General features: G+C 42.2%; 2 protein-coding genes, 6 long non-coding RNA genes and 1 other non-coding gene across 14 annotated transcripts; 4 read left to right on the top strand and 5 right to left on the bottom strand.

Annotated features, from left to right (window-relative positions):
• Nucleotides 1-4704: 4704 nt before the first annotated feature.
• On the bottom strand, nt 4705-9807 carry LOC144293084 (uncharacterized). The gene is made up of 3 exons (XR_013360589.1): nt 8411-9807; nt 7514-7695; nt 4705-6543 (listed from the first exon to the last, which is right to left on the bottom strand). It is a non-coding gene; the product is annotated as an uncharacterized LOC144293084 (long non-coding RNA).
• Nucleotides 9808-9942: 135 nt separating this feature from the next.
• On the top strand, nt 9943-11658 carry LOC144293078 (uncharacterized). The gene is made up of 2 exons (XR_013360581.1): nt 9943-11011; nt 11424-11658. It is a non-coding gene; the product is annotated as an uncharacterized LOC144293078 (long non-coding RNA).
• Nucleotides 11659-19389: 7731 nt separating this feature from the next.
• Nucleotides 19390-25452, top strand: LOC144293090 (uncharacterized). The gene is made up of 2 exons (XR_013360599.1): nt 19390-19650; nt 19861-25452. It is a non-coding gene; the product is annotated as an uncharacterized LOC144293090 (long non-coding RNA).
• Nucleotides 25453-32359: 6907 nt separating this feature from the next.
• On the bottom strand, nt 32360-38932 carry LOC144293200 (uncharacterized). 3 transcript variants are annotated; one of them, XR_013360626.1, is made up of 6 exons: nt 38881-38932; nt 35530-35810; nt 35257-35322; nt 34555-34660; nt 34311-34449; nt 32360-33519 (listed from the first exon to the last, which is right to left on the bottom strand). It is a non-coding gene; the product is annotated as an uncharacterized LOC144293200 (long non-coding RNA). The 3 variants fall into 3 exon arrangements; XR_013360624.1 differs by having other exon boundaries at nt 34555-34680; XR_013360635.1 differs by lacking the exon at nt 34555-34660.
• On the top strand, nt 37331-46281 carry GLRX (glutaredoxin). 2 transcript variants are annotated; one of them, XM_077864287.1, is made up of 3 exons: nt 37331-37809; nt 43349-43468; nt 45061-46281. In XM_077864287.1, exons 1-2 carry the CDS (start codon nt 37603-37605, stop codon nt 43460-43462), a joined length of 321 nt encoding a protein of 106 aa, XP_077720413.1. In that variant the 5' UTR covers nt 37331-37602; the 3' UTR covers nt 43463-43468; nt 45061-46281. The 2 variants fall into 2 exon arrangements, with proteins under 2 accessions (XP_077720413.1, XP_077720409.1); XM_077864283.1 differs by having other exon boundaries at nt 37339-37809; nt 45056-46281.
• On the bottom strand, nt 41751-61985 carry LOC144293223 (uncharacterized). Its single transcript, XR_013360643.1, has 4 exons — nt 61456-61985; nt 42894-42997; nt 42321-42470; nt 41751-42221 (listed from the first exon to the last, which is right to left on the bottom strand). It is a non-coding gene; the product is annotated as an uncharacterized LOC144293223 (long non-coding RNA).
• On the top strand, nt 56353-98210 carry LOC144293230 (uncharacterized). Of its 2 annotated transcripts, XR_013360645.1 has the most exons (4): nt 56353-56458; nt 59472-59645; nt 76946-77008; nt 97891-98210. It is a non-coding gene; the product is annotated as an uncharacterized LOC144293230 (long non-coding RNA). The 2 variants fall into 2 exon arrangements; XR_013360644.1 differs by lacking the exon at nt 76946-77008.
• Nucleotides 63915-118445, bottom strand: RHOBTB3 (Rho related BTB domain containing 3). Of its 2 annotated transcripts, XM_077864242.1 has the most exons (12): nt 118287-118443; nt 117640-117865; nt 112642-112828; nt 102884-103038; nt 99251-99362; nt 96282-96647; nt 88116-88228; nt 84782-84902; nt 79983-80156; nt 77500-77666; nt 72237-72333; nt 63915-66842 (listed from the first exon to the last, which is right to left on the bottom strand). In XM_077864242.1, coding segments are annotated over exons 1-12 (1836 nt in total). In that variant the 5' UTR covers nt 118289-118443; the 3' UTR covers nt 63915-66726. The 2 variants fall into 2 exon arrangements, with proteins under 2 accessions (XP_077720368.1, XP_077720375.1); XM_077864249.1 differs by lacking the exon at nt 72237-72333 and having other exon boundaries at nt 118287-118445.
• Nucleotides 75805-75957, bottom strand: LOC144303834 (small nucleolar RNA SNORA62/SNORA6 family). Its single transcript, XR_013370814.1, has one exon. It is a non-coding gene; the product is annotated as a small nucleolar RNA SNORA62/SNORA6 family (small nucleolar RNA).
• Nucleotides 118446-144179: the final 25734 nt, after the last annotated feature.

Below are 144179 nucleotides of genomic sequence, written 5' to 3' on the forward strand. Positions count from 1 at the left end.
TTCTTTTAGCCACCCCCTCCATAAAAACAAATGATTCTCCCAAACCAAGCAATGGTCTTTTAGTAAGTACACATGCTGGGGTGGGACTATATATGTGCTCACTGTGAAACCGGTAAAAATACCTGCTCGGCCCATACTCTGTGGCTGCCCAGGCCTGGGGGCTGGAGTTCTAGGAGAATGCCCAACCCAGGCTCATGTGGATGCCTGAGCTGACATTTCTTGCCTCTTCCAGTTCCCACTTTCAGGTCGTATCTTATGATGGGCCTTCTCTCCCCTTTGTCTGGCTGTTAGCCCACCCTTGTGTTAACCTCCTCGGCTTTCCTATGGGGCTTGGAAACCCTCAAATAAAGTCAAGATGGCACCTGGGTGGCTCAGTGGTTGAGCATCTACCTTGAGCTCAGGGTGTAATCCCGGGGTCCTGGGACGGAGTCCCCACAGGGAGCCTGCTTCTCCCTCTGCCTGTGTCTCTGCCTCTCTGTCTCTCATGAATAAATAAAATATTAAAAATAAATAAATAAAAATAAAGTCAAGATGAACCGAAGAGTTTATTTTGTCAAGTACTCTAAAATCTTGGCTCCCTATTGTAGGACTCTCTGGTCACTGTAGCAAAAGCATAAAACAAGTATATGTTGTCTCTACTTCCCAGATGAATTTAGCCTTCATTTCTCACCATTAAATAGAAATATGCCATCTGGGAATGAGCTGGGGAAGTTGGGTTTTATAAGTAGATACACCAAGAAGATGTAAGTCATGCTGTTCGTAGTATCCATGGCTGTCCTTTGAACCAACAGCAAAGAAGCCACTCTGGCAGGGGTGCCTATCCTGGGGCACACAAACCCCCAAGCAGCCCTTGGATAAATTTTAGGGGTCTATAAATTAGGATGGGAAAAAAAAATACCTATTTTCACTAACCTATAACTGAAATTTAGCTTTCTTTTAATTATGAAGGTAGGCAACAAACCACAATAGTTCCCAATGACTTTGTCACCATTAGTTCTACGAGCACCTTGAAATATCATTAACATTCATCCCTGCTTTAAAGGTGCAACGCTTACTGAACCCACCAGATCTTATTTAATGTATTAATAAGGAAGCACCTATATTACTATATCACACATTTAATTTTTTTAAATATTTTCTTTATTTATTTATGAGAGACAGAGAGAGAGAGAGAGAGAGAAAGGCAGAGACACAAGCAGAGGGAGAAGCAGGGAGCCCTATGTGGGCTTGATCCTGGGTCTCCAGGATCACGACCTGAGCCAAAGGCAGAAGCTCAACCACTGAGCCACCCAGGCGCCCTATATCTTTTTTTTTTTTTTTTAAATATTCTTCAAGGGCAGCCCAGGTGGCTCAGCGGTTTAGCGCCGCCTTCAGCCCAGGGCATGATCCTAGAGACCAAGGATCAAGTCCCACGTCAAGTTCCCTGCATGGAGCCTGCTTCTCCCCCGGCCTGTGTCTCTGTCTCTCTCTCTGTCGCTCATGAATGAATAAATAAGTATTTTTAAAAATATATTCTTCAATATAATTGGTTTCCTTAGCATTCTATGTATTTTGCTTCAGACTTTCAAGAACGCCACTCTAAGAAGTGTCCACAGGCTCCACCAGACTTCCAAACAGAGCCATGGCTCAAAACCAAAGACTGAGACTCCCGCACTAGGGTTTCACAGAGAACTTGAGTTGCTGGTTTATAAATACATCATCCCAATAGGAATATGGCAAATGATAATGACTAATGCTTAAGAAATCTGATTTAGGCATGGGCTTCTAATAAGTGTTCAACCCTCCTGGGTCAAGAAACTTCAATGAAAGGGTGGAGAGAGAGAGAACCTGCTGTCAGCAAGCTTTCAGAACTGCAACGTAAGCCATTGCATAACCATAGGCTGGATTCGCTGGTTGGTCTCCTTTATTCAGCTTGCTGAGATTATGATATTCTTGTCTTCAAGAATGATTATAGGTTACGAGGCCTACAGGTTCAAAACTGCCCTCTGCGGCTATTTGTAAATTCCTCCAACTCTTCATTTATTGCCTATTGAGTTCCCTGGTTCTTTGCCCTAGAAGTTCTAGCTTATTCCTTTGACTCAGGGTTTCAATTAGAACTTTACAACAAAAGATGGTTCTTTGTCTTCAAGAGAAGCTGACTCCACAGTGTCAGGTCCTACTGGACTTGAGATGACTCTTCCCTTAATTTCAGTTGATTCATATGCTCAGTGGCTGACTCAGAGGCATGGCTCAATAATGATGACATCATTTTAAACTTATAAAATTTGAAGGCAACCAGGGACAGAAATAGAAGGGAAAACATGTAGAATGGAATGATAGGAATAAAAGGAAAACTGTATAACAAATGAATGACTGCCAGTGGCCCTCTGTCTTGGGATAAAATAGTAACTTTACTAATAATAGCACATAATTTACATGTGAGTAGGGTTTATATAGTCATTATTCCATTTCAATGTCCTTAACAACTCAGCCAACAGTTACAAAAGCTGTAACTCAGAGAACAAGGACCAGCCATGGGCCCCAGCTTAGAAAGTGGGGCATGAGCCAGGGCAGGGCACTAGGCTTTCTTCTCTTGAGGTCTGAGCTTCATACAACACAAAATCTGAAAAGCCCAGAGCCCTTGAGGGTCCTGCTTGAGAAAAACTAATCAAAACACACAAGAACTATGTACTGACTGAAAAAGAGACTAGAAGCAAAACAGTAAACATCAGCACTCCCTGTTCCTCACTGTTTGTTTCTAACACTCACCAAAGATAGAAAAGGCCAGAGAAGAATTGTTGGCCATTTTAAGTGAAAGAAAAGATAATACATAGAGAAGATAGGATTTAGCAAAGTAGAAGTCAAAAGCCATTGAGCATCTACTTTAAGTTGTATTTCCATTTTTAACAAGTTTCTTGCTTATCTTTTCAAAGGTTGGGTTTTTGTTCCCATATATGGAAATATTATACACGTATACTCTATTACCCACAAGGCAACAGGACCTATGATACAAATAATGATGTTTTAAATGTTTTTTAAATCCATTTCCTATATAGTTCTCTGAATAATATCCAATGAAGATTATGTTGGCTTTATTCAAAAATAAGTAAATAACTACATCTCTTGGTTATTTTGTTTCTTATGATCTCTCATCCAACTACAGGGAAACCTTGGTGCTCATAAAAAGGGAAAAAAACAAACGACAAAAAGGGCGACGGAGGGCCCCGTTGGTCTCTAAGCATTGTGCGTGTGAGCAGTTGCCACACAGGTTTCCAGATCCTGATTTGAATCTCAGGGGCCAGAGCTGTGCGTGTTCCACAAAAGGCCCTTTGAAACTGTTCCCTTCCTGGTCTGACAAAGCCCTGGATGGCTGACCTTTGAGGGACACACACGTTGGTTTGGGTTGGCCTCTGATCTCCGTGAAGGACTATGAGCCATGCTCATCTGTCTGGGAGCTGCTGCCTACTTCCTCCATTATATTTAGCTCTTCGGTTATTTTCCTAATGAGCTGTCTGTTTGCCTCCAGCCTTCCAGCCAGAAAATGAATGTGTGCAAATTATAAACTAAGTACCCAGTGCTTGAGACCTACGAAGAGCTGTTCTACACATTCTGAAATCCACCCACTCGAGAGTTCTTGCTGGGGCTGTGTCTTTATTCTGTTTGCCCCGTTGGCTGGGCAGGAGCACGACCCTCTGGCTTAGAGCCCTACGTTCTCTCAAATGACCACCTCCATAGCTGCCCTTCCCCACAACGGCCCCGCCTTGCTGTCTGCTAAGGTAGCCAAGGGGCAGATCAAGCACGAGCTTACTGTGGTGGCGATTCAAAGAGAAAGGAAAAATTAAACATATTTTAACAAACCAGGTAATGACCATGGGAGGATTTTTCATGACGATGATGTGATTTTGACTAGTCTATTTTGAATTGTGTCTGGTGGGGTGGGAGGAGAATGAATCTCACTATTTTTTATTTGTGGGAACTCTAACCATTTGCCTCTACTTCTAGCATCCCACAGACTGGGTTTTGCCCTGCTCCACTCCTCAGTGAATCTCCCACCCAGAGTTGATGTGACTCAGAGAATTCGATCCTGCTGGAAATGTGGGACTAGGTGAGCCTCAAGCTGCCTTAACGTGAACTTTTCAGCTCCTCTCGCTTTAACCTTGCACAGCCCAAATAATTGGAAACTGTAGAAACTCACTACTTTCCATCTTTAAAGCCAAGTGACATTTTTTTGGGTGGTAGTTTGGAATTTTTATTTTCATGGAGTTTCACGGAGTTTATTTTCATGGAGTTGCTGAACACCAAAATATATACATGGTTATGTCTTCACCCATAGAATATTGCACGACCCACACCTCTCATGTCTTATAAAAGACTTACATGCATATTTTAATTAGGTCCCATTATATAAAATGGACATTGATATTTTTAATTTTAAGAACTAGGAGGTGCTGTGTAACCAAGCTCTCTCTCTAAATCATAAGAAGCAGTTTGCACATCATGGTGGATAAACTCTTTATCAGTATGTCCATGAGAATCAACACAGATGGGCACATGGCTGCTGAGCAGAAGTGGCTTTCAGCTCAAGGTGACACCAAAAGGTTGATTTAGAGACCTAGAGAAGATTTGGAGTTGATTTAGCAACTGTTAGATACTGCCAAGTACTGAGTGCTTGATTTTAAAAAAACTTTATTAAATATATATATTTATATATATATATTTGCACAAAAAATAAAGCACATGGAGAGTGTACATCTTTTAGAGGACTTACATTAGCACTTCTTAGGGGAAAACAAAACAAAACGTTACACAGAGCATTTGAGATACAGTGTAGTTTTTTTAGGACTTTATATATAGCTTTTAGAAATAGTTTTGGAAGTAATAAGATTACAGACCAAAAATTTAATGACTTGATCTGCAGTGACAATTTTAAAATTCCATTTTCAGGGTTCAACCAACCAATACACCCCCTCTCCTCACCTAGACCTGTTTTTCCCCCGGTAACTTTGTGCTGGGCAGGAATGGAGGGACAGAAGTTGCAGGGTCTGCTTGACATTATGTGCCTACTTCTTTTCTAGCCCTGACAGGAAGAAATCTTGGGGCTTGGGATTTTATAAACATGAGTTTCTTACTCAATGCTCTAGGGAAGGTAAATTCCAAGCCCTGGCAGAGGGGAATACGCCTCCCAATTTCCGAAATTGGACAGTCAGGCCTAGTTTGAACCATGGGCTCCAGCTGCACCAGAGTAAGCCTGGGTGGCCACACTGTGGCCACATCAAAGCAAAACACACATGCAATTTGGGGACATTTGCCCTGCAAGGTTTGATGGGAATGCGAGTGGGAGGAGAGGCAGTGACAGACAGTCCGTACCTCTTAATTCTGGGTGCCCCATCACCCTGGGACCCCCAGGATGAACTGCTTCCCTCTGTGGTCTGGGACTCACTTGTCGAGACAAGAAGCTTGTTCAGCCTCACCCATGAATGAAGAGCAGATGGAGAAGTAAGCCTCACTGACCACTGCTCCCCAGAGTCATTCCTCTCCCACACCCCTCATGGAAAGCTCTCTACTGGGGGAAAAAAAAAAATCAATCTTCTGGCCTTTAAATCTGCCTTCTGTCCAAGTCAGAGGTTGCCAAGCACAAAGCACTATGGGGGCTCCTATCGCAAAGCTAACAGGGCCCGAGCCACCGGAAGGAGAGGGCTGCTCTTTAAAAGCTTTTAAATGCTGTTATATTTTTACAACCACTTACTGAAGAGGTGAATTATTTTCTACTCCTCCTTCCCCAGAAGCACAACCATTAAGGTTACCTGGAAACCTGTCCAGGAAGCATGTGGCAAATAGCAACCAAGCAACAGAAACATCCGGATCTGTCCTCTAAAAGGAGATGGTATCAACAAGGTCATATTTGGGTAGAGGTGTACTAGGAAAGTTTATGGGTTTGCATGTCCTGGCTATTTGGGGGGGCTGTTTACACATGCGATTGGAAAGGGAGTTTGTCCTTAGCTTAGCTAGGTGGGAGCTTGGTTGGTCAAAGTTGGAAAAGAGATTTGAGATTGGATGCTCCCCATACTAAAGACCACCCCATGGAAGAAAGAAGCACAAAGAGAACAAAGAGGCATTGGAAGGCACTGCCTCTGATCTAGAACTTCCAGTCTATTAGAGATGTGATGTACACAGAGAATGACCCGAGGGCAAATTTTTTTTTTAAGATTTTATTTATTTATTAGAGAGAGAGAGAGCACAAGCAGGAAGACTGGCAGGCAGAGAAAGAGGGAGAAGCAGACTCCCCTCGGAGCAGGGAGCCCCATGTGGGACTTGATCCCAGGACCCCAAGATCATGACCTGAGCCAAAGGCACACATTTAACTTACAGAGCCACCCAGGCACCCTTCAAGAACAATTTTTAAGTTTCAGAAGCACGATGACATACCATAAAACGACATCTCCTAGGGAGACAAGACTTCATTCCTAAAGTGATTTCCAATAAGGTCTTGAGAGAACAGCAAAGAAGATGGGAGAAAAGATAGGGTGGGGGCAGCTGACAAGGTATGTTCTCCAAACTTGGGCTCTGAAGACACGAAACAAAATAATGAGAAGAGGGTTGGACAAGAAATTTACAGTGTTGTTTATTTTGATGTTTTAAGTTTCATGACTTTATGGGCAAGAAGGGGAAATGACTCCTCTGTCTCTTCATGACCTTAGCTAGTGGAAAAAAGCCTTCACATTGTGAAAGCTGGGTTTTGTTTTGTTTTGTTTTTTACTGTTTTTGCTTTTTTTTTCTTTTTTTCTCTCTCTCTTTTTTTCTATTTCTAAAGAGCTTATTCCTAATGTGTATTTCATTTCCAACCAACACCCTCTCTATGTCAGATGAGGTGATAAAATTTATAATTATAGAGAAGCAAAGCTGTGACTCAGCTCTTTCACCACGCAGCCTTGCCCACAGACGCGGGGCTTTGGGAACTCCAGCTGGCCTGAAAGCAGCAGCAAGGAGAGGGGACGGTGGAAAAAATGCAGTATGAATACTTGCTGTACCCATTCCCTCTTGCTTTACCCCAGAATATATCCTTCTTCTGCTTCAGCATTAAGAAAGCTAATTAACAAAACTTGTCATTCTGAAAGCTAAGCTATCTGCAAAACCCTGTTTTCTGAAAAACCAGATTTTTTCCCCAAATAATTGTCCCAATGAGGCAAGCTATGGGACAATTCCTGGGCTTTCCACACTGAGTAGCCATCAGTTTTATCAGGGGCATCTGGGAATCTGCGTGAGTCAGTAAAACATGGCCATGGATACTTGAGCAACCATGGAGAATGAGACACTAAAAATACAGACAGGAAATCTCCGCCACACAAACAATTCCCAGGAAGGGAAAGGGGGCGAGTGATAAAAGCCTGGCTCACATGCCACACACCTCTCAAATTACATAAAACCAGTTCTGTCAACCTGAGAATGCCAAACAATATTCCAGCCAGCCTCTTGGCCAGCGTGTTTCACAAATGTTGGACCCATCAGATACTAGCACTCAGAGAAGAACACTCACCTGAGCACTGGGGGACGTGGCCAGGGTCTTGGCCCTCTTGACTTGTAGGAGACGCCTCACCTCAGCCCTTCCGAAAATGGAATGAGGCACATATCAGGCCTGCACCTGGTCTTCCCCACTCACCTCACAAAGGGCATGAGGTGTTTAAAGGCATGAGCTGCCAGCTGGAATCTTCAGTACACCTGTGATATATACCATGGTCTTAAAAAAAATTCACATAAGCCCTCTACAAGTCCTAGCTTCACATTCTCCAAAATGATGTGAATTCACCCTATTTATTCTACAAAGGCCACGTAGTAAAAACGCCACACCAACGCATGGTTCTTTGTGTGAATACCTGTTATTTTCTGGCCTTGTTCTTATCTACTGCCCTGATAAATCAGGATCAATCCTCATCTCTTAGCAAAGTTCCCATTTGCATTTGTTACCTCTCCCACATAACACACACACAAAAACTTCACAAACTTATAAAGAATCCGAATTCTTTCATTTTCAACTCCAAAACATGTCTCTGAGTGAGCAAGAACAGGATAGAATTTACATCACAAGCTAAGAATTACTCACGACACTGCATATATCCACGAGAATATACTACACATACAAGCATCATTCTTCGTGTGTGCCCTAAGGGGTGGGAATGGGGGTGAGTTTATTTGAAATAAGCTAAATAAACTCTGCTGGACTTGGTTTTCAAAGTGTTTATGCTTTTGTTTGCTGACTCACCTGAAACCTCCATGTCCTTGTGCCTGAGAAGTGCTCAGTGCTTATACTCACACCCTTCCTGTGGACCCCCACCCAAGTCCACTAAAGCCAAAGTCCATGGGACAGAACCCCTCCCCCCCCTCCCATGAGCCCTGGAAGGAAAAGGGCAATCTAGAGAAACCACAGATTCCCTACCTTCTCCAGGCTCCAAAGATCATTTTCCTCAGCAAAAACATACAGGAACCAAAAATAAAAAACCAGAAGCAATACATAACTACAAACACAAAAACTTTAATGAGACATAGAGACTTCTGTAGGAGAAGCCTTAGGGGAAAGATTGAGATTCGTGATTTCACAGGGTGTAAAAGGGGATCGGACACCTATAGGAAAAATCCTGGAGAAACAACTAGACAAGGCCAGGAATGAGGATGTGGGGAACTTCTCCCAAATCTATTTCCCTCTGAATGTGGGAGAAGAGTCAGAGGAACACGCTGGCGAGAGGCAGGTAAGAGAACCCCCTTTGTATGGCTACCCCAGTACTTCAAGGCCAGGCCAGCTGCTGCTCCCCGCCGGGCTCTTGCAGGTGAAAGCCTTTCCCGTTCCCCCCTCCTGGCAAGTTACCAAGTTCTCTCTTCAGGTGCTTCTCCTGATGTGAGCCCAGGGCATCATTCACACTCCCTGTTCACTTAACTCAAACCCTTCTCAGACCTTCCAGATCTGTTCTCTCTCCAATTCGAACCCCATCTTGTGTCTCTTCCCCCCATACCAAAATTCTGCCATAATCCTTAGAACAGGGCAGCCTGGGTGGCTCAGCAGTTGGGCGCCTGCCTTTGGCCCAGGGCATGATCCTGGAGTCCCAGGATCGAGTCCCACGTCAGGCTCCCTGCATGGAGCCTGCTTCTCCCTCTGCCTGTGTCTCAGCCATTCTCTCTCTGTGTGTCTCTCATGAATAAATAAATAAAATCTTAAAAAAAAAAATCCTTAGAACAGGTCAACTCCAGTCATCTCCATTTTTTTCTAGGTGCTGGAGGGGGTGGACAACAACTCTGGGCAGGTCCCCTCAGTACACCCCCTCCTCACTGCATTTCTTGCTCCCCCTCAGACCAAGTCACCGCTGCAAGAACAACCCCCTCCTGGGCTTCCCTCCAGGATAACATTTTACAAGTTTCCCTTGAATTTCTAAAGGGCGCGCTCTGGGACGCATAAATAATATACCAGGCAAACCTACTTTCGGAGCTTAGGGCGACGACGACAACAACAACAACAACAACATCTCAGAATACAAATCTGTCACGAGTGGGTTTATAAAGATAAAAGTGCTCCTGAGATAGTGCAGTCTCTTGTGCGAGCACAAATAGAGCTGGTGCCCCGGGGTCAAGCGCGGGCCCAAAGCGCGGGCCGCCGTGGACACAAAGAGCGTCTGAGGCGTCGCAGCGACCCCTGGGGCCCGGAGACGGGCCCGACCCGGCGGTGAGGCGGCCGGAGGACGCTTCGCTCGGCCCTGGGCGCCCCGCGGGCCTCGAGCCTCTGACCGAGGCCCCAGGGCCGCCGCCTCCCGGGAGCCTGGGCCGCGCGGTGCGCAGCGCCCCCTGCCGGGCGCCCCCTCACGCAGCGCGGGCCCGCGGCGGCGGCAGGAGCAGCAACGCCCGGTGGGTGGCCCCCGCCCTCGAGGGCACTCGCGACCCCCTCTTCCCTGCAGAGCGCGCGGTGTCCAGGTATACGGGGGGCGCCGGGGGTCAGGGGGGCGCCCAGGGGGGCCTCTTAAAGGGAGGAGGGTGTCACGGTCGCCCCCGCCCGTGCCGGCTGCGCAGCGAGTTCCCAGCTGACAGACCCGCCGCGAACGCGCCCGTTTAACCTCCTGCCCCGTGCACGTCGCTGGAGGTCGCGGCCCGGCTCCCCCGAGGAATCGCTCAGAACCTGCCCACGTCGCGGGAGGACAGCAAACGAAGGCGTTTTCCCCGCTTTTGAAAGACTTCGCCCCCACGGAAGCAAAGCCTCGCCGTCCGTCCGTGGGCGGCGGGGTGGAGGCCGCGACCCGGGGCCGAGAAATCCAAGAAACGGGAACTCCCACCTCGGAAAACTCCGGCGGACCTGGAACCTGGCGCGTGGGCCCCCGTCGCCTGCTCCTTGGCTCTTCGGAGCCAGGCGCGCGCGTGGCACAATTATGAGGTGACTTTCCCTCCCTCGGAGGTCCGCGACCTGAAGCCGTGGGCACTTGTGGCGGCAGGAGGCCTGCAAGACCTGAGCAGAGGCGCTCCCGGGGAAGGCTGCCCCCTCGCCGTGTGCAAGCGATTGCGGACAGCCCTGGGGATCCAGTGACCCACAGACCGAGCCTCCGGAACTTTCCAGGCGGCCGCAGAATCCAGGCAGCAGCGTGGTGAGGCCCTACTATGCCGGGCGGCAGGCTCAGTGCCTCTTCTTTCCTCATCTGGTGCCCACTAGGGCCCTAGAAGAGCCGGCACTCTGCTTAGCCCTGCTTTACACAAGTGGAAACTGAGGCCCAGAGAGTTTAAGCGGCCTGAGGTATGAGGACAGGACCCAAACCCAAGTCTCTGTGGCCCAGAGAGGGCGCTCCTGATGCGCGCTGCTTCCCAGCTGGTAGCTACGCCTTGCTAGGCCGTGAACTATAGTATATTTTACTTGTTATTTCAAGGCCGAAATGACTCATCAGCCACATGACTACACCACCCATTTTCACTGACCCCTCGAGTATGAAAGCAGGGCTTGAAGAGCTTTCGTTCACTTTGTTTGGAGCCAGGATGACAGACCAAGAGTGGTTGGAACACACAGTGCTAGGTCAGAGGTCAGGGGACAGACCTGGGCTCCCGGGGCAAAAACAAACAAGGCTCTGGGTGCCATGGTGGGGGGCGGGGGGCACAGGCTGGGGGTTGCGCACGTGCCTTGGACCAGATATGAAAGGTGGCTTGCCCCATCCTGGGCAGCTGGGGCGGGTGAGGGAAACGCCGTCCTGGATCCAGCTTCCAGTTTGCCACATACCAGCTGTGAGCCTGTGGCACAGCCGTGAAGGGCAGCCTGTGGCAGCACCGTCTCTTGAGAACTTCAGATCCGGCCAGAGCTTCTCACTGTGAAGTGGCGATAATGACATCCACGCGAAATTTTTGTCAGGAAACGTGACTCAGGGTGGGAGAAAGTGCTGTTATTCTCCAGGGTCCTTTTTCCTTTTTTTTTTTTTTTTTTTTTTTTTTAGGTTTTATTTATTTATTCATGAGAGACACAGAGAGGCAGAGACATGGCAGAAGGAGAAGCAGGCTCCATGCAGAGAGCCCGACACGGGACTCGATCCCAGGACCCCAGGATCACGACCTGAACCGAAGGCAGATGCTCAATCACGGAGCCACCCAGGCGCCGCAGGACTCCAGGGTTCTGCAGATATAGCTGGAGGGTTATCAATTTCACATTAAAAACAAAAACAAACAAATGTATTAATTTTGGCATGCACTTTTATGAGAAATAGTAAACAGATATTATCTGTGGAGTCTCTCGCCCTCTGATAAAAACTTTTGGACAGTTACAAAGTTTGAGGTTTCTGAGAGGCAGCGTGACCTGCCCAGTACCCAGAGTGACATGTTGACCAAAGCCATCCCACACAGCCCAAGTTCACTTCTACCAACAGCAGCGCTACTGTCCCTATTGGGCCAACCAGCCCTGAGAGCAAAGAGCAAGTAGTGCCAGGTTTACATATAGAGGCTGCGAGGAGCGCAGGAGGGAGGAAGGCGAGAGAGGAGTGAATCCTGGAGCCCAGGCCTCCTTTTTTTTTTTTTTTTTAAAGATTTTATTTATTCATGAGAGACATAGAGGCAGAGACACAGGCAGAGGGAGAAGCAGGCTCCATGCAGGGAGCAGCCCGACGTGGGACTCGATCCTGGGTCTCCAGGATCAGGCCCTGGGCTGAAGGCGGCGATAAACCGCTGAGCCACCCGGGCTGCCCGAGCCCAGGCCTCCTGTGAAAGCAGGGCGCCAAGGGCCCTCCAGCATCTTTCTTCCTGGCCTCCTGAGAAGGCCCATCCTCCTCCCGCGGCGAAGGGCAGAAGGACACTGGCACTCTGGGTGGCACAGGCCTCAAGCCTTCAGACAAAGGCCTTCTGTCTAGGAGGTGCTGGGAGACGCCACACAACACATTTCTTTCTAAATTGATTGTTTTTCCTAAAAGCTATCTAAGTCCTGGAAAGCCATTTCCATGAGCTGATTTTAAAATACCTTATTATGATATGTGAAAAACAGTCAACAGCCTGGGTGTCTAGCATTAGGGGAATGGCCAAGGACAGGCTGGGGTATTCCGTGACGTCCATGGGAGTTCATGAACACACAGAGAAGTGCCCTAAGGTAAAGGAAGGCTTGGGTGGGGCTCTAACAGAAAAGCAGAGAAAGAAGCTGCAGGCAGAAGTGTCTTCTGGTGGCATCTGATCAGAGATGAGCCTAAGGGTGTGATGCAGTAGTGACGGATACGTGGTCTTTTGCATTTGTCAAAACCCACGGAACTGTATAACACGACGATAAACCTTAATATAAAAAAGGGATTTCAGCTAATAATAGTGTTTAGGGGCACCTGGGTGGCTCAGCCGGTTAAGCAGCTGCCTTCGGCTCAGGTCATGATCTCAGGGTCCTGGGATCGAGCCCCAACATCGGGCTCCCTGCTCAGCAGGGAGTCTGCTTCTCCTTCTCCCCCTTTCCCTGCTCATGCTCTCTCTCGCTCACTCTCTCAGAAAAATAAATAAAATCTTTTTTTTAAAGAGCATTTAAATATTGGCTCATCACTTATAACAGCTGTGCCACCTAAGGCAGGATATTAATAACAGGGCAAGGTGTGTGCAGGGGAGGAGTTTATATGGGAAGTATTTGTAATATCTGTCCAATTTTTCTGTGAACCTAAAACGGTTCTAAAGAATGAAGTCTTTTACTGTGGTTAACAAACTAAAAATAAATGAATGAAAAACCAGAAGGAAATAATCAAAATGCTAACAGTACTGGTTTTTGGATGATGAGATTATGACTAATTTCTTTTTTTGTTTTTACTCTTCAAATTTTCTACATTCTCGTTTTGTCTGTTTTTCCTTATGCATCACTTTGCCAACCAGGTAAAACAAATGTACAGTTTTAAAATCTTGCCTGGGGGGCAGCCTGGGTGGCTCAGCGGTTTAGCGCCGCCTTTGGCCCAGGGCGTGATCCTGGAGTCCTGGGATCGAGTCCCACGTCGGGCTCCCTGCATGGATCCTGCTTCTCCCTCTGCCTGAGTCTCTGCGCCCACCCCCACCCCCCTGTCTCTCATGAATCAATAAATAAAATCTTTTTAAAAAAAAATCCAGCTACCCTACTGGAGAGTCCATGTGGGAATCACATGGAGAGGGAGATGAGCCCAAATGAGCCCAGCCTTCCAGCCACCCCTGCCAAAGAAGCAGACAAATACATGGAGCCATACTGAACTATCCAGGTCAGATCAGCCACCATCTGGATGTCCTGAAGGAAGGACCTCAGTTGACTCCACATAGAGAATCACTCAGCTAAGCCCTGCCTAAATTCCCAACTCAAAAATCGTGAAATACGATAAAATGGCTGATTCAGTCACTAAGCTTTGGGGTAGTTCATTATGAAATAATAGATCACTAGAACAGCTCTTAATAAATGTTTGTTGCACTACAAAAGAAATAAATGTTTGTTGCTGGATGGATGGATGGATGGATGGATGGATGGATGGACAGATGGATGAAGGACTGTTGTATTTCCTAGAGAAATGATGCCCAGAGAGCTAAAGAAAGTTGTCAAAGCTACCACGGTGCATGTTTGTCATTCACCCTCCTCCTCCAGGATCTGAACCTCCTCCTTCTTTTGGAGAATCCCCTCCCATCTGAATGTGGCTGGAATACAAGAGTCTACGTCGGAAGTAGGTTACTTCATTTGTTAACTACATCCAGGACTGCTGTGAGAAGTCTGCTGTCATCTGACTCTTGCTCCTTTAAAAGATGGTTTCTTTCTCTCTAGCAGCTTTTAGACTTTGCTATATGAAACTTAAATGCTCTAAAATTTGTCTAGGTATGGGTTTTTCTGTGTCTCTCTGTGTGGTACACCACAAATCTAGTCAATCTGAGAACTTTTGAAGTTCTTTAATTCTGGGAAATGTACCTCCATCATTTCCCCAAACATTTCCTGTATTTGGTTTTTAGTTTTCTCTTTCTCTGGGACTTCTGTGATCTGGATGTTAGCATCTCTACTTCTTTCCTCTTTATATCTTAATTTTCTTTTTATATTATTGTCTCTTTCTCCTTTCTTGTTCCCTTCTGGGAAAGTTCCCTTAACCTTATCTAGTTCATCCTTCAACCATATTTATCCTACTAATTATCTTATATATTGTGTTCTTTATTTCAACTATTGTATTTTAATACTTACTAGTTCCACTTAATTCTTCCTATGATCTCCTATGCTAGTTTCAAGTTACTAATATAGGGGCGCCTGGATGGCTCACTGGTTGAGCAGTCTGCCTTGGGCTCAGGTCATGATCCCGGAGTCCTGGGATCAAGTCCCACATTGGGCTCCCCACTGGGAGCCTGCTTCTCCCTCCGCTTATGTCTCTGCCTTTCTCTGTCTCTCAGGAATAAATAAATAAAGTCTAAAAAAAAATCACTTATATATTCTCATTTTCTTTAGGATATTTATCTCAAGCTCATTTTATACCCTCATTCTGTTCATTCTAATATTTTTGCTTGCACAGTACGTATTCTCCAATTTAGGGTACTTTCTGTCCTTTGAGCCTGTACTGAAAGGGGGAATCAGCTCCTCTCTGATACTGCACATTAGAAAAAGAGTTTAAGGAAAGGGAGGTGATGCACCCAAGCACTAGAATCATTGCTCCTATTCTCATTTGCAACACCTTTATCAAGAAGCACTATGGAGGCAGGTAGTTTGTTCATAATTTTTAAAATCTATGTTTCTTTCTTGCTTTTGTAGTTTTTTCAGTATTGATCTGGGGACAGGAGCTGCAGCCATGTCAGTTGGGCAATTGTCAGGAAGTACAGATTCCAAATAAATAATTAATTTCAACTAAAAGGACAAAGAGAAAAAGAGGAACTCACATGTGAAGCAAAATTGGTTCCCAGCTTGTGGAGGGCCTGGATTGTTGGCTTTGAGTGTCCCTCCTATCGTCTTTGCCATATAGTCACCCAGTGGTCCTATAGCTGACCTGCAGAAGCAGGTAAGCTGGCCACAAAGCAGTGGCATCTAGGGTCTTGGCCTCAGGCGATCCTGTCACATTTGTGTTTGAAGTTCCTGCAGCACTCAGAGGTGGATTCAAAATTGCCTAAGACCTATCTTCTTTGGTTATTTCAAACATGTACCAAAATGGCCAGAGCAAGTAGGAAGAGAAGGTGGACTGTCAGCTTCAGATTGGACTTCACCAAGGAAACCCCAGATTGGCTGCTGCCACTGTAGCGGTGATGGGCCAGGTGGACAGGGACAGGACACAGAGTTTCCGGTTACACAGAACAGCAGGTCTCAGAAACAATAGGGCCTTGTTCTGTACCACTTACTGAGAAGTGTCCTCGATGTCTCTTTGCTCTGAGAAAGTCATTTCCTTGGTAACAAAGGCATGTCCTTGTGTGCTGTGCTGGGAGTCTACAGCAAAAGGCCAAGGCCATGGCGTGTATGCGCATTGCACTGAGCTCTTGAAACAGTTTTTTTTGCAGATGCTTATATATCAATAAACTACCTTTTAACCCTGTTTCCTTAAAGAGCTCAGAGTTATAATTTTCTCTAACTCATAGTCCATAAGTTAGAAAGAATCAGAGTGACAAATCTTTTGAATGTCAGCATCTGAGCCTAACTAACACCTGAATGTTTCAGCTTCATCCCCACTGGTCAGACTCAAAATCTTACTAGCCATTCCTCTCAATGCCATTGAAGATTCCTGTTCCTGATCCTGAATTCCACATCATACTTACAATTTTTTTTTTATAAGAGAGAGAGAGAGAGCACACGAGATTGCATGCATGCATGTGCGGGATAGGAGGAGTAGGGGAGCAAGCGGCAGGGGACAAGGAGAGAAAGAATCTTAAGCAGGCTCCACACCCAGCATGGAGCCCAACGCAGAGGTGTGTCCCAAGACCTAGAGATCATGACCTGAGCCAAAATCAAGAGTTGTATGCTTAACGTATCCTAAGCCACACAGGCACCTCATACTTACAAATTTGAAATTTGAGTTAGAAGCATTCTGTCATCTAAAGTCTATGCATTATTATTCATGTACACTCTTACAGAGATATAATTAAGATATCTCAGTGATATGTTGTTATACACAAGACACCAGTTGAGTGAATAAGATATAATATTTGTCACATAGCAGCACTTTACATACACTAATTTATTTGTGCCTATCAACAGACCATCAAAGGTAAGGGGCAACTGGCTGGCTCAGTGAGCATGTGACTCTTTTTTTTCTTTTTAAGATTTATTTTTTAATTTAATTTTTTTAAAAAGATTTTATTTATTTTTTATGAGAGACACAGAGAGAGGCAGAGACATAGGCAGAGGGAGAGGCAGGCTTCATGCAGGGAGCCCGATGTAGGACTGACTCCCAGGACCCTGGGAATCACACCCTGAGCCAAAGGCAGACACTCAACCACTGAGCCACCCAGGCATCCCAAGATTTATTTATTTGAAAGAGAAATAGCATGCCCACACACATGAGCAGACAGAGGCAGAGGGAGAGGAAGAGAGTCTCAAGTAGACTCCCCACTAAGTGTGGAGCCTAATGCAGGGCTTGATCCCACAATCCTTAAGGTGAAACAAGAGTCAGAAACTCAACCAACTCAGCCACCCAAGTACCTTGAGCATGTGACGTGTCATCTAGAGGTTGTAAATTAAAGCCCCAAGTTGGATGTAGAGATTAGAGATTACTTAAAAATAAAATCTTTTAAAAATGTTTTTACAAAGAAGACCATCAAAGGTAATAAATAAGTGGAGAAGAGATGGAGAGATGGATGGACGAATGGATGAGTAGATAAAAATAAAAGTTAAGTCTATTGATTTGCCAGACAAAGGAACACAGTCTAGTGAAAAAAATTCACTAAGTAAGAGTTCACTGATAGGAAAAAGAGTATTTAAAGTCCTGGGGTAGGGAGCTGTTCATGTGGTTCTTGCTAAATAAGGACTGAAATCTAATACCCTGGAGAGGACATAAGGAGTCCACGGGGTTTAAACCCCACAATTGGCTAAAACAAACCTTACTGCTCATTATTTAGGAAAGGCTTCCGTTAGGAGCACTAAGAAGAATCTAGGGTTTCAGGGTCAATACAAGGTCACGGTGCTTTATCAGCTCCAGCTGGCCTCTGGTGACAAAGACATCGTCATTGTGATCCCTTCTGGGCAAGCACTGCTATAAGCAGAAAATTTCCCTTTACATTCGTCACCACAGCCTTTAATAGAGTGCAGGTATTCTTAACCCCACTTTACAGAGCAGTAGATGAAGACACAGGAAATGTTAAGTAATCTGCCCAAGGTCAAGATAGAATTTGAACCTGAGCAGGGGAGTTCAGAGCCCACCCTTGAACCTGATCAGGGGAGTTCAAAGCCTACCCTCGTAACCCTTCAACTGCTGAGCACAGGTCTAAAATCAATATCGATATATGTTGCTTATTTAAAATAATTCAAGCTATTTAAATTATATTTATCAAACTTATTTCCCCATTTCTCCTAAATTAAGTGGACAAATAGTCAAAGAGTACCACAATTAGTACTACAACTACACACTAGGTTTAACTTGAGATCTGCCTTTAACCTTGGCAAACTGCTTTGTACATGTTGAATATTTTATGAAGAAAAGATGCAAAAGTGAAGCATCTCTTGGAGTTAGGGAAAAGCTACATTGTTTTTTCTCATTTGGGGAGATTGATTTAATTTTGAGAAATGGGCAATCTCTGATAAATCTGACAACTGAGAAAGTGGGCTAAGCGGCCTAGTGGAGTTTTTTAACTCCAAAGGAGTATCACCCAAAATAATGTAATGTGACTTTCACCTCACCAGTGAAAACTGATAAAAAGGCAATTCCAAAAGAGAAGTTCCCAAATTTTAAAGATCAGTGATATGGCATTGGAATACATGAACTACCTCCCAAGATGATTATTTTAACAATAATTATTAGGTGTACATATGTCAGTGTGTTTATTGCAAAACTCTGTATGATACAGCATAAGTGATACCTCATATGTACCCCAAATTTAAACATACAGACAACTGCATGGCTTCCCTTCTTGTCAATCCTATGGGTTACAAACCCAAATATAGAGTGTAGAGTAAGATTTCATTAGGAGAAAGAGTTCTGGGGCCAAGAAAACCATAAGTACAGGACTATGGCATCTTTGAGGCTTTTTACAACACAAAGATTCTCAAATTCAGTATTTCAAAAGAGCTTCTGACAGCTTGAATTATTTTTCAGCAATGAATTCATGCTGAATCAGCTATATTCTTTCTCTAAATTTCTCTTGTAAGTGATGATAATCATTTATAGGCTGGTATTAAGAATCTTGTCACTGAGAACTCTTTCCTTACACTCATTAGCACTGAGCTCCAGGCAACTGAATTAATTAGCTTGGAAAGTACCTTGGACTCCCACTTCACCAGGATGCAAATAACCAGAGAGCTCAGAAAACCAGATTTATTTTCTGCACACTGCTTTTCTAGAAGGAAGTGAAAAATGACAATATTATGACTATTGCTAATACTGTTACTACTAATAATCATAATAATAGCTACTATAATTGATAAATACTACTAAAGACTTCACATTTAGTTTTCTTCTTTATTTGGATTTGTAACGTGTTACTTGCCAGAATGTACAGGGTATAGAAGAAAACACAGCATCAACAAATTAAATGTGTGTGTGTGTGTGTGTGTGTGTGTGTGTGTGTGTGTTTTCTTTCGATTCCTTTCCCCAGTCCCTTGGTCTCTCTCCCCAGAGACCACCACAATGATTAGTCCAGGATAACAAAACAAGTATGTATTGCTATCCCGTCAATCATATATATACATATATATGCATTAAAATATGTATAGTATACATGTATGTGTATATGTATTTCCATACACGAATATTTTTCCTGTGTTTCCCATGTGAAATATAGTATTCCAGTGATGTCTTCTTTCTTTTAATATCTCTTAGTCAGTTCTTTTATTTTTTTTTTCCTGGTAAGATTTATTTATTTATTTATTTATTCATTTATTTACTTATTTTTAAAGATTTTATTTATTCATGAAAGACAGAGAGAGAGAGAGAGAGAGAGGCAGAGACATAGGCAGAGGGAGAAGCAGACTCCGTTCAAGAAGCCCAACACAGGACTCGATCCCCAGTCTCCAGGATCACGCCCTGGACGGAAGGCAGGGGCCAAACCACTGAACCACCCAGGGATCCCCTATTTATTTATTTTAAAACTGTTCTTTTTTTTAAATTTTTTTTTTATTTATTTATGATAGTCACACACAGAGAGAGAGAGAGAGGCAGAGACACAGGCAGAGGGAGAAGCAGGCTCCATGCCAGGAGCCTGACGTGGGATTCGATCCCGGGTCTCCAGGATCACGCCCTGGGCCAAAGGCAGGCGCCAAACCGCTGCGCCACCCAGGGATCCCCTATTTATTTTAGAGAGAGAGCGAGAGCGAGCAAGCATGTGAGCAGGGGCAGGGAAGGGGCAGAAGGAGAGAGGATCTAAGTAGACTCCTCAATGAACACATAGCCTGACGTAGGGCTTGATCCCAAGACCCATGAGATCAGGACCTGAGCTGAAACCAAGCCAGTTCTTTATGTCAGCCTCTTTCTTTTAATGGTTGCATGGTATATTATTTCTGGGTGTATACGTTTTTAGAAAATAGAAACTTAGATGTGATAAAAGGTTTTTTATAGATTTTTTCCAATCTGTTACATTTATAGCACTCTATCATAATAACTAGTGTGCTTTATGATGACACTCATCCGTGTTGGAATCATTAAGAAAAAAACTAAAATTATGTTTATGTTGGTATAGTCTAGTATGTTTATTGTAATTTTGCTTAAAATCATATTCCCCGTAGTATTCAAAGATCTGAATACTATTCAGCCTACTATCCAACTATCCACCCGTTGGAAAGAGCTCTGCTAGTCCTTCAGCACACACACTCTTCCTCACTCCCCACTAGATGGTGCTCACACACTAATGTCTCTACCTCAGCCTCTACCCTTTCACTCTACACACTGTCCTAGGTTAGGCCGGATGCTGGACAAGGCCAGACTTGAATGAAATTGCACCATGTGAAGTATGTTTCTAAGCCCAGTAAAATGTCCCTAGATCCACAGAGTAAGGACGAGAGAGGTAAGGCGCTCCAGTCAGAAAAGCAGAAGTCTACTCACAGTGGTGAGGAAATGACTAAGGCGGGTGGGGTACAAGTGACTGGCCTGGTGTTTTCCTCCTGGTGATGCTTCCAGTAGTAGCCTAATCTCCCACTCCGGGGACTGGCCCTGTGATGCTGAAAGGCCAGTACCCAGCTCACAGAGACATCCTCCACGACCTTCCTACTACCTCAGCCTGGCCAGCACGTGCACTGGGGAAAGAGGGTCTGGGCAAAGGACCAGTGTGGGGGCCTCCTGCCTGCTGGCCCTGCTTCCCCCTGGTATGTGCCCTGGGGTAGCAGCTCGGCTTCTGCTAGTACAGGCAACTTGCCACAAAGGGCAAAACTCCAGACTTCCCCAGGCTATGAACAAAGCTCCTCTCCCCATTTCCTGGAGTTCTTTCCACTCCATTCAGTTTCTGAAGTAACTTTTGAGCCACTTCCCAAAAGAAACACAAGATATACCGGCTTCACAAAGAGACAAATCCCCATCTCTAGGTCAGTTTATAAACATGGGCCAGCGTGCGTGTGGCGTGCTCCCAAATGCTACAGTACCCACAGAAAGTGTGCCATCGTAGCGCCAAACTGTCGTGGTGCTTCGAATGACCAAAGTGTCATGTCTAGAGCTGAAAAGACCTTGGCAAACATCTGGGGGCCCCAGAGGGCATTCCAAAAGTCCCTAGAGCCCTAGGCCTTCAAGAAGTTACATCAGGGGAATCCCTGGGTGGCTCAGTGGCTTAGTGCCTGCCTTTGGCCCAGAGCATGATCCTGGAGTCCCAGGATCAAGTCCCATGTCGGGCTTCTGTGTGGAGCCTGCTTCTCCCTCTGCCTGTGTCTCTGCCTCTGTGTGTGTGTGTATGTGTGTGTGTCTCATGAATAAATAAATAAAATCTTAAAAAAAAAAAAAAGTTACATCAGGATCCCCCTGTGAGGCTGAGCTCTGCACAAGCTATGTTTGAACCAAAAACCCTTCCAGTTGTTTCTGTTATTTTTCAGCTGGAACACCACTGGTCTAATCCAAACTGTTCGCTTTACAAATGAGAACCCTGAAGCCGTCTGGGGACTTTCCCTAAGACACACACAGTGGAGACCAGTTTGAATATGATAAAGAAGGAAGAACAAGCAACGAGAAAGAACCACATTTCAACTGGCCAGTGGATTAGAAAAGAATATTTGTCAAGCCAGGGGAACCTAACAGCAGTGTTATATTTGCTTCTCAGGTTCAATTAAGAGATACACTTCCTCTTACCGGAGACACAGATGTGGAGCAAGACATATTTCATACTTACTAAACCCCAAGCCCACACCCACTGAAAAGTAACAGAATACTCATATCATTGCCCAGATGCATTTTTTTTTTCTTTTCCATCTCCTCGCTCACTCTCTCAAAGCCATTTCCTACTCTTTGTCAAAACAGAGTCAAGAAAGAGGCAACACTCCCTCCTGCGAGCCTGATCCAAGTCTGATCAAGGCCTGGATCCAGACTTGGCAGTGGAAACACTGGTAGATGTTGGCCAAAAAAAAATCCTCTCTCTTTGTCAACTTTTTTTTTTCTCTTTCTCACCAGCTTCTGTTTCCCCTTATTCTACAAATGTGAAATCCATTTCGGACTAGCCTCAGGAACTTGAGTCAAGAGGGGAGTTGGGAAAACCAAAGCAAGCATGAAAGATCAAGTCTTAAAAGTGGTGGGAAATTATCCAGGTCACAAGGAAGAGGACCCTATTGCTTTCCTACTGCCCTGGTGAAGAGGAAACAAGAGGTGCCCTCTCACTTCCCTGCTGTATTCAGGTGAAGGAAGCCCATCTCAAACCAAGTTAAGCAAAAAAGGGCACCGATTAACCCAGGCAATGGAAAGGTCCAGAGGCGGATCATGCTTAACCAGAGGCAGGGGTTCAAGTAACAACAACACCAACAACAACACCAATAAACAGGTATCTATTTCTCCCTCCTTTGTGTGCACTTTATTCTTGCCACCACCTCATCCTCACTTGGACTTTCCGAAAGGGAAGGCCACATGTCAACAGTTGCGGCCATACAAATGTAAAGCCTCTCAGGAAGAGAACACCCGTGTCCTACTGGCTCCCAGTACAGAGAATTGCACCTCCCTGGCTTGGATGGTATCGTGCACCTGTCTTTGAACACACTGGTTTGGTTCCAATGGGCCAGCCTGGGTCACACGCCCACCCCTGGCATTGGGATTTGAGAACTAACCAGAGGTCACATCCTACAGGAACGGAGTTGGAAAGGACAGAAGCCAAAGGGCCAAGGGTCACTCTCCTAAAGGGAAAGACAGGTTCTGGTGCTGGAAGAAGAGACATGGGGCAGCCAAAAACCCTACCCACGCCCAGGGCTGCTGCTGTCAGTGCTGACAGATCTGCGCCCCCGGGACCTCTGGCAGTCTGGGGGTCAGGCTGACAGCAGGAGCTGTCAGGTGAGCTCCCAGGCCACTCAATTATGTGCTCGGCAAACAAATGTTCGTTTGCAGTAAGTTCTGAACTCGGACTGAGCTCACGCAGGGAGTGCTAATTGGGTAAAGTGGCTTCCAGGAGCCCCTGTGTCAGGAAGTGCCGCAGGCTGACCAAGGCCCCAGGGGCTGTATTTTGAGCCTTGGCTGATTATCAGCTATTTTTTCTTCCTTCCTGCAGACCCTGGGTCACCAGCTGCTTTGTTTTTCTGTCTACTTTGTTTCCTGGAGTTTTTCTTCTCCTCCTAAGTTTGAGGAGGCCTAGAACATCCCTTCCAGCTACTGTTGATACTCTTGAAAACTTGGAACAAAAAAAAATTTTTTTAAGAGTTTTTTAAATTTATTTCAGAGACAGAGAGAGCATGAGTGGAGCAGGAAGAGAGGCAGAGGGAGAGGGAGAAGACTCCCCACTTCCCTACTGAGCAAGGAGCCCGATGCGGGGCTTGATCCCAGGACCCCAGGATCATGACCCGAGCTGAAGGCAGATGCCCAACTGACTGAGCCACCCAGGTGCCCCCAAATTTTCTCCTTCATTAGAGACATACTGAGGACTGGGGATATTCCAAAGACTCAGAAGTCTCCCAGTTTTCTTATGTTCACTATTCCTGATCATCAACCTTTTCAGGTTCCTAACCTTAAGGAGTTCCTGAACCTTCATGACTTCTGTGTCTCCTCTTACATGCACGAAGTGGAACCCCCAGAATCTCTCTCCCGCCCCCACATATGAGCGCTCCTTCATCATGTCATGTAATCCTCCTCTCCTCTGAGGGAGGTTCCCATCTTATGCAATCTAATATCATCCATCAAAGAGGACACCGGGGGCTGGAGAGATGAAGTCGCCTACTTGAATTCACATGACCAATTAGCGACAGCAAGGGACTGAAACCAGGTCAGCCTGACCCTGAAGGCCCGATCTTGACCATGACAAGCTGTCTTCCATGGAGCTCTGCTTCAGAAAGCCCTTTTTCAGCATGGAGGCCTGAGGGCACAGAGTAACAGACCAAACAGGGGGCTACTGGAGCCCCCAGACTCAAGAGTGCCATCTCCACCTCCAGTGGTCGCGGGGATGAGTGATCTCAATCTCCATGTCTGACGGTGCTCCCCTTCCCCACAGCTAACAGCCAGAAGTGGTTATCACAATAGGGGTTTTCTCCCTGTGTTACCCCAGCTGGGGCCTCACCAGAATCACCTCTGCTTGACATAGTTGAGTGTTTCTCAACCTTAATTCATCCATGTACCCTTCTGATGAGTGCAACATTCTTACCACTGTCCCAACATCTGGATTGGTCCCCAGTGGTTTCTTCCCTTCCATTCTGTCTTTCGCATCACTCCATCTCTGAACTTTTTTTTTTTTTTTAAGATTTTATGTATTTATTCATGAGAGAAACAGAGAGGCAGAAACACAGGCAGAGGGAGAAGCAGGCTCCACACAGGGAGCCCGATGCAGGACTCGATCCCAGGACCCCAGGATCATGCCCTGAGCAGAAGGCAGACACTCAACCGCTGAGCCACCCGGGCGCCCTTGAACTTCACTGCACTTCACTGCCTGTGGCTTGAATTGCAAGAGAAATCCCCTTTTATTTTCTCCATGTATAAAAATATTGTGTGATAGATTTTTAGAATATGCCCACCGACACCTAAAATATTTAACAGCTCAGATGGCATGAGCCCCAGCCAATTAGAATTACTGTGGCTCTTCCCAGCACACTGCCGACTACCACCAGAACACTTGCCCATCCAGCCAGGGGTCCCTGCGGTACTTCCTGAGGGCCTCTCTCCCACCATCACAGATAAGGATAACTGAAGTAGGTCCTAGTGTTTCTGCAAATGTTGCCACAAAACTCCACCAGCTAAGGAAGAAGCAAAAATGGAGGTTGCATAATTCTCTTTTCTTTTACATAAAACTTCCTTCCTGACCCATTTCTTCTTATACAATGGAAGAGAATTTTGAACCATGAGCAACAACAGCCAAGTGGGCCACCGGGTGTCAGAACGAGGATCTATTGTCTCTCAAGTTTCTATCAGGTGGCATCGCCCTACTACTCATCTCAAAATCCAACAATTAGGAAACTTAGCAGGTACCTATCCAGCAGCCACCCACTTAGTCCTCCCAAAGGAAGCTTTTGAAGTCATAAGGGCGTGGGGCACTTGGTTTCATAATCCATGAACATTGACCCAGTCCTGGAAGAAGCAGCCAACACCCAAGCCTGAATACTTCTGCTCCTGCTTTCATTAGACGAGGAGTGTACTGACATGGCAGGGAACTTAGGGGCCCGGGCCCCTCCTGAGAACACAGCTCCCAGTGTAGAGCCTTCAGGTCACATCAGAAGTGAGGAGCACCGCTCGGCCCAGTAACACAGAAGGGCCCCAAAGAGAGAGGAAGAAGCTGAAGGAAGGTAAAAAGTTTTATGGATATGATGCAGTCACTGAAAGGATTTATTGTTAAGTGCATGTGAAGACCCCTCTGATGATTCCCAGAAATAAGTGGAAGGTTTTCACAAGGACCACTTCTACAACTGGAAGATTCAGAGAGGAGGAAAAAAAAAAACCCCCACAAATAAGAACAGTGAAACGGATGCTATATTTTGGTTCACAAAAAAATAAGGCATATACTGTTTAATCAAATCGTGTGGAGAAAAAAAAAATTGTGTGGAGAGCCTGTGGGTCAGCGTTACCCAGAATGTAAAGGTGAGCTTCCATCCGACTAGTCCTCCTACAAGCACGTTAGAAGTAAGTTAAGCTATTTCTAGGATTCTGAAGAAGCAGAAAACTGAGCAATCGGCTCTTGAGATCTCTTTAGGATCACTTCAAATCTCCAGCACCTAAGCTGAAAAAGCCCCAGAGCTCCCCAGTATCAACAATTTCTGGGGGATCCCTGGGTGGCGCAGCGGTTTGGCGCCTGCCTTTGGCCTAGGGCGCGATCCTGGAGACCCGGGATCGAGTCCCAAGTCGGGCTCCCGGTGCATGGAGCCTGCTTCTCCCTCTGCCTGTGTCTCCGCCTCTCTCTCTCTCACTGTGTCCCTATCATAAATAAATAAAAATTTAAAAAAATTAAAAAAAAAACAATTTCTGGATTTAATCACTCTTGGTGCTCTGAGTGCCAGCTCCTGAGTGCCCTCCAGCCATGCGTGCGACACCCCGCCTCCCTCTCAGTTCTGGGAGAGAACCCACTGGAGGGACAAAGAAATGGATCCTAAGAGTACAGGCCGGCTGAAACAACCCAAAGCTCCAACCACAGGAGCTGGGTGGAGCTTTGGTTACGTGCGCTATGGTATGTCCACTAAATGGAGTACTAAGTAGCGTATATAAAGATGAGCCAGAGAGGCAGAGATGGGTTGTCACCTAATGGAAGCCAGGGTAGGAAGGTGAGCACAAAGGCTACTGTTAAAAAATACGTGAACTACTATCACCAGATACATGGTTGCCTTTGGAGGAGGAACATGAGGTGAGGGGTCAAGAGTAGGAGGAAGTGGGATCCCTGGGTGGCACAGCGGTTTGGCGCCTGCCTTTGGCCCAGGGCGTGATCCTGGAGATCCGGGATCGAATCCCACGTCGGGCTCCCGGTGCATGGAGCCTGCTTCTCCCTCTGCCTATGTCTCTGCCTCTCTCTCTCTCTCTCTGTATGACTATCATAAATAAATAAAAATTAAAAAAAAAAAAAAGAGTAGGAGGAAGTGTGTCTTTATAAAGGATTTTGGGTAGCAGTGATCCAGAGTCACTCTGACACATTTCTAAGGAGGAAGAAGGGAGAGGAGAAGCTGCCCACACAAAACCATTAGGGAACCAGTTTCAGCTTCACTGAAGATGCCCCAGAGGAGGCCGAGGTGGGCTTCACATCCACACCCCGAGGAACCCGCAGAGATGTCTGGTCCCACAGTCTCTTCAGCACCGGCTCCCAGGAGCTCCTAAGCTGGCCTCCCCCAACCACACGGTTGGCTCTGCGGGCTTGGCGCATGCCTTCTCCTTTCTCCACACACCGAACTTCAATCCCCCCCGCCTTTAAAGCCATTAGATGGAAACTTTCGTCTTCAGCGACCTCCCAGTAAACTAGTAAATCTCTGTGTGTGGTGGGTATCATTCCGCTACCCTGGAGCCTAAGAACTGCCACATTGATTAGTTGTTCCACAGAAAATGGAATCTGTCTGAACCCAGCCACCCTGCCCCCGTCCCTCCTTGGGATCATCGGAGAACTCTAGAGTTCTAAAGTTTCTGGGATGCAGGAACATTGAGCAGGGCCCCTAGAGGCATCATGGTAGCCATCCCCATCTCCCCGCCCAGCGTCCTGGTCCCGGCTCCACCTGCAGGCTCCTCTGGTGGCTTCACCACCTCCAGGCCATGTCAGGCCCAGGGCATTCCCCCTTGGCGCCCAGACCTCACCCCAAGGACTCTACCACTTCTTGCACTTGCTTCATCCTGGGTGTATCACAGGTCAGGATGCTGGATGGTGAGGGGCACACAGGTCCTCAGGATTCAAGACCTGCCACCTCCTCTCTGCCATCAGAGCCAGGCCACTCCCTTCCCTTCAGAATGCACTTCCCATCCCCTTTTTACAGCTCCTCGCATTCCAGAACGAATATTTCCATCTTAAAACACAATAGAACAGAACACTGCCCCCTCCCTTGTTATCACAGGGCACGATAATCTGAACCTCAGAACACACGGCCCGTTTGTCCTGCCTGGGATGGGGAGGGAGAAGTCACCCACACCACAGAAAACCTCCCCGTGGTCATTATCAACTCACTACTCTGTTACACCCTCCCCTCAATAAATCTTTGTGTTTTATAAAAGGGACGTATTTTCCATAAATAAGTAGGGATATTTTCAAAGGGAAGGAAGGGTACTTCTTAGCCAGGATAGCCGAAATCCATTTTCCTAGATTTATGGAGAGTAATTGTCACAGTAAAAGAGCACCTCCCAGAAACAGCGCCCCCAGAGTAGAGAAGCTTGTGGAGGTTTGGCAGTGAGGCTGGGTACGAAGAGCATCCTCGGGCCTCCTGGCCAGGACAGACCTCTGAGAGGGTCTTCCTCTGACGGAGGAAGGTCTTCGGTGGGAGCACAAACCCAAGGGGTCAATTAATCCAGAGTGGGACCCAGGCTGGTATTTTTAAAGCTCCTCAGGTGCATCCCATGTGCAGACGGGACTGAGAGCTGGTCCCATGCGGCCTGAGCCTATAAATTTCATCAGTGCTACAAACTGGCTTCTAAGTCCCAACCTGTATCACCGTAGCGTGTCCTCAAATAAACTTGCTCTGCATGTTCTCTGCGTATTCAAGCTCCACATAGTCTCCAGAAAAATACGTTTATTATTTTTTTTTAAAGATTTTATTAATGTAGTTGAGAGAGGGAGGAGGACAGAAGCAGAGGGAGAAGCAGACTCCCACTGAGCGGGGAGGCCTACTTGGGGCTCAATCCCAGGACCCTGAGATCATGATCTGAGCCCGAGGCAGATGCTTAACTGACTGAGCCACCAGGTGCCCCTAGACCAACACATTTGGATGCCGATGTCCCCTTTTAGCGTCAGGGCTCTTCCTGCTCCTGGGTCACCCCGCAGTAACAGGTATCGGAAGCGGAGCCCCCAGTCACCCTCACCCACTGATTGACAGAGACTCTCTGGCCCAGCCTGCTAGCCCCGTGGCTGCGAAGTGGGGGACTTGGGCCTGGGCCATTCCCTCTGTCCGTTAGGCCCCTCTGTCGGTCAGCTCCCAGCAGAGGCAGGGTTACTAAATGTGGGCTGTGTCCCCTCATGTCTGTACTACCACCTTCTGGGGCTCTGGGTTCCCAGGAGGGTATTGAGAGTGACTATGCAACTTTCATTTTTGGTCCTTATTATTTCTTCTTTTTTTTTTTTTAAGATTTTATTTAGTTATTCCTGAGTCACTCACACACACACACACACAGAGAGAGAGAGAGAGAGAGAGAGAGAGAGAGAGAGGTTGAGAGAGGCAGAGGGAGAAGCAGGCTCCATGCAGGGAGCCTGAGGTGGGACTCGACCCCGGGACTCCAGGATCACGCCCTGAGCCAAAGGCAGATGCTGAACCACTGAGCCACCCAGGTGCCCCTGTTTCTTTTTTTTTTTCTTACATAAGTAAGACATGAATACAGTGTTTCATTTGTTTCAAATACTATAGAAGACTACAGAGCAATGCTGAAACCCGGCACCATCCCTCCCACGGCCACTTTCCTCCCCAGAGGCCACACTGCCCACCACTTGCAAGGCCCCTTTCTAGGCACTGATGTCATATGTAGTACATGGATCCATGCACCTATGTCACTTTTTATTTCTCATTTTATAGATATTATTTTGCAACGTTTAAGACTTGATTTTAACTTGGTTTTTCACTTGGAAACCTTTCACGTTATGTTGTATGGACGGGGGAGCTCATCCACATACACGCATACACATCACACACGCTCGCATAGATACCCTCATAGCCTACATTGTGACCTTCACACAAAAGATACTGTCCTGCATACGTGATTCTGCAGTTTGATTTTTCAGACCCTAGAAACCTCAGCACAGACATAGCTCCCTCATTATTAACAGCTGCATCCTGTTCCATCATTTGGATGCGCCAAAATGTATTAACCAGAAGCCCACTGAAGAACATTCTTACTCCATACGTACCTGTCACCTGTCTTCGGTGGAGCCTCACGTTTTGTGGAGGAATCACGAAACCAGCGGTTACCGTGTGGAGACAGGACGCAGGGCCCAAGGGGGTGGAGGGAGGGCCCCTGGGCAGCTGTTTCCACTTGATTCACCTAGAGATTTTGCTCTATAGTTCCTGTCAGCTCAGATCTTTATTTTCCAGCTTCAGCTCCTTTCAGGTTTATCTCAAGCACCTCCGGGCCAGTCACTCCCAGTGGAGCTCCACACGCCTGTGCCTAGCGGTCGTCTCCGGGTGGGCCCAGCTGTCCTTTCCCCCGCAGGTGCTCTGTCCCTGTGATTCACTGCCTGTCAGCATCTCATCTCAGGTGGAAGGAATGGTTTTTGCAACCGGTTGCACCTGGACGTAGCCTCTACTTCCATAGAAGGCAAGTGCTGTACAATTAATTGATAATCTGAGATCAGGAATTTAAGGTTTGGATGCACTGGTAACTCCTTGACCTAGGCGGTTTGCTTTCCTCTAGTCCGGCCTCCCCGGGCAAACAGACCTCGGACCTCAGTTAGTTGTAGGGTCAGTACAGCCAAAGTAAAGTTGTGTTTCCCAAGAAAGGCTTGAAATGGCTTTTAACTTTATTATTTTGTTTCAGCTGCTCCTATTTGGTCACAGAGTCAACTATCCACCAACTGTTTGCCTAGGAGCCTGAATTTCCTGTCATTGAGCATAACTTTTTTTTTTTTTTTAATGTTTTAAATCCCTGCTACTGAACTAGATTCTCATCTTCATTTGGCCCTCAATTCATCCCATTCCGCTCTTTTGTGATCTTCTCCTGCCTACCCCTGCCTCCTCTCCAGCCTGGAGCCCATGCCTGGCTGTTTCAGCCACGTGTCAGAGTCTAGAGTCCCCTGTCCCTCGGGCTCTCACTGTGCCTCCTGGGCTTGCCCGGAAGCACCCCCCATGTCTGTCCCTACCACCCAGGCATTCATCCTGAAGATGTGCCCCTCTTTCTCCCCAAGGTCAACCCCACTGCCTGCCCTCTGTCCCCTGCCCTCAGTTCTAGTCTGTGACCTTGCTCCATCAGCCACCCTCTTTTTCACTTATATTTCCCCCCTTCAACTGCTTGCTTTCTCTGCAAAAACAAATTTTAAAAATGTCCTCAAGGCTCCCTCATACTAAAGACTTTTCTCAACCCTGCTATTTCCTTAAACTATCGCCCTATTGTCACTTCCCCTTCTGCCGAAGTTCTTTAGAGGTTAGTCTGCACTGTTTTTCTCCACTTCCTTACTGCCAATCACTACTCTACATAAGTAACAAATGAAGCACAAAAGCAATACCCGCACATGGTACAGATTCAGTGAAGAAGGTATGGCATGGAAAATAAAGCCTTTGTCCAGGAGGGAGAGATGAACGAGCAGAGCACAGAGGATTCTTAGGGCAGGGAAACTACTCTGCATGGTGGATATAAGTCATTACGCATCTGTTCAAATCCACAGAACGTATAACATCAAGAGAAAACCCTAATGTAAACTATGGGCTTTGGGTGATTATGACTTGTTTATGGAAGTTCCCCGGTTGTAAAACGTCTCACTCCGGTGGGGGATGTTGATAATGCCCAGGTTGCGCGTATGTAAGGGCAGGGAGTATATGTAAGAAATCTCTGTACCTTCCACTCACTTTTTCTGTGAAATTAAAACTGCTCTTAAAAAGTAAAATATAGTTTAAGGGGCACCTTAAACTATAAGGGGTGGCTCAGTCTGTTACGCATCTGCTTTCAGCTCAGGTCATGATCTCGGGGTCCTGGGATTGAGCCCCATGTCCTGCTCCTTGTTCGGGGAGGGGTATGCTTCTCCCTCTCCCTGCCTGTGTCCACTCTCTGTCTCTGTCTCTCAAATAACATATTTTTTAAAAAAGTAAAATCTAGTTTGAAAAACACACACCTGAAATTTATATAATGTTAAATGTTAACTATACAAAAAAAAACCTTCTGAGGAAGTATCATAAATAAAGTAGGGCTCATAGTCAACTCTGGAGGCAGAAGGTAGAGCAAACTGGCCTTTTCCCCTTATAGATGGCACAAGGAAGCAAGGAAACAACCCTGATTCACACATATACATATATACACTCCACATGTGTACACACACACACACACACACACACACTCATATTGCCCCATCCCTTCCAGCAGTATGCTCTGAGGATCTTTGAGCTGAAGGCTGACCATATCCTCAGTTGATCCCAAGTGAGCAGCTTACCAGAAGTCTTATCCTGACCTGCAAATGATGCTGGAGTAGTTGACTCTCAAGCCTCGCTCTGGTATGTGGGGTGAGGTCCAAGGTGCCTAGGCCTTTGTGTTGGTTCTCCATTGCAGTGCAACAAATCACCCTAAAACGTATCCACCTAAAACAACAGGCATTCTTTTATCTCATACATTTTTTGAGAGTCAGAAAGCCAGAAACAACTGGGTGGTTCTGGCTCAGGGTCTGTCATAAGATTGCAGTTAAGACGTTGGCTGAATTGTAGTCATCAGGGGCTTTGGGCAGGTTTGACTGGGTCTGGAGGATCTCCTTTCAAGATAGCTTATTCAATAGCTGTTGACTAGAGACCTTGGCTCTTTACCACATGGACCCCTACATGCGGCTACTTGAGTGTCCTCACACTATAGCAGCTGGCTCCTCCTAGAGTAAGAGATCCGAGGAAGAGCAAGATAGAAGTCACATATTAAATATATATATAATTTATTTTAGAGAAAGAGAGGGAGAACAAGGACGGAGGAGGGGAGCAGAGGACAAGCAGACTACACACTGAGTACAAAACCCAATGTGGGGCTCAGTCTCATGACCCTGAGATCATGACCTGAGCCAAAATCAAGAGTCGGATACTTAACCAACTAAGCCACCCAAGCACCTCCACAATGTCTTTTAGGACCTACTCTCAGAAGTCACATCCATCATTCCTACAACATCCTGTTGGTTAATAAATGGCAGCCCTATCAATGCAAGAGGGGCCCACCGCACAGGATACAAATTCCAGGAGGCCAGTAGTACCGAGGGCCAGCTTGGACACTGGCTCCCGAAGCTCCACAACTGTACATCTGCCCGGCCCCTCGCTCCCACCGGGGCATCCTTGCTCCGCTTGGTAGACCTCAAACCGCCAACTCAACAGTGGTCACTTGTGATTTTAAGTAGTCTGCAAACTCCCCGAGTCTGCTCTCCTATCTGCAAACGGCAGGTACCTGCTATAGGGGGATATTTATTTATTGCATTATTTTTGATGAGCTGCCTTGGGCAAGGAGTAACAGGAAACTGCTAAAAAAACACTTAGGCCTGGAAGGCGCTGCACCTCAGTAAAAAAACATACTGCGTGGAACAGGAGAAGCGGCCCATCTTTGATTTCAGTGTTTTCAGCTTGGTCCGACTAAGCAAGATGAAGTTCCTATTGGCGGCTGACTGCTTCTAAGAAGTTTGCCCTGAGAGTTGGCCATGAAAACTGCAGGTTGCCCCGCTGGCATGCATCTTCCCCTTCCTTCTTCCTCGAGAGCTGCAGCTTCGCTCCGGAGTCCACTCCTCCCCAGCAGAGCCCGTCCCCTCGGGACAAGCTGAAACCATCTCCCTCCAGCAGTTGGCCTGATCTTCTCCACAAGCAGAGTCACCCCATTCCTCTTGCTAATCTCTGGGCCCGAAGTGAGCCTACGCAACAGTTCGGACCACTGATACAAGGGGAGGCTTACTGTGGGAAAACTTCTAGCTTCCTCAGGACATTTTTGTTCACAGAGTTGAGGCATCCCACCACCAGGCCGAGGGTGAACCCATCCCAGGCCAAGGGCAGGCAGATGGAGTCAAGGCCACTGAATTATGCCCGCCATAAAGCTGGCCCTATTCCTGGAGGATTAAAAAAAAATCTATATTATCATTCAAACCAGTTTGAGTTGGGCTTTCTGTTCCTTGTGGCCAAAGTCATCCTTCTAAGAAACACAAGAGTAATTAAGCAGGACAGAAATGCCCCCCTTGCCTCTGATGCAGCTACCTTGAGAAGCATGGGGGAAAGCACCCCCTGCTCTTGATGGTGAAAGGGGGTAGTGGACAATAAAATCAGAGTGCCGCATGCGGTCCAGGGGAAGGCTGACTACTGATCTCTTCCCGCTGGTCCAGAGAACTCGGCAAAGTGTTCGGGAAAGAGAGACCCTGACTGTGGGGTGGGCAAGCGAACCAGTTCCGGCCCAGGGGATATAAGGCAAGTCTGCTGGGGAAAAAGCATGGAAGGAGGAATGCCCTGCCTGTGCCCCCTGTACCTCCCACCTTTGAACACAGGTGTACAGATGATGGCTGGACCAGCTGCAGCCACCAGGGAAGGACCCAGGAAATCCCAGAGACGTCTCCCCAGAGCCCCTGATCACTGACCCTCGGAGCCACCTTCCTCCCTCCCAACTTCCTGAGAGCCAAAGAAAATAAAGCCCTAATCAAAACTAGTTTTAACTGGGTCTTCTGTTAATTTACACCTAAAACATCCAAATTGAGATATCCAGTTGGAGGCTAGGGCTATAAAAAAACAAACAAACTGGGGAATTATATTCTGTGTGATGCTCTGAAATCTAAATCCATGTGCTTTCCCTCGAAGTACCCAAGAACCCCTTCAAGGAGATCCGAGGCCCAGCCCAGGGGGGAGCCCTTACCTTTCCATCTGTCTCCAGCTGCGAGGCCAAGATGGAGATGCTAACAAAATCTAACAGAGAACTGATGAGGGCTGGTTGAAGGCCGGCAGGCAGGATGAAAGAGGGGTACAGGGGAGGCCAAATCCTTAGTCTGATCACTCTGTATAAACAAAAGCAGGGGCATGGGTGGGGTTGGGGGGGCAGGGAGCGGAGTACAGACCCTCCCAGGTCAACAAGGCAGGTGCTGGAGCTCATGGGAACATACGTAGGTATGGAAGAGAGGAGGGTGCCTTCGGTTTTGCTCACACTGAGGCTAACATGCCTTAGGAACCCCCAGTGGGTCTTCTCCATAGGCCATGAGCTACCCATTCCTGAGGCTCAGGAGAAAAATCTAGATAAGAAAAATAAACTCGGTACTCATCAGCAAACAGGTGCTAGCTGGAGCCACGTGGGCAGATGACGTCTTTCAAGGAGGGTGTGGGATGGTGGTGAGTGACAGTGAGAAGACGACCAAGCCACAGGATAGACCACATGTGTGGGCAAAATTCTTGAGAAAGAATGTGAGACAGGATGCCCAGAGATACAGGAAAATGACTCTTCAAAGAAGAGAGCTTCAAGAGGGGACGGTGACCTGCAAAGGCGGCAAGTCAGGAAAAGGCCTGAAAAATGTTCATTTGTGGCCAGATTTCCCCGGGCCCCATCGGCCCGTGGTACACGCGAGGTCACACAGGCAGTACGAGCCACCGTTTCACATGCATCACCGGCCTGTGGCCAACCCTCTGCAGAGCCAGGACTCCCTGAAAACGAGTCCTCGCTTCCCGTTGTTTCTCTGAGGCCCTGGGAGTGGGGTGCACAGGCCCGAGCGGAGTGTCCACGTGCTGGCCCCCACACCCCCATCTGACGCCAGGGCCCCCCGCGGCCCCCCTGGCGCAGGGCCTCCGTCTCTTGCTCTGCCAAAGCCACACACCTTGGTGACGCCAAAGCAGCGGAGTATTCTTCTGACTTCTTCCCTGAGCGGGAGCCACGGCATTTTCTGAGAAAGGAAGAGGACACCCCCTACTTGTCATCTGTCGGAGTTCCGTGGCTCACACAGCGCCTCAGGCCAATGCCTTCTCGGCAGGTGGCCATCTGTCCCAAGGCCAGGGCTGAGCCTGGGGCGGAAGACAGTCTCCCTGTGATCCCAGTCTCTGCCCCAGGGACCCAGCCCCCCGGGGACCCTATGTCCACTCCACCAGCTTACCAAACGCTCCCTGCACACCCACACTTTGCAGTTAGGCTGTCAGGAACCCTGGCCACCCTGTGACTCAGCAGAGGAGCGTCAGCAGGATGGTAGGCAGATGAGGAGGTCAGATCGCAGCAAGCGGGGGACAGTGGGAGGTGGTGGCGAGGACTACGGAGGGCAAGCCAACAGCAAGTTTCCTGAGCCCTGGCTGTTGGCAAGGGGTAGAGCCAGGTGAGCAGGGTCAAAGGAGATGAAAGCTGGCCGTGATGATGGTTTTTAACAAGGAACAGTGCCTGCAGCTGTTGAAAAAAGAGGCACAGAGAGCGACAGGGCGGCCCAGACAGTGAGCAAAGAGGGAACAGCCAGGTGCAAGGTCTGACCATGAACCCCAGGCCCCGGGGAACAGAAAACAGCACCCCTGAGGTCCCTGGAGAGACCCCGACCCGGGGAGAGCCCCCTAAAGGAAGGGGGGTGGTGGAGGCCAGAGAACCGGCCCTGTGCTTCTGCAGGGGGGAGGTGACCCCGCAAGCTGCCCCAGGCCCCCTGAAGCCCGGTCTGTCCATGGCCGGGAGCTCCCTGGGGAGCTCCTCTATGTGACTCGAACTCTAGGCTTCTCCCTCTGCCATTTGATCTTAGTGACGATCACAGCTGCATCTGGGAGTCCACCTTCTTCCCGTGGCCCAGTCCCTGATCCCCCCCCCCCCGGGGTGGAGGCGCCCCTCACTGCCCCCCACCCCAGCTTCAGCGTAGAACTTCCCGCAGAAAAGGATTCACTTCTAAAGGTGGGTTTTTTCCTTGGTGTATTTATTTAACTTACTGCGCCCTGAGGGGTCAGAAGGGCCTAGAACGGAAGGCCTAGGAGCACTGCGGCCGCACAGGCCAGAACACCACGCAGCCCCTGCTCTGTGTCTCAGGACCCTGGAGGTGAATGTGGTGGCCGAGTCATTGCACCGCTGCATTCCCCAAACGGTGAAACCGAAGGCCACCATCCGAGGGTCACCCAGAAAAATACCCTCCTTGAACCCGCAGTGTGAAATCCGGGTGCGTGTTGGAACGCGCTTTCATGGCAAGGCGGTGCTCAAGGGTCACAGATTCCAAGGCTGTGGCAACGGGGAAGCAGGTGTCCCCAAGGCAGGCACTAGCTGATGGCCTGTGAAAAGCCAGGGTCACTCGGGGCCTGCTGAGCTGGACACCCCCCCTCCTCCGCTGCTGCCACAAATGGACCTGACCCGACATCGCAGGGAGACAGGTTGCAAGACCAGATTCCTCCGTGGAGACTTTTTAAGGGTTGGGAACTAGCTCCCCGAGAGCAATCAGGCCGCAAACACCCCTCCACCAGGCCAGCCACCAAGCCCTGGGAGCCACGTCAAGATGGGAAGCAGAGTCACAATTTGGGTTTCACTTCCTCTAAGATGATCTCAGTGTTTCGTGAGTGATCCTGCTTCTGCGTGAAGACGCGGGGACCTGGCGGCGAGAAGCCAGTGCCGGCTCCGTGTCCTCCCCGGTGCTGGTCTGCAGACGTGATGCCCCCCCCACGCAGACGTGATGCCCCACCCCCCGCGGATGCGATGCCCCCCTGCAGACGTCATGACCACCCGCAGACGTCATGCTCCTCCTGCAGATGTGATGCCCCACCCCCCTGCAGACGTGATGCCCCCACTGCAGACTTGATCCCCCTGCAGACGTGATGCCCCCCCGCGGACGTGATGCCCCCCTGCAGATGTGATGCCCCACCCCCCGCGGATGTGATGCCCCCCCGCAGACGTCATGTCGCCCCCGCAGACGTCATGCCCCCCCACCCCGGTGACTTGCCCAGGCTCTCCCGAAGGGCGGGTGGCCGGGGAAAGCGGCGGACCACGCCGCCTGCGGGGCAGAGCCCCGGGTCCACCCCAGCCGAGGGTCCACCCCAGCCTGCGGCCGAGCACGCGGCGCGGCCTCTTTAAAACCGGAGCAGGCCGCCGGCGAGCCCCGCCCCGGGGCGGCCCCGACACGACACCCGAGCCAGCCGCGGCCCGGCTTCCAGCCCAGCTGCCCGGGCGCCCGCCGAGCCGAGGAGCCGAGCCGAGGAGCCGAGCCGGGGCCGCGGTCGGCATGGCCCAGGCGTTCGTGAGCAGCAGGCTGCAGCCCGGGAAGGTGGTGGTGTTCGTCAAGCCCACCTGCCCCTACTGCCGAAGGGCCCAGGAGCTGCTCGGCGCGCTGCCCCTCCGGCCGGGGGCTCTGGAATTCGTCGACATCACGGCCGCGGGCGACACCAGCAGCATTCAGGACTATCTGGAAAAGCTCACGGGCGCCAGGACGGTGGGTTCCCCGAGGCCGGGCCGGAGCTCCCCCGCCCCCATTCCCTTTCCCTGTGGGGCTGAGCGGGGATGCGCCGCGGCCCGGGGCGCTGGGGGGGGGGCGTCTAGGCGAGGACCCCAAGGGGGACGGCAGCTGGGCTGCAGCCCCGGGGCGCTGGGGGGTCTCTAGGCGAGGACCCCGCCGGGACAGCAGCTGGGCTGCAGCCCTGGAGCGCTGGGGGGTCTCTAAGCCAGGACCCCGCCGGGATGGCAGCTGGGCTGCAGCCCCGGGGCACTGGGGGGGTCTCTAGGCGAGGACCCCAATGGGGACGGCAGCTGGGCTGCAGCCCCGGGGCGCTGGGGGGTCTCCAGGCGAGGACCCCGCCGGGACGGCAGCTGGGCTGCAGCCCGAGGCGGCGGACCCGGTGCGGTGCGTCAGGCTCGCGGCCCCAGCGCTGTCCCCGCCGGCTTGAGCCCCCGCCGGCCTTTGTTTCAAGCACTGCCGGGAAATGACAGTTTGCAGCTTGCGGCCGGGTGGGAAGTGGGGCGCGGGGGCAAGTGTGACCTGCGCGTTGAACGCCCTCCCCCGAGTTCATCCGGCCGAGGGGGACTTGCCGCCTTCGGTCTTCCCTCTAAGCGCCCTTTAACCACAAGGCCCTTAGCTCCCTCTTCCCTATCTTAACTCACTCCCTCCCCTGGAAAGGGTCACGATTTGCTCCTTCTTCCATGTTACAGATGTTTCCAGGCCCGCCCTGGTAGGGAGTTCAGGGGCCAGAGTCCCAGCCTGGATTTCACAATGGCTTGCAACGTGACCTTGGGCGAGGCGCCACCTCGGGGATCCTCAAGGACCTTCGGCCACCAGACCAGACAGGCAGGGGACTTCCAAGTCCCCTTGGCTCCCATAGATTGTGAGGCCCTCTAGGAACTGCTTTTCTCTACCTGGAAAGGCTTCCTCTTCCTCAGCACCCCCAGCTTCTGGGGGGTATGGCCAGATCTGGCACCGGGTGGGGCGGGGGCCACCGGCCACCCCCCCACCCCAGCCCCCTTCAGGATGCGCATCCTCTCGGACACTGTGTCTGCAGAAGCACATTACCTGCTTCAGTTGGACTCCCAGGCTTTTATCTGGGTTCTGAGCAGGAAGCACGGGGCGGGGGGCGGGGGGTGTTTCTCGAGCCTCTCCTCAGCCATCAGTCTGTTGGCACAGAGGGAGGCTACACCTGTGGCCCTGTTGCTCCCGGGGCCCCCGCTGTGAGCTGAGGACTCCTGGGCCTGAGCAGAGGTCCTGCAGCGGAGGCCATCGTGGTTAGAGACGCCAGCTGCTTAGGGACCAGCTGGGCGGGCTGCCCCGGGCCTGCGAGCCAGAGAGCAGCGCCAGCACTGCCCGGGACCCCGTGATGGGTGCGTGCCTCGCGGGGGGGCTCCCAGATGTTGCTGCACGTTGGCATCACACGAAGATGCTGTAAAAACTCCGGCTGCCCAGGTCACTCCCCTCACCAGTTCAGCCACACGTTGGAGGTGGGAGCCAGGCATCAATAGTTGTGAAGACCCCCAGACTGAAGGGTACAAGGTCTGTCCCAGAGATGGGGAAGTTCTGAGGATCTCGTGGGCAACGTGAGGACTGTCATTAATAAATACTGTCCTTTATGCTTGCGGTTTGCTGCGGGAGGAGACCGAAGTGTTCTCACCACACACATAAAAAGTTAACTATGTGCGGTGGTGGACGTGTTAATTAACTTGATCGCGGTGATCATTTCACAATGTGCATGTATTACCAAACCATAACGTTGTAGACCTTAAATATCTACAAACTTAGTTGTTCATTATACCTAATAAGGCTGGAAAAAATAATTTATTTCCTACCAAGGGGGAAAAAAAATTCCAACATCCAACAAATCTTGAGAGCCGCTTGTCAGCCTAGCAGCATCTTTTTAGCAGGAGAAACCTCTTCCTACATTCGACACATTGTTTTTCCCTATTTCTTCATAAAGCAACAATTTGTCTTGTAGTCTTTTAAGTCTGTTTTTGAATTTTTAAAAGGGCCTTCCATGGGTTCCGGGGTCCTGAATGCATTCCTCCAAAGGGGAGAACAGATCCTTTTACGGTGTGTGCTTCACGTTCCCTCATAAGGAAGGGTTTATACCTGAAGAGACTAGACACTTGGAAGTAGTTGCTGTGTTCCTTTCCCTGTGATGACCTCCGGCGACGGGCACATAGTAGGAGCCCAGCAGGACCTGACTGATGCCCGGAGCCCATGTCTTCAATCAGGCCGTGTACTTGGAGAAAGTGTTTGGGGTTTGCTCTGGCCAAAGCTCCTGGCTCAGCATCTTCATTTATTCTTTCTCTTATGCTCTTCCTTTCTTCATGTAGATCCGAGTTTCTGACCTGTAACCTTTTCCTTCCCTCTAAAGAACTCCTGTGAACATTTCTTGCAAGGCAGCTCTACTGGCAACAAGGTTCCCCCATTTTTGCTTATGTGAGAAAGTATCTCTCCTTCACTTCTGAAGGTTAATTTTGTTGGATGCAGCAGTTTTTTAAGCACCAACTACATATAGCGGCACTTTTCTGGCCATTGGGAAAGTGCCAGGAACAGAACAAACAAAAACTCCTGCCTTTGTGAAACTTGCATTCTAGTAATCACAAGAAGTAATAAAACAGTTTGTTGGAAGGTGGCCAGTGTGATCACTGCTCTGGGGAGGAAAGGGAGGTGGACAGTAGGCATCAAGGTACAGTTCTAAGCAGAGCCATCAGGGCCTCGCTGATTTTAGTAGGTCTCTAAGGGAGGTGAGAGGGCCATGCATGCAGAAATTTAGTGGCAGAGTATTCCAGGGAGTGGGAAGAGCAGGTGCAGAGGTCCTGTGGTAGAAACATGCCTGGCAAGGAGGCCTGTGTGGCTGGAGCCCTGTGAGTCAGGAGGAAAGGAGGAGGAGATGAGGCAGTGGGGTGTAGCCGGGAAGGCTTTTCAGGCTGTCCCAAGGACTGTGGCTTCGGAAGTGCAACGAGATCCCACTAAAGAGTTGTGAGCAGGGGAGTAACCCAACCTGAGTTTTGAAAGCGTGGGTCTGTGGGGGAAAGTGAGCGCAGGAAGGCCAGCCTGGAGCTGGGAGACATCTGGAGGCTCTAGCAGTTACTCAGATGGAAACTGCTGGTGGCAGCACCCGGGGCATTGCCAGGGAGGTGGTGAAGAGTCTGGGAAGCAGCAGGGTCTGTCTCCGGGCACCTGGAGCCGGGCTGGGGAGGGGCAAGGTGCACCAGGGAAGTCCAGGCCCCAGGGTCCTGCGGCTTGTTTGAATGGTGGCAGTTGTCTCTCTGCTGCTTGACAGAAAGAGGCGCTCAAGTTCCTGGAAGAGGGGGCTGGGGCTTGCAGGGGAGCCCCCAGAGCACGGGTGTCTTCACCTTCCTCAGCAGATAGCAGTCGGGTCACCACAGCTTCCCACACTGGCACGTGCAGCCTGGAGCCCAGCCTCTGTCGCAGGTCCCAGTAACTGCTGTGCTTTAAGTGGTTGCGCTGTGGCCTCCCCTGGGGGGTGGGCGTAAGGACAGGGGGGCCTCTGGGCTCGCAGGCAGACCAGCTGCTTTGCCAGGTGGGGCCTACGGTGAGGACCCCTTGCTCCTCAGGGCCTCCTTCCAACGGGTTCAAACCGTCTCGGCCAACAGCCTGGTCGGAGGTGGGGATGTGGCAAGTGGGAGGCGTAGTGACAACCGCTCCGCTCTCTTTGAAAATATAGAAGTTCAAGAGTGACTGCATCTGCTTGTTTAAAGCTCACATGATTTCGGGGCGCCTGGGGGGCTCAGTCGGTGAGGTGTCTGACTCTCGGTTTCAGCTCAGGTCATGATCTCAGGGTCATGAGGCTGAGGCCTGCGCCGGGCTCCACGTTCAGTGCAGAGTCCACCTGAGATTCCTCTCCTCCTCCCTTTCCCTCCCCCTCAGCTTCTCCCCCTACTCCTGTGTGAGTGCCAGCACGCATGCTCCCTCACTCCCTCCCGCCCTCTCTCCCTCAAATAAATAAAGCTCAGATGATTTCTATTTCATCAGGCAATGCCTCTGAAGAAGGAGCTCTGCAGTACAGTGACATTACAATTACACCGGGGCTCTGTTGCAGTTGCTGCTACCCTGACCACCGCCTTGTGTTCCCAGGGTGACAAAAGCCAAAAGATCCCCAATAATTTGGAGCAGTGGGAGCTTTGGGTTTTCTAAAATAATGGACAGGACCCAAAGGAAAACTTAGATTTCTGCCCTCATCTTCCCATAGCTGTTCCGTCTGCTGATAAAAATACGTTGCCTTGCTAAGTTTCCCACCCAGGAAGTGGCCACAGGGCCCCGGTGGCGAGTGGAGCAGGCGCTGCTGTCTGGGACTGGAGAGGACATCCGTGCGCTTCGTCACTGGGATGCAGTTCGGTGTGCTCGTGCCCAGTCTCCAGGCACAGGAAGTAGCCCTGGAAATGTAGTGCAGGTTCTTTTACTATTTGGCCTTGATTTGTAAAGCTCACTCCCACCCAGAACCCCTTCTTAATAAAATCACGGTAAAAACTTACCTGAAGTAGTGATTCAGCCCTCTTTCTCATCTTCCTCGTGTTTTAAAAAATTCACTTGACTTGTTATGCCTTTTTGAGGAAAATCAAGAGCTTTGAAGGTACGTTCGCTGCCCTCTGTCTTTCATCTCTCCTGCCCCTTCTGGTAGGTTCCTAGGGTTCAGGAAGAGGGCCTGCTGGCTTCTGACAGTCAGGTGACCTGTCCTGCGCTTGTTTCTTTACTGCCTGTCAGCTTTTCTTTACAAGTTAGCCTGGAAGTGGTCTGGGCCACCGTGAGAGGACTTCCTCCTCCCTTGGGATTCTAAAAACACTCTGGAAGCACCACGGAGGGAGCCCGAGTGTGACCGGGGACGATTGCATTTGGCAGGTGTAATGACTCTGCTGGCCTGGCCTGCCTCGGGTGACCCACACGTGCCAGGGGTGAAACCAAAGTAGCCCTCCGTCCCAGAGCTATAGCACTTGAACATATTATGAAAGGCCGGAGACAGAAAACGGGGGAGCCCGATACCCCCCTTCCCCAGCTGAGGACAGAGCTCACAACAGAGACAGATGACTCTGACGGACTGGGAATCTTACAGTCAGGGGCTGGGACCTGATGCAGATGCTTTTCTAGCTGTGTTGAGAAACCAACTCCTTCCCGGTTGTCATGGCTCAGCGTCAGGGCTCCGGTGTGGTCCCAGCTACAGAGAAACCAGAATGCAACCAGGGTGGTCTAGCTGCAGCAACCAAAATTCTTTCCCTGAACTGTGTTTCTCGAGAACGAAAATTTTAAGTTATGTTGACAAGTTAGACCATCTCAACGCACAGCATCCTCCACATGAAGAACACCGTGGCCTAGGAACATTCTTTGGTGAATAATTTTACGATTACAGCAAAGTTCCGACCTGAAAGAATATGCAAGAGGAGGTTGTAAAGCGATTTTTAAAAGCTTTGGAATCACAGGAAACTTTTAAAGGAAGGAAAAAAAATTGTCATTCTTTCTAACCAAATAGTGACACTCCTTACCCATCTTGGTTTGCTTGCTTTTTTAGGTGCCTCGGGTCTTTATCGGAAGAGACTGTATCGGTGGCTGCAGCGATCTGATAGAAATGAATCAGAGTGGGGAACTGTGCAAGCGGCTACAGCAGATTGGAGCTCTGCAATAATTACAGGTGAGAGAAGGGTGGGGTGCCGGCCAGGGACACCGGGAGATGACAGAGTTCTCCTGGATTTTATTACCCTCCAGAAAGGCAGTTCAGCTAGAGAAAGAGTGATGTGGGGTGACTTAAAGAACTGTGATGTCATTTATGAGTTTCCTATTTTGCAAAGAGATTGTGTGGACAGGAGGAAATCCTTTCACTCGACCTTCATTTCACAGATGCTTACTGAGCACTTACTATGTGCACACATTGTGTGAGGGACGGAGAGTAGAGGGATGAGCCAAATGCTAACACGGAACCTCTGTTCTAGAGAGGTGGACCCACCAAAACCAAATAAGCAAATAATTCCTGAAACAAATTAACAGAATAACGTGATGGAACAAGGCAGGGGGTAGGAGGAAATGTAGCTAATAGGGTGAAGGAAGGCCTTTCTCAGCTGGCGGAGCTGGGACCTGCTTGATAAGGAGCAGCCATGTAAAGATAAGGCCAAAAAGCTTTTAGGGCCAGGGAAACAGCAGGTGCGAAGGCCCTGAGCTGACAAGTATGGACTATCCAAGGAACAGAAAGCAAGAACAGACTGAGTGAAGTGCAATGAGAAGGAAGAGTAGCAAGAGATGGGGGCAGGCGCCAGGGCGCACAGGCCATGGTAAATAATTAGGATTATTCTAAACACAGTGTGGAAAACGAGGTAATTTGGCATTACCTGTGTTTACACTGCAAATCAGTTCAATCTGATCGGCTTCCCAAATGTCAGAACAAAGTTTCCTACAGTTGCCACTCAAAGGAGACCCTTGGCTGAATGGAAAGCCACGGGTGATGAACTCTTCAAAACAGAACCGGGGTACTTTTGGGGTCTTGCCCCAGCTCTTGTTACTGTTCACTAGATGCTAAGTAGGCCAGTTCCACTGACTCACAAGCAGAGAGACTCAGTTGTCTTTTTTTTTTTTTTTTTTTAAAGTCAAAGGAGACTTTGACCAATGTATGGTTCATAGACCAAAATATCTTTGGGAGGTATTTATTGCCCGTGAATTAATAACTTACCCTTGAGCAATGTGTGTGTGTCATTTGTGGTGGTCACTCAAAATAGCAACAGAAGTTAAAAAAAAAAAATTGAGTACCTTGAAATGAAGTAGTCAGTTTTAGGAAGCTCCTAATCACAATTCTACAACGTCCTCGCAGCAAGTGAACACCACGTCTGCTTGTGCAGCTTTCTGGCCTCACCCCACGTATCCGAGTACTCAAACCCCAATTAACTGTGGTGCTAAATGTTTCCTATTCTGGAACACTTTGGAGCAATTTAGGCTTAGAGTAAAAATGGAAGAAAACTAATGACTTTGCTGGGAAGATATGAAAGACCATTTCCCCAACTACCTCTGTGTTGGGGGGGGGCGCTTAGCGCTCCCCTTATTCACAAGGTCTATTTGCATTGTCCTCCAGCGTTCTAGGATCTCATTATTTTACTGCCAACTGTAGCTCAGGGCCATTTGTAACAGAATGTGCTTAAAAGGCAAGAGTAAGTGCTGTGGTAATGGAAAAAAAAATGAGGGGAATTTACCTTTCCAAGAAAATCCACTTGTTTGACTTTTGTTTCCCTGGCAGAGCAGACCCCAGGATGATATCCCCCTGAGAGCTGGATGGCATTTCAAATGATAACCACACTTCCTGGTGGATGGATCCGGGGCTAACAGCCACAGCAACCAACTGTTTATTTAAAATTCTGAAATATGTTAACCAAAAAAAAAGGGGGGGGGGAGTGAGGGGGCTTTGGGCAAAAATAGCTTTTTGTTCTTTTGATTCAGTATTAAAAGTGGACCAACTTGCCCCAAACCACAGGTCTGAGAAAGTTGATGGGTATCTTATGTTTCTTCTCGATTGGCCCTTTGGGTTCCAAAAGACCATGACAAGCTATGGCTTGGGATTCACTCAGTGACCCAAAAGGTGTCCTTTCTCTTTGGCACGTGTCTCCTCCTGACCGCTCTCCATATGCTAGGACTCTTCTACCTCAGAGCCAGTGTTGCTCAACCAAGTTTATCCCAAGTTGATCCAAGTTTAGGATGAATCTGTAACTGGTTTTCTGCTACTGCCTGAAAGTTACTTTGTTGAATTTGACTTTATAGAATTTGCATCATGAAAGCAACAGGTATTTTGATATGCTTTTTCAAGCTACATGTTTCTCCAGTCATGATCCCCACCCCACTCCACCCTATCTTGAGAATCTTTGCTCTGAATCAGTGTTCTTAACCTAGACAACTCAGAGAGCTCCTAGGAAATGTTCAACAATTCCAGGAAGGGTCTAGAGGACCCAATTTGAGAAACACATGAAAAATTAAGCGCAGTTGGTCTTCACTTGGTGCCACAGAGATAGGGGTATAAGCACAGCTGCTGCCTTCATGGGGCATCTCTCTTATGCACGGTGGTCATACAGGTAATCCTCAATAAGTGTGTCTTAACTTGTTTAGATTATGAACAAAAGTAAAATACAACATCTAAAATGTTATCACAGAAAACTTGCAAACCCCTCTCCCTAGAATACGTCTATGAAAGTGGCCATACTTGAGAGGCGTGGTCCTAAATGATTTTCTCTCTCTCTCTCCTTTTTTCCCCTCCACTCTTATGGTGCAGTTTGTTCTAGAAATGCAATATTAATTTTGCTGTTCCTAATGTGAATGGTTAAATGATGGTGATTTTTGTCTATTTCTTTTCTATATCCTCAATACCTTAAGGAATCATGTTAATGTGAAGTACACCGCATTCAAACTGTATTCATGTTTGTCCCCTACCATTATAAATAAAGGCACATGCTATTTTCCTTCACTGAGTACAAATGGGTCGTGTGATTTTCAAATTTCTTATTGAAATGACAATTTGACTATGTCAACACTAACCTAATGAATAATGTTTAGAATCAATAACAGTTTCATTTCACATTCTATTTTTCCCTTTCTTAACCTAATACCCTTCAACCAGGTTGCTGTGGATGATTGTGCAGGTTATGAACTGCACAACACTGGGGCTGCCCCCTGGAGGTTGTGCAGTAGGCAACCTGCACAGTGTGTAATCCCCTCCAGACCGTTTGCCCACACTTTCACATTTCGTCCTGAGACACCGTCTTCACCTTTGATTTACTTCCAAAATTCTCCTTTAAGGCCTGATTTACAGACTATCTCCCCTGTACCTCCTCTCTCATCTCACTACCTTTTGGCAAAAAAAAAAAAAAAAAAAAAAGCCATTGCTCTCTCTTCCGTGTCCTAAAGCACTCTACATATAGGTACTTCAAAACTCTCATAGCGGGGATCCCTGGGTGGCTCAGCGGTTTAGCACCTGCCTTCAGCCCAGGGTGTGACCCTGGAGCCTGCTTCTCCCTCTGCCTGTGTCTCTGCCTCTCTCTCTCTCTCTGTCTTTCATGAATAGACATTAAAAAAAAAAAAAAAAAAAAAAAACCCTCTCATAGGGCTGAACTGCCATGAATGCTCTGTACTGCTCTTCTCTCTTGCCAGATTCAGAAATACTCAAAGGCAAGAGTCTCCACCTGAACATCCTGTGTGCCCAGTTTCTAGCACAGACGATCTCTTTCATCAAAGCCATACAGGCACGAGGCTTAAGATGTCAAACAATACTGGACGCCCTTCCTTCTCCGCCCATCCCAAAGCCCTGTTTTGACCACACGTGGATCAGTTTCGTTGGAGCCTAGTTAGAAATACGTCTGAGTGCGCAGACCGCACAGTTCTGGGTAAACTATCAGCCACACGTCTGGCTCCCAGGCTGAGGAATGAAGCGCCTGTGGAACCGAGGCCCTCCGGGGCCTGACGCCCCTCCCGAGGTACAGGTACCCCCTCCCGCCGCCGCAGAGGGGGTCACTAGCTCACTTCTGCTGTAATCGTGCTGGGGCTTCTCTGTAGTTTCACGCCCTCAATATCCCTCAGCAACACATTTTAGTTTTGAAAAGCGTTAGCAAACACAGCCGGGCTGGGTAAGGCAAGGGCGGGGTCCCCCCATCAGGTGCACGGGCCTGGGGAGGACGGTGGGCCTCGACCTCCCTGGCGGTACCCGAGGGGTGGCCCCGAGTGCGTGCCGGGGAAAGCGCCCGTGGGAACGAGGACTGGGCATCCCGGGGAAACAGAGTCAAGGGAAGTGGGCCGCTGCGCCTTTTCTCCGGCCCACCTCCAGCTCCGGGGGGCGCCAAAGCACACTGCCCTGGGGCGGGGCGGGGGGGGGGGGCCTGAGCTGGCAGGTGTGGTGGGAAGAATGAAAGGGTCACCCGCACAAGGCACCCTCAGGTGACCGTGTGCTGCGGGCTCTTCTGGGCTCTCCGCTCACGTCACGGGAAACGAAGGACAGGCCACACTGGAGAGCCCTCCACGGCCCGCTCTGGGCCGCCGCCTCTCGGGCCTGGCCCGGCTCGCTTCACTGTCCCCCGAGGACTTGGTTTCTCTCCTGGGCTCGAGCTCCTGTTTCCCCCTTGCCATATGTCTTTTTTTTTTTTAATTTAAAGATTTTATTTATTTATTCATGAGAGACACAGAGAAAGAGGCAGAGACACAGGCAGAGGGAGAAGCAGGCCCCATGCAGGGAGCCCGATGTGGGACTCGATCCCGGGACCCCAGGATCATGCCCTGGGCTGAAGGCAGATGCCCTGAGCCACCCAGGTGCCCTCCATACATATTTCTTACAGCTAATCTGCTTTACCAAAGACGTCACACTACGGTGGAAGCTTGTTTCTCTGCCGACAGGCGAGAGGCAGGCCGGAGGCTTTGCTCCACCGAGTCACAGTCACCCCAAGGGCTGTAGGCACCACTTCTGCTCACAGCCCATCGGCCAGAACTCGGTCTAGGCCCCCAGGGAGCTGCAATGGGTCCCCACTGGGAAGGCCCGTGCCCAGCTAAAACTCCCGGAGGTCTACACCTAAGGAAAGAAGGGGAGCGTGGAAATGAAAGTGAGCAGATTGTGCCTTTGTCTTTTTTTAGCCTTCTTTTTTATTCCAGAAGACCATATATACTCCATGGCTTTTAAGAAAGCATGGAAGGTATGTTTTTTTGAAATCTGGCTTGTCTAACAATGTTTTTTAGCTTACCCTCATATTTGACTCCGAGTTCCCCTGTCGATAGCTTCTAGTTGGAAATCGTTTTCCTCCAGAAGTTTGAAGACACTGCCCGTTGTCTAGTTTTCAGTGCTGCTGTTAGGTCTGAGGCCATTCTGATTCAGTCTTTGGTAGAGGACCTGTTTGGTTTTCTTATTTGTTTGATACTCTGGAAGGTTATCAAATCTTCCCTTTAAGCCCCATGCTCTGAAATATCACAGTGATATGCCTTGGTGAGGGTCTAGTTCTTTTCATACGTTTTGGGACCACATGGAAACTTGGAGGGTCCAGAGGCAATTTTATTGGGTTATTTTATACTTTCCTCCCCTCCATTTTTCTCTGTGTTCTCTTTCTGGAACTCATAGTAGTCAAATATTGCTTTTCCTGGACTTGCCCTTTAATTTTTGTTCTATTTCCTCTTGTTTGTTTTTTTTTTCCCCCCCGGAGGGAATTACTCATCCTTATCTTCATATTTTCCTAGTGAGTTTTTCATTTCTGACATCAGGTTTTTAACTGCCAACAGCTCTCCAGTGTTATTTGAATGTTCCTTTTTTATAGAATTGTCTTAGTTCCATGAATGCAATAGCTTATCTGAGATTATTGTGATTTTTTACTTTTACTGAGTTTTTTCCAAATATGATTTGTTTTATTTCCCAGAGTTCTTCTTAGTTGTGTTTTTTGTTCTTGTTTTTTACTTTTTCCTCTTGTTCTTGTTTTATAAATCCAAACACCTTTTTTTTTTTTTAAATCTCTCAAAGATACTAATTATACTTGGAGCTTTTCTAAAAGCTGTATTCTGAGTCCTGCATTACCTCTGGTCTCCCTGAGTCCCTATTTTCTATTCCTGCTTTATATTTGAAGGCCATTCTGTGCCCTGCCCTGAACATTTGAGATCTGGCTGTTGGCACCTATTTAAGCATGAGGCACCAAAAACTGGTTAGAAGGCTTGTGGGCAGGGCAGCCCGGTGGGCTCCGTGGTTTAGCACTGCTTTCAGCCCAGGGCCTGATCCTGGGGACCCGGAATCAAGTCCCATGTCAGGCTCCTTGTGTGGAGCCTGCTTCTCCCTCTGCCTGTGTCTCTGCCTCTCTCTCTCTCTGTCTCTCATAAATAAATAAAATCTTTAAAAAAAAAAAAAAAGACTTGTGTGCGTGGATTGGGCTCATCAACTGGTGACCTTCACCACAGTCTTTGTGAGAAAGTTACCTTTGCAACAAGGCCTCCCACCTGACATTCCCTATCCCTCTTCCTTATTTTTCTTTAGAGCAGTCCTCACTTAATTCAGAATGTGATTTATTTTGTGTGCTGTCCATCTTCACTAAAATGAAGCCAGGGATTTGTGTCTGTGTATTCACTGCTGTATCTGCAGCACTAAGACTGGTTGCACACAGTAGGCATTGGATAAATAGCTCTTAGATGTCTGCATGAATAAATGAATGAGTGATTAGGTGAAGATCCCCCAGAGGTTCGTTCCTGGATGTTTTTAAGCCAGTGAGTCTCCCCAGTGTCACGGCGGGGGTTGGGGGGCCCTACAGCCGGGTTCTGGCTGCTGAGCAGGGGAAAGGGACAGGCCAGCCTGGGGGTGCGCGGTCTCTCCCGTCATCTCCTCTGGCCGTCAGTTCCCTGCTGGGCAACCCTGCGTGATGTGCAGGCGTGGAAAGGGGTGTCACCCGGAGGGCTCCAAGAGCTTGGCATCAGCGGTGGGCAGAGGAAGCAACAAGGATAACCAGGCAAAAAAGTCACAGCCAAAGCTCTACACCCTGTTTACTTTAAAAGAAAGTGATTCGACCTCTTGCACGTGTGTTGTTTTACTAACTGCAGCCATAGGTCCGTGGCTTCCATCCTGCCCCCCCTCGGGGGGGGCGGGGACACCTACCAGCCGAGTTCTTCCAAGTTCAAGGCTGTCCAAAGATGGCCCTTAAGGGGAAATAACACCTAGGCTGATAAATGGGTCAGCGTGGCCCCAGTCATGCTATTTATATCCCAGGTGAGTATTATTAGACCATGATCTTAACATTTGGTTGTAAGAGAAACCACGTTCCCCAAGTCACTGTACCCTCGCAAATGTTAGCAGGTCCTGGGAAATCTGTTAAAGAACCGGCCTCCTAAAATATTTTAAGTACGATTTCTTTCTTATATTAATAGCAGTCTTTTCTTATTAAATACACTAAACATTTGAATGGGTAAAATGTAATCAATGGAATTCTAGTTTAACAGGTGATACTTAAACATAGGTCTAAAAATAAATAAATAAATAATAAATAAATAAATAATAAATAAATAAATAAATAAAATAAACACAGGTCTATATTTACACACAAATTTATATTTGCTGTCCCCAGGTGACTTTTCTGGTGAGCTGTGCAAAGCTGAGGCAGGGAGGAGAGAGGCAGGGGTATTAGGGGAACCAATGGAAGTGCAGAACTATGTGTCACCTTTCTGGGGTTGCACCTAGCATAACTGGGGCTTGATGCCTTCTGGTTCTTTCTGTCCAGTCAAGGTCCTCCCTCCCTGCTAGCAGGGCTGTAGCCTCTGGGTGCCTGCAGCTGAGCTTTCTCAGGAAAGAGCAAAACAACTGCCTTCTCGATTTTCTCTTGTGTGGCTTGTGTGAAACTTGGAATACTTTGTAAGTACAATTACAGGCTGTATTTAAGTGAGGCTTTTCTACGCCTTTCCTTATTATTCTAACAAGCCATCGTGAGGATCAGATATGAATGTTCTTTACCACGATGTGCCCTGACTTCTAGCCAGAGGTGTCAAACAGGGACCAGAGGATCCGCTCTGGGAACGAAGAACTGACAACCCCCGGGAAATCAGAGAATTCAACCGGAAGATGTGGCCACGAGGGCTGTCCCCTAGCATCTCGAGTGCAGCCCCCGTGTGTGGCAAGAGTGTGCCCATGAAGCCGACTCGGATTGCCTTCACCCAGCCGTTTGCTTGGAAGATGTCCCTCACAAACCCAGTCACTGGATGATGGGAGAGGGCCCCAGAGTGCAAGGGAAGGAAAAGATGGGCTACAGGCTGCCTCCCCAAAGGGAAGACTGTGGGTAGCCTGAGACAGGCAAAATGCAGACTAACCCAAAAGGAGCTGTGCTTTTCCCAACCCAGGAAGCCTGAGGCAGGCAGCACTGTGGAGGGGATAAATGTGGCTCTGGACCACCTTTGAGGACAACTTACCCCACCCAGGTATGGCCCATTGGCTCAAAGACTGTCCTTAATATAACCGGAAAAATTCCCCTTGTCCAAAGGAGGGATGGAACAGCACCTCTTCAAACACACCCCGAGCTGGCAAGAGAAGAGAAATCCCCCTTTATAGGAACTTGAGGAGTGAGGGGTATGTGTTCCCTACTAATGGGATCATCTTCAGTATGAGGCCTCTCCTCCCCACTGGTTATTCTTTGACTTCAGGAGAGTGGACCCTGTGGCCTGCAGAACCCTGGCATGGTCTCAGGACTATTGAGAGGGTCAGAGAATAAACACAGGTAATCCCATTTTCCACAGGTATACATAAAGAGGTGCCTTTGTATCTTTTACTGCATCGATTTTTTCTATTTTAATAACAGTAAACAACTGGTTTACCCAATTAGAAGGTTTTCTTGGTTTATTTTCCTGTATGGCAGCAGCAGCAACAGGAAATAAAATATAAATTCATTTAAAGAATCACTGCATGTAGGGGTACCTGGGTGGCTCAGTGGTTGAGTATCTGTTTGCTGCTCAGGTCATGATCCTGGGGTCCCGAGATCCAATCCCACGTTGGGCTCCCTGTGGGGAGCCTGCTTCTCCCTCTGCCTGTGTCTCTGCCTCTCTTTCTGTGTCTCTCACAAATAAATAAATAAAATCTTAAATATTTTGATTAATTATATGTACATGCAGCAATCCTTTTTTTTAAAGATTTTATTTATTTTATTTATTTCTTATTTAATTTATTTATATAATTTTTTTAAGTAGGCTCCATGCCCAGCGTGGAGCCCAACATGAGGCTTGAACTCATGACCCTGAGATCGAGACCTGAGCTAAGATCGAGTTGGATGCTCAACTGGCTGAGCCACCCAGACACCCCAATACTTAATTTATTCTAAAAAAAGAGCATCCCAGCATTTCCAGTACCTTTTGACCATTACTGTTTTCTCTGTCGATGGTTAAAGCACAACCACTATACGTGTAGAGGCTGTGGTCTGCTCCATCTTTTAATACTGAAAACATGAGGAAGGGAGGTTGTCCACAGTTTGGAAATATTAGAAACTATTGCCCTGTAGCAAAGAGATGGCTAACAGCACTAGTCCTCAGTCTTCCTACTTAGATCAGAATCTAGAAAACAGCTGCAGTCTAAAAGAAGTATCGGGTAACAGTTAACTCATCCGAAGGTCAGTGTATAATGCATTTTATCCCATGTTTCCTAGGCATTTTTAAAGGGCTATAGAATACCCATTGGCTGACAAAGAATCTAAAAGTCTGGATGTTATGACAAAAGGAGCTTAGGAAAAAAGACCCAGCTGCTCTCACCCGGTGCCAAGCTCATTCTAGTTTTGAACATGTTTTCCACTCATGTGATCCTCACGGCAGCCTGATAAGCCGAATACTATCACCATAATTTCCATTCTAAAGATGTAAAACCTAAGACACGAGAGAGGTTAAGTAAGTTGCCCAGGGTCTCTCTGCAGAGCCAGGATTTGAGCCTAGTAGGCTTCAGGAGCAGATACTGATAACCACGCTGCCCTTCACTAGGCCTTTCATTGTGAAGAAGACCTACCTGTGTTTCCTGGTCCAAAAGAATGACTAAAGGGCCTCTGCGGGTCTCTGAGCACCAAACCACAACCACAAGAAATGATCTGATACTTTTCCAGCAGGGACTGTCTCTGAGCTCAGAGTTTCCTAGAGTAGGTTCTTAAAAACAATGACTCCATGCCACATGAAAAAGGAGGTCTGATGGTCAAACGAGTTTGACCACAATGTGAGCTACACAATGTGCTGGCTGCAAGATTTGCATTCATTTTGAGAATCTAAGCGTTTTATCTGATAAACTTTAAAAACTTACGCACTTGTATCCAACTCAATACGTAAGAAACTTGGAAGTTGATATTCCATCTTAATGACAAGTAAAATGCTGAATAAACCAAAACAGTACCAGTGTTCTTGAGATCCATAAGAGGAATGAAGTCACAGGGTAAACCACTGCCTCCCAAATTGTTAAGACAGCAGATGCAGAGAATCACAACTGACCAGAGCAGGGGGCTCCAAGAGAATTAGTGCCAGGCTAGGGAAACCTGTAATTGTCGAATTGCTGGAGGCTCTGTGTGGACTACAGGCCACCCCCAGATGACTGGGGCCCCCACACTTTTGTGAGCTTTACTTCCTGAAGTTATAACCAGCTTCTCACTGTAAATACTGGAGAAAAGTCCCTTCATGCTTCCAGCAGGGGAAAGGGGGAAAAAAAGCGTCTGAAGAATTCCAGAACACTCTGTTTTTCTTAACAAGGTCTATTCTTAGGAGTTAACTCTAACTGGGGCCTAAGCTGCTGGGCTTTTATCAGAAACTAACCGACCTGGGGGAGGGGAAAACCCAATTTCAACCCCCTGTAGTCTTCCACAAGGGAAAAAGGAGATACCCAACTCTAGTCTGGCCATCCTATCCTATATGGCTGAAGGAGGGGGCTGACACGTGAAGCTTAGAGTCCAGAAGCATGGGCTCACTAAAACCTGAAACCTACTCCAAGGACCACAGAAGGCTTCCCTTCCCTCCACACATCATACCACCACATTACTATAGTCTTACTTATGGCAGGTACCTAGTACATCGTGAAAAAATGGTAAGGCATATTAAAAGACAAAAAGCACAATTGGAAGAGAAAGAAAGCACAGATTCAGATATAGATACGGCAGAGATGTTGGGATTATCAGACTGGGAATTTAAAACAACCATGATTAATATGCTAAGGGTTTTAGTGGACAAAGCAGACAGACAGCAGGCAAGAACAAATGGGCAATGTGAGTGGAGAGTTGGAAATGCCAAGAAATGGAATGATAGAGATCAAAAACACTGCAAGAAAATTCAGAAAAAGCATTTGACAAAATCTAGCACCAATTTATGATTAAAAACTCTCAGTAAACAGAATAGAGGGGAACTTCCTCAACTTGATAAAGAATATCCACAAAAAGCCCACAGCTAACATTATACTTAATGGTGACAAACTTGAAACTTCCCCAGCAAGATCCAGTATGAGGCAGGAATGTCCCCTCTCACAACCCCTCTTCAACATCTTCCTGGAAATTCCAGCTGATTCAATAAGACAAGAAAAGGCAATAAAAGGTATACGGATTGGGAAGAAAGATATACAACTGTCTTTGTTCATGGATGACATAATCATCTATGTAGAAAATCTAAAAAAACTTGCCAAAAAACTCCTGAAACTAGTAAGCAATTGTAGCAAAGTTGCAGAATAGAAGAGTAATATACAAAAATCAGTCACTTTCCTATATACCAGCAACAAAGGGAATTTGAAATTAAAGACACAATATTAGCACCCCCTCCAAAAGAAATACTTATGTATAAGTCTAACAAAATATGTAAAAATCTATATGAGGAAAACTACAAAAGTCTGATTAAAAACAAAATCCAAGAACTAAACAAGTGGAAGGATATTCTATGTTCATGGATAAAGTCAATATTGTCAAGATGTCAGGTCTTTCCAATTTGATATATAGACTCAATACAATCCCAGTCAAAATCCCAGAGACTATTCTTGGATGTTGATAAACTCATTCTAAAGTTTATACAGAGAGGCAAAAGACTCAGAATACTGAATACAATATTGAAGAAGAATAAAGCTGGAGGATGTCAAGGACTTCACCACCTGACTTCAAGATTTTTTTTTTTAAGTTTTTTTGTTTTTTATTTATTTATGATAGTCACACAGAGAGAGAGAGAGAGAGAGGCAGAGACATAGGCAGAGGGAGAAGCAGGCTCCATGCACCGGGAGCCTGACGTGGGATTCGATCCCGGGTCTCCAGGATCGCGCCCCGGGCCAAAGGCAGGCGCTAAACCGCTGCGCCACCCAGGGATCCCCTGACTTCAAGATTTAATTATAAAAACCTCTAGTAATCTGGGCAGCCCAGGTGGCTTGGCGGTTTGGCACATAACAGAGTCCAGAAATAGACCATGTATCAGTGTAAGTCTACCAATTGTAACAAATGCACCATTCTGGTGGGGGATGTGGATAATGGGGAAAGCTACGCATGTGCAGAAGCAGGGGTATATGGGAAATATCTGTATCTTCTGCTCAATTTTATTGAGTAGGTTCTTTTTTTTTTTTTTTAATTTTTTATTTTATTTATGATAGGCACACAGTGAGAGAGAGAGAGAGGCAGAGACACAGGCAGAGGGAGAAGCAGACTCCACGCACCGGGAGCCCGACGTGGGATTCGATCCCAGGTCTCCAGGATCGCGCCCTGGGCCAAAGGCAGGCGCTAAACCGCTGCGCCACCCAGGGATCCCTATTGAGTAGGTTCTAAAACTACTTTAAAAAACAAAGTTTATTAGGGGATCCCTGGGTGGCTCAGCGCTTTAGCTCCTGCCTTCGGCCCAGGGTGTGATCCTAGGGTCCCAGGATCAAGTCCCACATTAGGCTGCCTGTGAGGAGCCTGCTTCTCCCTTTGCTGGTGTTTCTGCCTCTCTCTCTCTCTCTGTCTCTCGTGAATCAATAAGTAAAATATTAAAAAATAATAAAGTTTATTAAAAACAAAAAATAAAAAAAAAACCTTCTGCTCTTAGCCTCACCAGACCCCAAATACAAACAAACTTACAACCTCTCTCCTTTCCCTGAGATACAGGAAGAAGACAACAATGGCTGAACGGTGGGGAAACGGCTCCCTGAGAGGTATCTCCAGCCTGGAGGGATGATATGGGAGGAGGTGACTTAGGGTCATAACAAGTAGGATCAATTGTGCTCTAAATCCATTTATCCAGAAATAAAAGTTTTTATCCAGTTTTGCTGGTCTTTACTGAGCCATAGGTTTACAGTGGTTATTAGACCAGTTAGAAAACATTTTTTCTAGCTACTTGTGTTTTATTTTCTTTCCTTCCTTCCTTCTTCCTCCCTTCTCTTGCTCCCCCATTAACTACATTTCTGCCTTTTCATTTCCTTCTTCCTTTTTTAAAAAATTAACTTTATTTAGGCATGTTTTGTAGCTCATGTAACTGTACCCACCCATGTACAGTTCAATGAAACCACATTCATCAAAGTTGTAAAGCTCCAGTCGGAACTGGCCTAAGACCTGAAATTGCTATTCCAAGGACAGATATATATACATATATATACATATACATGTATATATATGTATGGACAGATATATATACATATATATACATATACATGTATATATATGTATATATATCTGTGTATAATATATATATATATATATATATGAATTCAAATTCTGGTTGGGCTACGTCCTAGCTGTATGCCTGTGGCTAAGGAAATCTCTTCAGTTTGGGCTCTTATGAGAATTAAAATTCACTAATTAAAATTAATTAAGATGCAAGAGGATTAACAGGGAAACTTCACTCTCTGACTGTTGGGGCTGAATGTGTCTTACAACCAGGTACCTTTTGCTCTGATCACTTCCTGCCAGGATATGTTGATTGTTTTCCAGGCTTCAGTCCGGGTTATTTACTTCAAATATTAACTACCAGGTAGCTATGTTAACCAGTCATAGCACTTGAAGAATCATGGTCAGAGTAGACCTTGGGAGAAGGTGGGACTTTCCTGGGAGAAGGGTGGGGACGCTGTTTGCTACTCGGTAGAGCATGTGGGCTTTGGAATAAGCTCTCCTTCTTTCCATTGTGCTGGCTATTAACAATGTGATCTTAGGCTATTCCTCATTGTGCTCACTTTAAAGCGGACCTACTGACAGCACCTGGCCCACTCCGTTGCCGGGATGATAAGATGATAATAACAGTTAAAACTTTTAAGAGTGCTAACTCTGTGCCAGACACTGGCTTCAGCATTTTACACATATGACCTTACTGACTCTCCCCATGAAACTAGGAAGTTGCTACATCCATCAGCTCCATTTCATCAATGCACACTGTCCAGGAGAAGCCATTTTGCGTGTCTGAGGTCACTTAGCAGGAGGTAGAGCTGGGATCTGAATCAACCTAGGCAGTCTGGCTTCATCAGTCGGCCCACCAGACTACCTTCCTATGCTCCAGTGTCTCTTCCACAGGAAAGAATGCATGCAAAATGCCTGACAAAATGCTTAGTAGACGTGCAGTAAGTGGTAATGGTGACATAATAAATGATACTTCAATTTGCCCAGGCCCCATCAGCCTATGGAATTCATTCCAGCCTATGGAATTCCAATGAATTCATTCATTCAGAGTGTAACAGAAATTTCACTCAATTATACTCCTGACTGTATGACATAGGCCCCCCCTCCCGAGTCTCCCAAAGTTATTCCTGGGTGTCTCCTGGCCTCCAGCACTTTCTACTCACCGAAGGCCCTGCCAGTAAGGTGGGGCCTCACCCTGCTTCTATTGTGTCTCCTGTGCCCCTCCCCAGGGCCAAGGCCCCTGGTCCCTAAGCAGAGATGGGACATCTGGGCCATAACAGTCAATGTGGTTGCCTCAGACCTAGTATGTCTGCTGGGCTCTCCAGCAACTGTGTCCTCTCACATTCAACAGATGTTTCTTAAGCAGCTGTTATGCTTCTAAAATGGTGCTAAAAGCTGAGGACCCCTATTTGGGAAATTTTTATGTTAAAGTCCAGTCCAAGGGTTAAATCAGGCATGTGATCGTCACCTCTCTCAACCACGGGCAATGCTAGGTGGGTTTGGAAGATTAAACCAAATATCCTCTTGTATCACAAACCCTACCTGATAGGGACTCCTGTTCTGAGACATAAATATATGAAGAAAGAAACAAGCAATCAGTATGTCTGCCCTGGTACCCTATAGCAGTCTGGGTACCCCTGGTGCCTACTAATACTAAGGTCCCATACAAGATCAGCTTTTCTTAACATATCCAAAGTAATGAGGGTTAGAAAGAGAAAGTCTTCTTGGTGGCATGCAGCTTAGGAAAATATCCAGGCAATTCTTTACGATAAATCCCGATTTACTTTATCCAAAGGATCTGCTTTATATTTGGATTCTTGCTAAGGAAATGCCTTCACTTTTGCTTCCCATCTATTCAAGAACATCATTCAAACCTCACCTGGGCACTGCTACATTCTAGTCTGCCTTCCTACTACCCGTTACCAGGGGTTCCATCTGTGGCCTCTCAGGCGTTCTGGTAGGTAACTCTACATCAAAATGTCCCAGTTTGCTCTGAGACAATTCATTCCTCAGAGGAAGTCAGTATAAACTTAGAAAACTGACTCTACTCTTCTTCCAACAAAGGGGACGTAAGACCCAAGAACAATGATGTGTCCAGTTACCATGGGGACCACGGGGAGAGAATTAGAGATTTCTAGGAAAATAAAAGTGGTCTGTGTAAATTTTATGAAAGCTGAAACTGAGGAAACTGTAGTTATTTTTCTCCAGCTTTAAACATATTAAGCAAAGGCCAAAAAGCAAGACTTCCAACCAGGAGGAAGGGCAAAGCATTCAGAGGAGTGAAGCAAGCCTGTGTAAAGGGAACAGGGGCTATTAGGAACTCCCTGACACCTGTGGGAAGCATTCCTGGGACCCACAAAACTGGTTTAACCATGCTTTGACCTTCTAGGACCTTCAGTTTAAAAAAAGATTATTTATGATTATGCTCCAGTGTTGCTTCCAATTCTTACAGCAACTTGATTTTTTTTTTTTTTTTTAAATCAGAGAATTAGGTAACAAAGAGGTAGACAATTTTCAGGAAAAAAAAATGTATACTGGGGGAACAGTAGCAAAATCTGTCATTGTAAACAAAAAAGATTTAGGGACTCACATTTCCTCTTTAAACCTTACAAGAGCACATACATAGGACTGGGCCTAAGGCCTTCTGGAAGTTGTTTTACTTTCATTCACGGAGAATTCGGAGCCCTGCATCACCTGCTTGGCAAGAGGGTCAAAGACGCAGCACACAGCATAAGCCCAGAGAAACCTTGAGTTTGAGAAGAGACTGAAGGTCAACGGTAATGTGAGGTGAGTCCGGTAGGAGGCTTAATGTGTGACCTTGAGTGTCTGACTCTCCCCCACTCACCACCCTCACCCCCACCAATAAAGAGGAATCATGCTGGGAAGCTGGGTTTTGCCTGGCTGCAGCACAGGCCGAGGTCTCGGGGGAAACTGTTGGCTTTCGCTTAAACTCTTTAAGAAGCAGAATCAGAAAAATGAGAGCAGCGTAACAGAGCTAGAAAAACTATCAAGGATGCAGAGGTGGGCCTTGGGTCTAGAGGTCAAAGTTCAAACTGATAGAGGACGGGGAGGGAGGAGGCCCTGGAGTAGGGCAGGTGCATGCTTCAGACCCAAGAGACATGGAAGTGTTGTCTATGCGGGTTCTGTGGACCAGTGGCATGGGCCTCACCTGGGAACTTGTTTCAGATGCTAATTCCCGGGCACTAGCCAAGACCCGCAAAGTCAGAACTTCTGGGCTGGGGCCCAGCATTCTGCTTCTTAAAAAGCCCTTCAGGTAATTCTGATGACGACTATAGTTTGAGAAGAGCTGGCTTAATAAATTACTGAGTTAAAGGTACTGAGACCCTACTTGCCCCCTTAAATGGTACTGAGGACAAAGGACGTCATTCACGTCGCCTCTGTGTGAAGGAAAAGGGTGTATTAGTTTCCTGTTGCTGCTGTAACAAATGATCACAACCGAGAGGCCTAGAGCAACACAAATCTGTTTTCTTATAGATCTGGAAGTCAGAAGTCGAAAATCGGTCTGCAGGGGCTAATGCTGTCAGCAGGGTTCCCTCTGAAGGCTCAGGGGAGAATCTGTTCCCTTGCCTTTTTCAGCTTCTGGGGACTCCCTTTCTTCCTTGGCTCATGAACCCCTGTCTCATTTTCAAACCCCTCCTCCCCACATTGCCTCCTCTACTCTTACTGCACTTCTTCCTTCTCCTAAGGGCACTTGGGGTTACGAGAGACCCATTTAGAACAATCTCAAAATCCTTAACTTAATCAAACCTGCAAAAATCCCTTTTGCCCTGAAAAGTAACATTCACAGGTTCTGGGGATTAGAATGTGGATATTTTTAAGGGGGGGGAGGGGCTATTGTTCTGTCTACCACAGGAGGAAAATGAAAATATGCATTTTCAGTGCTCATATTCATGTTAGTAAACACTGTAATGATGCCTAAGAAACAGATGCAAGTGATTACTATGGGGAATGTGGGAAATGGGGTGAAGGGAAACACATGAGAGCCAGGACTCCTTTCCCAAAGTATACTTTTTGTATTGTTTTGAGCTTTCAGCCTCACAAACATATTACCTATTAGAAAATGGTAACACTACAAAATAAAAAGAATGAGAAACCTTTTTAATATCTTTTGGCTGTCGAATTGCTCTGCTTGAACACAGCAGAGACTAAACCTCTGGCAACTTTGTGGAGTCAGAGAAGGTTTAAGTATTAAGAGAAAAACATTCCAGTAATGATGTAGCTGCTAGAGGAAGAAGGAATAAATTAAAGGACACTCATTCCTGTGAACAAAACAAGACGGGCACTAAGTCATACATGAGGAGCTGAGCTCAGCCTTCAAGAGCATTAAGCTCTGACAGTCCAGCAGGACAACTAAGAATTTGAGAACTAGCTTCGAGTGCCAAGGAAGTCGCTCAGGGCAGTTACAGGCTCATTTGCATGCAAACACTCTGTGTAACGCTGGGAGCTGCTTCCCCTTCCTTATTCACAGCAGAAACTTCTGTCCCCCCAGCTCATCTTTCTGCTGACCTTCCATGGCGACTCCCAGGCAGGTCACTTTGTACATGATCTGCACCCCCCTCGATGGTGCAGAACTTACCGCTCTTCCATTCTGTTCATTGAGTCCCCAGAGAACCAGCCATCATGGTCACTCCATGTCCCACGTGCCAGCTGACTCAGGCCACTCCTGACACAGGGCAAACAAAGCTTCAAGAGTGAGCACACTACTTCCTGGAATTAACAAGTTTTTGATTATTGGTCCAATGGAAGCAACCTGGCCTTTTCAGGGCCATTTATTACACAGGGTCTATGTCAGTCTCATACTTGTCGGAGGGTTACGGAGGGGTCATGAAGATAAATCAAGACACTGTCCCCCTGCCCTCAAGTTACAGCTGACTATTCACCACCCTCCATAAATACCTAAAATGCATTCAGTGCCATAAAAGGTATGAATAAGGAGCTAAGGAAAAACACCTGTAGAAGCAATTCATTCTTATTCACACACAGAAGCAATTCTTAACCTCGTAGAGAGCAAAAGAGATAGGATGTTTAAGTGGGGTTTTACAGGATATGCATGAGTTTGCAAATACCCAGGGAATGGCAACCCAACCCAAGCCATGGAAGAGTCCGTCTTCCACATGTCAAGGTTTTTTTTTTTTTTTTTTAAAGATTTATTTATTTATGATAGACAGAGAGAGAGAGAGAGAGAGAGGCAGAGACACAGGAGGAGGGAGAAGCAGGCTCCATGCCGGGAGCCTGACGCGGGACTCGATCTCGGGACTCCAGGATCACGCCCTGGGCCAAAGGCAGGCGCTAAACTGCTGAGCCACCCAGGGATCCCCATGTCAAGGCTTTTAAAACAGTCGAGGCTAGTTATGAAAGCCTGCGATGACAGTGAGGGCTGTGGAGGTTCTTCTACAGGCATGGGGTTCCTCTAGAAGAGCGTATTGCCAGGGCAGATTTGTGTTTGCAACATAATTCCAGGGGAACAGTGGAGGCATTTATGAGTTTAGCAGACTTTACTAGCAATTTGCTAACCTGGGGAGAGATTATAGTGCACAAACCATTTTCATGTTATGATCATCTTGTCTTTCTTCCTCTCCTATCTGGCCTCCTCAGGCCTGGCAAGTCCCACATTCTTCTTCTTCTTCTTCTTCTTTTTTTTTTTTTACTAAGATATAGCTGACATGTAACATTGTATTAGTCTCAGGTGTACAAATAACCATTCACTATCTGTATATACTGCAAAATGATCACCACAGTTAGTCTGTTGTGTTCAGATTCCACATATAAGTGAGATCACATGGTATTTGTGCTTCTCTGACTTATTTCTCTTAACGTAACCCCCCTCAAGGTTCATCCACGTTGTCACAAATGGAAAGATTTCATACTTTTTTAATATGTGAATAAATTCCATTGTACGTATACACCACACTTTCCTTATCCCTTCATCCCTGATGGACACTTAGGTTGTGTCCATGTCTTGGCTATTGTAAATAATGCTGCAATGAACATGGACGTGCAGAGATCGCCTCAAGTTAGTATTTTCATTTTTTTTTTTCAGATAAATACCCAAATGTAGAATTGCTAGATCATATGGTAGTTCTATTTTTAATTTTTTGAGGAACCTCTACACTGTTCTCCATAGTGGCTGCACCAATCTACATATCCACGAGCACTGTATGACAGTTCCCTTTTCCCCACATCCTACCCAACATGTTATCTCATCTTTTTTGATAATAGCCACTTTAACAGGTGTGAGGGGATACTTCCTTGTGGTTTTGATTTGGATTTCTCCACTGAACCATCTTTTCAGGTGCCTGTTGACCACCTCTGTCTTCTTCTTTTTAAAAATTTTTTTCTTTTAAATTTCTTTATTCATGAGAGATACAGAGAGAGGCAGGGACATAGGTAGAGGGAGAGAAACAGGCTCCCTGAGGGGACCCTGATGTGGAACTCATCCCAAGACCCAGGATCAAGGCAGAGGCTCAAGCTCAACCACTGAGCCACCCAGGTGCCCTTCTCTATGTCTTCTTTAGGAAAAAAATCTCTGTTAAGATTCTCTGCCCATGTTTCAATCACATTGTTTTATTTTGCTTTGTTACTTTTGAGATGTATGAATTCTTTATACTTTTTAGATATTAATTCTTATAAGATAAATGTTTGCAAGTATTTTCTTCCCTTCAGTAGCATGCCTTTTCATTGGGTTGGGAAATTCCAACTTCTTAACCCTTAATTATGCAGAGTGGCTTCTCTACTTCTCAAAAGTCTTGGCCCCAACCAATACTCAAGCCCATAGGGCTCACTTCCATGCTAAATAATTATCAATGCATTTTTCTGCATAAAGGCAATTATTTTGTTAAGAGAAATTCTGGTACAAGCTGCTATAGGCAATATAAATTTCTTTATCTTCTCACAGGCATCTACAACATCAGCAATATTCTATGGAGATTATCCAAGAAACATAATTATGCTTGAGAAACAGACAGTATTCCCAAATTTATTCCATCCAGCATTTCAACATCCGAGATTAAAGAACTGTAGGACACCATGTTAAACTTGTTTTAAAAAAAGGTTTATTTGTTACAAAATGTTAAATACTAAAACTAAAAACATATAAATTCAGGTCAGGCTATATTAAAATACACACATACCCTTCTTAGCAAAATTATTAAAGATTGAATTAAACAGAAGCATTAAATAAAATAAAGTACTCTTGAGGAAATTTTTTTTCCTAAGTAAGTACATCAGTGTAGTGTAGTTTTTAAAATTACAATTGAAAAGTTTAGCTGTCTTGGAAGTTAAATTTATCCAATTGTTCGGTTTTCTGCCACTGTCCAATAGGAGGCCACCATGCTGGCCTGGACGGGTGAATTTCAGTTATGTTACTGAAACTTCTATTTTATAAACCTACTCTTTTATAATAGGAACAGAGAGTAGTCAGAAGTATACAAAGGGTTATTTAAGGTGAAAACCTGGCCCAGAAAGAAGAGGCCTTAGTTCTATCACTCAGTATCTTCTCTAATTAAAATGATTGGTGAATATATTGAAGCAGAGATGAACACAAAGCGTACATTCATCTAGAAATACTCTTTCAATTAAAAACAAAACAAACTCAAAAGGAGCACTCATTTCTCCAAGATAGTTTATAAGTACTCTTAAATTTCTTGTTATTTTAAATTGAGTTAATTCAAAGGTACTGAAGAGTCTAGATTTAAAAACTAATTTGATTACTGTTCTGACTAGCTCTGAGGAGCCACGACATCAATGTGTTTGAGTCTCTCACACAGGTGGTAAAGAACTTTCATAATAAAATCGACAATCTCAACCAATACCTACAGAGCACCAGCTTCCAAACTCAACTTCCATCCAGGTCAAACAACTTAAAAAGTATCTATGGTCTATGTAAATGTTAAATAGTATTACCAAGAAAATACTTTATTTTGCTTTAAAACTTAATATTCTTTTCCATTTCCTACCTCAAAGGTTATTGATTTAGAATTTTAAGTGCTGTCATTCACACAGGGCAAAGACTATGCTTATGAAATAAGGTCATAAGGCTATCACTGTGGTTTAAAAGACTGTAAATGTGATGAATTTCTAGAAATCTACTATCGCATTTATTGTTTACAATGCTTATCCTTATCAAATGGGATTTGCCAAGAGTTGATTAACTCAAGTGATTAAAATACAAAAACATAAAATGCATTCCAGTAATCTTCACCAATACGATCTAATTAAAATCAGGTTTCTTGGAAGATATATATAGGGCATTTTTACTGTTCTACTCTGACAGTGTTGATAGCCATCCAAGGACTAACTGTATCGTATTATATCTAATACTATGGTATAAAACTGTTTCATCAAATGTTTGAATAGTTGGAAACACTCGGTGTCCTTAAAAGTCATTAGAAATGTAAAAAAAATACATCCCAATACTGAATTACAGATGAAAATGATGTTAATAACTAGTAATCTGGTTTTCCATCTCTCAGCTTGTGAGCTTCCAATGTAATTATTTCTGTTGATTGTGTAATACAAGGGAAACTATACTTCTATCCTAGTACCATTTTCTATGTACTGAGTCTTTGATTTATGACTTTTTAACTTACTGACTTATCTTGAAGGACAAGGTTCATGCTGCTCCTCATTAAATAATCTTGCAGTCCTCAGAAAGAATTCAAACAATTTGAGCTGCTGACCTCCTTAAGCTTAGAAGTACACAAAACCAAAAACTCTTAAGCCACTGATTGCAAGTTCTCTAGAAAGCATCTCTTCCTACGAGGACCTTTATAACTGTTTTAAATTCACACTGATCAGTTGCTTTTATCAACATCCCAGTCTGAGAAGGAGGAAGAATTCATTTGTTCAACTGTGACAGATCCAGAACCGTGAGTGTTTGAAAGCTGAGAAAACACAAAGCATGTCTCTCTGGCCCGCCGAGGTGGAGCAGAGGCCCTGGATGGTACAGACTTCCCCAAGGATGGGAAATCCTATATGAGCTCTTCCCTCCATGTCGGTGCCTCTTTTTTTGGTTTCAGAGAGAATGATGTTTGAGCAAGAAAATACAGTACATATCCTGCTAGGAGATACACATAATTTGGGGGGCCCAGTACAAAGCAAAAATGCAAGGCCTTTCTTTAAACATTATTAAGAATTTCAAAATGGCAACAGCAGAGCATCGAACCAAGCATGGGGCCCCAGTGTCACTAGAGGTTACATGGCCGTAAAGCCAGCCCTGTTTAGGTTCCCTGCCCATGGAAGAGACAGGTGGCTCAGCTAGGTTGTCCACATAAAAAACAAATTCTTTTCATGATGGTTCAAATACTGTCACTCATTTGAAACCACGTGGCATTTCACTTTCAAAATCACATGCAAATTTCTATTCCTAAAATATCAGATTGATCAGCTTTACTCTGGATTCTTCATTATTGAAATAGTCATACTGGGTCTTTAAAATGCCCCTTATTTTAATAGAGCAATTAATCAGACATGATGAAAAATTTAAATTAATCCTACATGATTTTTTTTAATTTAAATATTTCTTAACTGGGAGGGGTATCAATATCACTAAAGCAACAGGGCATCTTAAAAGGAAATACTAGCTGTAGGACAGCTTTATATACTAGGATGGTGAAGCCATAGTTTTAGCCTATGGTATATTTTGTTCCCTTTTAAGACCACAATAGTAATTTTTTTCAGAGAACTAACAAACACATTAAGCTGTATGCTAATTCTTTTAACGCCCACATTGCCTTCAGTCACATAATCTTGATGGAACACAGAGGTATCCCATTCTTCTCCTTCTTCATAATAATAATAATAATAATAATAATAATAATAATAAGCAAATGTATATAAAAGCTCTGGGTTACATTACTAAGCAACGACATTTCCGAGAGTGAATATACTTCCTGTATTCCGCAAGCTGCTTCAAGTACATATTCGATGGCCATCTGTGCTTTTCAACAAAGCTGCGTTCTTCCACTAAAATTTTTAGAAAAAGAATGTTAATTGCATATATTTTTATTTTGGATCAAGTTTAGATATTAACTATTGATTTCCTATTTAACGGATGAGCTCCGAGCTTGGCTACATATCCCCTACCTTTCCAAACTCAAGGTTTCCACAATTGTTTAACACAGCTTTGGTGAAATCAGTCATCAGGATTTATATTATTATGTGATTTGCAACAATATACATCTGATCCACTGCTTCATCAAGTAGTATTTATAGTCTTTTGTTTTTCCAAGAGAGATGTATTTTTCTTGGAGATGGCAACAGACTTGTTTTTCATTGTTTTCTTGGTAGCTGCCTCACCCTTCCAAACTTTTCGAGGCCCTCTCGATTCTGTTCTCAACCCAGCCAGTCACCAAACAAGCTCTGCACCCTCACCAGAGCCCTGCACTGCCCTGCTTTCTAGGCCTGCTTCGTGCTTCCAGCTCTTGGACTCCAGGCCCTTGACTCAGTTTATTTTCCATTTTTGGTGAAGCATAACCTTTATTAGTTCCCTGAAAAAGGGGTTACATATGAAATATTTTTGAGACCTTGCTTGTGGTGAAACATCTTTATCCTCTTCACACACAATTGGTAATTTGGTTTGGTACAGAATTCTAGGTGGACAACTTCCCTCAGAATGTTGACAACAGAATTCCACTGCATTCTAGTTTCTAAGGTCATTAAGTACTCGACTACCGTTCAGATTTATAGCTCTTGGCAAGTCATCTGTGTTCTTTTAAAACTTTTATGTTTTTCTATTTATAGCTGGTGTTCTTCCATGTTCTAGTGATGGGCTCTGTTCACTCATAAAGCTGAGCTTTTAGCAGATCCTTTCAATAGGAAGACTTGGGTCCTTCAGGACTATGATAATTTCTTGTATTATTTCTTTGATAATTTCCTCTCCACTATTTCATTCTGTATTAACTTCTTTTAATCAGATACTTCATCTCTTGGATTGAGCTCAAAGTTTTAAAAAAAGTTTCTCTCCTCTCTTTTTGTCCTACTTTTTGGGAGATGTCCTCATCTTTATCTTTCAACTCACATGTAGTTGTTTCAACTCTTATTTATTTAGATGCTTTTTTGTTTAGTTTTGTTTTTGGTATCATGTTTGTAATTTCCAAGAACAATTTCTTGTTTTTGTATTGTTAAACGATGATAAAGCATATATAACATAAAATTTACTATTTCAATGACTTTTACGTATATATGCAGTATTGTTATGTACATTCACATTGTTATGCAATCAATCTCCAGAGCTCTTTTCATCTTGCAAAACTAAAACTCTATACCCATTAAACAACACCCCATTTCCCCTTCTCCCCAGGCCTGGCAACCACCATTCTACTTTCTGTCTCTCTGAATATTGTTTCTTTATAAATAACATTCTATCCTGCTTTGTAGATTTGTGTCTCTTATTCTCTGAGGACATTAATTTTAGGATTTTTAAAGGCTGTTTTTCTATTCTTTGTTCCTCTAAATTCTTTCTCTTTTGTTTTTATTAATTTTCTTTTGGTTTTGGTATCTTTCATGTTAGATATTTCCTAAAATACCTAAAGATCCTCAGTTATATTCTTACATTTAAGAGTGAGCTGATTGGATAGACAGATGCCTGTTTGGATATCTTGTGGTCATGGGTAGAACTTACTCATTGGTAGAATAACAGAGCAGATACTTTTGGGTTCACTGACGGAAGTTACAAATGATTGCATCTATATATTTTTTCTCCAAGGCCAAACAAAGACACTTCAATTTCACCCAGTGCCAGCATTCTAGAACCTGGACACAGGAAGGAGGCTGGTGGCTTGATATACAATGTGTACTTTCACATGAGCCCTAGGTTCTCAATTCAGCTCCTTAACCCAATCTCAGCTATACCTGGAATTTGTGATTCTATAACTTTTTTGGTTTAATATCTCCAAGAATAAACCTCCCGTCTCCTAGGAAGATGAAAGAGAAGGAGCTGCCTGCCTGGGTGGGATGGAGTGCAGTAAAGCTTTTTCATAACTTTTTTAAAAAAGGTTTTAGGGTGCCTGGGTGGCTCAGTGGTTTTAGTGTCTGCCTCCGGCTTGGGATCTGATCCTGGATTCCAGGATCGAGTCCCGCATCGGGTTCCCTTCATGGAGCCTGCTTCTCCTTCTGCCTATGTCTCTCTCTCTCTCTCCATGTCTCTCATAAATTAAAAAAAAAATCAATAAAAAGGTCTTACTTATTTATATCTTTTAAAGAGGTAGCACACATGTGAGCTGGGCAAAGGGGGGAGGAAGAGAGAGAGAATCTCAAGCAGACCCCATGCTAAGAGAGCCCCACAACCCTAAGACCATGACACAAGCCAAAACCTAGAGTCAGACACTCAGCTGACTGAGCCACCCAGGTGCCCCCTTCTTCATAACCTTCAACTAATTCTACAGCTGTCGGCCCCAAGCCTCATTCTGCTTTCTGGAATACCTGGTCTCTCAGATTTCTAAGGCTTTTTGGTATTCTGCTGGGTGAATCAGCTTGCTTCTCATCAGTATTCCCTTCTGTGAGTACTTAAGTTTCCTTCTACTGAATCAGTTCCCACTTCTCCACCTACTTTGTGACCTCATATACTATGATTCAGATTAATGAGGTCATGATCCAGGCTACAAAAAGAAACCTGGACAAAAAGAAACTTCCTAGCAGCTCAGGGAAGTTAGATGTAGGTTTCACTAGTAAGAAAAGGTGACATAAGACTACTCCCTTGGTTGAGATTTAGAAAGAGAGAGAGAAAAATTACCACAGATAAGCTCTGGCAGCCAGTAAAAACCAAATCAGAACAAAAAAAATTCCATATTATATAATATGTTACATAATTTTGAGCTAAATTAAACTGTGAGAATAATGAATCCGTAAATGCTAAGGGTAACTTATATTCCTATGCATTGCTCTTTGTTTTTAAGAGTCCAACACATAAAATACATCCAATATTTAATGAACTATTTAACTGAGTTCTGATGTATCAATACCAGCATTAACATGACATCTTGTCTAGTCTCACTTTTCAATTGCTAACCACCTCTAAAGAAGAATTCTCAAGCAGGAGAAAACAGTTCACAGAATTCCAATAAAAACGTGATGATTTTTGAAACTGTAAATGGGATAGTATTTAAGGGAGCTATAAATTGTACCAAGAACCCTTCTAACTTCAAGTGACCATGTGAAGCAGTTCAAGTGTAAGACAACACAGAGGGGCAACTAGAACATTCTGGAGGAGACATGCTCCTTTAAATGCATAGCTAAGTTCCAGTTTGCTGCCATGTGGGAAGATGGGTCCAAGGTAATCAGATCTTCCAACTTTTCAAAAGAAGCCAGAAATTTGGATTTTTAAGATGTGACATGTTAATCTCTTTAAATGGTGACACTAAAAAAAGTAATATCATGTGGTCCAAATAAAACCCGTTGGCAGACTATAATCAGCTACTTTTGATCCACAGATTCCCAGTGTGCCACCTCTAAATTAGACTAATTCTCCCTTAACCACCAGGGGCTTTTTTCTCTGCCCCACAAGGACACATCACAGCAGGTCCTGAATATAAACAGGTACCACTGAATCAGAGCATTCATGATGCCTTTTTTAATTCCCATCAAAGGAACATAAGACAATCAAGGACACAGCCTCTTTTTCTTACCCTACCTTCCCGGATCACACCCTGGAGTGTGTGGTCCACACTATGCCAGGTGGTTATACCACCCTTTATAGTCAATTGTATAAATAATAAAATAAAACAAAAATTTATAACTCAAAGGATTTATAGGCTGTAAGAGTGTGGCATTCACCTACACAAGACAGTAAATGGAAAATAATCTTACTCTTCTCTTATGAATGAAGGGGACCTAAGGCAGCAAAACAAAGGTGGTTCTAAAAATCACAATGTTCACTCCTTTCATTGTGAATTGATTTCTTAAAGAATGCCCCTACTAGCAGCAATGTTTTCTCTCTAGGAATAGAACTTGTTTCTTTCTTACACAAAGTAGATGGTTAGTAAATATCTATATTCTGCTTTACTATGTTGCTCTATTGCACTAATAGTTACATTTTATATAAGAAGCCCCCCAATAGGCATATGATGTTTGTCAACTAACTGAATATATCTGCCAAAAATAGACTGTTTCCTGATTTCCTTAACTGTGCAAGAAGTTGAAAAAAGCCAGAGATTTTCAAACATTTTAGCAGCAGGTTATCTTTTATAAGTAAAATTTTATGCAGAATTCTAAGATATAAAAGTTAAAAGTGGAACTACCTTAGTTGAAGGGCCAGGGAGTCCAAGAATTACAAATTTCAAGTTCTCTGTTTCCTTCTCCCCTCTTCCCTCAGTCACTCCCCACTTGCTGCCCCGACCTCAAAGAGCCTGCAGGTATCTCCGAGGATACTTCCCTGTTTATAAAGTTTGAAACTACTTAACTGGGGATCCCTGGGTGGCTCAGCAGTTTGGCACCTGCCTTCAGCCCAGGGCCTGATCCTGGAGACCAGGGATTGAGTCCCACATCAGGCTTCCTGCATGGAGCCTGCTTCTCCCTCTGCCTGTGTCTCTGCCTCTCTCTCTCCTTGTGTCTCTCATGAATAAATGAATAAAATCTTAAAAAAAAAAAAAAAACTATTTAACTAGGCTATCTTTTTTGCCTTTTAACTTGATTATTTCTTGAGCCTATTCTAAGTAACATGAGCAAATCATCATGTCCAAAACTGACTGTCTCCTCTGATGACTATTCTGTTCTCATTTTCTTTTATCTCATGTAGCACAGTAAGATGAAGCTTGATTGGTTTTAATCTTTACAATTTACCTAAAAGATCACATGATGTATACTCTCTGGTCAGTAAGTTTTGCAACATTCTTTGATCAACATAAAAACTGTTGTTTCCAAATAATATGATGGATCCCTATACAGATATACTTAAATAAACATAGATAGCAGAACAATAGAACTACATATTATAAATAATAAATGATAGTTACAACTCCTTCATAAGAAAAAAGTTTTAAATCTGTACTGTTTAAATTTTGCTTCTGACTCTCGTGGTTAAAGCCAAGATATCACTTATCACAATGAAGTGCCACCTGAGGCCACCTTATCTGTCTACTTCAGGAAAAAGGTACACTTAAAAATGGATGTGAGCTATGAAACAATCATTAGGAAGCTTCTTGTGTAACACAAGTCAAACTACTTTTATAACCAGATGACTGTAAGTTAACATATCCTCAATTACCACACTGTGTACTTAAGAGGAATGTATTACACTGACTTTTTTCTTTGACCTTTTTTTTTAAACAATTACTATTCCTACAAGCTATGTCTCAAACCTAAGAACAAAGGACAAAGTTTTTTGTTTTTGTTTTTTTTCAAAATAGTAAATTGGCAATCTACCTGAAAGATCCTGAAATTCAGGCTTTTGGCTGAAGATGAGGTAGTTAGTGGCAATGAAATGAAGTAGCCAGGTTGAAAGGCAATCAGAGTGGTGAAACTGCAAGAAAAATGGAAACAATGTTGTACATAATAACCATCGAGGTGATGAACAGGTGGAGAGAATGGTCTGTGAGAAGTAGTGGAGAGCCCGCCTCCATGCTGCCTGTGTCCATACACGATGCAGCCTCCTGCCTACTCTGAGAGCAAAAAGTAAGAGGGAGAATTATTTACATGTAATAATCAAATTACATCAGTGAAGAAACCAAATCAAATGAATATCAAGCCACTGGTGCTGGAGCAGCTAAATGTCTTGAAGCAGAGGCACGCTGGATCAGTGGTTAACAGAGACTATTTGAGGTTCTTAAGCATTTCATTTAAGCTTTTAATCTAAGGTCATGGCCTTCACTAATTGCACTTATATCTGTGCAGCAGAAATAAGATTATGGTTAGCAAAGGTACATGGTTGGCTGTTATCTAAACAAGTTTACCTGAGGAGCAAGCCAAAAAATATTTTGTGGAGGAAATGTCATCAACCTAAGGGTATGGATTTCAGTGTGGACACAGCTTTATGAGAAGGTTATGTTTGAAGAGTTGCTTCTAACTAGGATGTCCTATAACTGTGAGCTGGATTTCCAGCACATTTCTCATTCTGGATTTCAACACCTAATGGAAGGGAAACTCAGGGCAACACGGCCATGACATCATCACCTTGGTGCCAGTCCAGTGATACTCACTGATCCATTTAACCACTCAATTCAGATTACAGTAACTTGCTGGCAGGCCACTTTGATACATGAGTATAGTTCTTTTTATTATTATTGTGGCAAAATATACATAACATAAAATTTGCCATTTTAAACTTCTCTAAGGGTACCAGTGGCATTAAGTACATTCACATTATTATACATCCATCATCACTATTTCCAGAATGTTTTTATCATCCCAAACTGAAACTCTATACTCATCAAATAATAATTCCCCTTTTATCCTAGTTACCTCTAGTCCCTGGTAACCACTATTCTGTTTTTCTCTAAGAATTTGACTATTCTGAGTATCTCATAAACACTGAATTATACAATAGTTATGCTTTCTTTGTCTGGTTTATTGTTTAGTATAATGTCCTCAAGTTTCATCCATGCTGCAGCATGCATTAAAATGTCATTCTTTTTTAGGACTGAGTAATATTCCACCATAAGTATATACCACATTTCATTTATTAATTCATCTGTTGATGGACATTTAGGTTATTTCTACCTTTAAGATAAATATTGCTATTTTAGGGAAACTCAAAAACATTTTATAAGCAATAAGGAATGCTAACCGAAGAAAGATTTATAATCTCAAATCTTAAGGAAAAAACTCAAAAAAGAGGTCTTTTAAAAAGTTATAATGTGGGAATATTTTCACATGTGAATACATAGGTTCCCCTAATTTTCATTATACAATAACAGAATTTTTGAATTGCAAGACATTTAATGGTTCACCAAATTCCACAACGCATCTTAACAATTTTTATTCACCTTAACTTTTAGCAGATAAATGTGAGTGATCTCATAGAGATAGAACCAAAATGTGTACCTATTTTAACAGAGGCCACCAGCACTATCAGATGATTAACCCAAAGCAGATAACCTACAAACAAAAGTTCAGAACATTGCCTAAAGGCTGTGACTTGAAAGAGAAGAAAGTTCACAGAAATGAATAGCTGGCTACAAAAACATGGTTAAAATGCAGAGTTTTATTTTTGATCAAGACTTAAGATATAATTGTAGGTTCTTAGCAAGAGACAGAAAACAGTTCACTGTAATAACTACTTTTTTGGAAGAAAATGTCCAAACCTGATAAAGCAGGTTTCTTTTTTTCTTTTTTTTACAATTTAATTATTTGAGAGAGAAAGTACACACACACACACACACACACACACACACACACGAGTGTGAGGGGCTGAGGGAGAGAACCTCCAGCAGACTCTCCACTGAGTACAGAGCCTGACTCAGGGATCTCACAACCTGAGCGGAATCCAAGAGCTTGATGTTTAACTGACCTCGCCACCCAGGCGACCCTAACAAACCAGGTTTAAACTGAAATAAACAACAGAATAAAAAAGAAAAGCTTCAAAAATACTATATACCAAATGCTATAACATTTAATAGCTCTGTGAAGAAGAATAATGGTGGAGAAAATACCCAGAAACTCACAAGGAAAAGATCAGAAACAAAAGTGGGGGCCTGAGGCACCAAGCATTAACATGCAGATTAGAAGTAAAATACTGAGATTAAAACTTTAATCTGGTTAACAGGACTTCACAAGAATCACTGAAGTTCAGCTAGTCCATGCTTAAAAGGGAGCAGAGATAAGGAGATGTCTACCTGATTTCCAAGGAATCAATCTGATTAAGGGAAAGAAGCTTGTCTTACATGTTAAGAGTTCAACTTCATGGAAACAGATGAACTTGAAGGTAGAGTCATGGTAAAGAATTGGGAGACGTTAGGGGGAAGGGAAGCAGAAGTAAGACTGCTCAACTATATCAAAGGTATGAAGGATGCTTTCCTGATAAACTGTGCAGAACTAGCAGAGATGACAATGGAGTGTTTGGGAATTTTGATTATTCAGAAAGCTATTCAAAGTCTAATTCTGCTGAAAGATGCTTTCACCTCCCAGAAGTCGAGAAACAGTGCAAGAAAAGTTAACTAAACTCTGACCAACAATATGAAGTGACTGGTGAACTAAAGCCTCAAACTGGGAACTTCAAAGAGAACAGGGGAAGAAAATGATCCTGTTATCTTGGATGTGTAACTGTCAAATGAGGGACCGCCAGGAACAGAATAAAGGAAAACTGGCAAATGGAGACTTATTCCTAGAAAACAGACAAGTCTTCAGAAACAAAAGTAAAATTCAAAAAGGGCTGGTATCTTAAACTTTACAAACCAAGAGAAACAAATAAGGATAATTACATAATCAGAAACCACCGAGTCAGGGAAAACACGTCAGGAAGAACCGCTGACAACGCAATCATAAATGACATTGGTGAGGAAACGTGTGCATACGTGCAAGCATGCAAGCTGAAGCATCAATGCAACCACCCAAGAAGCTCTCTTATGAGTGAACCAGAAGGATACAACAAGGCAAGAGAAACTTGTGATCATTTTTTTTTTAAGTATGCCAGACTTGGTAGAACGGTAGGAAAATGATATGTCAAAAATGAACTGAGGTTGTAAAGAATACCAGGAAGAATGAAAAAGAAATTCTAAACTCTAGAGGTTAGCTATTTATCCCAAGCTCAATGTGAATATATTACAAAGAGAGATCAAGCTTACTCAGTTTGGGGAGGAGGAGTTGTTTTACTTGTAGCAAGAATTACTATCACAGGGCAGCCTGGGTGGCTCAGCGGTTTGGCGCCACCTTCAGCCCAGGGCGTAATCCCCAAGACCTGGGATGGAGTCCCATATCAGGCTCCATGCATGGGGCCTGCTTCTCCCTCTGCCTGTGTCTCTGCCTCTCTCTCTCTCTCAAGAATAAATAAATAAAATCTTAAAAAAAAAATTACTATTACACTCCACTCGTTGGCCCAGAGACACTTGTGGTGTTAGCAGAAAACGTGGCCCTCGTGTGCACACTACCTACACTTGTGAGCTCAACGGCCAGCCAGCGGGCTCAGCTCCAAGATCCAACACTGTGCAGAAGGTTACTCGGTTTTTAAATTTGTTTTTAATCCTTAAAATTAAATATACAAGGTCTTAAGACTTGATTATGAAAGAAATGAACTCCAAAACAGTTAAGGAGACAGTAGGAGAAGACCTAGATGCTTTAAATGAATTCCCTTCTATGCCCAGAAATACACGTTGCTTAATGTATTCATCTCAATCTGGAGGCAAGCTTTTGGTGGTCAGTCTGTCCTTTGCTCCATTATATGGCTCCATAACTTGAAGACAAAGTTGTCATATTTTTCTAATACTGGATGTCAAAATTGATAGGGATAGCCAATAATATTTTACAAAGTCCTGTCACCAATGATGGATCAAATATATTCCTATAAAAAAGACCTAGAAGGTTCAGCCTACTGCAAGTTCAATATACAACTTTATATTCCATGACTGCTGCATGCCCTAAAACTGTCATAGGGCAGGGGATGGAATAGTAGAATAACCAAGGGTAGGACGATGCATCTGGATAAACTTCCTGCTTCGCCTTTAGTGAGAATGAGGAGATAATAGATCTCTACGTGGCACAACATCTGCAGCAGGTTCTAGATTTCAAAATCGCAAACCTAGTTTACCTATAGATGGGCCCAGTCCTTTGTCAGATTCATATTCCAGGGTCTTTGTAACTGCAGTTACTCACAATTAGATTAACTGTGTAAACTCTGTTTCCTAGAATGTATAGCAATATAATTCTTAAAAATGTCCTAAGCATAGAAGAAGCCAGAAAGTATGGTGCACTATAGTGATTCTCAACACAAACATTTTTACTGAATGTATTCATGATACCATGAGAGATATGAACAAACGGCATTTTGAAAGGATTTATGAAGTCCAGCAATACCTCCTACAAACAACTGAGAACTTCAAAACAAGTCCATGAAGTGAAAGAATGAACAAATGAACAAATAAATGAGTTTAGCCCAACCATCTCTATCAGTATGAATGACCAATCTGTCATTTTTCTTTCAGGAACCCTAAGATGTGACTGCTTTGGGGAAAATTCACACTCCGTTAACTGAGCCTCTACAATAGGTACTTCCTATTATGCTATTTTAAAAAGAATTAATTATTTAAGTCTTCATATTCCAAAGAGAATCTTTTTGTTGTTTTTTTAGTTCTTCAGAGGTGATTCTACAATTGCCCTTAATAATCAATTCCGAGCCTATTATGTAATTCTTTCGGCTAGCTCAACGAAATCCTTGCAATAGTTCTATGTCCTATAATGCCCATATGGCACAATAAAGCACCATACTCAAATGACTCTCACACAGGCCACTATTCAGTTGAAAAATTTCCTATCAGCAAACCCTTCTTTCTTAGAAAAAAACTACTCAAAAATCCAATGCTTTGAAGTTATCTAGTCACAGAAATTGTTGTGAGGGCACTTTAACCTCATTTGGCCAAACTTCCAAACTGAGACAAACACTGATGTATCTCTCAACAAGCAGAAATTTTTAAAAAGTAGTTTAATTTTTAGAAGACTAAAAAAAAAGTCGAACAACCTGATACATGGGGGCAATTACCTTGGCTTTTTTGAGCAGGTCAACTATATCCAGGTTCATGGATGCCAGCTCCCTGCTCGGCATGCTCTGCAGCTGTGTGATGATGAAGAGCTCACAGATGTGCTGCAGTCGGGACACCTGATACATCTCAGCACAGATCAGAAGACACATAGCCTGGAAAATGCCAGCTGATGCAGGAAGGGAAATAAGAGAAAATGGTCAATAAAGCCATTTCTTTTATGACCTAAAACAACAAAAAGCAAACCAACAACAATATAACAATGCTACAACATGCTACACAACAATGTACATCCAACGTGCAACAGAATGCACAGAAAAAGCCTTGAAGGAGTGAGTCTGCATTCTACACTATTATGTCACCTTATTTACTTATTTATTTTTAAAGATTTGGTTTTTAACTGATCTCTACACCCAATGCGTGGTACGAACTCATAACTCCGAGATCGAGTCACACACTCCGTTAACTGAGCCTCTACAATAGGTACTTCCTATTATGCTATTTTAAAAAGAATTAATTATTTAAGTCTTCATATTCCAAAGAGAATTTTTGTTGTTTTTTTAGTTCTTCAGAGGTGATTCTACAATTGCCCTTAATAATCAGTTCCGAGCCTATTATGTAATTCTTTCGGCTAGCTCAATGAAATCCTTGCAATTTTTCTTCTCCTGGCTTTAGTCCCTGGTTTGTTGTTTTTATTGAGGTAAAATAAACATAACATAAAATTTATCATTAACCATTAACCATTTTAAAGTGTACGGCTGAATGGCATTAAAGTACATTCACATTGTTGTGCAACCATCACCATCATCCATCTCCAGAATTTTTTTCTTCTTCCCAAACTGAAGCTGTACCCACTAAAGCAATAACTCCCCATTTCCCCCTTCCCTTAACCCCTGGAATCGCTCAGGTTATTTATGTTTTTGTTTTTTTTAACTTTCCTATAAGTGATTTTTCAGGCAATTCTCTTTCTAATCTCTCCTAAATTATTTGCAGTGTTTTGTAGCTAGGAACCAAGAACACTGTATGATCAATACTTAACACAATGAAAAGATTACCTTTCTTTCTGCCATTTCCCAATGCAAACATTGTAGTACTGATCTACTTTCTGATTATTCATTTTGACTCATTTTCTCCTCACACCTTTTACCAAGTTTTAAAGTGTTTTGACCTATTAGTGCTTCTCTATTTTTTCTAACTAGCAAGAGAAGACTCAAAATTTGAAGCTTCAATTACTCTAGTGGGAAGAAGACTGAGAAGCTAAATTTTATCATTTTAAATCTGGGTCAAAAAAATAAAAAAAAAAATTAAAAAAGTCTGGGTCAAAATTTTCATTTAATATACAAATTTGCCAGTATTATGATAAAATAAACAAGAACATGCATTCTGATGAGAATCGATACTTTCAGTTTTATTAAGCAAAAACATAATACTGACAGTATCAGCTATAACTGGTTCCAAGTACTCTACAGCTGGCTGCCAGACAGAATTTAGTTAAAAAAAGGACTTTTTTTTTAACTTCTAAAACCTTTCACTAGAGTCCTCATGACTTGTTTAAAATTTAAGAGATTTTAACAACAAATGTTGGAAATCTTCATAATATAAAAGTGAAAGCAATAACTCTGAAGAGAGAAATGGTCTGAAATGTGTTTTGTTTTTATATTTGCTGTAGTAGCTGACCAGGTTCCGTGATTCAGCTCTTGGGTTCCTTGAGTAAGGAAACCACCAAGGCTAGAATAAGTTGTGCTTGTGGCGGGAGCCATCTAGTGGCTGAGGATGAATTAATGGTGCTTCCATGCTGGCATCCCAAGGCTCTGGGGCTGTTGAAAGGATTTTGCAATTTCTCCAAGGAGACTCCAGCTAGAAAAAACCTGCAAGATTTGTTCCAACCGATAGCTGCCAAAGAGGACTAGTTTTTAGTCAAAGATAGTCCTAAGTCAGTAAATAGGGAAATAAATCCTGCAGTCCACTGGGCATCCTAAACATCTTAGGAAAAGTCTTTCGAGAAGTTACCTTAAGGAAAGTATGACTTTAGGACAAGTCAGAAGTCTTTTAAAAACTCCACATTCTCTGAGCCACAGAGATGACCAAGGGGTCTCAGAATTTTCAAAGTCCTTAAAAGTACCTCAATCACAAGCGAGAACCATAAAAACAGCTGCCCAAACCTCTTCTCTTTATGGAAGGGATGGTGCTCCAAGAAGCTCTCTCTCCCAATCTGTAGGATTAGTCCCTGGGTATCACAAAGCACCTCTATTTCTAGGCTGTCCACATAATCATCACACTGTTGGGGCTGACTGGGATGTAGAAGTGATTGAAAGTCCATTGTTGGTCCATTGTTGACCCAATCACCTCTACCTGACTAGCACATTCCATGATGTCAGCTCTGATAAATCTTAAGCAAAACAAAATTCACAGAGAGCTATTTATCAAAATGAGTTACAAAGAAACAAAAAATTGTGAAATATTATTTAATATTTATACTGCTCACCTGGGCAACAGGAGTCTGTGTATAAGTATTCTAAGAATGACAAGAAAGTCTCTTTGGAAACACCATAAACTGGAATCAGAACACTCTTTGCTTCCATGTAATTCCCATTAAACATGGCTGCCATCACTTCACAACGGGCCACCAGGATGGCCCTGTGGGCTGGCACTGTTGTACCTGCAAGGTTCAAAAGGAAATAAAGCTAAGTTACATTACCTTGTAGAGTTGTTATTCTAGCAATTTCCCTTTTAATTAGAGTGGTATCACATTAGGGGCAGCTAAGCTGATGTTAGAAAGCAAAGTTTGGGGAGATACCCAAAACTCTTTAGTTTTTAGTTGAAAAACAGAGCTCAAAAGTTGATTTTGAAATTAACAATTTATGAGAGGCAATTATTTGTTACTTAGTTTGCATTTTCTGAAGATGGAAACACCAAAATGATATATTTTGCTTTTTTTTTTAGATTTTAAAAATTTATTTATTCATGAGAGACACAGAGAGAGAGAGGCAGAGACACAGGCAGAGGGAGAAGCAGGCTCCATGCAGGGAGCCTAACGTGGGACTCAATCCCGGGACCCACCCCAGGATCATGCCCTGGGTCAAAGGCAGGTACTAAACCGCTGAGCCACCCAGGGATCCCCTTGCTTCTTGTTTTTATTATGAAACATGTATCTTTTCCAATTGGCTTGAAATATCATCATTCATTCTTACCCATGTGCCTCCTAAGAAAACACTGCTAGTATCCTTCTTGGACACACTCAATCAGAAAGAGGAAACTGTAGAAAGGGAACCATCCCTTGGCCTAAGCAGTCCATTTGCTACAGCAAGTACGGCAAGAGGCTCTTTTGTGGAGCCAACGGGAGCATTTCAGACATTATGGAAAATCTGGAAGGGATGACCCGGTCCCCACATGTCCCTCTAGTGTACTACCTCCTCAGGGAACAGTGCAGCTTCTGGGAGAGCCAGACCTACTTTACATTTTAAAGGCTCCTCAGCTCATACCCTTCTCTGAAGCTTATTAAACTAAACGGACTTCTAGTGAAAGCCTGCTAAGCTGTCCAGCTATGGTGCCATCATACTGAGGCATCACCAGATGGCACTCGGTGGAAAAGCAGTTCTCATCACTCTCAGCACCTCAGGAAACCATGAATCCACAGCGAGCCTTCAGAACCTTCAGTTCAGTCTAGATCAATTTGACACATCATTACTAAGCACCCACCATGTGCTAATCGCCATGTTAAGTATTAAAGATTAAAAAGATTTAAAGGACAAAACTACCCTGCTTTGGAGCACTCAAGCTTTTAGTTTGGTGGAAGACGCCAGAGCCAATAGGAATGATAAAGCCTTCCAAAAGTAACTCTAGGAGCCAAACCACTCTGTTCTGCTCAAGTCTTCACCTACACACGCTTAAAATCTCACACCTCTCAGGGGCATATGTTCCATGCTATGCAAAATATTCTCATATATTTTACGATTAGGGGCACCTGGGTGGCACAGTCAGGTAAGCATCTGACTCCTGGTTTCAGCTCAGGTCGTGAGCTCAGTGGCAGGAGATCGAGCCCTGCATCGGGCATTGTGCTCAGCAAAGGATCTGCTTAAATCTTTCTGTCTCTCTCTCTCTCTCTCAAATAAATCAACACATCTTTTTAAAATTTTTTTAAAAATTTAGAGTAATTGGATTCTTCAGCTTCTTTAAATCCAAGCAAAACATTTCCTGATTCAGAAAAGAACAGATTCACCTAAGCCCAGTGACTTTCCCCAAAACCAATAATCCCTTAGGATTCACAAACAATGCCCAACATTGATAGTTCTGAGCTCAATGCTTAGAGCTATCATTGGTACAACTGCCCTTCTCAGAAGAGCAGGGAAAGAGGCTACATACAGTGAACATCGTTACCAGCTCATCACACACCTGCTAGCAGGCATCATCCCCTCTCGGCTCTTTCCCCTCCCTCCCCTTTTGCCATGAGGCCGCCTGCTCTCAATGGAACAGTGTCCACTGATGGGGATGACCAGTTTCCATGGTTAAACATGATTTAATGATTATCCTTGTACACAGCAATTCACAAAGAATCCAAACAGGTAATAAAATTGGGATTGTGATTCTAAGGTTTGAAAATCTGAAGCAGGACTCTATTGGAAAAAAGAAAAGGAGAAGCATGGCTTAACAAACTAGACAGCCTTTCATTTGGGTTAAGCAGAGGGATTTCAGATTGACCAAAGATACCAAATGGAGAGTAGGTGGGGAAGGAATTTGATAAGTAACCTTGGAATTTTAACAGAAACTTTCCATTAATAATGTAGTTAAAACAGAGTTACAAAACTAGCAAGAAAATACCCAATACCTTAAAGCATGTCAAGCTCATTTCAAGCTTTGAATTTGGTTTGGAAAACCATTATACCTCCAGTTCAGAAAAATCATCACTTCTGTTTCTCACCTTTTCCACCTACTGTTTGAACCTGTAAACTGTTCTATCATGAAGCTATAATGCAATACCTCAGTATAGTCACATTTTCAACATAGTATATAAACTGTATAAATACATAAACACTGTATCAAATGCCCAATGAACACAATCCAGGGTTCTTACACGAACCAGCAATACAATAAGGCTGAAGCATTAAAGGGGGGGAGCATCAATTTTCTAGTTAAAAGATAAATATATTCTTTGAAAATGTAAAGGCCTAAAGTATCTTTCCTTTGTAGTATTCAATTGCTGTTACAGTTTTAGAAGCTTTTGTTTTTAAGGAAAAGTGCTTAAGAGTAAAATGAAATTCCAAAGCCCAAGTTTTCTAATAAACTTAACATAAATTATCAAAGTCCTTTGTTTTTATTATACATGGAAATAAAATCCTACATTTGTCATACCTTCTTTGCATTATTTCCCAAGTTTGAAAAATGAAATTTTTAGAATTTTTACTCTGAAAACAGGAAACTTGCCTAGTTCGAGAGAGATTCAGAATATGTACCATTAGGCCTTTATATATACCTTAATATGCAGCATATCTCAATTCTCATGAGCACTCTTCCAGGTAGAAATTAGTATCCCCATTTTATAGGCAAGGAAACAAAAAAGGATCAGAAATGTAATAAAGTAGCACAGGCACTGCAATACGAAATTAGGCACCCACACAGGATCCCAAACAGGACTTTCTAGTCCCGGTCACTACCACCTCAACAAACTTAACACTAAAAATGACCTTTTAGAAGCTATCTGGTTCACCCTCTTCACTCTGGAAATGAGATTTAATAAAGCAAAACACATTAAGTGACCAGCCTAAGGACACATGCCGGTTGGAATGCAAAGCCAAGGCTGAAGCTAGGGTTGCAAACGGTAGGCACAACCTGCCTCTAGAGGAGAAATAGTGCTCCTTTCTGCACACTAGAGCTCCCTCCTCAAACTCTTCAGAAGCTAGGCTTCCTTCTCCTCCCACAGATGGCGGAGAAGCTGGTGCTAGACCCTGCTTCCACCCATGCCTGCTTGTCCCACCTCCCGACCTCGGGAGGCCTTGGTTTCTGAGCTGTGAGGCTTCAAAGAACATCAGCAAAGGCCCACAACTAGCCCTCCCACAGCCAGCCTCTGCATGGCTAGGGGTGCGGTGAGGTACCTGCAACAGTGTCGGGAGGTGGAATTGTGAAAGAAAGCAAGAGATTATAAGGAGAAAGAATTCTCCACATCACTATTTTTCGCTTAACATATATTTTCCTATGTGGCATATTCCTTTTGAAAAGCTTTTCAGTAGGTTATATTAATATGATGTTTGGTGTGAAGGCCTCCTATGCAATTTATAAGCAAATACAGTCTCTTACTAGCTTTTTTCCCCCCCATAAAATGTTTTATTTATTTCAAGGTCACTCTTATTGTCCCATTCTCAGTGTCTCCTGCTCACATTTCAAACAGAGCTGACTGTAGCTTATCAGAAGGCACCTGGGAAAGTTTCCAATTCACTGTTTGTCTTGGCAAGTGGCCAGATGTTAAAATGAATCTTTCCGAGGAAAAAATTTAAAAAGCAAATGGCTGTTAATTGCCATACATTTCTCTCATAAAATTAGAATTATATCTTACTTCTAGATAATACTTATTACATTTGGAAACGACTCCTACCTTCTTGCATAGGGGAAAGTACTTAACAATTCATTTTTAAGATTATGCTTTTAATCTACTGAAGTGGCAAAATTATCCAAGTGAATAATCAATAATGGGCATTACAACAGCTTGTCATTATTAAAATTAGGGAGCATTACTTTCCTACAGAGATAAAAAGCAGCTCTCAGTTGCTTTGGTGATAATTCTCAGAGTGCTGCGAGGAATAAATGTAGCAATATCTATCCATGCCTAATGTAAGCTAGGCATGACCCTCACCGCATGGTTAGTTCCTTTTGTTCAAATAAAAAGGAAGAGAAGTAAATAAGTTACAGGTAATATAAGGTTAAGGGAGCTGTTTCAGATGATTCAATAACTAGTATCTTAAAGAAATACATGGGACAAAAATATACAATGAGGGAATTACAGATCTCCATTCCACACTGGTCTCTAAAAGTTAATGAAGCATATGGTAAGGGCAAACAAAACAAAACAAAACAAAAAACCCACAGACCTAGGAAAATATAAATTTCTTTCCTTGTTTTAACAAAATACTTCATTTCCCCAGATTTTGCTGAAATTCAGCCAGTATTAATCTATAGCCTGCATTAGAGAATAGACATTTCTCCACCCAAAATATTCAAAGCTAAAATAGAAAGTTAGGTTAGAAAATAAGAAATAAAAAATAAGTACTGAACTTTGTAAAAATTGAACTATACCTTGTATTTCGAAGACAACATCAGCAAGCATTGGTTTATTAAGGAAGAACTTGAGGGAAGTGTTATAAAACCACAGGGGTTTTCTGGCTTGGTAAGTTTTACAATTCCTTAGACAATTAATCTATAAGGGAAAACAAAAATACAAAAGGAAATGTTGTAAAATACGCTCTAGTAATAAATACAAAGGTTGGTTAGAGAATTTAGAAAACTGTACTAAATGTCTAAAGAAATACTGATTACCTCCTCCTTGGCACCTTTGATTATAGCTGTCAAGAATTACATGTGCTACCTGAGAACGAGCAACACTGCACTGTTTTAACATTCTCAGCACAGAGTGAACTGGCTAAGGGAAAACTCAGAGAAATGGGGGTCCTGAGTCCACGCACGTCCCTGTTAGCTGGGAAACAGACAAAGTCAACCTCATAGAATGCCTAGCAAAATAGGTTTACATATACAACCTGTTCATATGTTCACTAACTAAAAAAGGACACACAGAAAAATCTATTTTGTAATTTTCAGAAATATGTATTTCCTCCATCACATCATGTCTTACTACGTACTAGATCAACATTAAAATATCTGAGAGTGATGAACTAACTAAAAAAGGACACACAGAAAAATTTATTTTGTAATTTTTAGAAATATGTATTTCCTCCATCACATCATGTCTTACTACGTACGTACTAGATCAACATTAAAATATCTGAGAGTGATGAACGTATTCATCTCCATCTCAATGTACAATCTTATAATCCTAAATGTCTTTCTACCCACAGCTGGGATTCCTGGCATCTCTAAAAGGTTGCCTGGACCTCCGATCTGGAGTTCTGGAGAACTTCTTCCATGACTACACCTTCCTGGGCTCCCATACCTGCTCGCTCTAGGTGGTGGCTTCCAGTAATAGTGCCTCTGACTGAGTGGTCTCCAGCCCCCCACTCCACCCCACTCAGGATTTGGTGCTTCATTTATTCTTCCAGTAATCTTTCAGACGTTCCTTTGTTCTAGCCCCAGAATTCGAGGGCCAACCCCTCTTCCCTCACCCTCCACCCACTTCCCAAGCTGAATATTAGGACCTCTGCTGGGGTCAGAACTCTGGCCTCTGCTTGGCCATCCAGGGAATATGAAAAGCTTCATTCCTAAGAAATAATCCAGCATACAACTGTAGCAATAAGAAAATGGCACCTACTCTCCACTCTGGATTAATCCACTATGGTGGGAAGTTAGAATATTTGGTAAAAGGAAAACAGAATTATTTTCCTTCCTCACAAGGAGGAAAGAAACACACTCCAGAATGATTTCTATGAGCAAGGCAAAGAAGCAAAAAAGGATCATACAAATCCTGGTCCTATAAAACACATTCTCAGATTCCGTATATAACCTACATATCAAAGGAATTGGTAGAGAGGATTCAGGTGAATGCCACACACAAAGCAGAGCAAATCAAAAAGCATCACAGAACTTGAGAACCAGCAAGGGCTTTAGAAATCATCATTTATTCCTCATTTTACAGAAAGTCCTGAGGAGACTTGCTCAAAGCCAGGAATAATTAATTCATGGCCAATTCACAATTTATTTTACTTTATTTTATTTTTAAGATTTATCTATTCATCCATTCAGAGAGAGCGAGAGAGAGGCAGACACATAGGAAGAGGGAGAAGCAGGCTCCATGCAGGAAGCCCGATGTGAGACTCCATCCCACGTCTCCAGGATCACACCCCAGGCTGCAGGCGGCGCTAAACCGCTGTGCCACCGGGGCTGCCCGCCAATTCACAATTTAAATGTATATTTCCTGATTCCTAACTCAAGGTTATGTCTCTGTGTTGTACTCGGTAAATGAGAGAGATCTTTACCCTAGGGAAGCATAAGAAGAAAGCACGGAACTCATCTCTCCTTCTGTATAAAAGAGGGAATTTAGTTCAATATCACAGAATCATATAGCCCCCAGCCTCCTCTTCCTCAACAGGAATTCATTATTTTTCTCAGTACACAAAGGAATGACCGTTTAAAATCACACTCAAGGAAAGGCTCAGGTTTAGAAGACTTTTGTCCTCATCATTCATATAAAGTTTATCAATCTGTGTATCATGAATACTATGTAGGCATATATTATGGATGTATGGATAGATTGATTGATAGATCAATCATGAATCTGTGTAAACAGATTCCTTTGTCATCTAGGCCTTGAATTTGAAGGAAAAAAAGGAAGATAGTAGTTTGGACAGAACACTGATATATATGGTATATACCTTTTCACTAGTCAATAAACAAGTAATCTAGAGAACTTCTGAAAAACAGAATGGAGCTTTATGTGCACATTTCTACAAATGCATTACTTAGTTGAATTACATTGCAAGAGAGCTACCACCCTACCATACCCCTGTAAAACTGGAAGTTTCTGTATACCTGCTTATAAGAAAAGCCTTTCCCTTTAATACTACATCACTTTAATTTTTTTTTAACAAATAAGTCAGGAATCTTCATTAAAAGCTAGTACAATTTTAAAGCTTTAATTTAAAAAATATTAATTTAAAATGTCATTAACTTAGGTTGTAGAATTGACAAAGCCATCTGTATAAAAAACTGAAGAAATAATAATTTTTCTTACATTTAATAGAAGCCTATATTCTGGTAGGCACTGCACATAACTTACCTTTTAATCTATTGTAGCCAATTTGTTTATCACAGAATCTGAAATAAGAATACACTGGCTAAATTGTATAATGTAGTTGTCTCTAAAATTAACAAATTTATTTTTAAAGCCCTTACAGATTGTACAGCCTAAGTGACTGTAGTTTAAACATGTACACATTTAGGACTGTACACAAAGTCTGTATTTTATAACCTTTGACCTAATTTATAATTTTTAACCTATACAAGATGAGAAACAAATCCTTAACTGCCTACCTGATTAAACATTTCTCAGAATTCCTGAAAAAGGCACACAAAGAAACTGCCTTGCTCCTGAAAACTACTGGGACTTGAATTCTGAGAAGGGAGAAAGCTTAACTGGAGCTGGACAAATTCAACAGCCCTTCATTCTTGACATAGATTGCATATTCCTGGAGCTCTAGGGGAATATTTCAGAGGATGGAATTCACAAATCAACATTTTAAAGACAATAACACACATATTTTAATTCTTAGGATGAATTAAAATCTGAAGTAGTGAGAACATATTTGTGTTTAAAATATTTAAATGGCAAAAACAGACTCAGGAAAAACCTATTTATACCCTGTTGACTCTTCTCATGACTCAGTATTATTAATTTATCATAGTATATTTGTTAAAATTCAGAGAACATCCAGGTAAATTGATTTTCAATAAAGTAATTTACCTTTCCTGGTGTTTTTAAAATGCATTTAACTTTCTCAATTACACTTGAAACATCCCCAGAATCTTTCACTTTCTTCCTGATATCGTCTTCCAATTCTTCCCACTGAAAAGCACCTGCAAACAATATATGTTGGATTTTTATGTTAAAACAGTAAATACAAATGAAGCTTTCTCATTAGATATCACTGTTCCTTCTTTTAGTATTTTTTTACATATCCTTGTAATTACACTAAAACATTTAAACAATTCTCACATTTTTATAAAAAATCAGTTTGCCTTCCCCTAATGTATTTCTCAAAACCTAAAGCCTGCCTCCCCTGGACGGTTGCCACCTCTTTACAGTAGACGGTCACCTAAAAATGATAGCAATGGCCAGAATATTAGTTGCCATCACAAGTAGTCCTTCCTACACTCAAACTATTTAGTTGCTCTAAGTAAGAAGGTCGATGTGTGTTTTTTTTTTTTTCTAAACTGAATTAAATCATCCTAATCATGGAGGACGGTGACTACCATGACGTAGAGGAAGAAGCAGTAGGAACAGAATACATTCAGAAGGTCTTGCACATTGTCAGGGTCAGATCAGGATGTTCAATAGCCATCTCTACAGAACCAACCTGAAGAAGGGAGGCAGATAATGTCTTGCTGAGCTACATGACCATGGCACTGGAGCAAATCACTGCCTCTGGTCCCTCCCTGCCCTTGTCCTCACCCCAACCCACTTCCAAACTATCTCTTATTAGGCTCATTTCACATCTGTCCCACACTGTCAGTCCCTCTTCTGTGTCTTACAAAACTATTTGATGGTCAACAAAAGTTCTCCTTTCTCTAAGCACTTCTCTCACTTGGCTTATAGCAGCTTCCTAAAAAGCCTATCTGCTCCTCAGTGGCCTTCTCCTCACTGAATCAATCCCAGTACTTAATGCTGATAAGTTTCCAAAAGTATGGTTCAGATGACAATATGTGAAGAGATGACTCCTATCTATTTCATGCCTTATAGGAAGTCCTAGCTCCTAAAAACATAATTAACCAAGGGGTAGGGAGGGCAGGCATAATTGGAAGACCCAGGCTCTAGTTCTATCTCTGCCATTCATTACTGGTGTGACTTTCAGCAAGTCATTTCACCTCTGTGTAACTCATGATCCTTTTTGATCTCTCAATCTATTTCTTCTGATGTCCCCTTTTCTGTATCCAGAACTTTGCCAGATGTCTTCATGGACATTAGGGGTGGAGAGAGCACATAATAAAGATTTACTGAACCAATGAGATTAGGCAATTGCAGCCAGACTCAGCCAACTGATTCAAAGCTACTTTGAAGAGTCAAGTGATAGTCCAGTGGCTCTTAGGTGTCATTACAGTCGAGCCCTGTAGCACTTGGCACTCTAGAGTATCTTTAAACTTCTTACTTAACCTGCATATTTTCTAGAAAGTGGGAGAGGGAAAGAGGGCCCTGATCTAGGCTATTTGCAACCTCTGTGGTGCAAATATTCCCACCATGGCCAAATTCATGCCACCAACATGACATTACAGAGCAGAGTTGGGAAGAGATAAACACAATCAGCTTTCACAGGCCAGTGCCAGCCAGCTCCAGCACACCACTGCTTCTTCCTACCTTTGATGCTCTTTTTCTGACTTCACTGTCATCTCCCCTTCCTCCTCAAATTCCCAAAGGTTTGCAATCTAGAAATGTCCATGTTTTTTGTTTTCATTTTTCTGCACTAAGGATTTTTAACTTTAAAGTCGCATACTCCTTTTGCAATCTGCTAAATTCTTTGCACTGTGTCTCCAGAAAATTTCCCATACGCACATAGACATTACAGTCTATATTAAAATGTCAGAAGTTAAAGAACTCCTGAGAATCCAACAGAACCCAGATCAAAAGAATTTACTGTATGCCAGTGATTGTCAGCTATAGTTGTGCCTTACATTTACCCGAGATCTTTCATAAAATACTATCAAGGAGGTATCATTCCCAGACCAATTAAACTAGAATTTCTGGGGCTGGAGCCCAGACATCATTTTAAAAGGCTCATAGATGACTTTAAGGTGCACAGAGTGCTATTGATCACTGTTCTTCAGACATTTCACCCATGATCAAAAACCAGGATCAGCAGTATGTGGCAAGCAGTAGGTATTTTTGATAGTTTACACTCACACATGCTAAGGGAGACAACAGATATTATCTCCTAAAAAAATAAATTGTACTAACAAATACCTACACAGTATCTCCTTTCAGAATATTATTTGAGAGAAAGCAAGAATTAAGTCAAAATACATGGGATTAACAGCAGGTAAATCCCTAAATTAACAGTAGGTAAATGTCATGGAGTTCTATCTCTGCCACTCATTTATCTGAGAATAGACATAGAAAGATTCAGTAACTAAAAATGAAAGTAAGACAAGTTTATAGGGCACTCTAAGGATTGGGCTGTTCTTATAATTAGAAATGCTAATGAGTCATCTTTGACATGCTTTGGTCCAAATTAAGCAATAATCCTTATACTTAAAGACTTTCTTTTCTTTTTTAAATCGTGGTAAAAACGTTTACCACGTGGGGTGCCTACAGATGGCTCAGTCAGCTAAGTGTCTGACACTTGATTTTGGCTCAGGTCATGATCTTGGGGACTTGGGATTGAGCCCCCATCAGGCTCCATAGCCAGCAAGAAGTCTGCTAGAGGATTCTCTCTCTCCATTTGCCCCTCTTCCTGCTCTCTCTCCCCCACTAAAATAAATAAGTAAATCTTTAAAAAGAAGAACCTCTAACATGTGATCTTTTTGACAGAATTTTAAGTGTACAATACAGTATTGTTAACAATAGCCATGATGTTGTACAGATCTCTAGAACTCACTCATCTTGCATAACTGACTGGGATTTTCTATTTAGTTAACTTCTCAGAGCACTGACTGAGGTTCTTAGGGAACACGGTATACTCATGCATGCAAGCTGCATTTTTAGGCAGTGCAGAAAAGAGCATACCGTAGAATAATTTCAAGAGTTGGAAGATACTAGGCAAGCTGAAGATGAAAACTCATTTCCACATGTTCATTTACTCTGGTGGCATTTCAACAAGATGTGAAATTCTAAGGGCCATCTGTGGTATGAAGAGCTCAAAGCAAAATTCCTGAGGCTCTTACATACATTTCAATTCCTAACCATCTGAAATTGTGTGAGTCAGGAATTTGCAAGCATAATGACTATCAAGTATTGCAAGAATGTCACACCGTATGCCAATAAAACTTGCCCGCAAACTGCTGGCCTCACTCTTTCTCTCTGAGTAATAGTCTTTCGGCCCTTATATAGTATACAGTGTGAGCTGTTATCTAATGGAAAATTAACATACACAAATCACATACTTCTACTGTGTCTATTTATTTAGAAGCCTGAATAGGAGAATACACTGGAGCCTTATGTTAACCAGACCATTTAACTGACCTTTCCTAAATACAGGACCCAAACATCCATAGTGACATATATAAAAAATTTCAAATTCCTGAAGATTAAAAAGAAGTATCTTATTTAGAGGAAATTAAGACATTCTTTGTAATTTGGTTAAAAAAAAAAAGTAGGTGATAGATTGAAGATGGTTTTTCAGTCCATGTTTGCTCAGGGCAAATATTCCTGAGCAAGCCATGCTGTGTTATGGAGTTCACCTTGGCATTACCAACCCTACAGACATGAGTACAGACAGCCCCTGTCTTCACTGCCCCCCTAACATAACTTGTGGGTAGGCCAGGGCTTCTATGAGGAAACCACTGAATAACTGGTCTTAAAACTTGTGCTCGGTTCAAAAGTTTTAAAATGACCAACAGCAGCAGCAAGAAAAACAAGCAAAACAAAAAATTTCATAAGCCTGGCCTCTTTATTAAAGTCTCTAAATATATATATATGTGTGTGTGTGTGCGCGCGCGCGCTTAAAATTTTCCTTTGATTTGATAAAAAATATTTTTTTTCCTAAAGATTTTATTTATTCGAGAGTGAGCATGCAAGAGAGAGAACATAAGCAGGGGGAGGGGCAGACAGAGAAGGGGAAGCAGAATCCTCGCTGAGCTGGGAGCCCAATGTGGGGCTGATCCCATGACCCTGAGATCATGACCTGAGCCGAAGGCAGACACTTAACGGACTGAGCCATCCAGGTGCCCCTGATAAAAAAATATTTCCTAAATAAACGGTAATCTATGCACAAAGACTAGAGGATAAAACAAAACAATAAGTGTTTAGACATCTGAAGAGTAGGAATTGTGATTTTTTTTTCTTAACTAATTTTCTCCATTTTTACAAACTTGTCTTTACCATACAAATACAACTTTAGTATCTTTTTAAACATAATTTTAAAAAAAGACAATTTAAACATCACTTTTGTTTGAGTCTGAGGTTATACTCCATAAATACAGTATAAGTAGTAAGTACCTGCTAAAGCATTTATTTTCCCTGCTCCTCAAAGCATTGGGGTCTCCCTGAAGCCTCAGGTCAATGGTCTGTGGCCCAGCTCTTACCTGACACCACCTCTTCTCTGGTTCTTGACATACAAGGAGAGAACAAACAGAGCAGAAATGCAACAGCTCCGTGTCAGGTTGGGAAGCCTGGGCTCTGAAGTGGTCAAGGGCCGTAGCAAGCTTTCCTTGCCATGATGATGCACCTCTGCCTCTAACTGCTATTTCCAGGCTCATTTAGTTTTCACCTGTCCACAAAGCACCCACCTGCCCCACCCTCAGGCAGGGGCTCCAGTTCCCAAGAACTCCCATGAGTCAGTCTTGCAGCTGACCCCATTCTGACTTTGTGCCCTGAGACTGATAACTGGGTCCCTCTGCTGGGCCTCTAGACTAAATGCCAGGCTCTTATTCCCCTGGCTGTGCCTGGCACCCAGTTCTTCCCAGAGCATGTAGTCCAAAGCATCAGCATTACCTGGGAGACTGCTAAATGCAGAACCTCATGCCCCACCCGTGGGCCTACTGACTCAGAATCTGCACCTGAGGGGCGCCTGGGGGGCTCAGTTGGTTAAGTGTCTGCCTCAACTCAGACCTCCCTTCGGCTGAGGTCATGATCTCAGGGTCCTGGGATCGAGCCCCATGTTGGGCTTCCTGGTCAGCGGGGAGTCTGCTTCCTCTTCTCTTTGCCTCTCTCCCTGCTCATGCTCTCTTCTCTCTCTAGTAAATAAATAAAATCTTAAAAATAAAAAAAAGAATCTGCACATGAACAAGATTCCTAGCTCACTTGCATGCATATCAATTTGAAAAGCACTGGTCCAAATGACGGACAAGCGGTAGCACCTACACCTGTTGTCAGAATAATGGCCTTCCTGAGGTTGATCTCCAGAGTAATGGCACTTCCTTATTAAACTCTTGTCTTGCCTGCTCTACTCTGTCCTCCTACTGTCATCAGAGATGAGCTTGCCAAAGCCCAGTCTGATCATGCTTAGAATTCTAGAACAGCTTCTATGAACAGCTTCCAGTCAGCTTGCCAGCCTCGTCGCCTGCAAGCCTTCACCTCCCGCTATGCTCCAGCCATGGCAAACTGTGTGGTTCCTGGAAAACAGCAGTTACTAAAGATTACATTTTCCTTAATGCATGTTTCCCAAAAGGGGGCTGAGGAAAGGACTCGTTTTCCTTCCCCTTTTCTTCCATCTACATGTATTAATTTTGCAACTTAGAAGTAACTCTCTGCAAAATAGACAAGCAGGTCTGTCACTGGAGATACAACTAACTTTTATTGCTACCTTGTTAAAGAGGATATAACTGACTTCAAAGTGTTCATGTGCCTTTGAAGGTATTCAATAGATACTGTAGTAAACTTGCTGAGTAACTCATAATTTCAACAGTAACCTCATTGAAAAGTCAAACACTTCATAGTTCTCTAAACATCATTAAAGACATTTTTACTTTTAAAATATAAACATTTTTGTTTTTCAGAATTAGCCTTAGATTCTAAGCTGTGAGACTCAAAGTTTAAACATGGAAAACTGTAGTACTAAATGAAGTGTTTCACTAGTCTGTTTTATTCGTGCAATGATTCACAGCTACTAGAGTCTACTCATTAATTCAACCAACACAAAACCTGCGATGTTGAAGGCACTGTGTTGGTGTGCTCTGTAGGAGTGGTTATTTATGCCTCTTCTAAGCCAATACTCACTGAATAATGGGTTTAAGACCTACCACCACCATTCTACCCCTATGTAGGTACAGGTATATACAGAGAGGTTTTTTTTTAACTTATCTTTAAGTAATCTCTCCACCCAATGTGGGGATGAACTCAAGAACCCAACATCAAGAAGTGTATGCTCTAGCTACTGACTGAGCCAGCCAGGCACCCTCATATATATATATATACATTTAAATCCACTTAAATCTTCATACTGCAATATGAAATCAATATACTTCATACTGTACTTTTTTAAACCATTAATTTTTATTTTAACTTATAATAAAACTATGTAACAAAAGCCCAAATGAAAAAAATATTATTTTAACATCAATTATTTCAAATGAAGACTACCCAAAAGTTTCTTACAAATATGAAACAGCACTTTATTTGCAAACCTTTATAAACGTATCTGTCCCCCATTCTGAAGTCTAAAAATAGATTATAAATGTTTCTCCATCCACATTCCAGAGGAGTGACCTTAACTTAAGATTTCATCAGTACATGATTCCAAGTGAAAAATTAAAGAAAGGTCTCAGAAATTTTCTATTTAGATGCTTTCTTTAAAAATCATTTTATATCAATTATTTTCCATTCTTAAATGGGACACTTGGATGTGATACCTTCAATGCACTGGCAAAAATGACTCAGATAAAACTTCTATTTTTTAAAATATATAAATATTTTATATAAAATAAAATATATATATATAAAATATATAAATTTTAAAATATAGCAGTGATACCTTCAATGCACTGGCAAAAATGACTCAGATAAAACTTCTATTTTTTAAAATATATTTTTAAATATAACAAGTATTTAAAAGGACAAGAGAGGAGATCCCTGGGTGGCTCAGCAGTTCAGCGCCTGCCTTTGGCCCAGGGCGTGATACTGGAGTCCCGGGATCGAGTCCCGTATCAGGCTCCCTGCATGGAGCCTGCCTCTCCCTCTGCCTGTGTCTCTGCCTCTCTCTGCCTCTGTCTCTCTCTATCATGAAAAAATAAATAAAATCTTAAATAAATAAATAAATAAATAAATAAATAGGACAAGAGGAAAAATAATTGATAAGCCCTATCTTAAAAAGATAAGCACACAGTAAGAAAAAAAAGTAAAATATAAACTAGTCAAAGTTGCGGTGCCTGGCTGACTCAGTTGGTAGAGTGTGTGACTCTTGATCTTGGGGTTGTGGGTTCAAGACCCACACTTGGGGCCAAGATTACCTAAAAATAAAATCTTCAAAATAAGCAAACTAATTAAATAAAATAAAACAGCCAAGGTTGATCAGATCTCAGCCTTAAACTAACTTCAGGTATTATTTCCAGTTCCTAAACTGAATGCAGGTACTTTGCTAAATTCTCTCAATTATATCCAAAATCTAAGAGTAAAACAGAAAAGTGAATAAATAGCCAGCTTTTAAGATGCAGATACTGAAGCATGTAGGTGACTCAGTCGGTTAAGCATCTGACTCTTGGTTTTGGCTCAGGTCATGATCTCAGGGTCATAATCTCAGGGTTCTGAGACCAAGCCCCACATTGGGCTCCTCGCTCATTGGGGAGTTGGCTTCCTCTCTCCCTCTGCCCCTTCCTTCGCTCATGCTCTCTCTTGTGCATGCTTCTGCACACCCTCTCTCTCTCTTGCTGTCTCTCTCTAAAATAAATAAGTATTTTTAAAAGATGTAGATACTTATTTTCATTCACACTTTGAAAATCTTGTTTCTTTAGAGTTAGACTAGACGATAAATTCTAGTGTTTTCACATTTTGGATATTTAAAATACTAACATATCTGCTCAGGAGGAAAAGAAGTTATTTTCACAAGTAGATGTAAAACCAAGGCAAATAAACTTACAAGGAAGATGGAAAGCTTGAACAATTTACATATATATACCACAAAGACTATTTCATGTTAGGATCATAATCCTTACCTCAGATGATAGAAAGAAGATAAATGTGACACTAACCAATACACCTGAGGACCAGAGACATGGTTCCTTTCAAAAACTTAAGAGAATATACCAGAACCATTTAACAGGATACCTGAATAAATGAAGCGCAGAATGTCCGATAAACAGGAACAGAAGAGGGCGTCTTTAACAATGACACGTAAGGGCGGGTTGCCTGGAGAATCCTGGCTAGCACCTGGAAATGCAGTGTCTCTGTTTATACTGAAGAGGTCCTGGGTTGTCCGGATGATACTGGAATCCTGAATGTCAGCGGGACTCTTCACATTGAAAAGTAGCATGAAAACATGGCTTACGGCACACAGAACAATCTTGTGGGCCTCAGCAACTTCCTTTAAATCTGAGTTGTAAAATACCACGTCCACACACTGGCAGCAGAACAGCAAGTTATTTAAATCAGAGTTATAATGCGATGCTTCAGCCTTTAAGACAGGCATTTTTTCTGTTTCAAAAACAAAATAAAAGTGATAAGTTATTCTTTAGGTCTACACAATCATTTCAGGTTTCTTTTAAGCACGACAAAATAATATTTTCTTTTTTTTTTTTTTTAATTTTATTTATTTATGATAGTCATCAGAGAGAGAGAGAGAGAGGCAGAGACACAGGCAGAGAGAGAAGCAGGCTCCATGCACCGGGAGCCTGACGTGGGATTCGATCCCGGGTCTCCAGGATCGCGTCCTGGGCCAAAGGCAGGCGCCAAACCGCTGCGCTACCCAGGGATTCCCAAATAATATTTTCTTAATATTGTTGAGTTGAGCCACATGAAATTGCCAATACTTGGCCATTTGTGACCTACCAAAGACAGCAATTTTGTATAAAAATCTAATTGTAAACACATATAAATTGGTTATTCTGAGATAACAGTCACAGAAATACTGTATTTTTTATAGTGCAAATGAAAATTGTACTAATTCCCATTAAGAGCAATAAAAATAGTGCTTTTCAGTATTTGTATGTCCCCAAATAAAATCTCTCTCCAAATACTGAATTTCAGTATGTTGGTGGTTATCAGTGCTTACTTTCACCTGATAAAAAAATGCAAATTACTGAACAAGTTCTGAAGAACCCAACCTCACATTTGAAGTCGTCTTCCTCCTGGGTTTGGAAATGCTGGTGGGGGAAAAAACTGTCAAAATTACATTATTAAAATTGCAACCTTCCAAAGCCAGGGCTCGGAGTCTTAAACTCCGTTGTTTGAAACCATCTTGACCATTTTATTTTGATTCTAAAATTAGTATTTTTTTCCTCCTAGTAAAACGAGAACCAGCATTTCCCCCTCGGCACACCTCAAGTAGAGTGTTGGTGAGACTCCCTAATTTCCAAAAAAAAAAAAAGTATGTAACCTTCCATTTCCTAGTTTGATCACTAACAAAGAGAGATTAGCCTTCAGGCAATTGAGAACATCCCCAGAGAGGATTGCACCCTAGGCCCTCATCACAGACCCTAACTATAAAATATCTGCTGTCTAGCTTTTATCCTAAGCTGAGCCGAGGAAAGGGTTATCGGTAAAGGGTTGCTGCAAAGATATGTATCTACTAAACCAGTAAAATTCAAACTTCTCTAGGAAGAAAAATTCTTTACTCTAAAGCAAACCTTCGGTCTCTAAAATCGATAATAACACGGTATTTTGGTGGTTAGGCTTTTCCTAACCTACACCCCACTCTTGCTTCCCTCTGCTGCCTCAGGTACCTCCCAGACCCTGGATGGCTAAGAACAACCTGAAAGCCACACGCCCGGGAGCCCCGGGTCCATTCTTAGAACAAGTAAGCACCAGAACGATGTTCAGTGGGATACCTAACAGAAGGGCACGAAGAACCACTTGTGAGAACTGAGACTGCATTTGCTGACCAGACACTTCTGAAAGCCCTGTTCACTAGGTGACCCAGTGCCCCAAGTGGAGACCCACGTGAGAAATTTCTTCTAGTGCTAAATGGCATGAATTGCTTTGCTTTCTCAGATCAACTGTTGTGTTTTCTCTTCTTCAATAATAAGAACCAAGAAATTATCTGCCTCCATTGTTTATTTGGCTATTCCCCACCCATCTTCTTATCCAAAAAGTATTTAAAGCAGTAGGTTTGCTATGTAACCAGCCAAGTCTCCCCTCTCACTTTGCACACCGGAAAATTCAAAGCCATCTGTGTATTACTTAGGATCTATAGATCTGCTTTAAAAAAAAAAAACAACCAAAAATTTCCCATACTAATTTATGTTTTTTTGATTTTTAATTTATGTTGATTTATTTAACAAGTACTTATCAAGTACCTACACTTTAAAACAATATCCACAGCAAATTGGTCTGCATGAGTACTATTACTCTATCTCTATGAGAATTATTAAAAATTTTTTGATGAAAATTAATTTTGATAAAAATTGTGTATATTTATTTTTATTTTCCTCTAACCTTGGGTTATGAACATTTTCAAACATTTGAAAAAGTTCAACGAATGATACAATAAGCACACATATATCCTTCACTTGGATTCTGTAATTAACATTTTGTCATGTTTGCCATATCTCTAGGTAGATACACACTTACACACAGACTCATATTCCTGAATCATGTAAAAGTAGAGTTGTAATCATAAAGATATTTCAGCTATAAATACTTTAATACTCATTTCCAAAAAATAAGGACATTCTTCCATTAATGATAGAACCATTACCATACATCCAAAAATTAACAATTCCCTCATGTCACCTAATTTCCAGTCCATATTAAAATTTTACCCAACTGTCCTGAGAAAAGTCTTTGAGATGTTTTTATTGAACCAGTATCCAATCAAGGTTCATGCACTGCATTTGCTTATCATTTCTCTTAGACTTTAATCTAAAATAGCTCTTCACCACATACACTATTTTTAAAAGAAGCTTGTAGACTCAAGTTTAAGACAGTCCAAAATGGGTCCAAAGTACCAGCTACTTCAGAATCACCTGGAAACGTATTTTAAAAGCAGATTCCAAATTTGGGAACAACTGCTCTAACACTTGTGAAGTGATCTATAATAAATATCAACTGAATGTCTAGACATTGGTTAGTAAATGCACCTGGTTGTTCAAGCTGAGGTGGTCTAATTCCATGAAATGAGTTGCTCATTTTTCTTTTCTTCATTTTTTCACTTGTCTTCTGATTTAAGGCTTGAATCATAAAATACTCCAACTAAAACAGGAATCAAATTTTAATTAAGTTAAAACTAAATCTTCAACAAAATTATGTATCTAACGTAATTATTTGTACCCCAAATCAGATTTGCCAAATGTTTTTAATTCCAGTACCATCTACATGTACGCTTTACCAAACACTTAAACAATTTGTTTTTCTTTTTTAAAAAATGTATCAAGTTGAACAGACTGTGCTTGTCCAAGCATAAATAAACTATCTATTCAAGAAGGAACTGTTTATTCTCTTGAATAATCAAGAAAGTCCAGCAGTACAACTGTGTGACTGTCAATAACCATCTCGTGGGCAACCGCAGCAGTCAATACTAGAGAAATTCAAGGCTGGACAGATCTGGCTCTATGTCACAGATGCTCAGATCAACTAGGGATGTTTACATATGCTCTATTTTTTCTTGAATAAATTACACTGAAATACATCCTTTATGTTAGAAATTAAAAATCCTGGGGTGCCTGGCTGGCTACATCAGCAGAGCATGCAACTCTTGATCTTGAGATTTTCAATCCGAGATCCATTTATTAGGTGTAGAGATTACTAAAAAATAAAATCTTAAAAATAAAATCCTAACCACACTCACTTGCACAGCACAAGGCCTATATGCCTTGTGCTGTAAGGCTTGGGGCAAAGGTACAAATAGAGGTCCATGTACCACATACACTAATATTTAAACTCTGTAAATCAAGAAAACAAACTAATCTGTAAAAGACGTTATATCCTCTTACTTTGACAGATATAACATCATAAAAGCCTAGAAGGCCAGGTTTGGATTTAAATTCTCAGACTTCTCAGAACTTCAGGTAGGACAGGGAGAGCTGGCCTTAATTCCAGATCCCAAGACCTCCCCTTCTCGTCTCACCCCTGCTCCATCCCAAGCCTCAAGGAGCTTTTTGCATACGAGCAGACATCCAGGCCTGCATATCCAAAACCTCCTACGCCATCATCCTATGGCCACCTTTCAGACTTGGGGACACACACACTAGTAATGCAGTCCACCTGCGGGAGGATCAACCCAGGAAAAAGGCCTGCGCAGGCCTGAGAAACAGACCGCTGGTCAGAGAACTTTGGGGTCCTGCATTTGGAACATGGTTGTAGCACTGTAACAACAGAACTTTCTTTTCTGCATTAATGGAAATGTTCTGTAATATCTGTGCTATTGAATACGGTAGCCACAAGGCACATGTAGCTATTAAGCACCTGAATGTGAGTAGTGTCTCTGAGGAACTAAATTTTCTTCAGTTAATTTAAATATAAATAGCTATAGCTATCTGTGGGTAATGGCTACCCTAACCCAATGGTGCAGGCCTAGAAGGGCTACTAGCTCCAGGAGGGCATACCCCTTGGCTCCATCAACTTGTGACATGGTGGTGCAACTGGAGGGAGTGCCAGATGGGGCTCTCGAAAGATAAAGGGCACACACTCCTCTTGCCCAGGTCTTCATCCTTGATTCTTAAATACAAGATTTTAAATGCTCCTTTAACTTTGACATTATCGCCTCCATCTATACTCCTGCAAATACCACCATTTCTTACAGTCAAGATCTAAGCTGTATTTTACTATTCAACAATCTCAAAAGGGATCATTCTAATCTTATTTCTACATTCTCACCAAGTCTTAAGGATAAAAGAAACTGCCATGTCTTTCTTCCAACCCTGACCACATCTTCAGTTCTTATCATGCCTCCAACCCTAACTGCAACACCAGGCATTAGGAGCAAAGAGAAACAAGGAGGAGGAAGCAGAAGCAAGCAGAGGCAAGTGGGAGTTGGCAGGTGGGAAGAGTGACCCTGGGATGTCAGGTTCAGGAAGTGGAGCCGGGAACAAGGAAACCTACATACTCCAAGAGAACCAGCCCCCTCTCCTCTCCACAATGAAACCGAACTGTCATTTCCCCCCAGTTCCCTAGGTATTTCTGGGAAATGCAAGATTCTTAGACTAAATTCAGATTGTTTTTAATCCACTACAATATAATATCTTATTTATTTATGATAGTCACACAGAGAGAGAGAGAGGCAGAGACATAGGCAGAGGGAGAAGCAGGCTCCAGGCACCGGGAGCCCGATGTGGGATTCGATCCCGGGTCTCCAGGATCACGCCCTGGGCCAAAGGCAGGCGCCAAACCGCTGCGCCACCCAGGGATCCCTATAACATCTTTGATAGGAAAATTAGATGTCAGTCCTCTCTACCTTTCTAACCTTTCTACTTTTTACTTGTCACTGTAAATAAATAAGATGAAAGTTTCTCATAGTCATTGTAATATCAATATTGTGAGTCTATCTTAATGCTGTATTATTAATATTTCTTTACATTAGTGGGCTAAATAATAGCCACTTATACATGACAGAAATCAGAACCATTTATATTTGGTTCTTATTTTATCTTTGGTTCTTATTTGGAGCCTGGTAACTTAAATTTCTACAGTCATTTATGGAGACCTCAACAGTTTGACATGAATCTACATAATGAATATTCTGGTATACTGGAAAGAGTACTTGATGAAGAGCCAGGGAACTAATGGAAAAGTCCGAAGTGTTCCTGCCCAATGGGGGGTTTACTTTGGTTTAGACCTCTTCATATTTACCATTTCTGTTGAGTGGAGTCACTTCTTAGAGGATTGAAAAGATAGTTCCAAAGTCAGTTAATAGTTACGTGATACCACTCCACAGTATTCTCCAAGCACCATGAAGTCCTGATATTGTAGGGAAGGTGCTGTGTGCTAAGACAGGCCTCCAAAATGTCTACAGGACCCAGTAAATGCTGTAGCTATAGAGAGAGCAAATCCCAGTTTCTCAAATATCCAACAACCAGCTATGTTTTTAAATATTTATTTATTTATTTGAGAGAGAGAGACATGGCTTGTAAACGCAAGCAGGGAAAGAGGCAGAGGGAAGGGAGAGAAGCAGACTCCCCACTGGGCTCAGAGCCTGACATGAGGGCTCCATCTCACAACCCTGAGATCATGACCTGAGCAGAAATCAAGAGTCGGACACTTAAACCAACTGTGCCATTTAGGCGCCCCAACAAGCTGTTTGTATAAGTAGTTTCTATGGATATTTTTGAGCTGAATCCTTTAGGAATATACAAAATCTTTCCAAAGCACACAGAGAAAGAAAAATCATTCTTTTCAAATAGTAGACAGACATGAAGGAGATCTTCACAGGCCCAATGGTTCAGGTAGCGAGGCTCACTGAACGTATGAAGATTATGAATAAAACTGAATCACAGGTTTGTGTAAGTAAATATGCTTTTGATATGTACACCAAGAAACAACATTGTCACCAAGTAGAAAATTCAAAAAATCCTATTAGACAACAGAAAATGCTTCATTTGCAGGGAAAAATAAAATAATTTTACTCTGACAAAATCTCACTTCTACTCTCATTTTATTTCTCAAAGCTAAAACCAATCATGCTTTTAAAACTAAAGTTCTAACTGAGGTTCTAGAAAATAGCTTCACAGCCAACCTGACAAATGACTTTAATTTATGTAACAGGGATTATCACTTACCACTCCTCCAAAATACTTTCCTATGTAGAAGTCATCAAGGCTGTGTAGCTCAAGATAGGTTGCTCCTAGTTCTTTAGCAAGTTGGATCCCTTCACTTGTACTGACACAGCTCCCTCTGTCTGAGGTACACAGCGGGCATGTACAAGGTAATTCTTCTGAGAAAGTAAATATGAGGAACAAAGAGCTTTGAAATTAAACATGAAAAGAAATATGCACAGGCAACCTGAACCTTCAACAAATCAACAGCTCATAACAGAACCATAGTTCAGGGGCATTTGGTACTCCACTATCCACTAGACTCTGAATAAAAAGCATCAGTGTTAATAGAAACATCCCTAAAGTAAACAAGCTTTAAGTGCAAGAAGAATAAACAGTATTTTAGAAAACAGAAGAACTTAAAAATAAGTGAATATGTATTATCAAGGCTTTTATAGCAATTAAACCAATCAGCTAGGAATGGAGAACATGTTTCCTTTTATACAACCCTGACATGCTGAGTATCAATACAAATTAACAATTTCAGTTGCCCACAGAAACCATGGAAAACAGCCGGTTAGCTCTTTTTTTTCTTTTCCTTTCTTTCCTTTTTTTTTTTTTTTTTTTTGTGATAAACTTGAAATACATTCACTGAGTTGATTAGATCTGAATCCTCAAGACTGCAAAATTTTGTAGGTTTCATTTAAAGTACATTCTTCTTAATCCAGACATTTCAATTATTAGACCCTAAAGTATTTGACTGCAGAAATCAAATTCAATCACTTTATCTTTCTCTTCAAGGTTAAAAAAAACCATACACTAAAGGAATAAAAAGTATTTATTCAAAATGTGAACTATCCTAAACATCATGGTTGTACCACATACAGATGTATGGCTGGGCAGGTGGTAGATCAACATATTTAGGACACTCTTTAAAAAAGCTAAAAATGTATGTTCAACTCTGAATTCATCAGCAAGCTTTGTTTTGTTTCATGACATATCATGTATATCATTGTTTAAATGGCAGCCAAGTCAGAGGAGGATAAATCCATTCCTAGAAATGCATGTTATTATAGATTCATTTCCCTGGGAAGCAGACTCTGAGATGGAGACTGGTGTGCAAGAGGTTTATTGGGGGGATGATCCTGGGAACAAATGTTCTCAGGGGTGAGGGAAGTGGGACTGGGCAGAGAAAAAATTCGAACTGCATTACAGCTACAACAAAGATCTCAGTGGATCCTACTGGGGAGGGGAGCTGGGGCTTAGATGGCCCTTTGGAATGGTTCTCCATTTGGGGAAAGGCAGCTGGACCTTTGTGTCCCTAAATCAATCAAGATAATCAGTGATTAGATGAGGGCTACCAGAGAAAGGGCAGAAGAATCTTGAGTAAGCAAGCAGCTTCTATCAGCACAAGGTAATGCTGGGGAAGGTACTCAGTCATGCGCCAGCAGCAGCCAAGTCTGGTAACAGAGCAAGCACAGTGGCCCTCAAAAGGCATCTGGGGGGCACCTGTGTGGCTCAGTCGGATGAGCGCCTGACTCTTGATTTTGCCTCAGGTCATGATCTCTGGGTCATGAGATCAGGCCTCATATGGGGCTCCTCACTCAGCATGGAGTCTGCTTGGGATTCTTTCCTCCTCCCTCTCCCTCTCTCTCTGTTCTTTCCACTGGATGCCTGCGCACACTCTAAAATAAATAAAATCTAAAAAAAAATTTTTTTAAAAGGACATTTGGGCAACTTCCCACAGCAAATTCCTTACCCATGAAGTACATATAGATGGAGCATGTGTATGTACACAAAGGATATTTAGTGCATGTGTGTGCTATGTATGTAACTATGTCAATAATCTCAGCTTCATTGAAAGCACTTTAGAGCTCAGAAATTTACATCCTCCTTTTGCAGAGAAGGAAACTGGGGCTCAGGGAAGATAAGTGACTTGTCCAAGTTTCTTTGTGTGTCAGAGATGGAAAAACAATGATAAAACTGTTACTTGCTCTATCTGATAAGCAAAATGATATCAAAAGGTAAGATAAAAATTTAGTCTGAGTAAAGACACAGTGATTTCAAAGTTAAGCATGGGTTCTCAAAATTAAGCCATGAATTCTAAGTTTTTGCTTTTACTTTTTCCAAGATCATTTTGGGTTCGGAGCACATAAAGTTTTTATACAGAATTTAGCCTATCTTGAAAAATAACACATTGGTATTTCACATTCTTTACAAAGATTCATAAACAGTGCCTTTGATTTTCTGAAGACAGAGGCCTTCTTATATCTACAAAGCTCTCCTTATGTTGATGGAATGGGGTGAGTAGGCAGTCCATCTTATTAGACTGTATTCTAAACAAAAATAAAGCAAAGTGTTTCAAGTGAAAAATTAAGTGAACATAATACAAAATAATTTTTAACAAAAACTCTGGATTTGAAAGAAAATCCAACTAATTTCAGGTTTAACTCAGCTGAGCAGGGTTTTCCATTGTGTACAGCCAATGACCCCTACTGACACACAGTCCTAGAAAATTCCTCTTCACATCTAGTCTGCACATCTCTTCTGTGGCACAGAAGACATTGCTTTTTGTTCACAGGAGCCCAAAAGGAAAAAAAAAAAAAATCTTGTGATCATGTGGCGGGGACAGCATGAAAACCAACAAAACATTTATAGAATAAATAAACCTACATAATACATTTCATCAGGAACCATCAGAGGAGCCAAAACAATTTAAATTGTGCTGCCTTCTACAGGAGATCACTCCTGTGAGCCTACCTCAGGGTCACAGGGACTTTAGGCATCAGTGTTACACTTCTAGTTAACATTGTAGTCATTTTTCCTTCTCTTATGTGACATCTCTTAAAGTATTATCACAAATACCTATTTTTTTTAAAGCAAACAGACTATAAATCTGAAATTAAAATGAATGGCATCTCTTTGAAAGCAGTGGCTTTCAGGATCTGCAGGGTGATTCTTACAATGTTGTCAACTGCAAGAAAGTTTTAGAAATCCTTTTAAGAATTCTAGCCTAGCAATCTACTCAACTCCATCAGGACTTCAAAAAGAAAAGAAGATGGGACGCTCATTTTGGGGAGCTTAAGGCTATGGATACCCCTAGGCATGTTCAGAAAAAAAAATTCTCTTTTAAAGACGTTCAATATTTAGTAAAAGCCAAAAATTTGCTCAAAGCCAAATGTGATGAAGACGACATACAAGTCAAGCTTGTCAAAACACGTGTAACAAAGGAAAATGATGAGACTGACTGTGTTTGCTGAACTAATTCTCAAGAACTCAAGAGAGGAATTACCAGGAGAATACCCAGCACAGCTTCGTGTATTGCAAGGGACTGGGGGAAGGAAGCAATAAGAGTCCTCAGGTGGAATATCAGATTTACCTTGGTAATTACTTTGCAATCACATCTACATGTGAAATTAATTTCACCTTGTTTAAAACCAGTCATCCACTAATTGAACAAATGTTTACTGAGTACCTACCATATATCAAACAAGAAATAAACACAGATGAAAACTCATAGTCAACTGAGCCAACACAGGCATGACTACAAATCATAATATAATGAATATAATAAATACTAAAATAAGGTATGCAAAATCACTATGGGAACAGAAGAGAAGAAATTAACTCTGCCTGGGCATTATGGAAGTCTTCACAAAGAGGCACTGATTTATTGGATAAGTATGAATTTGTCATGCAGATATAACAGGAGTTGTGCAGAAGGGCACTCCCACCAGAGGGTACAACATATGCAGAAGTCTGGGTATAAGAAAAAAACAACACATTAGCTTCCAGTTTCAAAATGGCAAGCAAAGCCCACACTGCAACTCCTCTACCTGCCAAATCACAGAAATGATTAATTAACAGGGAAGGAGAGGGAAGGAGAAGTGAGAGAGAAATGGAAGAAAGGAAGAAAGGGAGGGGTGGGGGATGGAGGAAGGGAGATACACACATACATACTCAAAAATTAAGAGGAGAGAAACTAGGAGTGTATAAAAGGCCGAAGGCAGCAAAAGACCAAAGAGGGAAAGCTGAAGCTCAAAGGACAGGTAGGAAGTCACACACTGGGCAACATCAAGAACACTCAATGCTCAAAGACGAGGGAGCAACATGGAGGCCCATGGACAACTCAACGGACATCAGTTGGAGACCCCAATGGAAGCAGGTAGGCCTGAAGATCTGATATAAGCTCTAACTCCCACCCCGACCTCAAAGAGCAGTTGGGCAGAGGAGGAAAAAGTCGTTAATCCAACAGAGGAGCTATACTGCGAAACTAGGCAAATTAAGAATTATCCAACATTTAGGAAGTATCCATACTATGTAATAAAATTTCATCAAATGAAAAGACTTAGAATGCCCTCCTCAAGACAAAACTTAATAAAATATTCAAAACAGAATCTTAAGTATAATTAATTGAGACAGGTTTTCTTTTTAAAGTATTTACATTCTTAAAACAGGAAGAAGAAATTGTGAAAAACAACCAATTAGAGATCTTGGATATGAAAAGATGTGGAAATTTTTCAAAATGTAATAATGCAAAAGAGCAGGATAGACATAGCAGAAGTAATTTGCGAGCTGGGGAAAAAAGACCAAAGAATTCTCCTATAATAAAACACCGAGAAATAAAGGTTGGGAAATATAAAAGATAGGAGAAACAGAGGAGAGATCTAGAAGTTTCAATATCAGTCTAATAAGCATCCAAAAAGGACAGAATAGAGAAAATGGGAGGGAAGGTATATCTGAAGAAATCATGAAGTTGAGACTTTCTCAGATCTAATGAAACACATTAAGTTCAAGTAGTTCAGTATGTCTGTACATAAGATACAAAAGATCATGCCTACAAGGTTCCAGAAGGAATCAGGAGCTAGATAATGAAGGATCTTGTATTTTAGGTAAGACTTCACAAGAGAAAATTATTGAAATGAGATGCAAATACTGAATTGGAAAAAAAAAATGGGAACTCATGATTAAAAAATATGTATTAATATATACATATATATATGTGTGTGTGTGTGTATATATATATATATATATATTTATGATTATCCAGTGAAAGGGCCTTGAAGCAATGACATTTAAACTTATGAGCACCCCGAAAGCCCAGATCTTGGTTTCTAAACATCATTGTTCACTAAATGGAACCAGGGCTCCCTGACTGATTCCAGGGTGGGGCAAGCAATATAAGGTGAGCCTGGAACATCTTATGCCAGAAAATAAGGAAGCACTCAAAAATTAATTGGAACTAGCTTGGAAAGACTCCCTCCATGCAAATTTGGTATAATATGAGCAATAAAAAGAATAATGAGAACAGATTATAAAATATTGAATATAAAAAACAAATCCATGGGGGATCCCTGGGTGGCTCAGCGGTTTAGCGCCTGCCTTTGACCCAGGGCGCGATCCTGGAGTCCTGGGATTGAGTCCCGCGTCGGGCTCCCGGCATGGAACCTGCTTCTCCCTCCTCCTGTGTCTCTGCCTCTCTCTCTCTCTCTATCATGAATAAATAAATAAATCTTAAAAAAAAAAAAAAACAAATCCATGAATCATGATTCTAAAAGAAAGATGTGGGAGCAGAGAGAAGGGAAAGCTCTATTTACAGAAGAATAAAAACTAATAAGTGTAGGTGGAATGATAGAAAATCACTATTTTGCAACTACAGTTATCACAACTAAAGGATTATGCAAAATAATGGGCTTAAATTCTTTAAAAATGTCAATATTACAAAAGACCAAAAAGAAGCTGGGGAACTGTTGTGGATTAAAAGAGACTAGAGAGACATAACAATTAAATGCAATATATAGTCCCTAATTTCATCCTGGATTTAGGAAAAAACAGCTTTGGAACAATTGGGAAAATGTGAATGTGGATTATACTTAAAATAATAGTATAATAGTATAATAGTATAATAGTATAATAGTATAATAGTGGGCAGCCCGGGTGGCACAGTGGTTTAGCGCTGCCTGCAGCCTGGGGTGTGATCCTGGAGACCCGGGATCAAGTCCCACATCAGGCTCCCTGCATGGAGTCTGCTTCTCCCTCTGCCTGTGTCTCTGCCTCTCTTTCTCTGTCTCTGTGTCTTTATGAATAAATAAATAAAATCTTTTAAAAAAATAGTGTAATAGTGGTTGAGGTCTGCCTTCAGCTCAGGTTGTAATCCCAGCTCAGGTTGTGATCCCTGGGTCCTGGGATTGAGTCCCCCAGTGGGCTCCCCACAGGGAGCCTGCTTCTCCCTCTGCCTATGTCTCTGCCTCTCTTTGTGTCTCTCATGAATAAATAAATAAAATCTTAAAAAAAAAATATAATAGTATAATAGATAATAGTATGTCACATTTCTTAAATGGTAATTGCATTATGGTTGAAGGAAAATGGCTCTTAGACAATACATGCTTAAGTAATTAGGACATAAGAAATCCCATTAATTTTAGAATTTACTCCCAAATGGAAAAAAAAAAAAGAGAGAGAGAGAGAGAGAGAGAGAGAGAGAGAAAGTGTGTGTGTGTGAGAGAGAGAGAGAGAGAGAATGAGAGAGATCCCTAGGGTTCACTGTTCTATTCTGGTCAATTTTCTTGGGTTTGAAATTTAGCAAATAAAAGGGAAAAAGAAGAAAGTTTCTAAATAATTTAAAGTGTTGACTACCATGATCTGATTTATACTCTAGGATGATTATTGTGAGAGGATTTATTTCAGAAAGCGGCAAAGCAGGAATAGGTGAGAGGGTCAATTTACCATAAAGCTGATGAAGCCTAAGTGTCAGGGCCCCTGTCTCATGGGTCCTTTCCAAAGCTGTGGGAGAAACCTGAGCAATATTCTTTCACATAGTTATATAGTTTTGTAAAATTTGCAAAATAAGAGGTTCTAACTATACTTAAGGCCATTGTCTCTTTCCACTCCAACTCACTTTTATGTCAGGCAGCTTGGGAGTGATGACAGGCATTTTGGGGATCCTACGAATGGGAATTTAAATTTAGGTTTAGTGAGATATTATCTGTGGTTTGCACTCACTTCCTTGTACAGTTAAATGTTTGACAACTGTCCTGATACACAGGACAGCAATGCTTCTCCTACCCACTGTGTAGACTCACTTGGTGTTTGAGACAGCGATGCCAAGCTGGGGGCACCTGGGTGGCTCAGTGGATTAAGTGTCTGCCTTCAGCTCAAGTCATGATCCCAGAGTCCTGGGGGATGGAGCTCCAAGTCAGGCTCCTGCTCCACAGGACGCCTGCTTCTCTCTCTCTGCCTGCCACTCCCCCTGCCTATGCGCGCGTGCTCTCTCTCTCTCTCTCTCTCTGTCAAATAAATGAATAAAATCTTCTTAAAATAAAAAGATGCCAAGCCGAAAGAGGAACACAACACAAACTACAGTGCCCAGCACCAAAAAGATGTGAATAATGAAGAAATACACTAGAAGAAAAACTAAGTATAATTTTCTTCTCTATATATAAAAAATCAAAAGTGGTTATCATATGAAGAAGTAATCGAAGACTATGCAGCAAATATAAGAAAAATTTAAAAAATGTCAAGCTGTTAAATAATAGAAATATTTTTTAGATGTTTGTAGTATTTGACAGCTCTTTAGATTTGCAACTTGTCATGCTTCCTTTTCTCATTCTAAGTGTGTGTGTGTGTGTGTGTGTGTGTGTGTGTAGTTGCAGGTCCTACAAGATCAGGAACTGCCCCTTTAGGCCAAAAGAAGGCCACTATGACAGATAATTAAAGGACTAGGATCTGAAATCCAATGAAGGTACAGAGAAAGCAATGAATTTGGGGTTTATCTGAAATGTGAAACCAAAAGAGCTTCTTAGTCCACTGGATATGGGGAATGGGAAGAAAGTTCGGTTGGATGAACCTAGTTTGGGTGAATGGATAGGCTTGGCATCACTCCGCAAGACAGGGAATTCAGCAGAAAACAGGAAGATTCTGTGATGATATTGGTAGGAAGAGAAACTAGAGCCAGAGAAACAAACTGGGTATTCATCAGTGTGTATACAGGAGAAGGTAGAGCAACAGATTAACAGATTCAAGGTCAGAGTAAACAGCAAGAAGAGGTGAAGCCAAAGGATGGAGCCCTGGTAACAACTAAGGATGTGTTGGTTCAATACATGGGAGTGGGGTACAGGGGGGTGTTGACCAGTAAGAAGACATAGAATTAAACAAAAAAGAAAGAGTAGCTTTTTTAACTGGAAGGACAGATGTGTTTGAATAACCTCAAAGGGTAAATTGTTATTAAAATATAAATTAAAGTATAAATTAAATGGAAATCAAATTTGGCAATAAGCATTTAACTGGTAACCCTGAGTAAGAACAAACCCAATGTAATTATGAAAGTCAAAGTCAGACTGTAGTGGACTGAAGAATAAATGGGAAGTCAGGAAGTGGACTCAGGAAGTGTGGATGACTCTTTCAAGAATAGAGGCCAGCAATAAAAAGAAACAGGGAAGTAGAGGGGATGTGGGGTTAAGGAACGGTCAAGCCTGCTTCATTTGTGTCTTCTAATGCTAGACATATACCTACCCTATTACTATGACCCCAAATCCTACTCCTAGGAAACAACTTGAGCATCATGAAAAGAAGAATGAATAAATATATTACAGTACATTCACACAACTGAAAAATACACAGCAAAATAACAAATTGTAGATAAGTGCAACATGGACAGATGTCAGTATTATGAAATTAGACACAAGATACTATGTATGGTATAACTCCATGTGTATGAAGTTCTAGAATAAGCAAAACTAATCTATACTGTTAGAAGTCACAACAGCAGTCATCTCTGGGGAGGGGGGCTGTTAACTGAGAAGAGGCATGAGACAGCCTTCCACAGTGAGGCAAATGTTCTATATCTTGACCTGTGAGATGGATGCATGGATGCATATACATGTAAAAATACGTTAAGCTGCCCTCATGGTACCTAGTGAACTTTGTGTCCTTTACTTTGCTGTATGTACCCTAATGAAAGGGAAAAAAATGAATCAAATTTTATAGACAGCTTTACTGAGGAAATACCACTAAAAAGAACTATCAAACTACCACCAAATCAAAGCGAACTCTGAGTTGGCTCTAGGACATCTATTTTTTTTTTAATTTTTATTTACTTATGATAGTCACACACAGAGAGAGAGAGAGGCAGAGACATAGGCAGAGGGAGAAGCAGGCTCCATGCACCGGGAGCCCGACGTGGGATTCGATCCCGGGTCTCCAGGATCGCACCCTGGGCCAAAGGCAGGTGCTAAACCACTGCACCACCCAGGGATCCCATCTCTAGGACATCTAACTGTAACTTTTGGAACTGACTGAACCAAATGAATCCATCAGCCATGATGTAAATGATCCTCTCTCTCAGGCAGTGCCATCAGCCTCTTCTGGGCTCTCATTCCTAGCTACGTAAAAATCCTACTCATAAGCCCAACTCCTCATGCAGAATTGGGCCATCCTTCCCACTGGACAGACCTTCACAATGTCAGAAAAAGACTTGCAGAGCTCAGCGCCAGCCCAAGACCTCTCCTGTATCAGAAGAATATAGTTACCAACTTCCTTCACTACTGTAGAAGAGCAATTTAGAAGACAAATTTGTAACCATCAGAATCACAGCAGTAGTTTGTGACACTTTCCTTTGATGTCTCACTATCATATCTAGTGATGAAGAGATAACAGCTGGCATTTGAACACAGTCATTTTTTCCACACACAAACCGCCCCCCATATTAACCATTAATGAACTTAGCACTATTTAAAGTTAACATGGCACCTACACTCTTATCATAAAAAAAAAAAAATACTTACCATTTTGTCTGGTACCAACAGCAGCAATGATTACTGGAACTGAATTTAATGCCCTTTTTATCACTGGAATATAATTATCCTTTACTTCATGGAATGAGAACTTGTCATTTACGTTGTATTTGATCACAATGATGTCGGCGCTCCCAATGAGGTTTCTAGAGGTATACCAATCACTGTCAAAAATGTCCTAAACAAAAATGCAAAGAGCATTCTTTAGTCTACTTGTCTTCAAATCAATCATGAAATAAAATGGAACATACAAAAATTTTTGCTATAGTTTAATTTTTTGAATTCATAAAAAGAACTTATTTTTAAATAAGTAACTGTATAGAATTAAAAATGTTTGAAGCCGTCCAACTCTTCTATTCTCATGTATTCATTTAGCCTAGACAACAGTGTAGTTGTACTGTAAAACAGAGCTAGACAATTACTGAGAGTCTGATGAAATAAGCAGCCTCTTTCAATATTTGTACTTAAAAAATAAGCACTTTGTTTTAAAATTATGCCATATTTTTATCACCTAATAATTTTGAAAATTAACACTACAGCTTTCAATGCCAGAGCATCAGTATGAGTAAGGAAGCTTCAAAGGATTTTCTGTGACCCAATTAGACACTGAAGGATTGTTTGGTGTTTTAAACTGCAATACATAGTGAATTCTGTGGAGTTCCATATATTTTACATATATTTTCAAAATTTATATATGCTTTTCAACTTTATCCATCCTTTGACAGTACTGTATATGTATAGTATATGTGTATATACAGGGACATATGTTTCATAAAAAGCTACTATGTATTATAAGGTGTCAACACGGGAAGGAACAGATTTTCAATTCATGTATTTACCTTATGTAAGTTAAAAATTCAGGATAATCCTACCAGTTTTGAAATTTTTACTTGTGGGCTACAGTTAATAATATTTACATTTAGAATTTGGGCCAAAACTAATTTTTATGAAGCCTACTCCTTAAAAGCTTTGATGTTTTAGAAGTATTTTTTTCAAAGATTTTATGTGAATAGGAGCATAAGAAAAATAAATATCTTAATGCCACTGCTTAATATGCATTAGAAGCTTTCTTCTCATATTCTAGTTAACTATTAATCAGATTTGTCCTTTCATGTGGCCTTTGGTGTGTACTTCCAGGATATAATAAGGCTAGATTAAGAAAACAGTTGGATGTGGCTAAAATGTCCAAAAACTGTTGGGCTATGAAAGTTTGAGCTATGAAATATGAGACCAAAACAGGGTAATAATACTAGAATCAGTCAATCAAGATCCATGTGACAGAGCTTTTACCCTATGACAGAAGATTCAGGAGAAATGTTGCACAGTAATGCCCTTTTGCGAAGAGAGCTGCTTCTCACCAGTACCTCCACGGTCTCCAGCAAAGCCTCTCCCAAATCCCTATAGCCACCCCAACCCACCCACTTCCTACAAGTACATTCAGAGTAAAAACAACTGCAGAATTTTTAGATACAAACACCTTATTGAAAACAGGAGCATTTAAAAGGGAAGATTTAAAAGGACCAAAAAAGAAAACCAGGCAAATTATGGGAATATAAACACCAAAGACAAAGTCTCAAACTTGAACCAAGAGAGGGGAGAAGTGAAGTGGGACACGGATCAAGAAAATGTGAAAGCTTCCCAGCAGAGCTCTACGCTAATTCCAAATCCCAAACCACAAACCCATTCAGTTCCAACTGTATCTGTTATAGTATCCAAGTTCAAAGTATACAGGCATAACAGGGTAACAAGTATAACAAAGAAAGAGAAACACAGTCAGATGAATGGAATAAAAAACAACAAAAACGAAACAGGAGTAGGACCAACATTTAACTCTGAGAGAACAAATCAAAAGTAACTGCTCTTTCCATTCCAAATAGTTTAAAATTCCAGAGTTACTGGAGAGGTATACTGGGAAAAAAGGAGACATTCAGAGGAAAATGTCATGAGAAAATGTGTTTTGGGATCATTATCACACAAGGATATAAAGATTATAAATAATTTTATTTTTAACACAAATCAGTTTCAAACCCTGCCCAAGAAAATGACCTCACTGCTTTTTGTGGAATATTTCTGGTAAACAGGAAAAGATCTAGAAATAAAATAACTGCACAGAAAGAGGAGGGTAGGTTTGAGAGAGACATACTAAATAATGAACTACATAAAACGAATCCAAAGTACATCTATGTTAAATGTGCCAAATATATACGGCAAGAATCCAGAGTGAGGTTACGGATCTACAGAAGAAACTAGAAAAGAGAAGCACAAGCTATCTCATTCCAATCCCAGGGAAACAACACCACATCTTTAACCAAACTATGTCAAAGAGAAAATGTTCCCCTGGTTTCTAGAAATGCGAAGGAAATCAAATTCTCCCACCCCTTGTAAATCAGTTCCAGGATTTCCTCTAGGAGGTTATGCAACGCGAAGCTTGGAGCCACATTGGGAGAATGGAACTCATCATTTTAAAAAAATAATCTAATTTTTTTACAGCAAAACGAAATTTTATTCTACTTCACTGTGGGGCTGCAGATACAGCACCTACTAAGTAATAACACTGCTGGCTCGGTAGATTGTATTTGTGTAAATGTTGAATGATGTGCAGGAAACTTTATTTTTGCTTAGTATAAGCGATACATGACTATACTAACATTGTAATAAACACATTGTTGTTTTTATAGGAGCTACCACTACTGAATACCTACTACATGTCGGTTTCTAGCCTAAAGACTTTACATATACTATCTCATTTATCTCATCTACTCTTCAGCATTGCTCTAGGAGGCAGGGAGTCTTTTCATCTTATACATAGGAAAAATAGGGCTAGGTGAAGATAGTTGACTCACCAAGGAAAGCCACTAAGTAGCAATGTAGGGATCTGAAATATCCAAACCTGTGCTGTTTTGCTATACTGAATATACTGTTTCAGTACACATCAAGTATCAGCTGATAAATACAGTCAACTTGAATATCTCTGATGGACTTTTACTTACCACTAAGAAAAGAGAAGCACCTTACAAAGAGAAGCTCTATAAGTATGTTCCCTAATGCTTGAAGATCTTTATAACCCAAAAACATGTACCAAAACTTAATGCCTTAAACAGGACCAGAGTCTAAACACATAAAAGTTGATAAGCAAGATAAAAAACAACGCTGAGTATAAGGCAAAAATCTAGACTACAGAGGCTTATTTTAATACATTTGGAAGATTTCATTTACTACAATACATGGGATTACAAGTACTGTTTTTTGCTAAATTAACAACATAAACAGGAAAGAGTTAACAGCTCAAAGAAAAAAAACAGGAAAGGTAATCCTAACATCCTAATTCAGTTTATTTTCTCTACATTTATTTACTTTATTCACTCATTTGTTCCAATTTACTTATTTACTCTATTCACTCATTCACATCATTTGTTCAACTGCATGTAAACCCAGTAAGTTTTTAGACTGTATGATTTTTCACAATGAAATGGCCAAAATAAAAGAGGTATTTCATTTGCTCGCATGGAATCCAGCCAGTAAGTTCTTTACCGATGCTTCTTAAGATTGGCATCATCACTGTCATAAAAGGGAGTTTAATGCCATCCCACTTATTGAAAACAAACAAACCTGTTTTTCATTTATTTCAGCTCATTAACAGAAATATCCTTTAACTGATCATTTGAGGTAGAGATCTTTTCTTCCTGTAATTTGCATAAGTAATTTTTCTACTTACATTCCACACATTCCTTTAGAAACGTGTATTAGTTCCCTATAGCACATAATTCAGCTTTTTAAAATTGCTGTTTAAATGTAAAATCTTGGGGATCCTTGGGTGGCTCAGCAGTTTAGCGCCTGCTTTCGGCCCAGGGCCTGATCCTGGAGACCTGGGATCAAGTCCCACATCAGGCTCCCTGCATGAAGCCTGCTTCTCCCTCTGCCTGTGTCTCTGCCTCTCTCTGTGTTTCTCTCATGAATAAATAACAAAGTCTTTTTAAAAAAATGTAAAATCTCACATAAAGATAATTTACACTCTTTTTCAGACACTAAGCTTTCTTCTGTTATAAAATACAACCTTCAAAAAAAATACAATCTTCAGCTTTAGTTATAACTCCAAAAGCAGTAAAGAATCAGAAATTTTCAAATAAGATTTAGTGAAAACATTTAAATAGTTACTGTGTATTATTATACTGCCTACTGAAAATATTTGTGTCAAAGAGTCCTTTCTCCTTTTATGAAGCACTCAAGAATCAGAGTAGAATTTTATCAACTTCAGAATATATTTTCTCCTTTTATGAAGCACTTAAGAATCAGACTAGAATTTTATACTTCTTTTAATTATTGCAAATTTTAAAGCTTTCTGAAAATTCCAACCAGCGTTCTTATTTCTGATTTATGAGTCACTGAAAACAAATAAGCTAATATCTCAGGAGTATCCGCATTATTAAAATTAAAAACGCTAATTAAAATGTCCAAAGGGGGATAGCTTTATAAAGGAGTGGTTTAAAATCCATTCTCAGCTCCTGTGTCTTCCTCTCCTTTCCAGGGGTCCTAGTCCTGAACTGTCCCAGTGAAATTTATTTTTGCTTGAGTTAAGCTTTCAGAGGACTTTATTTTTAGAACACTAATATTACACCAGCACCCACGGGGTAGGCATGAAAAAACATTGCTCTCTGCTGGTGAAGCTTAGTGACCCTGTCCCTGGGGGTTGTCACAGTCAACTGCCAGCTACCAAGGGACAGCCTACGGCGGCGAAGCATACGAGTAAGTGCTCCATGTTGCCACTGGGGCTTTTTTCACCTTCCACGACTGTTCTCCCCCAGGGCTGCCCCCTGCCTGGGGAAACAAAGGAAGACAAAGATTTGCCCCCAAATGTCTAAAAACTCTACCCAGGTGACCCAGCCGGTCCACATCCATGAAAGAGGAGAGGAGAGAGGAGGAGGAGGTGGGGGGGGGGGGGCGGGAAGCAGAGCCCCGCCGTCTGGGCACGGAGCAGCTGCCGCCGCTTACCCAGACGGGACAGTCGTGGACCACCAGCTTGACATTCCCGAACGCGCTGGCCTGATACTCGGTGAACACCGGCCGCGCCACCGTGCTGGTCGCGCTCAGCAACAAGCTGCTCTCATCCCCCGAGACCAGCGGGCTTCTCCCCAGGTAAGTGCGGATGAGCCCCGACGGCCGGATGTCCTGGTGAAACGCGTCCCCCTCGTTCCCCAGCGCCACGATGTGGATGGACCTGCACGGCAGAGAGGGGGCGAGGGCAGCAGGCGCAGTCCGAGCGGGGCAGGCGGGCGGGGTGGGGAGCAGGAGCGCGGTCCGAGCGGGACCCGCCGGGCGTGGGGGGGGGGGGGGGTGGGCAGCAGGCGCGCGGCGGGGAGCAGCGGGGGCCCCTCGGGCCGGGGTGGGGGGCAGCAGGAGCGTGGCGGGAAGCAGCGGGGGCCCCTCGAGCGGGGGGCAGCAGGCGCGCGGCGGGGAGCAGCGGGAGCCCCTCGGGCCGGGGCGGGGGGCAGCAGGCGCGCGGCGGGGAGCAGCGGGAGCCCCTCGGGCCGGGGCGGGGGGCAGCAGGCGCGCGGCGGGGAGCAGCGGGAGCCCCTCGGGCCGGGGCGCACGGCGCGCGCCGGGGCGCAGACAATGGCAGGACCGCGGCGCGTACGTACATGATCTCGGATGCAAGGGCAGGGCGGCGACTCGGAGGCGAGCGGCTCCGGCGGCCTCTCGGGGCCCGGCGGCGGCTGTTTCCCCGCAGTCAGCTCATCCCCGGCCGCGTCCCCCTCGCGCGCCTCCACCGCGGCGCGGCCGACGCAGAGCGGGCCCCCGCGGGCGGGGACGTGCGGGCCGGGCCGTGTGCGCGCGGCCAGCCAGTCAGGAAGGGCCCGGGGCCATCCCGCGCGGCCCGCCGCTCCCGCCTCCCGCCTCCCGCCGCCCCGTGGCCGGGCGCCGCGGCCGCCGCTCCCGCCGCGCTCCCTGGGCCGGGCAGCTGTCGCCTCCCGCCGCCGCCGCCGCCGCCCCTCCTCCTGGCGGAGAGCGGCTCCGGAGAGAAGCCGGGGCCTCCGCCCCCTCGGCGGGCCTGGCGGGCGGGCGCAGCACGTGCTGGCCTCGGGGGTCGGGCGCGCTCCCCCCTCCCCGGCCCAGGCGGCGGCGCCGGGTACAAAGGAGCAGCCCGCGCAGGGCCCCGCGCAATATAAATTAATAAATGCAGCGCCCAAGCCGGAGATCTCCTGATCGCCGATCCGCCTGCAGCAAGTTTGCTCAACTCGAGAGGCTGTAACCGGAGCCGGGGGAAGGGGGTGGGGCGCTGAGGCCCCCGCTCCCTAAAGCCTGGGGGAAGAGGTTAGGGAAGCTAGGCGTTCAAGCCCGTTGGCCGCTCCGGCAGCCCCATTCCCCCCCACCCCCCTTGGCCTTGACGGAAAATGTTTTACCACGTCTGCCGCTTTGTCATTTGTCAACATGCACTACAGCTGTTTTCTAAAATCATACTTGTGAGAAAAAAAAAAATAAAGGCAACATTCATGCTAGTGTAGAAAGGGGTCTTTGTTCACACACCAATTAATTTGCTAACATCGCTTTTGAGGGATTATTTACTATTTCAGGCTATATTTGGCATATTTTACCAAAACTGCAGGGTTAGGTTTTTTTCTTTTTTCCTTTCTTTTCTTTTTTTTTTTTTTTTTAAGTGCTGGGGTTCTTACTGCGATGGTTTTAAAAAGAAGTTATGTGTGGGGTGTTTAACTTGTTTACAAGATGAATGCTAGCTTACTTGGAGGTTTTCAGTACACGTTAAAGCTACATATTTAATTAATAGATCCTTAGACCAACTGAAAAAATAACGATCATGCTTAATGCAAGGATACTTTAGATTCTTTCATGATAACACACTGAAGTAAAGGTTATGAATGTCGCTAAAGGGCCAAACTAACTTAATGCAAATGAACACTGGAATTCACTAATACCGAGAAGAAGGGCCAGAGGTTATTGTGGGACTCACCTTCTCCATAAACATGAAAATTCTCACAAGTGCTCTGTGTTGAGTTTTTTATCCCTTTCCTTATTTATTTTTGGCCTACTTTAAAATTTCTTTTCTCAAAAGAGCTATTTTGAGGATATGAGGTACTGAAGAAGTATTGAGGTACTGACTAGGGCAGTGAAAAGACTAGGGTAAGAGGCCTTTGGAATGTGAACAGCTTTTTATGATGGGCCCTAGTTGCTCAGTTGGAAGCAGTATAATACAGTTTCTCATGCTCATAGCGTACAGCAAGAGGCATTCTTTCTGTAGTCACTGATTTTTTTTAAAATCTAATTTTCCTCGCTCTAAGTATAATTTCTCTTTTAGTCTCTACAATATAAGCCATCCTGAAATATTTAAGAGTATAGGATCACCTTTTCTCTTGGGTCAACAGAAAATATATTTTCTTGTCAGTCCCCTCAAGTAACCATAGGTCAAAAACAAAGACACCAGAATGGATGAATGGATAAAGAAAATGTGGTATGTACCTACAATGAATATTTGGACCTTTAAAAAAAAAAGAAATATTTGGACTGAAAAAAGGAAATCCTGTCATATGTTACAACATGAATGAATCTTGAAGGCATTATGCTAAAGTGAAACAGGTCAGTCACAAAAAGACAAATACTGCATTATTCTACTCACATCAGGTAGTCAAACTCTTAGAAACAGAAAGAATGGTAAGTGGTTTCCAAGGGCTGGGGGTAGGAGGAAATAGAGAGTTGTTCAAGGAGTAGAGTTTCAGTTTTGCAAGATGAAGAAGTTCTAGAGATAAGATGCATATAGTAAACACTACGGTAATGTATGCTTAAAAATGGTGAAGATGGCAAATTTTATGTTCTATGTTTTTACAACCATATGAAAAGGGGGGAGGGGGACTGGCAACTGGCAGGAAGAGAGACAGTATTCATTTTCTCCTCTGATATTGAGTAACTGAGCCAGGCTGTGCTAGGCAGGCATGGGAGATACTAAGGTAAGATTCAAGTGTTACCTTTGAGAAACTAAGTCTATAATTAATGGTCACTATTTGTGAATATTAACCACCCAATCCTTTGAAAACATACTGGTTCCTTAAATAATTATAATACAGGCTCACACATTCAGTAACAGAGGTAGGTACAAAGTACAAGGATAAAGTTCAGTGAACATTAAGAAAAGATCCGTGCCTGTGTGCCATCAGAGAGAAGTTCATAGAAGAAGAACATCGTCTCGGGTCTTAAGGATGGGGAGGAATTGCTAGATATGGAAGAAGAGAAAGGAGGTAAAGGGAAAGAGTTTTAAAAAGAATGGACAGACATCCTATGCAAATCACATGTGAAGGTATAGAGACATGGAAGATCATGGCTTGTTTAGGGAACAGCTAAATTAGTGGTGTGCAAATTCCTTTACCACAGCAAGCGAAAAAGAGAGTGAGTTCCAAAGAGAAGATTTCCAAAGTTAGGCCTGATGCTTCTCAATTATGGGTCAGGAATCCCTCTGTATATACAACAGAGCTCAGCTAGATGCTCACCAAACCCATCTCTTACAGGACCTGGGGCTAAACTACATTTCCCAAAGTGTTTACATGTAGGTGAGGCCTTATGATTAGGTTTTGGCAGTAGAATATAATCCCTGATAAGCAGTTAAGAAAAGTATGCCTTTTTTCATACACAAATCCACTTAGATACAGAAATTGCACCATGTGACAATAAATTGAAAGTGAACAAAGGAGAAGGCCTTTTACTTCTCTTTTATCCCTCTCTCTACTCATTGGATGAAGCGAGGTCAATGTTGAAGCAAATTGTTGGTCTGCTGCATGGAGGAAGCTTGGGTCCCCAAATGCGTGGTTATAGCAGAGCTGCCTCACAGCATGCATTGTACTGAGACATGAGTGAGAAAATAGATCCTCACTGAGTTAAGCCAGACATTTTGGTTGGTCAGCTATTACAGCAGCTAGTGTTACTTGGCTAATACAAAATCACAGATGGTCCACTTCCTGATATCTTAAAGATTCTCTCCAGAATTATCTTATGACTACTTTTTTATGGTTATTTTCCTTTTACTGACAATGTTTCCTGGTTTATATATTTGTAGTTCCCCTCAGTAGCATTTATTTAAAAATTTACTTTTACCAGGGTGTAACAAATTACACAAATTACGTCTTCCAATCTCAAAGTCACTGAGGAACACACAATCAAGCACCTCCAGCCCAAACAATATATTTTCCTATTTTCACAGCTGAAATGCCACCATTTTATATTCATTCTAACAGATGTTCTCATTACCAGATAAAATGTAGCCACATATGAGTGTAAGGTGTGTGTGAGGTAATTCAGTGAGTTATTACTGATCCCCAGATCACGAATATTAATATACCAGCCTTTGAAAAATATGCTGATTCCTTAATGACTAGAGAAGAAGCAAATGTTAGTACTAAAGGTAGGTCTGAAGAACTAGGGTTGGCATAAAATTTTTTCCAACCTGAGGAGGTTGGGGAGAAAGATGCCTAGAGAGGTCTAAACATCACCTCTTCCCATCTCAAAGTCAATCAAACCTATGTTATTAGCATCTAATATTAGAGTTTCAAGTTATTTTCAGTAAAAAGAGAGGATTTATAAAATTTAAAGACCCAAATTTTAAGACCTTTATCTAGAGCAAGGATCTCCAAAATGGGGTGCTGAAAGCAACTCTTGAAATTTTAGAATAAAGTATTTGCATTTCTATGTACAAACACATATATTTTTTTACCAAAAAAGAGGGAAAGAAATTAAGCTTTACTCATATTGAATGTGAGGACTGGTGCCAGCATCCCCACTTACTCCATAAGTGGGCGAGCACCTAGAAGAGGGTGGGAGCACAGCAGCACATGATAGGGGAGGGAAGGCGTTCTCCTTTGTTCACTTTCAATATATTGCCACATGGTGCAATTTCTGTATCTAAGTGGATTTGTGTATGATGTTTAAGTAAACTAGCTGTTACAGCATGGACCAATGGAGATAGTGATCATAATGCAAGAATAGGCAAACACAATTGGCTGAGCTGACATTTCTGATGCCCTTTGGAAGCTACACTGCAAAGTAAAAAACTAATGACTAATCAGATCTGACAAGGTGGCCATAATCATTGAAATTAGAAAAAATATTGCTTTAAATATGAATATACATCTACTTTTGCTTTACCCTGTGTATCATAGTTAATAGGTGATGATATTCTGAACTGATTAAAATTAGCTAGCCTTTTAAGAAGCAGACATCCAAACATGACGGCAAAACTCCACAATACCCCCAGTATGTTTAGTAATGTACTATTTAAGTCAGTACTTTAAAGAAAATTCATATATTATAAATGCTAAAAAGCCTCTTCTGAGCTTTCTAACAATGAAAGTCAAAAAAGCAACATACGTGGGCAGCCCCGGTGGTTCAGCGGTTTGGCGCCTGTCTTCGGCCCAGGGCATGATCCTGGAGACCCAGGATCGAGTCCCACGTCGGGCTCCCCGCATGGAGCCTACTTCTCCCTCTGCCTGCCTCTCTCTCTCTCTCTCTGTGTGTATCTTTCATGATTAAATAAATAAAATCTTAAAAAAAGAAAAAGCAACATACGATTAGGAATATAGTTTCCTTCTTGCCAAGATGAAAATGTCAGAAATTAAACATGGAACACAAATGGAAAAAAACAACTGCACTCCTCTGACAGTGACTACTTTGAGAATACGCTTGTGAAACACTGCTAAAGACCCTAAGACACAAGTACTAAGTTTACTATAAAGTTAAATGGAATGCACAGATGTTTTTAATACGTCTCATGTTATGGTAGGTAGATTCTGTTACATTAGATAGATTCTAGTTCAGTGTGGTATTTACTAGACTATGTTTCAATAATGAAATGCATTTTAAAATGACATTTTTTGTGAGCCACTAAAGGAAAGCTATAGTAGAGAAGAAAGCTTTCTCTGCTACTTCCTTAAATGGTATTTTAAGTAATAATTGAATTTTTAAAAATAAAGCCTAGTTGTGCAAAACTTATGTAAGTGTAATCACTGATGGACTAGTTGTTTTGACTAAAAACTTTTTTTATAAAGAAAAAGTAAATAAAAGGGAAGATTCCAAGCTAAGATTACAGTTGAGAGCAGCCACATGAAATTCGTTCATGGTACATCTTACAGGCAGTTATTCCAGCAGAGAAGTTAGGGCCAAAGACATAGCACTATAAGATGTTAACAATGCAGTTAATGCTGTGCAAAAAAGACTTGTGTAGAGTTTTTTAAAAATTTCTTCATTGTGAAATATAACACACATACACAGAGAAGTGCCTAAAACCCAAGTTAATAATTATAAAATAAACATTCCTAAACATCTCCCGAATCAGAAAAGAGGGTATTTTCAGCATTCATGCAAGGGTGCAGGCGCGTGCTCACACACACACACATGCACACACATCCCCGGTGCCTGTCCTCAGTTACAGTCCTCTTTTTTTCTAAGAGATAATCATGAGCCTGACTTTGATGACTATTTTTTTTTCTATATGATTTTACTATCTGTGCATTCCTAAGCAAACGTTTTTGTTTTGCTTCTTGTGAACTTTTTATAAATGGTATCACACTATATATACTCTTTCGTGTATTGGTTCTTATGGTCATCATAATTTGTCATATTCATGTGAATGTAGCCGTGGTTGGTTCCTCTTTTTCGTTTTTATTGCTGAATAGCATTCAGTGGATATATACAAAACCACTTACTTATCCGTCCAATTATAGATGCACATGTAGATTATTTGTAGCTAAAAAAAAAAAAAAAAGATTATTTGTAGCTTAGCCTATTACAAACAAAGCCTCGAGGACCATTCTCATCAAATATATCATACTTGGGGTATGCTAGGTCACAGGGTATGTGTATGTCCAACTTTGGTAGATAATACCCAACTGACTTTAAAAGTAATTGTAATTACTTCACTCCCCTAACGGCAGGGCATAACTCCTCTTCCCTTAATCCTTTACATATGTAAGTATATTCACTATATGCTAGATATTATATTAAGTACTTTACTAATTTACTAGTTATTTAGTTTTCATAATGACCTTGTTGAGTAGGTTCTATTACCATCCTAATTTATGGGAGAGAAAATTGAGGCACAGGGAGGCTAAGTAACTTGCCCATGGTTACACAAGCAATGAATAGAGGAGTTGGGATTCCAATTTAGTAGACAGGCTCCAGAGTCTATGCTCTTACCCACTGTACTATGTTGATGTTTGAAAATATTTCCTTCATTATGTAATTTTTGTGATAGAAGATTGCATGTAACCTATAAAACTCAGAGATTTTTTTAACCCAGTTAAACATTTTCCAAATAAAATTTCCACTCAGTTTGAAGCCATTCGTTAAAAATATGAACATTTACAATAGCTTCTCATTGGAGTATAAAAACAAATGAGTAACAAGCAAATTGGAAATGTATTCATTAGATATTAACCAAAAGCTTTGCATAACAAGTGGGACTGAAAAATTATTGTGAGTTAGTAACGCATCTAAGGAAACAATTCTTCCATTTAAATCCATGTATCTTGGGGATCCCTGGGTGGCTCAGCGGTTTGGCCCCTGCCTTCGGCCCAGGGTGCAATCCTGGAGTCCCAGGATCGAATCCCACATCAGGCTCCTTGCATGGAGCCTGCTTCTCCCTCTGCCTGTGTCTCTGCCTCTCTCTCTCTTTGTCTCTGTGTCTCTCATGAATAAATTAAATCCTTAAAAAAAATAAATCCATGTATCTTTGTAAGCCTTTTCAGAGAAACTTTAAATAAACTGAATGTCAAAGAAGACATCTGGGGGCATCTGCACGGCTCAGTTGGTTAAGTGTCTGACTCTTGGTTTCTGTTCAGGTCATTATCTCAGGGTCCTGGGTTGAACCCCAAGTCAGGCTCCATGCTTAGCTTGAAGTCGGCTTCAGGATTCTCTCTCTCCCACTCCCTCTGCCCTCCCCCAGCTTGCCTGTGCTTGCTCTCTCTCTTTCAAATAAATTAATGAATCTTTTAAAAAAGCAGACATCTGTGTAAGCTGTATCACAAAGCATAAAACCAATATTTAAAAAATACCAAGCACATTTTATTATTCTAAAACTCTTTATTAACAGTAACATTTTAGAGTAAATGTATTTTGTATTATTAATATAGTTTAAAATTATTTATAATATGATTTGCATCTTTATCTCATCGAAATTTTTCTGTTTCAGTATGTTATATTGTATCCTTAATGTATTAACAGGAATATATGCGTGTCATTTATGAAGATATTGAGAATGTATTAAAAATACTTTCTTATAAAGTCCTCCAGTCAAAAAAAGTTTGGAGACTATGAATCTGGCCCTAAGGCTGTGCTCTAGAGAGCAAGCTTAAGAAAACACTGAGTGGAGTCCTGTGCCAGGATACAAAATAGGGCATCAGGGTTGGCTAGTGGGGTGAGGGAGGCTGGGACAGAGGAAGGAAAGAGGAGATAGGAGAAGGCAACATAGATAAACTAAAGACCTATGGGCCTAGAAACCAGCGTGGTGAAAAATGTATTTGTATTGTTAATACAATCTAGTGGGAGATAAAGCTTGCAAATTTACACAAAAATCATGAAGTTCAGGATTAGCTTTTTTTTTTTTTTTTTAACAAGAGCCTGCATGTACTTCACACAGAGTAACGTAAGCAAAAATCAACCAGGGTCAGTAACAATACAGTCGGTCGTAAGAAAAGTTGACTTTATTAATTTTATTACCTGGGTAATTCTTCCCAGAGAAGTAGCTGACAGACTTCCTCTCGTGTATTTCTTCTAAACAGCAAGGCTGCAGTATTATCAATTCTCTTTGGAGAAGCCAAGTTAAAATCAGAATGATATCTATATGCCAAATCTAACTACCCTAAACTCTTTCAGAAAAGGTCTAAAACGTTCAAATGTTTGTTTGGATAAACATTATCCACCCACCTCTATCATTGTGCCCAATCGTGTTTTTCAAATAACTGTTCTGCTTTCCAGTTAAAATATTACTTAAAAATACCAGAGCATATGTTCCTTTGAACCAGGACTGCTTGTTTCTATCAGCATTTTTCAAAGGATTGAACTTCAAAGAAATCTGGTTGTTCAGCCTTTAAAATGCCTGCTTTGTTATTTAGTCCTTGAAAAATATATATTCAAGTATCATTACCAAACATTACTGAGGGTATTATTTATCTATGCATAATATTTGTAGAATATTTCCATTTGTAGCCAGAGAAATATAGAATAGTAGATTTAAATTGTGTAACACTTTGCTGATAGACCTTTTTGAAGATCTCTAATACATTTAAAAATAGGGTTTTTTTTCGATATTACTATAATCTGGCTCTAGTGTTAACTGTACTCAAAGTTATGCCGTTTACAATGGTAAATTGCTCTTAAGTCTTCCTCATTTCTTACTCCTTCTCTGCTCTGCATCCCTGCTCTGCATCTCTGCTATAACCATCCACAGGGCATTATCCCAACTGAGCATTTCACAAGGCTGCTTTGAAATGTTCTCCTTTTTCATTCAATGGCTTAGACAAACCAATTCACTTGACTTCTGCTCTCATACAATACTTCTTTTTTCTTTCTTTTTTTTTTTTTTAAGATTTTATTTATTCATGAGAGGCAGAGGGAGAAAGTAGGCTCCACGCTGGGAGCCCGACATGGGACTCAATCCTGGGTCTCCAAGATCACACCCTAGGCCGAAGGCGGCACCAAACCGCTGAGCCACCCAGGCTGCCCTCATACAATACTTCTGATGCTTATTTTTCTCACCTTGCTTTTTACTTTTCACTCCCAAGTCTATAATCCTAACTGCATTAAAAACTCTATTTTAAGGGCCTCTGGGTGGTTCAGTTGGTTAAGCATCTGACTTTAGCTCAGGTCATGATCTCAGGGTTCTGGGATCAAGCCCTGAGTTGGGCTTCCTGCTCAGTGGGGAGTCTGCTGTCCCTCTGCCTCTCCCCCCCACCCACCCCCACTTGTGCACTCTCTTCCCCTCTCCCTCTCTCTCTCAAATAAATAATTAAAAAAAAAAAAACTCTATTTTACAGTGAACAAATAAAATTTTCTTAGAGGTTTTTTTTTTTTTTTTCCTAAGAAGAACCCAGTTTATACCATTACATATTAAGTTAACAGCTTGTATTCTTAGTAAACAGTCCTTTTGGCATTCTAACATCACCTAGCGAGGCATTTAAAATTTTCAGCTTAAGGACATTTTTTTTCTCTTCCTTTTGTCTCGATTCTCACCTTTTCCAGAGATCCTCTGGGCATATTTTTACTGACAGTAACTTCCATGCTCCTCTTTAGAGCCCAATGTTTTACATCTTAATCTGGGACTTCAGTATTATTTTTGATTGATATTCTCTCTTCTCATCTTCAAATTAAAATATCTGGACTTGCATAGTTATTATCATCTTTCTAGTTATATTACCAGTTTTTTTTCCTACTGTAGCCAGATCCAAACCTCCCTCCCAATCAGTAACTGCCCCCATTTCTACAGGGCCAATACTACTTCCACTAATGAAGGGGTGTGTCCACTGTTCTTCCTCAAGATGGTCTAGTGTCACAAGCTCCTTCCAGTTTTAGCACCAGAGTGGGACAAGGGCAATTTAATGTACATTGAAAAATTCAGTATTTTCATTCAAAAGTATCTAGACCTTTCCCAGGGAAATAGGAGAAACAAAGCAAATATGTTTCTGGACTAATCCCAGTGGCAAGCAGGGCTTCTCAAAGTTTCCACTGACATATCCCCCAAAAGAGAAGAACCTAAACAGCCCCCCAACCCCCCAACACCCCTGCCCCAAATATCCCTCCCTAAACTCCCATCCTTCCCCACTGCAAACCCAGGGCTTTGTTTAAAGTCTCACATTTTGCCTTTAAGCCATAGTATATCCTTGCTGATTTAACATAAAAATAAGGATTAAATTACTTATCAGCAGGTAAAATTAAAGGATGTGCATGTTTATACTGTGCCTCCCCCCACCCCACCCCCACACACACCAAATTAGCAAATCATTAGGAGAACTTACAAAATTCTGAGGGGCAAGAAAACTCCTTTCTTCTAGTGAAAAATCTAGCAAGAAATGACATTTTGTTGAACTGGTTAGTTAGTTATCTTTTTTATAGGTGAAGAGAAACAAAAGAATTATCAGTAATTGTTATTGGAATGGTTGCCATATTGAAAAAATCCTGTTTTTACTGGTCATTACGTCCAACTCTTCAGAGTTGTGGGAAAAGTTTATGATTCTATGAACAAGAAGAATGAGACACTCAGAAATGTGCAACTCTAGCATAACACAAGAAGCAATGAAGTATAATACAAACAAAACAAACCAGACAAAAAAGCAGAGTTTGCTTTGTTTTGTTACAAGCATTTTAGTACTCACTAGCAGTAGCCTTAAAATGGAACAGTCTGTTACTAGGTCACTACCCATGAACAGTCACAAATTATATACACTGTTAATAACTCCCCACCCTAGACTCTAGAATTAGGAGACATTTTCAGCTACTCTGTTTTATTAACTCACTATGGTTTCTAATAAATGACTTAGTCCTCTTACATTAGCTGAGATTACAGCAATATTTTGCTAACAACTCTATCATGGTCTCAAAGATTTTAATTGCAGGAGGTAAAAATGATTTCAATAGAGCTGCTGTTCTAAACAACCAAGTTAGAAGTGTCATAGGGAGAGGCCAGCTGGGCCCCACAGGCTGGCCTCAGGATGATATTGCCTCAGTCAAGTCACATTTTCCAGGGCTCATTCCTCAGTTTTGCAAGTCCAGAAACTTAATTTTGTCAGGGTGCCCAGAGTTGATCATACTCGAGGGATGAAGTTCGTGCTAACTCAATGCACAGGAGGCCAGTGTATAAACTAGAACACCAATTTGCTCATTCATAATGAGAAGAGTAACTATCAAAGGGCCTAGAAACCTATGATATGCAGTCAACATGTTCTTTTCCCTGTAGGAAAGTCTACATGGGAAGCCAGCTCTTATCCCTTCAGTTCAGCAAACATTTATTTATTTATTTATTTATTTATTTATTTATTTATTTTTTAGTTCAGCAAACATTTATTAAGCACCTAAGATACACGTCATTTTGATCCCCAGGAAGTTTTGTATATATAAACAAACATTTTAATTGGAATCATGCCAGCACTGAATTGTTAAAGAGACATTATTTTCCAGAGAAAACTGGAAAATTGTGCCAAATTATAACTTGATCAATTTTCTAAAGTTTTCTCTTCTGATTGGCAATTGCAGCCTAAGGAGAGACTAGTATCTATCTACATGATGGAATTAGCCACAAAGATCTAATAGCCATATGTACAAAGCCATCTTCTAAATATGGTTCTTAACCTAGAGCTTCAAAGAACTCTGATAACCCCCTGAACTAGTATGCAAACAATTGTGTTTAATGTACATGTGTTCTTTACTACTGGGTTCTCATATCAGGGAGTGATCTAAAAACTTGGAATCTTCCAGAGTCAACCTAGGCAATCTGGGATACCAATACCACCCACTACTCAAAATCAGGGCATTTCTAGAGTGAATTCTTCTTGAAAACTTTATAGCCAGTTTAACCTAATATGCCCCATTTCCTGATATCCTTATTATAGGCTTAACTATAACTTATCCTGGTCATCTAGGTTTGCCCACACATTTTTTTCCGGCAACACTTCTCTAGTTTATGTTCTGGAATCCCAACTGAGGTAGAGGGGAGAACCGGACCATTATTCCTCTAGCCTCTGAAGAACTCTTCTTCTGACCCTTAGAGCCACAGCTTCTGTGGCTTCCTTCTACTTCCCGGTGCTGTCATTTAGCAACCTCCCAGTCAACACCCCCCACCCCTGACCTCCTATCCTACACTGTGCACTGTTTTTCGACTGCAAATATATCTATGATCCTCCATGATGTCAGTGTCCACATGAACTACTCTTTCAACTGCTTAGCCTCTTCATTTTTGATGACCTTCACCTCCACTCTACTTCATCATTCCTTTCCCATGGCCAGTCCCTAGGTATTATCACTACCTGCAACTGTTTCACATTCAGATATTCTACAACCTATACACACTCCCATCTTTCCATTTTCATCATTCAGTTGCTCCCTATTCATGCTCTCATATAACATCCAAACCCTTGACCCTTCTGTGTTCTTCTCTGCTCACCCTCTTCTGTTTTCATTTCTCTGCCCCATCCATTTGAGATCCCATGGTGTGTCTCTTTGTCCTTAGCCTCACATTCCTTTCTATTGTCCTTCAGTCCCAAACCCCAACCCTGGATCAATCCAGGTGTCTGGTTTTTCTCCATCCATATATGGGGTGCTAAATACTGCTACAGAAGTCATCATACAGATTGATAGTGCTACAAATTCACAGTCTCCAACTTCTATTAGGTATTTGGTACTTCTTGGCAAACCTGGTTATTGCTCTTGTTCTCCAAAGTAGTTCAAACCTTCTCCCTGTCTTCTGTCTCAGATTTGACTTCTCTTCCCTCTTGTTTTCTGTCCTAGAAAAGAAGGAAGCATCAGATGGGGGACTCCCCTCAGCTTCCCACTACTAAACTGACAAATTTATATGCAGCCATATACATCTTTCTTTTATTCCTTCAGTCACAGTGCAATAAATATCCCTCATCTTATTTAAAGCTAATCCCTTTGGTAGTGCTATGTGTGTTTCTCCTTTCGGCACTGGAGGAACTGCACTCCGTCTGTTTCCCCTTTCTTCTCTGGTGTCTTCAACATTTACCTTTCTACTATTCATTACTGTCAGTATTTAAACACGTCCAAGTCTCTAGCTACTATTTTTTCTTCCCTATTTGGCTCGAAGCAACTTTTTTTTTGAAAGAAAATATCTTTTAGTCCTGAGTTATTTAATTCTTTCACTTGTCAGAACTTGTATGCTTGTTTGTAACAAATTTTTAGTGTTTTAAACAGACTATTTTAAGTGCTACAAACTTGCTCACCTGGAAAATTATGACTTTCAGAACTCAAGTATCATACAAGTTCTTATTGTTCAGTATTGTTCTCTTCTTTAACTTTTAAACAATGAAATATACAAAAAATACAAAACATAAATGCATGATTTAATTAATAATTATAAAACAAACACTCATTTAACCATCATTCAGATAAGGAAATACCCCAACCCTTGTATCCGTTCTAGATAGTTCCCTTCTCACCCTCCTAGAGGTAACCACCATTCTGAATTTTATGGCAATAATTTCCCACCTTTTCTTTATAACATTTTAGCTTTCTTTGCCTCCCTAGGCCCACTCTTCTCTCTTCTCTACTCTGCTCTATACACTGGGAAGCTAGCTTGTATGAACTATATCAACAGGTTCCTTTGACCTCCAGCTTCTACTTGCATTTATCAACAGGAGATCAGAGGAAGTGGAATGAAACAGGATATTTTCCTTCCCTGCCTCCTTCCCCTAGAGAGTCTCTCCAGGGCTAGCTGGGTTGGTTTTATTACCAACTGTATTATTGGGGTTAGGCAGAGAAACATAATCAATAGGGTGTGTGTGTGCGCACATGTGTGTCTACACATGTGTTTATATATATAATACTGTTGTATATACTGAACTGAGATATGTATATCTTATATATATATATATATATATATATGATACACACATATGATAGAGAAGGAGAGAGAGACTTATTTTAAAGAACTGGCTCATGCAATTATGGAGGTTTGGTAAATCCAAAATCTGCATGGTAGGCCAGCAGGCTGGAGATCTGGAGAAGAGCTGCAATTCAAGTCCAAAGATTGTCTGCTACCACAATTCCTTCTTGATTGGGTGTGGTTAGTCTGTTCTTTTAAGGCCTTCAATTGACTGGGTGAGGCCCACCCATATTATGGAGGATAATCTGCTTTACTCAAAATCCACTGATTTAAATGGTGATCTAGAATGAATAAGTCACAGGAATAAAAGGCACAGCATAGGGAATATAGTCAATGATACTGTAATAGTGTGTATGGTGACAGGTGGTAACTACCCTGGTAATGAGCATAGCATAAGGTATAGAGAAGTTGAATCACTATGTTATTTTTTTTTAATCACTATGTTATACACCTGAAACTAAATTAACATGGTGTGTCAATTCTACTCAAAAAATATTTTAATAAATGTTAATTTCATATTTGAAAACATCTTCACAGAAATCCAGACTAAGTCTGACACATACATGGGCACCATGGCCCAGTCAAGTCCATATACAAAATTAACCATCACAACAAACAAAGGCTACTATTCCTAGGAGACTTAACTATTCATGCAATTCTCTCCCTCTGGGTTCTGCTTACCCCTTCTGACCTAAGAATAGTTATGACCCCAGCTGTTATCAGCACTAGGACTCTGAACCACTCCTTACAGCTTTTCCCAAACCCTGCCCATACCTTTTATTAAACAATCTTCAACTACCTAGCTTGAAAATATCAATACACTATGCAAGTGTGCAATCCTAGAGAAGAGAGTTGCCTGTTTTAGAACTTGATGTAAGTAAAGTCATGGTGTATGCTCCATTGTGTTATGCTTCCTTTGTTCAGTGCTATTTACAGAAGTTGCACCCCATTCATTCATTTTCAGTGCTGTATAAAATTTGAATACATGAAAGTACCATTATTTTATCCATTATAGGGCTGATGAATATATGTGTTGTTTCCAGTTTGGGGCTATCATAAATAATACTGCTATGAATATTCTTTACATGTACCTATGTATGCAATTTTCTCTATAATATATACATGGGACTGGGATTACACATAATAAAATATGTACATATTTAATATTATGAGATAATGCCAATTTCCCAAAGTGGTAATTCCAATTTACATACACACATAGTATATGAGTGATTCTGTTTCTCTATATTGTCAGTAAAGTAACCATCTTGTTATTTTCATACCTTTGAATTTTTGTCACTTATGGTGGGAAGTCATTGTGATTTTAATTTGCATTTCTCTAACAATAAGATTGATTTTGTTGTGCATTTGGATTTCTTCTTTTATAGGTATCTGTTAAAGTTTTTTTGTCCATTTTTACATTGAGTAGTCTTTTCCCCTTGATCTGAATTATTTCTTTATGCTAGATTATAATCCTTTGTTGGCTATCTCTGCTACAAATATGTCTTCCCATCCTGTGGCTTATCTTTTCTTTATTTTTCTGAAGTCCTTCAATTTCATGATGTCAAATTTCCTTTATAGCTCGAACTTTTTTTGTCTTGTTTAAGAAATTCCTCTCTAACCCGAAATCATAATTTTTTCTACATTATTTTTGTAGGTTTTATATTTTGCCTTTCACATGTAGGTCTTCAATATATCTGGAAATGACTTGTATATGATGCAAAGTGGTGTACAATTTTACTTTTCTCCATATGGATATCCAACTGTTCAAACATCATTTATTTAAAAAAGTATTATTTCCCCACTGTTCTGTGGCACTACCTATTTCATATAGTAAGTGTCCATAAATGCATGAGTCTATGCTTTTCCATCGGTTTATTTATCCTGCCACTATAATGCTGTTTTAAATATTATGGTGTTAGAAAAAAATAATGATATGATAACTACTTCTGCTCAATTATACTTCTTCAAGTGTCTCTTGCCTTGGCTCTTTACAATCCTATGTAAATTTTAGAAACATACTGTCACATTCCACAAAAAAAATCAGTTGAGATTTTAATTGGGATCCTATTAAATCTATGTTTAGGATTAAGTGTTCTGATTTATGAACATAGTATATATCTCTTTATATATATTTCCTTTGATGCTTTTCTATAAGAGTTTTACAATTTTCTCTGTTATACATTTGTTTTTTTGATTTTTGTTTTTTTTGTTTGTTTTTTGTTTTTTTAAATTTTTATTTATTTATGATAGTCACAGAGAGAGAGAGAGAGGCAGAGACACAGGCAGAGGGAGAAGCAGGCTCCATGCACCGGGAGCCCGATGTGGGATTCGATCCCGGGTCTCCAGGATCGCGCCCTGGGCCAAAGGCAGGCGCCAAACCGCTGCGCCACCCAGGGATCCCAGATTTTTGGTTTTTTGATTTATTCCAGGTACTTGATATTTTTAGATGTTATTATAAGAGGATTTTTCCTTTTCATCTTCTACCTATTTGTTGTTGATATATAAACATACTTCATATTGGTTTTGCCTTCAACAGCAACTTTGATAAATCTATAATTCTAACGATTAAGCTGAACTTTCTCAAAGAATTGTTTATAAACAAGTCTCTCTTTCCTCATATGGGAATCATTTCTCAACTCACTACATTCTCATTTTCACCCTTTCCACACCAGTCAAACTACTGTTTTCAATATCATCAATAGCCCCTCCATATTGTCCAATCCAAAAGACTCTCCTTGGGTTCCTCAAGACCTTGCAGATAGGTTCCACAAGACCTTGTTTCTCCTCTTTCTGATATGCCATCTTTTTTTCTTCTATTACAAAGCACTCTCCTTATTTTTCTCCTACTTCTCTGCTGGTCACTTTGCAGTTACCTCATTCTGCCACTCTTCTACATCCTGGTGTTTCTTGGGATTCCATCCTAGACCTTTTCTCTTTTCATGCTGTATACTGTTCCTCCTGGAGCTCTTCCATCTATTCTTATGGCTTCTACAATTGTTACACAATGATGATTCTCACATTTCAAACTCTTAGCCCATATTACTCTCTTGAGCATCAGGCCACTACCCAATTTCCCAGACATCTCCATTTGGATCGTGCCTTAGGAAACATACTTAAAAGTCTGATAACTTTAACTATCTAAAAATAATAAATTTATGCAAACTCAGCCTGCATAAAACTTAACTTACTGAAAACAAATAGAAATGAAAAATAACATAGAAACATTAAAAAATTGAAAAAAGGATAAAATAATCATTTTCAGACGCTATGATTATATGCCTAGAAATCCTAAGAGAATCAATATAAAAACTATTGAAATAAGAAAATTAAGTAAAATGGCTGGGAACAAATAAATTCAAGATATATATGTATATACCATCTAACTAGAAAATATAGTGTTTCTATAATTCTGTTAGTGGCATGTCAATGAGTATTTTAAAAAATATTTTAATGATTTAGTAACAATGAAAAGTTCTCTGATGCTTAGTATTTTTAGTTTTACAACTATGTATAGAGGTAATGACTAAAATATTCTGTAAAAGTTTGGGGTGCCTGGGTGGCTCAGTAGAGTCTGTTTGAGTATTCTCTCTCTCCCTCTCACTCTGCCCCTCCCCCAGCTTGTTTGCTCTCTCTCTCTCCCTCTCTCTAAGAAAAATCAAAAGTAAAATTAAAGAATAAAAATAAATTTAAAAAAATATATTTAGGTCTCTGCCAAACTTTTTAACTTATACCAAAGTTAGTTTTGGGGTGCCTGGCTGGCTCAGTCAATACAGCATGTGATTTGATCTATGTGTTGTGAGTTCGAGCCCTACATTGGGTGTAGAGATTACTTAAAAATAAAAAATCTTTAAAGAAAAAGCAAAAAGGGGGCAGCCCAGGTGGCTCAGCAGTTTAGCGCCGCCTTTAGCCCAGGGCGTGATCCTGAAGACCTGGGATCCAGTCCCGTGTCGGGCTCCCTGCATGGAGCCTGCTTCTCCCTCTGCCTGTGTCTCTGCCTCTCTGTGTCTCTGCCTCTCTCTCTCTCTCTCTGTGAGTCTCTCATGGATGAATAAATAAAATCCTTTTTTAAAAAAAAAGCAAAAAGTTTTAATGAGACTCTGAATCTCTGTGTTGCTGTGATATGTTTATGTGCCTCTACTGTGTGAGAGACTGTCTTGTGTCCATGTATTTGTTTCTGAGAGCATGCCTGTCTGTGAGTGTTTGTGTATCTACTGTATCTTGAGGGCAGTATCCAGGAGGTTGGTTGTAGCGGTATAAAAGAAAAGAAGGATTCCATTTCTGCTGGAATCCATCCTCCATTGAATAAGTAAAGAAAAATGTATTTTTATTGCCAAAAAACCCTTGACAATAGGTGAAATAATTGAATAACTTTATGTCTCTAAGTTTTAAACATTTTAATAAAACTTCATTACAAAAGAAATGCATGTTCATTATTGTATAAGTTTCAAATAAACAAATCTGACCACCCACTGATAACCATTTTATATCCTCCCAGGTATTTTTATGTATATCTACATAAGTATTTTTGCAAAATGGAATTACTCTAAATAAATCACTTTTTTAGCAATATGTCATGAAGTCAATAAATACTTGTCCATTCTATTCCTAACACATAGCAGAGTGTACACTGAAAGCATTAAGAAAATATCTTTTAAATAGATGAGGAATCCTTTATGATTGTTTTTTGGTAATATTTTATATAAAATGTTTATATATTTATTTATGAATTCCATGTGAAGTGAGAATTTTAGCCCTTTGTTATATATGTTACAAATGTTGTTTTCCCCTATGTATAATTTTAATTTTCCCTTTCCAAAATAAAATATTTGAACATAGAGCTTAATTTCATTGAATAAAAAAAGTCACCTGATTTAATACAAATGGTACTTTATTGCAACTTTAAAAGAAATAAATGAAGTAAATGCAATATATAAGAGCAAAGTGCTGACGGCTCCTCACTAGAGGTTCTGCCTTTGCCATGCCTCTGCCTCTCTTGTGTGCACTCTGTGTCTCTCATGAATAAATAAATAAAATCTTTTTAAAAAATAAAAAAACTTATGGGAATTATTTGTAGATACTAGTGCAGAAAGAACAGTAAATTTTTGAGTCAGAAAGACTCCATTCTTTTTTTTTTTTTAAGATTTTATTTATTTAATCATGAGAGAGAGAAAGACAGAGAGGAGAGAGAGAGGCACAGGCACAGGCAGAAGGAGAAGCAGGTTCCATGCAGGGAGCCCGAAGCAGGACTCGATCCCGGGTCCCCAGGATCATGCCCCGGGCTGAGGGTGGCACTAAACCGCTGAGCCACCAGGGTTGCCCAAGACTCTGTTCTTATCCCATTTCTGCCCCTCAGCAGCTGGGTGATAAGAGAAAAATCACTTAATTCTTCTACGCATCTGTAAGCAAATGGGCTCCATGTAGTATTCCATCATTTAGTAAATATTTCCAAAATGAATACTTAGAAAACAAAGTAAATCTAGAGCTCCATATCAGGCTCAGGTTCTCTGCCAAAAATTTGAAGATAACATGAGAAAAAAATTTATATATGTTTTATATATTCTATTTTTGGTTTTGCCAGAATTATTTTTAAACACTTGGGTTTAATACTTCCTGCAGAGAAGTTGGTTTTGGGTTGTTGATTTGTTTTGGCTTTTTTTTGGCTTTTTTCACTAACAACTCTGTCGACTAAAAACAAGTACTTTGTGTTCTTAAATTTTCCCTTGAGAAAATCTTGGTATCATGAAATGGAACTACGAGTATAGTTGTAAATGGAGCGAACTACTGAACAATCTTTTAAGGATTTAAATATACTCTGTTAACTTTAGTTCAGTTAAACTAATGCCATGAAGTATTTTAGTCCACTGCTTTGGGGGCATATTTACTAGAATATTACTGAGTTAGAAATCTAGCTTTACTAGTGCTATGTGTTGCCACCAATATGTAAAACTGTCACGCTTTCTAATAGGACTACTGTACAAAGTCTACATCTCACAGCCACCTGTACAAAGTGGTATTTACTCAGCCTGCAAATATTTACTTCATTGCTGATCTTACTTACACAGATCTTCTACTAACACTTTTGTCCAAATATAAAAGCTTTAACTATTTTCATAAAATTAATTACAAATCTTTTTGGTAGGGAGGGGGTAAATCTGGTTTATAAGTATTCTTGGCAACTGGCCTATTTTCTTCCTAAAAGCAGAAGCCTCCTCCCTGTCTAGCCCAGGTCAGAGTATCACAAATTTATATTTGATTAAGTAAGAATAAAGTTCAATGCTGATATGCTGTTTGTTGTCAGAATAGAAGTGGTTCATGATGTTTTAGCTAAATTGTTATTAAAAATAATGGGGTAACAGATATTTTCATTAAAAAAAATGCAAGTTATTTTTGTTAAAACAATTATTAGTTTATTTTCCCATTACCTAAATATGTGAGCCCTTTCAGAGGAAGCAGCCACTTGGAGGAGGTATGTTAGAATCTTTGCAGCTGACAGGGTATTATTTCTTACAATTAGAGAGTTATTAACTGTGCTGCCCTGGCCACTGGCCTAATGAGGTAAGAGACTGACCTTAACTCAAAAAGAATTAAGACATTAAACCACAAGTTTATGCTTCAGATCAAGAGACCAAGTGAACTAGGAATTAGAATTCTAAAATTGTAGATTTGGAGGGTTTTAGAAATCATAACTCATGTTTTACTGATAAAGAACTTAGGGAACAGTGAATGACTGGCTAAAGTTCGCAGAAGAATCTGACTCTATATATTCAGCAGTATAAAAAATGTATAAATACCTTGTTAACTGGATATTTTAAAAATCTATATGATTTTTGCTGTATTTGCTGTTTGAACATTAAAGAGTTATCAATAAGCTAAAAAAAATACTTTAACAAAGTCCTATGGTATGGACTCTTCATATCACATAATTAATTGAAGGAAAAAGAAAAGTTAACTCTTAATAGAGTTTCATCCTTAATGATGAAAGATTATATGAATCCATACATGTGATAACATGGCATAAAATTATAAACACACATATACACAAATGAGTACATGTAAAACTGGTGATATCTGAATAATGTCAGTGGATTATACCAATGTCACTTTTCTTGTTTTCACATTGCACTATAGATATGTAAAATGTAGTCGTTGGGGGACACTGGGAGAAGGGTAAATGAGACTTCTCTACTATTTTTGCAACTTCCTGTGAATCTTTACTCCAAAATAAAAAGTTTTAAAAATACGAACACCAACTATACAATTGCTTTTTTATAATTAAATATTTAGAAATGATACATGACTGGCATTTAATATAAAAATAATTATGTTCCTGGTTTAGTTCTCACCTGTTTGTCCATTTCTTAATTGGGAATATTATGTCTCCTTAAGTGGGAATATTCCTAGAAATTGTGTCTTTTTGACACTATTTGGAAACTGATTAATATTCATGATTTCACAGGCCAGCTCTATGTTAGAGACCCCTAAATCTTCCTACCAGCCCTGACGTCCCATTTAAACTCCAATTCTACTAACTTTTCTCACTAGAGCCTCACATGGTGTCTGACACCAAGTTGGCACTCAAGAAATATTAGATAAATGAATAAATAATTTTCCAAGTATCTATAGGATGTTTGCCCATGGAAGTTCCATCATCACCTAAATTTGAAATGTAGCAAAACAAAACCACTATTTTCTTCCCACCACTCTTACCCATCCAGGCTGCTCATTCTGCTAATGTATTTCAAACCCTTTTCTACAATGTTCTCATCCAAACAATTTAAACAGGCTTTGACTCTTCCTTCTCCTTTATTTACCCTATTATATCTCAGCAGTTACCTCTTCTGCTCATTTTCTTCTCAAATATTCCTTATATTTGACCTCCATTTCATCCCTATAGCTACAATACAGCCTCATTTTATTACTCAATGATTCTTAGTTTTGTACCCGCTCCTAGTCTTGATTTACCTTCCATCTATGTTCCATGCTAATGCCTGGTAAATTTTTCTCAACTACTATTTTCATCAGGTCATTATACCAACTAAGATGATGGTAATCATAATCATTGCTACCATTTATTGAATGCCCCACTATTTACTCTTTACAACAATGCTGTGAGGTAGGCATTTTTTACCTCCGTTTCATAGATGAGGGAACAGAGTCCAGGAGATTAACAATGTGTCTGTTACATTTTTTAAGTGGCAGAGCTGGGACATGAACCCAGGTTAGCCTGGTTTAATCACTCTGAAAACACCATTCTCTCTCTCTCTCTCTCTCTCTCTCTCTCTCTCCAAACACACACATCTTGTCCATTCATCAAAACATCCCTCTCTATATATCCATCTATATATATAGATATCTATCTATATCTCTCTCTCTCTACACACACACACACAATTTTGTCCATTCATCAAAAATCCCTCTCTATATATCCATCTATCTATATCTATCTATCTATATCTTTCTACACACACACACACACACACACACACACACACACACTTGTCCATTCATCAAAACATCCCTAGCTGAATCTTGGCCTGGCAAAAATAAATGCTCAGTAGTTACTGCAACCACTTTATTAAAGGACTAGAACTCAGGTGCAAGCTGAAAAGTATTGATCTCTTTTTCTCCCACTGTCCTTCAAACTTGAACTGCCACTTTGTTCCAACTCTTGGTGCTTCACCTCCACTACCTTGAAATCTCCAGTAGATCTTTTAAGTTTTGTGCTTGTGCTCATGTAATAAACGAAGTTTTAGTACTTAGAGTCCAGTCCAGTGTAATAATCACACATCCAATCTTGTTCCACTTAACACTTCCCTTTCCTGGTTGAGTTTTGCTGTGGGGGGGGGGGGCAAGGGTGGGTAGTGATTGGGGGAGCTCTTACTTAACTGTGTGGTTGTGACTAGCATTGGTGCCCTCAGGAGCAACAAATAGTCAAAGGTGACTGCTTCATATGGAAGCCTGTTGGGAGCCTTCTATTCCATTTCTAACTAGATTATCATCCTGAGAAGCCCCTGGGTGTCTAGCAGCCTCCTCCCCTCACACTGTCCATTCAGGTGGGCTCTATTTTGTGAAGATATCAGTCTGGGTCCCTCCACAGGTACCCAGATCTAGTCTACAGTTTGTTCCCAAACAGCCTTCCCTTGCTCTCCTCTTGAATGTAAACACTCATTTCATTCCAGCCCCATTGGATTTGCTTATTTCTCTCTCCCACCTTTCCTGTTCTCTGCCAGTTGAAATGTAATTCCCAGCTAATCTCAACACACACCTTTCCCCATGAAGCTTTTCCTGATTTGTCTCTTCCTACAATGATTTTCCCAGTCTAAAGTCCTGAGCACTGTATCTGTTCTCCATCCCGCACCCAAATTCAGCTTTGCCTAGGAATATCCTGGATGAAGCAATAAAAGTGATTAATCTTATTAGATTAATTAGATATATATCATATATATATGATTATATATATATATCATTTCAATGTTGTATATGAGTTAATAGGAAGTATGCATAAAGCCCTTCTGCTGCATACTGAAATACATAATTGTCTCAAAGTAAAAGCAATAGTATACTTGTCTTGATCTGTGACATGAATTAGTGTTTTTTTTTCATGGAATATCATTTTCACTTGAAAGAACAACTGAGAGAAACTGGTTATACAGAGTTGAGTGTTAGGCAAGGTATTTTCTCAAAAGTGAAAGAAATAAGGCTGTCATTTCAAGAAAAACAAGTGACAGTGTTTATTGCCAATGATAAATTTAAAATAAAAATAAAAATTTGGGAAAACTTGCATCTGGCACCATGAGTTGCCGACTTGTGGTGGTTATGTAGCTATGTCCCCATATTCTTTGATATAGTTCTCCTCAAGGAGTCTGGCTTAGTTTCCCACCCCTTGATTGTGGGCTGGACCATTTCTACTGAACAGAATATGGCTGAAGTGATGAGCTATCCTATTGTGATTAGGTTATAAAATGACTATGCTTCTGTCATAGGTGAGCTCTTTTATATTTATATTCTCTCTCTCTCTCTCTCATCACTCATCTGGGACAAGCTGCCAGGATATGAGGTAGCCCTGATAGAGGAAAGCCAACTGCTACATGTTGAGAACACTTGAGCAGCCTATGGAAAGGTTCACTTGGCAAGGAACCCAGGCTTACAAGCAACCATGTGAGTAAACTTGGAAGTAGATCTTCTGAAGCCTGCCAAATGCACATGAGTGAGTTTGGAAGTAGACTGTCTCTCAATTGTGCCTTAAAATGACTGCAGCCCAGCCAACAGCTTGACTGCAACCTCTTGAAAGACCCTGACCCTGAGTCACCCGGCCAAGCCACTCTGGATTCCTGACCCACAGAAACTGTGAAACAGTATAAACTTGTTGTTCTAAGTTTCTAAATTTGGGTAATTTTCTATGCAATAATAGGTAATATTATAGCTTCTGCAAACTTAAAGACTATTTTCTGATAAGAGCAGTAGTAGTAATATTAACAGTTTTTTGAGGGGTGGAGGAGTCGGGGAGGACAGGGAGGTTGTTGCATGATGAAACATGTCAACGGAAGATTTATAAAAATCAAAGGTCCAATATTATCCAAATGATCAGTGTACGATGTCTACAGAATCATGCATTAGTAGAAGATCCAGTCAAAGTACAAGACAGGGGATGCCTGAGTGGCTAAGTGGTTGAGCGTCTGCCTTTGGCTCAGGATGTGATCCCAGGGTCCTGGGATTGAATCCCGTACCAGGATCCCTCAGGGAGCCTGCTTCTCCCTCTGTGTTACTCTGTTCCTTTGTGTCTCTCATGAATAAATAAAATCTTAAAAAAAAAAAGACCAATAAATTTTAATGTAACAGAGTATGATTTCTATATTGCAACTGACATTTGGGAAACTACCACTTACTGAAAGCTGGTATAGGATCAAAGAAGATTATCCACACTCACCAGGAAAGTATTATATATGTGCTGCCAAAGGGAGCACACCAGGAAAGAGTATTAAAATATTCCTTACTTTTACAAACTATGTATCTATGTCTAAAGCTGGATTTTCTTCATATATTTCAACCAAAATGATGGACTGCAACAGATTAAATTCAGAAGCAGATACGAGAAACCAGATGTTTTCTATGAAACTAAACATTAGAGAGATTTGCAAAAATGAAAACAGTATCACTCATCGCACTACTCGTTTTAGTTTGAAAAATAGTTATTTTTCATAGAAAAGATTGTTACTATTTTTAAATGAGTTGTATTAGCTGTATATTGTCACCAGTTATGCCAAAATTTAGCGGCTTAACAGTATTTATTTATTATCTCACCATGTCTGTGGGTCGGGAATCCAGATGTAGGTTCTTCAGGTTCCTCTGTGTCAAGATCTCTCACAAAGCTATATTCAAGGTGTGTGCAGAGTTGCAGGCATCTTAAGGCTTGACTGGGGTAGGACTGGCTTCTCAGCACACATACATGGCTGTCAACAGGACCCAGTTCTACAATGCTATTGGCCAGAGACATCAGTTCCTTGCCATTTGGGTCTCTCCATAGAAAGTCACAACACGGCAGCTGGCTTCCTTCAGAGAAAGAAACAGAGAGAGAGGACAATCAAGACAGAAGCCACAGTCTTTCTGTAACCTAATCTTCAAAGTGGCATCCCATTATATTAGCTGTGTTCTTTGTTAAAAAAAAAAAAAAAAGTCCATTAGTCCAGCCCACACTCAAAGGAAGGGAATTACACAAGGGCAGGAACACCACAAGATAGGAATTACTAGGGGCAATCTTAAAGACTGCCTACCATATGAATTAATGAAGATCTTATAAGCTTCTAAGTATTAATTTCTACTAAGTTATTATCAATAGATACAAATCACACAAACAAAAGTATTTGAGATCTTCAAAAATTATTAAGAGTAAAAACAGGTCTTGAGACCAAAAACTTTGAGAACTGCT

Source organism: Canis aureus, chromosome 2, assembly GCF_053574225.1.
Source record: "Canis aureus isolate CA01 chromosome 2, VMU_Caureus_v.1.0, whole genome shotgun sequence".
Classification (NCBI taxonomy): Eukaryota; Metazoa; Chordata; class Mammalia; order Carnivora; family Canidae; genus Canis; species Canis aureus.

Excerpts from the sequence above, each read along its gene's own strand:
- GLRX (XM_077864287.1), top strand. The coding sequence starts at position 37,603 with ATGGCCCAGGCGTTCGTGAGCAGCAGGCTGCAGCCCGGGAAGGTGGTG. Across the intron at positions 37,810-43,348 it reads AGCTCACGGGCGCCAGGACG|GTGCCTCGGGTCTTTATCGG; the intron begins GTGGGTTCCCCG and ends TTGCTTTTTTAG.
- RHOBTB3 (XM_077864242.1), bottom strand. Across the intron at positions 88,229-96,281 it reads TCTGCGCTTCATTTATTCAG|GTGCTTTTCAGTGGGAAGAA; the intron begins GTATCCTGTTAA and ends TATTGTTTGCAG. Across the intron at positions 72,334-77,499 it reads ACCTGCTCAAAAAAGCCAAG|TTTCACCACTCTGATTGCCT; the intron begins GTAATTGCCCCC and ends TTTTTCTTGCAG.